The sequence below is a fragment of the Taudactylus pleione genome, unplaced genomic scaffold (assembly GCF_031769625.1).
Source record: "Taudactylus pleione unplaced genomic scaffold, aTauple2 ptg000634l, whole genome shotgun sequence".
Taxonomy (NCBI): Eukaryota; Metazoa; Chordata; class Amphibia; order Anura; family Myobatrachidae; genus Taudactylus; species Taudactylus pleione.
Genome location: NW_028285036.1, coordinates 1371730 through 1515908, shown reverse-complemented (window position 1 = coordinate 1515908; position 144179 = coordinate 1371730). Strand labels below are relative to the sequence as shown.

General features: G+C 46.9%; 4 protein-coding genes across 8 annotated transcripts; 2 read left to right on the top strand and 2 right to left on the bottom strand.

The window, feature by feature from the left end:
* Positions 1–11246: 11246 nt before the first annotated feature.
* Positions 11247–19958, bottom strand: LOC148479169 (zona pellucida sperm-binding protein 4-like). The gene is made up of 12 exons (XM_088454878.1): positions 19754–19958; positions 18163–18284; positions 17548–17641; positions 16833–16988; positions 15360–15550; positions 14085–14182; positions 13887–14014; positions 13134–13323; positions 12893–13043; positions 12231–12309; positions 12045–12152; positions 11247–11412 (listed from the first exon to the last, which is right to left on the bottom strand). The coding sequence occupies exons 1-12, from the start codon at positions 19926–19928 to the stop codon at positions 11270–11272; spliced, it is 1635 nt and encodes a 544-aa protein (XP_088311004.1). The 5' UTR covers positions 19929–19958; the 3' UTR covers positions 11247–11269.
* A 19873-nt stretch (positions 19959–39831) lies between these two features.
* INTS13 (integrator complex subunit 13) lies at positions 39832–69180 on the bottom strand. Of its 2 annotated transcripts, XM_088454799.1 has the most exons (18): positions 68770–69180; positions 67900–68130; positions 65331–65405; positions 59140–59342; positions 57941–58021; positions 57748–57838; positions 57333–57461; positions 57169–57192; positions 50309–50393; positions 48854–48940; positions 47564–47653; positions 47272–47450; positions 44587–44757; positions 44339–44493; positions 43710–43946; positions 42888–43027; positions 42638–42773; positions 39832–40157 (listed from the first exon to the last, which is right to left on the bottom strand). In XM_088454799.1, exons 2-18 carry the CDS (start codon positions 68122–68124, stop codon positions 40118–40120), a joined length of 2148 nt encoding a protein of 715 aa, XP_088310925.1. In that variant the 5' UTR covers positions 68125–68130; positions 68770–69180; the 3' UTR covers positions 39832–40117. The 2 variants fall into 2 exon arrangements, with proteins under 2 accessions (XP_088310925.1, XP_088310926.1); XM_088454800.1 differs by lacking the exon at positions 57169–57192.
* On the top strand, positions 69024–93956 carry FGFR1OP2 (FGFR1 oncogene partner 2). 4 transcript variants are annotated; one of them, XM_088454801.1, is made up of 6 exons: positions 69024–69128; positions 71626–71764; positions 86305–86422; positions 87357–87499; positions 87947–88060; positions 92986–93956. In XM_088454801.1, exons 1-6 carry the CDS (start codon positions 69073–69075, stop codon positions 93121–93123), a joined length of 708 nt encoding a protein of 235 aa, XP_088310927.1. In that variant the 5' UTR covers positions 69024–69072; the 3' UTR covers positions 93124–93956. The 4 variants fall into 4 exon arrangements, with proteins under 4 accessions (XP_088310927.1, XP_088310928.1, XP_088310929.1 ...); XM_088454802.1 differs by having other exon boundaries at positions 69075–69252; XM_088454803.1 differs by having other exon boundaries at positions 69076–69276.
* Positions 93957–109661: 15705 nt separating this feature from the next.
* Positions 109662–140055, top strand: LOC148479166 (uncharacterized). The gene is made up of 3 exons (XM_088454874.1): positions 109662–110508; positions 133048–133884; positions 139745–140055. The coding sequence occupies exons 1-3, from the start codon at positions 109662–109664 to the stop codon at positions 140053–140055; spliced, it is 1995 nt and encodes a 664-aa protein (XP_088311000.1).
* Positions 140056–144179: the final 4124 nt, after the last annotated feature.

Sequence of the window (144179 nt, the reverse complement as noted above, 5' to 3'; positions counted from 1 at the left end):
TGCTGTCTGTGGCTATAAACACTTCTGGACATTTTTGGCAAACAGCAAACGCATGTCAAAGATTGCAGCAGCAGTGGCAGTTCAACTTCCAACATGGCACATCAGGAAACAAATGTTTTTATTATTCAAGAGGCCTGAGGGAGTTGGAGTAGGTATGTAGTTGAAGGCAGGGAAAGGAAGATTTGATTAGTAGTAAATTTTATTTCATTTTTGATTCCGAAGCAAATTTATGAGGGAGGAGGGGAGGCATTTCCAAAAAAATATTTTACTCATTCACATCAGTCTCTGCCCCAGAACAATCCTTGAGCGCTATGCCTGGAGTGGATTTTCATCCCAGAAGTGGACCAGGAAGACTACTAGTAGTATTTTAAAAAACAATTGACTGTTAAACAATCCTTTGCAAGGGGACTCACCCAGTTGCAGAGCAGATCACTGACGCCATAACATTTATGCTGGTATTAGATGTGAGTCCAATATCCGCCAATAATTCAGTGAGGTTTAGACAGTTAATTGGAGGTCCTGTGTGCCCGCTACCAAATCCCATCAAGATTCCACTTCACTAGAAAAGCAATTCCCAACCTGTACAGAGACATTAAAAAAACAAAAACTTAGTTAGTGGCCTCCAAAATGCCCTTGTACCCACTATTCACTCAACCACAGATATGTGAACAAGCTGAACAGAGCAAATGCAAGATTTAAGATATAAGGTTTTAGTCATATGTTGTGTCCTTCTTCCCAGCGGACACAGATCTGAAAAGATGCAAAGAGCTGTTGGTAAGCAAATTGTCAGCTCAAGTGGCACGTGATGCAGCGATGGCTTCTCCTTCATTTGCTCCTGCAAGTGCATCTGCCAAGAAAAAACTAAACTTTCCCAAAAGACCCACTGGTGATGCAGATGAGTCAACATAAAACACAAAAACTTTTTGGATGGATGCACTGCAGATGATGTAACAGGGAGGAGATTCCTAGATGGTTAAGGTTCCTACCTCTACTTACTCTGTCTTTACAAAGGGTACGGATGACGACAATTGTTGTCCGTATTTGGGTAGAAATAATTCCGCACATAAGAAGTGGATTTTTGTTTGTCTTGTGCCCAGGCATGACAATGGCCTTTTCCTTATCATCGGCAATACCTGTTTCTTCCACTGGTTCCTGATTTACACAAACATCCTCATAAACAAGCATCCTTATTAGCATCAGCTACACAAATAACCTGCTCATCCTGGTGCACTTCCACAGAAGCATCCTCAATTTCTATGTCAGCATGTTCACTTGGGCTTACATCATCATATGAGGCTGAACCACCAGTCATAAATAAAGGCCAAGACCTTGCCACTTCATGTGGGGAAAGGCATATTGCCAATTTTATGTCTTTCTTCAGCTAACTTTCTCGTTGATGTTTTCTTTATTTACCACTGTAAAAGATTGGTTCTCGATTTTAGATGCCCTGACTTAAGCCCTGTATGCCCTTGGGCATCGGATTTAAGAGATGATGTAGATGGACTAGTATCTTCATGACTGGTGGCACTGGCAGTAGCTCGAGCACTAGTATGTGGTTCCTGCTCTCCTCTCAACTGATCGTTCTGAATATCAACAAACACGAATTAAGTGGGGTACAGCACATACGTCAATTTGTTATAATTTGAAATATTACACTGCGGTATCAATGACCTACAGTGTCACAATATTTTTTATGAATAAGAAAAGAATAACACACTGCGCTGCCACTTAGTGTCACAAGATTATTTACGAATAAGAATAACACACTGCGCTGCCACTTAGTGTCACAAGATTATTTACGAATAAGAATAACACACTGCGGTACCACTTAGTGTCACAAGATTTTTTATGAATAAGAAAAGAATAACACACTGCGCTGCCACTTACAGTGATGTCATTATGTTTTATATATAACGCATGTTGTTTAGCACTTTGTTGTGGTCTTGTAGTCGGCGTGTAGACTAATAATTTATTCACGATTGAGGCAAGAAGTGAAAAGTTGAATATTAGACTGCGCTACCACTTACAGTGTCACAAGATCTTTTATGAGTAAAACATTGCGCTACCACTTACAGTGTCACAATATTTTTTAGGAATAAGAATAACAAACTGCGCTAGGACTTATAGTGTCACAATACCTGGACAATAAACTGCGGTCTGGCTGGCAATGTTACCAAACAATAATAGCGCAGCTAAGTTGCTAACGCACACACACACAAAACAAAGCACTTTGATTTTTTTTACACTGGGGAAGAGCACCCCTGAATGAGGCAGCAGCCCCTTGATGAACAACACAGAGAGCACCCCTATTTTATGGATAATAAAGCACCTCTGCCGAGTGCGGACAGACCATCTGCAGAGTCACAAATACATGGACGATAAACTGCGGCAATGTCACCAAACAATAATAGCGCAGATAAGTTGCTAACGCACACACAAAAAAAATATATATCTTTTTTTTTTGTGGATTGATATTAAGTTAATTTTTTTTTTTTTTTTACACTGGGGAAGAGCACCCCTTGCTGAACAACACAGACAGCACCCATTTTTTATGGACAACACAGCAGCAGCCTTCAGCCCAAGACCCTGACTGGACACACACACACTGAGTGACTGACTACGTCTGCTAGCATCTCTCTCCACAGCCGGAGTGAAAATGGCGCTGATCACAAGTACCTTTATATAATCAAAAACCTGCGAGAATCCAACAGCGGATGATGTTTTGCCTCGTTTTGAGATCCGAGTCACGCAGGAAACCTTGAGCCGCGTTCGGATCTCGGTCCGGTTCTCGGAGAGGTGCAGAGTGTGTCAGGAGCTGAGTGCTATACGTAATGTTACAGTGCATCACCCAGCTCTTGTCACTGAGGGGAGAGTTGGCACTTTGGTGTCACCCCTTGGCGGGTGCGGCCCCAGCTCTCCTTGTGACGCTACTGTGTGGAAGTGTTTATTTGCACCAGCACCATATCTCAGGAGATCACGCCGCAGCTGTGACGCATGCGCCGGAGACTCTCGCAAAGTGTCTGCATATGGGCTCATAGGCAAACGCAGGGTGGGTTTCCGTCTGCCTGGAAATCCCCCTCCCCAGCCCACACTATAAATAGTAATATAATAGATTGTTACCAGTGCTGCATGTTCTTCTCAGTATCATCACAAATGAAATAATTACCACCACCTTTGGATCTTTTAACATCTATCAGCCAGTGATAAATAACCTGTGCACCAACTAGAAGATCTGGAAAACATGCACTGTTAGAGGTGCACTGCTATAGAGCCCAATACGTACATATATGTCCAGGGAAGTGCTAGGTTCTTCTGCTGCTCCTCCAGGCTCCCGGACTTGCTCCAATAGTCTGGAATGGAGCCCACATCTAAAATAAATACGTTCAGCTCAGGCAGGATGGCCCTACTGCCGCATCTAATGGCTACTGTGATCACTGGTCCTGAATACGCTGGAATTATTACACACAATACACTTTGTATGACGCTTATTAAAGCTGGTTCAGTACTAATTCTGCCCTCTTCATTGACAGGCCACACTCGCTCTAAAATCAAGCATTTGGAAACCCCCCTCTGGAAATCCTGCGTTTGCCACTGAGGCTCCCTCCGAAATCAACTATACTTACACTGCTGCTCTCTGTGGGTACCCGCTGTGCTCTGCATTAGCCGCTGCAGCACCCATGTTAATGTCAACAACCAGGGCTATAACTAGCTATGCGAGACCAGTGCTGCCATGCAGAGGTTTTGTGGGTGGCACCATCACCCCTTGCTTCTGGCTTGAAAGGTGCTTGGAACGGCACCCATGCAGTGAGAACCAATGCAGCAGTGCCACTCATAGAGTCACTTGGATACTACAGGCAGGCACCCTGCCCTGTTTGCTGCCCGGAGAGTCTATAAGACACGGAGAGTGCACTGCAGATGGAATTCAGTCTGGGCTCCACCCACTATGCAGCATATATTGCGCAAAGGGACAGGGCCGGCATTGGACAGCCAGAGCGCTAGTTACGGTGCTGTCAACAACAGTTTCAGCTAAAAGGAAGCAAACTAAACCAGTGTCACCTGCATTCTGCACATTAATATTGTTGTGATCTAGTGAAAGGATTTAGGGGGCCTGTTTACTACAATCCGCATTTAGAATGCAGATTGTAGTGTGATATTACCGACTGAATTCACACTGCGAATTCAGGCAATATCACAGGGATTTACTAAAAATCCCTTGCAGGGACAGAGGTTGCTATAAAACTCTGTCCCTGCGAATCCCCTCTGCAGCCTTATCACTGCACTTTTCGCAAAAAATACCATGACAAGTGCCTGCGCATGCGTTGACCGGCCGCCACTGAGCCCTGCCCCCACCCCGTGATCGTGACAACCCCCCGCCTTAATTACACTTATCTCCTGTGAACGGGCTCCGGTGATGTCGTCTGTGGTACCGGTCAGCTGGTCTCCCATCCTGCACTGTGACTAGCTGATGACTAGCTATGGGAGACCAGCTGACCAGAGGGAGGACATCACCGGAGCCTAATCACCGTTCCTGGACTATGGTAAGTTATTTTTTCTTATTTACAATTCTTATTTTTTTTAGCAGTGATCAGAATACACCCTCTTTCACCTGTATTCTGGCATCTGTGATCGCTAGTATGCAGGTACACACAGAGAAGACTTTATTTTATGACCTGAAGTCCTACAGTATTGTGCATGCACAGTCCTCAAGGGGATTGAGAAGGATGCTTCAGATCCCACTCCTGGGGCTTTTTGCATAAAGAAGCTCATAGGTGACATCTATTGATCATTTTAGAGCATCCGCAAGATGGGCAACAAGTTCCTCTTTCCAGAGGTTGCTGCACATCAACACATCGCAACCCCATAGAATTCCACGTGGGACTCAGTGACGGTGGTTCGCAGCAGGTACAGTATCTCTGATGTCCGTTACAGACACTAATACATATGGCAGGCTATACGTATTGATGTAAGCTACAGAAAACAGTGATACATGCTTCAGATCCCACTGCTGGGGCTTTGTGTGTAAAGAAGCTTATAGGCAACAGTTATAGATTTGTAGCAGGAAATGCTGGTCCAGGCTTCTACTGAGACCTGAACCCAAGCCTGACAAAGAGCTAAATGCATCAATAGCTTTTATCAACATTCCCACCACCCATAGGTGCCCATTTATCAATGATCTCTTTTGCAATGCGATCAGGGTATGCCAGTAACGTCCACGATCGCATTGCAAAAAGCGATACTATCGGCCAGATGTATCATCCGGGACATAGGGTCCGAAAGGAGCCCCTTCTCTGCGATGTCTCAGGAGAGCGACTGGCCAGCTAGCGCAGGGGGTGGTGCGCATATGTAGTCCCGTGGACTGCACATGCGCTATAGCTGGGGAGGGTTCCGACAGATCCCTCCGCCGGCTAATAGTGCACGGTGTAGCCAATAGACGACATCGCATTCCGGATACTGGTAAATTTGGCATCATCGCATCCCCCACAGACACTTATGGGGGAGGCGGCTGCCAGTGGTAATGGAGAGATCACAGCAGGTATCAGAAATACTTGCTGCGGTCCCTCCTTTAAACATACAGGGGATACTTAGTATTTGAGGTAAACCCCCCCCCCAAAAAAAACAGGGTATTTTACCTCAAAGACACCGATAAATGGGTTCAATAATGATATCAATACCCAGTCCCTGATGACAAGCTGGCTCATAACCCCGGGTCCACTCTGACTTTAAACAAACACAATGGGAGTGGGGAAAGGGGTTTTTGTCGCACAGACAGATTAAATGTAATATATCAGTAACCACTGTTCCTGTTTAATACATTCTTATTCCTGAAATTGAACATGTAGTGGTGCTCACTAGGGTTAAGAGCAGAAATGCAACTAGACATGGAGAAGACAAACTGATGTGAGCATTCTTGAAATGTTAATTGAATTAAAACATAACTTTTAATGTTTTCTTTAAGATAAGATGAATACCTTGTAACAAAAGACAGATACGCACACATTATAATAAACACTAACTAAATTACTAAAAAGTCTTAATGGAAGTATACTGTATATTCACCTACAACTCAAGAAGTCTATCTGAATATAAGAGAATATCAATACATATGTGGCAAAATATTGAACATAAATTTCATATATTTGACCAGATAGTTACATATGTATAAAACCAAGTTTGTATTCTCAATGAGACAAATTAAATGACCTCATAGACTACCAGAATCAGGGGAACCAAGTTGCTGTTGCAAGTAGCCTATAATTCAGGCACTTTTTTTTCTATTAAAACACCATTGACTGACATACTGTACATCAAGACTTTAGTATAACACTGCAACTATATTCCCCCCGATGTACTTCAAAATCTCAGTAGGTGGAGAGGAAATCTGCATTTTTGCGCAGCGCATTGGATTATTTATTTTAAATAACTATTCTCTGCAATAGAGTTTAGTAACAAAGTTGCTTCTACCATTGAGACACAATTTTGTACTTAGATACATTGGGGTATATTTACTAAGGTGCGGGTTTTTAGAAGTGGTTTTGTTGCCCATAGCAACCAGATTCTAGCTATTACCTTCTAGAAGGTGCTAGATAAATGTTAAGTAGAATCTGATTGGTTGCTTTGGGCAACAAAACCACTTCTAAAAACCCACACCTTAGTAAATATACCCCATTGTATGTGAAAAATGAATGTTTAACTGTCCAGTACATGTTATTGTGCATTCAATAACTTTTTCAAAACCAGCATATTACAATCTTTCCTGTGGTATTTTAAGTGATTTTGAGCACGCAGCCAAGGACTCTTTTTGTCTAATTGTCTTGCAGAAAAAGCACCTTCTTCGGCAGCTGCACTCATTTTCTGGGCTAACCCTGTTAGCACTAGGTGTCATACATTTATATTGTTACATTTTAATTTTTATTAAGTCTATACGGTGCTAAAGGCATGAATAAATGCTCTGTATTGGCAGAAAGACGACATTGTCAGCACTTGTCCTCACTTTTGCAGATTATGGGGACTATTCATCACTTAATTTTCACAAAAGCAGGTGAAAATGTGCATTATCGGGCCATTCTGCTTACCCTTGTTTTGCGGAATGGCCCGCTGTCCCCAAACACTAGTATCACAGATATCTCCTGCTTACCTTTCTCTCCCGGAATGGCCCGCTGTTCCCATACATTAGTATCACAGATATCTCCCGCTTACCTTCCTCTCACAGAATGTCCCGCAGTCCCCATACACTAGTATCACAGATATCTCCTGCTTACCTTTCTCTCCCGGAATGGCCCGTAGGCCCCATACCACTAGTATCAGATATCTCCTGCTTACCCTTCTCTCTCGGAATGGCCCACTGTCCCCATACATTAGTATCACAGATATCTCCTGCTTACCCTTCTCTCCCAGAATGGCCCGCTGTCCTCATACACTAGTATCACAGATATCTCCCGCTTACCCTTCTCTCCCGGAATGGCCCGTTGGCCCCATACCACTAGTATCACAGATATCTCCCGCTTACCCTCCTCTGGCAGAATGACCTGCTGTCCCCATACACTAGTATCACAGATATCTCCTGCTTACCTTCCTCTCCCGGAATGGCCGCTGTATGGGGACAGAATTCATCAAGCTAAATAAAAAAAATATTTTCAGAGCTTGACTGCGGTAGCATTCACCATCTAAAGAACCCAATCCTTTTCTATGGGAAGAAGGTCCGAGTTGTGATGAGGGATCCTTCCGCCGGGCTCTTGTGCAGTCCCGTCTCAGATAGGCGCAGTGTAAAGATTCACTGCTCCGAAAAGGAACAGTGAAGCAGCTCGTGGGGACAGCCGATATCGCATCCACCGTCAGTGGCGGTTCTAGGGGCGGGCAAGCAGGGCAATTGCCCAGAGCGCTGCACACTGGTGGGGGCACAGCAGCAGTCACCCCGTTGGCACCCGTCACCATATTTACAAACTATTCTGCTCAGCACTGCAGCACTAACTCAGCAAGAAAAACACCTTCCTACCTATTTTGACCCATGAAAGACACCGTAGTTGTAGTCCTTCTGATGCCTGCCGGGAGGTGTATTTAATTTTTTGTTTTGCTCAAGACAGCAGCTTGCTCTGAGGGAAGTTGCTTATTTCCCTTACGTTCTCTTTAGTCACTTGGTACACACACACACACAATATACAGATTGTGTGTATGGTTATGAGCAGGTAGCACACTGCACAGTCACAGCCATCGTGCCCAACTGCATTTGAGCAGTAACTGGAGGTGAGACTGGGGACATGGCATAGCTGTGTTTTTGGCGCTGTAGGTCATACAGAAATCGGGACAGCTGGGTGAACAGCTCACATACTGCCTGACTCCCTGCTGATTGCACAATTACTACTCACTGAGTATTAGATTATGAGTACTCTGAAAGCTGTAGAATATGCATACTTACATAGACATTATTTAAGTTATACCATGAGCATCATTCAGTAGTCCCTGCTTCAAGTGGTACCTGTACACTTATGATGGAAAACGTGCAAAATGCATATAGGGGGGGGGGGGGGGTAACATCCACTGTCCTCCAGCATGTACAGTAGATAGCATTGTGTAATACAAACTGCCTATTTCTAGGGCCAACACTGTATGTATCATCATATCACATGTTTCTGAGCACACTCAGAGAATAACATTTATTTATACTTTGCACATATGTTCCTCGGTGCTTTACAGTGAATATTTTAGTCTCTGCCCCCAGTACAGTTTATAATCTATATTCCCTGGCCTATCACATGCTCACACACATTCCCTAGGGTTCAATTTTTGACAGACACCAATAAACCTACTAGTGTGGGAGGAAACAGTGAGAACATACCAACTCCACACAGTGCATTGGGCAGGAATTTAACTCAACCTCAGTAATGTGATGCTAATAACTACGCCATCTGTGCATTTTTTTTTGTGCCCATACCCACGCCCCCATCAGGTCACACTTTCTGAGCACCAAAGGAAACTTTCACCCTGAGCTCCGAAAAGTCTAGAACTGACCCTGTCCACCGTCACCATACCGGAGAAACGATGAATTGCTCCGGTAGCCAGAATGTTGTTAATTATCAGGGTCTGATAATCATGAACAGGCCCCTATGTATCAAAGTTAGCTTGCAGCTCACATCACAGGTCCACATGTTCCTCTGCTCACTACATGAGGCTGGTTTCTAGCATGAAGACATCACAACTGTAGTTTGGGTAATGTACACTGGCAAGTATTGAAGTAAAGTGGAGCCAAGTGTAAAGTTGGGCATCCACTATACAAGTTTCTGTCAGATATATCTGTCCAATCTGGCTGGAATGAAAACTTGGTAATGTATGGGAGCCAATGAAAATTGTCCATTTGCTCAAACACTGGAAAATATAGTCAAAAATGGTTGTTCAGACAAATGTAACCAATTTGAACAATTTTTTGTCCCTTTTCAGTGTTAAAAAACCAAATGATGAACTGTCATTTGCTCCCATACATTACAAGGTTTTCATTCCAACCAGATTGGACAGAAACCTGACAGAAAATTGTATAGTGGATGCCCAGCTTAAGATAGTTACATGTGAATGCAGACTTTACATTTCCAAGATAACTCCAATGCTTCCTACTCTTCCATGCCTACTCTCCCAAAAGTCACAGGAAGCTTGCCCTGTAGCATAGGCATTTCTCCTGGATTCTGCCCACTTCCTAGTGAAGTGGGCAGAGTTTCCACTGTAATCATGGGTCCCATGTAGGAGTGAGGATTAATGATGCAATTAATGGCACCAATCGCCTCAACCAAGATCCAGATAGCAATAGTAAAGAGGGGCTCTCAGTGGAAAGTAAATCAGGCAAAGTTTTTTTTTTTTAACTATACACCAGGGATTCCAAACCTCGGTCCTCAAGGCACACTAACAATCCTGATTTTAGTGATATCCATGCTTGAGCACAGATGGTCATATAAAGACAACTGAGGTACTATTTAAGTCACCTGTGCTCAAGAATGGCTATCCTTAAAACCTGGACTGTTAATGCACCTTGAGAACCCCTGCTTTACACACATACAGGACAACTTTTAGTCAAGCATCACCATTAAGACAGAAGCATAGAGAGGTGGTCTGGGGAAGGGGTGTGGCCTAATAATCCATAAGGGGGCTAAGGCACCCCCCATGTGTGCTGGGCTGCTGACAGGTAAGAGGGAGGGGTGGAAGCATTAGACCCAGGCCCCTCCAGCAAGCCTGGTCAATTAGTACCTACTATCACCCCTGTTAGCGAGTGTCAAATCCAGATATCCAACATACCTGTACAGGAAAAACAAAAACACATGCCTAAAAGTTTAGGTCTCCCTTATGCAGCCAAAACCACTCTGGCCCATCAAGTCATGGACCACAGAAACCTCTGAAAGTGTCCTGTGGTATCTGGCACCAAGACTTCAGCAGCAGATCCTTTAGGTCCTGCAAGTTTAAGGTAGAACCTCTATTCCACACACTCGATTCAATTGTGACCAGGGGAAATTGAAGGCCAAGAGTACTTTAACCCTGATGTTCCTCAAACCATTCCGGAACAATGGTGCAGAGTGGCAGGGAATGCCATTGCCATGAACTCGGATCGCTATGATGTAAAAAAGGAAGGTGGTACGTGTCATACATCCATATGAATGTCTGGACCCAAGGTTACCCAGCAGGACATTTGGTGTCCATGACCTGGCCCTCCTTCCTTGGAGCACTGTGTGCGAGTTCCTAGTATGCAGGAACCACCAAGACTGGCCATACTGGATTTGCCAAGTGACCACATTTTAGTGTTCATAGCTACACCCTACTGGGCCATTGAATTGCTGCACACGGTGGAAACACCCCCCTCCAGTGCATGCAGTGGTGTTTGCACCACATTTCATGTAGTTTAGCTGTGACATCTTGCAACCACAAGACTACAGAAATACAAAGTTAGTCCACAACCACCACACTAACCGGGATCAAAATACATATGCAGTCTCTACAGACTCACTTAGCCAGGTATAACCTATTACACTGTATGATCACCATAACATGAGTGCATGGTCTGATATGTCAACCAAATCCCAAGTATGTGAGAGCTTTCATACATAGGTCTACCCTAGATGCTTGAACATATACAGCTTCCCCAACATGATTGTGACATCTATGAAGTTTTTCAAGCATGCCATGTGACTTACCCATTAAACACACAATATATTGAGAGCACAGGCGTGTAGACTGGACATTAGCCATCTAAGACAAGATGAGACAGAAACAAGTCAATTTGGAAATGGCACTTTATTCATATTGCAGTGGACATGGTGGAGCTCTGACTCCTGCGCCGCTGCCAGACACCTAGTACCACGACAGTCGCCACCAAGAAGCCTCCTCCGGCAGCCGCTCCCCTCAGCCACATCATAGTAGATGAGTTAAGGTCAGTGGTACCTGAGAACAGGAAAATAAAGTCGTGACCTAACAAAACTAAGCAGTCATGTAGCTTCTCTGCCACCACAGAAGGTTTTATCACACATTACCATGATGGATGACAGACTGGATGGAGCACAAGGCTCCAGGCTTGGTAAGTAGTGAAGGTTTGTCACTAGAAGTGGTTCAGTACTTACCAGGGTATTGGACATGCTTTGCTTGAGGGACAGATTACAACACAGAATACCAAGATTGGATCTTTTTTTTTTTAGTTTTTTAAGTAGATGTTTTACAAATACAAAAACTTGGAGTAGTTGACCATAGCAACTGATCTGCTTCATCTTTAGAATGCTTGATACACCTCCCTGAAGATTAGTAATTAGTTGTTCTAACATCAACTGCCACAAGACTCTTATACTGCTGGATTCAAATCCATGAGTCCAGCCACACAGACACAAATAAGTAATTCTAATGGATATATTATATATTTTCTATAAATACCATATTCATAGTTAACCAAGGACTAGATGAACAAACATTCAGTACATCATACTCCACTCTTGCTGGATTCAATTGCCAGAGTTACAATGTTAACATAAAGTAGCTCAGTATTACCATTAATAGTGGTAGTAAGCCACCAAGAAATAAGTTACCTTGTACAGAAGTGGAAAGCCTCCCATCTGATGGAATCTCACTGTTAATGAAGTGAACTGGGCCTTTGCTTACTGTTACATCCTGCGTCGGGTCCTCAGCCGCTCGTTCTGCAAAATATAGGTTACCAAGTATTAGATGTTGTTCTCCCACTAAGCAGAGCACGCATGTGCACACACAGCCCTTACTTGTCCTCCGGCCACAGGAGCTTGTGCAGGAATCAGCAGCAGATGGGACGCACACAGACGCGCTGCAGTGGAAGTAGACCTGGGAAGCAGATGGTCATTAAAGACAAGTAGAAGTTAGATGAAGGCATGGTTGGTGCAATTATACAGCATTTATCTCAGCGTCACATATGCAGCACATCAACCGGCTTCCTGACTGCTTAATCCTGGTGAGGGTTAAATGACAGGCGTCTAGATCTAGACTCCTATCATTTAACAGACGTCAGGAGACCGGCACCCTGGTTGAAGGGACGCCAGGCATGGATAGCCACGGGATAGTCAAGTTTAGGGTTCCTGGGGAGGGAACTTGGGGTTAGGCACCCCCAAGGGAGGGTTAGGGGTAGAATTAGGTCAGATAATACTTACCTTGGACGATCGAGATTTCCTCCTCTGGCGGGATTCCAACCGCTGGGCATGGGTCCGGTGGTAAATCATACAGATTCCGATGACTGTACCCAACAGGCCAAGATACACAAATTCACAGATATCTAGTAGTAAAACTGTCACAGCACAGTGACCACTACAACAACATGAACTGAATTGGACACCATGGTACAATATACTTGTAGACCCATAAGAGACCTTATGCAATGACTAGAACAGGACGCATGTAGAAGTCAGTTTACCAGTCCATCGAGAGCAAGCTGGGAACTCTGATCCACAAAGGTGAAGGTGCTGACAATGAAGCGCTGGTAGTGGGTGGGGAATGCCATGCTCTGTGTGGGTGAGCCAACTGGGACCAGCTGAGTGAGGTAGTTGTCCCCAGCATAAGGGCATCTGGAACAAGGAGGATTAGTCATGTACATAGAAAAATTATACCCAGCTGTCTCATACAGAGACTGGGGTAAGAGGAGATGCCAGCCTTACCGATCCACCAGGATGGGCCATTGGACTTGTTGGGTGGGGTCTGGAGTGGGAGTGGCCCAGCAGTCATTTAAGATCAGGACCAGGTTTGGGTCTGTTCTTTGCAGTATGCGGACCTCCAAGAAGACTGGGTCTCTGAGCACTTTGACCACAGGGTAATCGCTATCCAAGTAGTATGAACCATACTGCATATCTGCCAGAGGAGAAGCCTGGTTATCATTTCAGTTTTCATGCCTGAGACAATCACCTATGCTGCAGGTATTCATCCCATTTCATGAAGGCATGCCGCAGTCAGTGAATAGACATCTGTTTCTGTAGGGATACTCTGGTTCACATTACTACACTTCCCAACATACCACTAAAGCCTGCCTTAGCCAATCACCCACCTGCATATCAGTCATTATAGGGAACTGCCAGACCACCATTCTTTAGAAAGCAGACAGCCACTAAACCGTTCTAGAACACTGCTCTGCATGAGGGCTAAAAGCTATGGGTTCTTACTTCCGTCCCATTACATTTGTTCTGTAGGCCTCTGCGTCGGCTCACACTTAACCTCTGCATTGCCAACAGCATTAGCCATACAGATCTGCAGTGTAGATTAGAGGTACCCATTCTTATTAGGGATAGCATCAAGTTTATTAAACCAGCATGTTGTACACAAGCCCACCTCCTTTAACTGAATTATACATTGTAAATGGCTAAACCCCATTGCCCCCAGTGTACTGCTGCATAGGAGCTAAACACACCAGTCATTACCTTGTGCTATCCTCATCTGCAGGAGCAGAGGCCCCGAGGTGGACACAGGAAGGGGTGGGGGCAGGGTGAGCACCTCAACATGTAGCGGGAGAACACCAGTCCGAGAGTAGATGCAGCGGACAGTCAGCCTAGGGCAATAACACAGCATTAGTTTTGCCTTGTGTACAGCTCCCCCAGACACACCAGTGTATGGCTTACCTAAATGTGCTGTCTCTGGTGATTGATGACCCTTGCCATGTCCTTATGTCTTTGGTGGCATAAACTGTATTCTCATACACTATAGTGTTATCAGATGCCTGGAAGATGGTAGAATACATAACTTGCTAGTTAAAGGGACCTCCTGGTAGTTGGTCGCTTAGCAACCAGTGGATTAAATCATTAATTTCTACATCGGCATATAAGTCGTAAGACAACCTTTGCTAGGCCCCATTAAGTTTGAAGAGAGATTGTATTCATGCAGTCTATGCATAGACTGGTCAGATCACCTTTGGGGTCAGACAAGACAGAAGCCCAACTTGTACTGGTCATTAGAAGAGATGTATAATGAGCCCTTCATACCTTATATGGAGTTATCAGCAGACAGTTAGCCACATTTCAGTGGGGTGACCATAAGATGTGTAGAGATGCCAAGTATTATGGGTTACTGATAGTGATGTCCAGATCCTACACAAAGGGGCTGTGAGCGTAACTCCAGACATTTTAGGATATGTCATAACTATTTCTTTGTCAGAGTAAATCTTAGTGCTTACAGAGCATGTGCAAAAGATAAGAATGGTTCACGCCATGTTGTACCAATCAGTACTTGATACCCAGGTTGCAACTAATATGGGGTTAACATCTGGAAAGCCAACACCCATGCTATGGTATAGCAATCAAGACCTAGACAAAAGCTCTTTGGCTCGTGTATGGACCAGAGACTGCAGTAGGGTGCCGGCAGTGTATATTGAATGACATGGGCATTGTTGAACAAGGGCTCCCCAGATGATGAACTACATCTTATGGTGAAGACCACCAGTGTCATCTGAATACAGACAAATGTTGAGTATACTTTGTATGTTAATTGTTTGTAAAGTTTTAATTTGTACCCTCAATGGTTATGGGTGTAACCATTTCATTTCGATCAGAAGGAAACTCAGTTATGCAGATACACAATGACAAGCCACCCTCTGTCAAAAGCCATGTTTGGCATAGGAGCCAGGATTACATTTTTGCAGCAAGTTCAGATCATTTGAATTTGTTGGTAATTTGGTACTACAGGAAGTTAGGGGGAGGACACTATTTATTTATTTTTTTAAACATGGTTCAGCGTTTAATCTTTATCAGAGATTCAATTCAAGCTCCATTGCTGTATATTGTGGATTATCCAGTGCAAATGCATTGTTACCATCATATCCTGTATAACCAAGGGCTATTAACGTAAAGGCTTAGATAAGAGTCAGTCTATTTAGAAACTGACTGTTACAGCAGGCTTACCTGGCCGACTCCACCACAGGAGAGAGGGAACCTGAGCAGTATGAAAGCTGAAGTCTTCAAAACACTCAGCATAGGGCACGAGGTAGCATCCACATTGAGGACACCAGCTGAATCCAAGAGCAGGGATGGTGTAGTTACATCCTTAGAGATAGCGATCAGGACCTGGCTTTCACCTGTACATTGCGCAGTCACTGGAGGGGGAACCCCAGAACAGAAGCAATTTGTTAAATTAAATACTGTCTCATGCTCAGTAAACTACTGTACAAGTATCCCTGGGATTTTTGTTCAGAACAGTTAGTACATACAGTATGGGACGGCTTTTAGGGAGAGTCTTTAGATGCTGGACTTTATTTTTTTGGAACCCTTTTAAAAACTAAAAACAAAGGTTTTACACAACCGCGACACCAGACACCCAGCCCAGATGGTTCTGTTCTGGTCAGTATCATTGGGAGGAGAGTTATTTATGGCTTAGTAGCAGATTCATATAGGTAATGCAGGTTCAGGGCTGTTCCCATCCTCTCCCTCTTGGGCACAACCATGACCTGCCCAGTTTGGAATAAACCCCCCCCCCAAAGCCCTCATTTAACTGGAGCTGAAGTCTTCGATTAACTGGGACGCTCATGTATGTTGGAATGAGTGTACACACACCAGCAGATACCCTGAGACAACAAACAGCCCAAATGTGGTTCATTGATGGTAGATTCAGTACAGCCATACACTGGTTATGTAGAGCATCATACAGCTTAATCAGTGAGTGTTTACAGGTAGCAGTGCAGGCTCTCTATAAAGCTAGAGTGGAAGACTTGCATCTCCCCCTGAGGCACACCAACAGGGGACAAAATAGTAGCATGCATGTGCAGTACTAGGTTCAGCTGCCATCTTGGTAAAGGAGTGAAGCTTCCCTGGAGGCTCCAACATGCAGTCTGTGCAGTAGCACTCTCATCTTCACCATCAATCACAATGAGGAATGGGCAAGTAAGGACAAGGGGAGGGAAGATTCCTGGGAGACATGGGAAAGGCAGATCAGTCAACCCAGGGGGGCAGATGTATGAAGCTCTGGTAAGTGAGAGTGGAGAGTGATAACCAGCCAATCAGCTCCCAACTGTCATGTTACAGGCTGTGTTTGAAAAATGACAGGTAGGAGTCAATAGGTTGGTCAGTTATCACTCTCCACAGCTTCATACATCTGCCCCATTAATGTCTGGTTCAGAGGTGCATGTGCTACAAGATACCAGGACTGCTCATCACAAATGGGGAACTAAGGTGGAGATGAAGCCTTCAAGATGGAGTTGCCGATAGTAACCAATTGGCTTCTATCCATCATTCATCTTGTACATTCTACAAAATAGGCAGAAGCTGATTGGTTGCTATGGGCATCCTCTCCACTTGCCCACTTTTGAGAGCATCTCTCGTTTTGTTCCATTACGTCACTAGTCCAGATTAGGCATCTCCTAAACCCCCAGAACGTCTTACCTTTGTTTCCATAGTAACAGGGACGGGAGGGCTCACTGGGGGAGAAGCAACAGTCTAGTCCTTCACAGACATCCCTGGTCACAGAGGCATTGGCACAAGGCAAGCGGTCACCGCTCTGCACAGCAGCACAGTCACTGGGGCTCGGAGCATCCATAGCTGAGGGAGAGAAACAGTCCTTAGTGTAGTCCTAACACCCGCCGTGTCCCAACTAGAGAGACAGTGATCTAGCGCAGCGAGTAGTCTGATGGCTCAGAATTCTAACATATGTACTGGTCAAGTTTTATTCTTGAGCTCATTAATAAGGAACATCCGACACAGCATTACCGACTAATGGGCTGCCCAGGGGAGATATTTAGGGACTCACACAGAATTAGACCAACTTAGTTCTAAAGCTGTAAGTAAAAAGTATTTTGAGCCAAGTTGTTGGGATCTCCAGATACATCCAGCAGTAGAAGAGAGAGATACCGCACAGGGGTTTGGCAATATTTGCCAGAAATAAAGATGCATTAACTATTAATTGGAAGCCCCCCCTCTAACAGGTATAACATGCCTTCTCTAAAGCAAATGTATTTGGTCTTTTTTCTTTAGTTTCGCCAATTACTGAGGACACAAGTAGGCAACAGATTAGCAATTTTGTGGATTAGTCACTTCTTGTGCTTCAGTTTCCAATGAGCTCCCCCAGTTACATCCTCACATGTAGAGAACAGAGCGTTACCTGGCAGGAACGGGCACCGGATGTCTCTTTTACGATATTCCACTTGACCGGTGGCAGCTTGTTCCATAATCAGAGTCATCACGTGGTCTCCATTCTGTGACATAATATTAGGCATACTCAATACAATTCTAATTTACAGAACCCTCTATGCGCATAGTCTAGTAAAGGCATTTGTATTTAGCCTGACAGGGGATAATGAGGGATGTACATAGATATGTTGCATGTACCAAACTGGTAAGACGTAAATAGTATATTATTGGGTTGGGATGAATCAGGTCTCTGTGGGCCTGGAACTTATTGGAGCCTCAATATTCAGCCCCTCCCAGACCACTGATATGCAGTATGCTGCCATAGCCTATTGCAGTCATTCAAGGTTATGGTTTATAGCAGAGGTAGCCTGGTCCTCGAGAGTTACCAACAGTGCATGTTTTCCAGGTCTCCTCACAGACTCACAAGTGAAATAATTCGCTCCACCTATGGATCTTTTCAATTAAGTTAGTGAGTAATGAATACACCTGTGCACCTGCTAGGTGGTCTGGAAAACATGAACTGTTAGTAGCCCTTGAGGACCAAGGTTGGCTACCCCCGATTTATAGGGTTAGTAGTTTTCCTTACCTCCTTCCTTACATAGCAACCATCATAGGCAGCACCAATGATCATTGAGCCATCTGGTTTCTGTTCTATCCAGAGCCTGCAAGCAGAGTCATTTTGGAGCCCGTGAGGCTTCCCGGCATTATCTGGAAGGGATAGAATGGAAATTACATGTGTATCCCTAATGGCCAACATAGCTTGTCCTGCAGCAGCTAGACAGACATTACTATAGGGCCAGAGTTAAAAAGCAATTAATAAAACCACACAAAATGAGCCATGTTTAAACTTCATTAAATGCAGGGACTCATGGTAAGTGTTAAGCACATCCCCTTCATGGCAACATACATACATACCCATGACTTCCCAGGGAGTAGGCCAGTACACAGCCAAAGCATTGAATGATTACTGCTGGAAGTTCTCTACATATCAGAGTTATTATAGACTGGTGAAACAATGAAGTTACACCTACAGCTTATTAGCACCCCAGAGATGTTGTACCACACTGCATTTCCCACAGCTACAGATTGTCTCAGGCAGGGGCATATCTACAGTGGGTGCAGGTCCAGGGAGCCCCACACCAAACACCCATGATTTTAATACTCACCTCTCCAGGGTCCCACATCGGTGCTATCAGCGCTGTCAAAATCACCTGGAAAATGGCCACTGCAGCCATTTTCCTGGCATTTGTGCAGGTGCAGTAGGGAAGTCACCAGGAAAATGGCTGCTGCTCCATTTCCCCAGTGAACTGCATAGTAGACAGACTAGTGCTTGGAGTCTACTGCTGCAGCACTGCCGGCCACCAGAGAGAGAGGAGGGGGCCCCAGATGGTGACTGCACACAAGACCCCATCCTCATAAAACACCCCTGGTCTCAAGATTTTTTAATTCAAAGAAATATGAACTGTTGCCTTATGGTTAAAAAGCCATTTAGTGAAGGGATTGCAAGAACCCAGAGAACTTTCCTACCAAACACTTTATGGACAGAAGGTCAGCTCACAAGGAGTTTAGAAAAAGCTTTTACATTGCGTTTCCTCCAGAAAGGTGACATAGCGGGAAGCAATCGGGAAGCCAACAGTCTATATACCGGCAGCCGGCTTCCCGACTGTCTTATCCCGGCAAGGGTGAAATGCCGGGCATCTAGATGTAGAGGCCCGCATTTCCCCAACGCCGGGAGAGCGGCGCCCAGCATCACGATCGTAGTGATGCCAGGCGCCGCAAGCAGACAGGGTTAGGTTAAGGGCTCCCAGGGGGGGGGGGGGGGGCAGACTTAGGGTTAGGCACCCCCTCTTGGAAGGTTATGGTTAGGCTAGGGGGACGGGGGGGTAGGCAACTTAGGGTTAGGCACCCCTAAGGAGGGTTAGGTTAGTGGATGATACTTACCTATCCACGATCGGGATTTCCAGCGCTGTCTGGCTTCCACTGCATCGCACTCTGCTCCTGTCGGGCTGCCGCTTACAGAAATCAAACCGCCGGCCATGCGCCCGGCGGCATTTCATACCCATTCCGACAAAGCAACTTTCAGACCTCAGCAATTGATAGAGGTTAATGCTAAATGCAGAGCTCCCACTATAGAGACCATGTGCCCCCCAGCTAGGAATTAGAGGTCAGGTACTCACCCAATACTGTGACAGCTGAAGCAAAACCTAGGTGCACAGAGGGAAGAGAAAGACGCATCTTACTGGGGCCACAATGCAGATCAGAGACATCTCCTAACAACCCCTCAGTACCAGACACTGAGCTATAGCTCCACAGCAATACTACACATCCCAACCAGCCCCTGGCGATCCCCATCCTGCCTGCAGCTCCCAATACTGCAGGTGATCACAGGCCGGTCATTTATACCATGATGAGGGGGCGGCAGCTGCTGTGTGATCAGACAGGTGCTAATGTGACCCCAGGTGTGTGTCATAAGGCACCCTGGCTAATAAGCACATTACCCCACTATAGTATTCACCATAACTTACCATCCATTATCTTTCCAACTATTAAATGGACTATAAACCCATATTACAGAGCTTCCCAAACTCTGCCATAATAGTCCAGATTGTAAGGCTATCCATCCTTTAGCACAGGTGACTTAATTAGTGCCTCAGTCAGTTTGATTTAACCATCTGGACTCAAGCATGGATATCCTTAAAACCTGGATTGCACAGACAGAGTTTGGGGAATATATTTTTAAAGTGTTTATAGGTACCCCCCCCCAAAAAAAATAGTATTTTATGTTTTGCACACATGGGAGCCCCAAAGCAGAATTATTATATTTATACATTTTTATATAGTGCACTCGGGTAATACACAGCAGTGCTGTACACAGGGCCGCAACTAGGGTGGTGTGATATGTGCCACGGCACAGGGCACCGCAGGGCAGGGGGCACTGTTCGGGCCTGTCAATTTTCTGTTTATAAATATTCTCACTTGTAGCTTCCTCTTCTATCCCCAGCATCTCCTCCCTGGCTGATCCCCCCTCCATCTGGCCACCTCCTCAAGCACCTTCAGTCACATCCACTTTTATTTAACTCAAATTCTAAATACTGTCATACCCAAGACTCAAACCTATCACCTCTGACATGGCAGTCAGGCTCCTTACAAATGGAACTACCTGCCCCTCAATTCCTGATGGCAGCCCTAAACACAGCCAGGGGTATATCTAGGGGTCCAAGCGCCCCTGGCAAAGTAAGAGACTGGCACCCCCCTTCCTCCCTGATATTTTTGGAAAAATAAAAAAATTAGACAGTTGCCCCCTTTCCCACCACACATGATAGATAGATAGATAGATAGATAGATAGATAGATAGATAGATAGATAGATAGGCCAGCACTCACTTTCTAGTTGCATAACAGCATGCCAGCCCCAGGCCCGCTGAGAGCCGCTGCGGGCCCGGGTAAAGGGGGCGTGGCCTAATCGTGTGAGGCGTGGCCACGCCCCCTTCCCCCCCAAACAAAAAAAGATTTGCGGTGCTGCGCGCTGGGGAGGGGGCGCTCTGCGCTCCCTCAGTCCTGCTCAAAGCCAGGGGGGGCGCGATCAGTGTGATCACTCCCCCCCACAGGCATAGGAGACTGCTGTGGCTGCTGCTCAGCACACGCTGTGTGCTGGGCTGCTGGGAAGGAGGGGGAGCGGCGCCGGACCCGGGCCCCCGCCGGGCCCCTCAGGAAGCCCGCCCCCCCCCTCTCGGCGCCCCTGGCCAGCCCAGGTGCTTTGTCGGGTCAGTTCTTTAGAGGGGGTCAATGGAGCATTTCCTGAGCTCCACTAAGGGCTCAGCACACTTCCAAATGCTCTGCACTGAGGCTGAACAGGTGGCAAACTCAATCGTGCTCAGCGGCCGCACTGTTGATCCAGGGTCTCTATCTCTCTACAGCAGCAGCAGCACATCACTTTGGATCCCATCAGTAATAAGGTTCCGATCTGCATCAGGGACCAGGGGGCCCTCTCCGAATGGGGCCCAGGGGTACTCGGCAGGCAGCAACTCTCCAGGAGACTTCAGTTTAGTGAGGACTCTGCCCAGGGGTGGTCACACAGTGGCCCTATGGTTAGATACCCCAACAGCTGGCAATGTCAGTATCCGAGTGCTATAGTTCAAAGTAGTTCTTACTCCAAGATTTGCTAATGTGTTCTAACAAGTGAATGAAATAACCCTATGTACAGTATGTATAGAAAGCAGACACTTTACATCATGATCCAGTATAGGGCACTTTGTCGCTGGCTCAGCAAGTACTGCCCCGGCGGCAGCAGCAGCCCTCAATGTCATCTGCCAGGTACTCTACCCACATGGTGCCAGCTCCTGTGCCCCCAGGCCCCTAGGCTATATGGATATACAGTGCCAGCACAAAACAGGGTAACACAGGTCCTTAACTGTATAGAAGCGGATGAGACAGCCGATCTCCGGTTCCATGCCCTCCTCCTGCACCCAGCACAGGTCCATGAATCCCAGCTGGTAGAGGTAGGCATTCTGCACGAGCAGCGGCCTCTCATGCGGCTCCAGTCTGTGACTGCTCTCCCCGTGTAGCTGCACATACAGGGGGCCCGGGACATGGTGCAGGGGGCGTGCCAAAACTGTCACTGCCACGCAGGGCTGCAGCTCTGCGCTCAGCTCCTCCACAGAGGAAGAGGAAGACATGGCCCCGCAATGGAAGAGCTCCAGCCCCTGGCACACAACGGGGCTCAGGAGTCCCGGGGCAGAGCCATGCCGCTGCCCTCCTCCCAACACTCCCTCCCCGGGCATCCGATCTTTGGCTCCTGCAGCATACCCATCCAGGCTCCCACGTCAGAACACCTTTGTCTCTGCTCTGTCCCCCTTGGAGGCAGCCGCAGCATCGTGGGCCTGGCCTAGCAATCTCAGCTCCCCAGATGAGCCTCCCACTGACCGGAGCAGGCGGGCGGCTACAGAGCGTATCTACCCCATGACACCACCGGGCGGTGCCCCCCCTTTGGCCGCTGCCCCTGGCGAGTGCCATCCTGGCCAATGGGTAGATACGCCCCTGCTACACACTAATGCTCAGGGGTTAGAGCATGGAGATTGGTGTGTGCTCTGTACAGGTGTCTCTCCCCCCTGCACTGTGTCAGTAGCCAGGACAGGTCACTGCCTGTCTGGTGGCTGCATAAACCTGGTGCCTCCCTTGCTACTATTGCTGCTGGCTCTGTGCTTTACATATAATCCTAATGCATACTTATCTGTGTAATGTCAGTTTACCTCTATGATAATGTACTTTTACCTTAGCTCTGTTTCTGTCTTATATCATCTAGCTCCTACCACTGTCTATTTTATTATTTAACTTCTGCTCCCACCAAATCTCCACTTTTTTATACTCAATAATAAACTTTTGCAGTACAGACTCTTTTCCCACACTGCACTATTACTTGCGTTTCTGGAAATCTGCTTTCTCCTACATTCTGTCTTCATTCCTACTTTTAACTTTTCTTCCCCTATTTACATCATCCTTACTATTACCATGTTTTCTTCAACTCCCACCTTCACTCAGTGTCTACCTAATCTTTTGTTCTGCCCCTTGCTTCCACCTTTATCGTTTCCCCCTTGTCTCTTCCATTTCCTCTTCCCATTATCTCCTCTCCTCTGTTTACCTTCCTCCTCATCTTCTCCCATTACTCCACTTTCATTCTCTTATACTCCACAGGGGTCCTACAACCTCACTGCTAATCCCTCCTCCCACCCCCCTCTCCAGGTCACTTTACCCCACATCATTAATTTCCCTTCCTGCCCACCTTCTACTGGCTCCCCTTCTAGCACTGGAGTCCGCACCATCGCTACACTCTATTCAGCTCGGTCCCCCAAATTAATCTCACCCCCACGCTACAGCAACCCAGATAATCTCATTCAAATCTCTCCAACAAACTCTGTCCCTCTATCCTGTGCCCTCTGGAATGCCAGGTCAGTCTGTAATAAACTGGTCCCAACCCATGACCTTTTCATCTCCAACTCCCTGAATCTCCTAGCTATTACTGAAACCTGGATTCTACCCTCTGACACCACTTCTCTTGCAGCTCTCTCCTCTGGGGGCTTCACCTTTTCCCACACCCCACATCCTGGGGGTCACCATGGTGGTGGTATTGGGGTCCTTCTATCCCCTGGTTACTCATACCAACCCATTCCCTCTGAACCATCCCTCACATTCTCTTCATTTCAAGTCCATGCTATACGCCTCTTCCACCCAGTACACCTCCATGTAGCTGTCATTTACCGTCCCCTGGCCCTCCCTCCAAGTTCCTTGACAACTTTGCTTCCTGGCTCCCTCACTTTCTCTCCTCAGACCTTCCCTCCATTATCCTAGGTGACTTCAATATTCCAATTGATATCCCCACAGAATCCTCTGCCTCCAAACTCCTCTCCCTCACATCGTCACTTGGTCTCTCCCAATGGACCTCCTCACCCTCCCATGTGAGTGGCCATGTGCTTGATCTGGTCTTCACACACCGTTGTGATATTTCTGACCAACTCAATTCCCCATTCCCTCTTTCTGACCATCACCTTCTCTCTTTTAACCTGTCCCTCTCTCCTTCCCCTCCTCTACCTCCAAAAGCCTCTATTACTAAGCGTAACATTGACGCTATCGACACAGGTTCCTTTTCTTCCCTGTTTGACTCACTTCTCTCCCCTATCCTCTCTCTCTCCTGCCCTGAACAAGCGACTTCCCTATACAAAGCCTCCCTTACTGCTGCTCTGGACTCTGTCGCTCGGCGATCACTACTCACACTCGCAGATCTACTCCTCAACCCAGGCATTCCAAATGCACCAGATACTTGCAAAAGTGTTCTCGAACTGCCAAGCGACAGTGGAGAAGATCACGCTCTAAGGCAGATTTTCTCCATTTCAAATTCATGCTCTCATCCTATAGTGCTGCGCTCTCCCTCTCTAAACAGTCATACTTTAAGAACCTCATCTCCTCTCAGTCCTCTAATCCCCAGCGTCTCTTCACCACTTTCAACTCCCTCCTTCGCCCACCCCCTCCTTGTCTCCCCTCCTTGCTCACTGCCCTTGACTTTGCTACCTACTTTACATCTAAAATTGATTCCATACGTCAGGACATCATATCCAACCAGTCCCCCAGCTCTCCACCTCCTCCTTTCCCAAATCACCCCTCCCCATCAACTTCCCCAACTCTAACATCCTTCTCCCCTGTATCTGGAGAGGAAGTCATGGCCCTCATCTGGTCCTCCCCCCCTTCCACCTCCCCCCTTGATCCCATCTCCTCCCGCCTCCTCCGCTTCCTCTCTCTCTCTGCCTGCTCCCATCTTGCCCACCTCATTAACCTCTCCCTCTCATCAGGCACTGTTCCTTCTGCATTCAAACATGCCCTTGTCTCCCCCATTCTTAAAAAATGTACCCTTGATCCTAACCTTCTTTCTAACTACCGACCCATCTCTCTCCTCCCCTTTGCCTCCAAACTCCTTGAGCGGATTGTCTACAACCGCCTTACCACTTTTCTCTCCTCCCACTCCCTCCTTGACCCTTTTCAGTCTGGCTTCCGTTCTCTCCACTCCACTGAAACTGCCCTCACAAAAGTCAGCAATGACCTCCTTGCTGCCAAATCCCAAGGCCACTACTATCTTCTCATTCTCCTTGATCTCTGCTGCTTTTGACACTGTGGACCACCCTCTCCTGCTGAATATCCTTCACTCCCTTGGTCTACGTGAAACTGCCCTCTCCTGGCTGTCGTCCTACCTCTCTGACCGATCTTTCTCAGTTTCCTCTCACAACTCCTCTTCCCCCCCACAGCCTCTTACAGTAGGTGTTCCCCAAGGTTCTGTTCTTGGACCTCTCCTATTCTCCCTCTATACTTCCTCTCTAGGTGAACTCATCAGCTCTTTTGACCTCCATTATCATCTCTATGCTGATGATACTCAAATCTACCTTTCCTTCCCTGATCTCTCCCCCTCTCTTCTGACTCGTATCTCCAACTGTCTCTCTGCTATCTCTTCCTGGATGTCCCAGCGATTTCTTAAACTTAATATGTCTAAGACAGAGCTGATCATCTTCCCACCCTCCCCAATAACCTCACCTCCCACTATTTCTTTATCAATTGATGGAATAACTATCTCAACTAGTCCCAAGGTGCGCTGTCTTGGAGTTATCCTGGACTCATCCCTCTCCTTCAAACCACATATCCAGAACCTTTCACAGTCCTGTCGTTTCCATCAAAAAATATTTCTAAGATCAGACCCTATCTCACCCAGGATGCTACTAAAACATACACTCACTTGTCATCTCCAGATTGGAATATTGTAACCTCCTCCTATCTGGCCTCCCCAAATCCCATCTCTCTCCTCTCCAGTCTATACTAAATGCTGCTGCATGGCTTATCTTCCTCTCCAAACGCTCTACATCTGCCTTCCCTCTCCTACAAGCCCTCCACTGGCTCCCCTTCCCTTTTAGAACCCAATTTAAGGTTCTCACACTCACTTATAAAGCCCTCACCCAATCTTCCCCCATATACATCTCTGAGCTCCTCTCCGCCCTCTTCGTTCAACTAATGCACAACGCCTTTCATGCCAGCAGATTACTTCCTCCCACTCCCGCCTCCAAGTTTTTTCCCTCACTGCTCCCCACCTCTGGAACTCTCTCCCACTCCCCATCAGACTCTCCACCTGTTTGCAATCCTTCAAACGGGCTCTCAATACCCACTACTTCATCAAAGCCTTCCAGCTATCATTCTAACTCCTTACTACATGCTCCTTCGTCCCCATCTACCCCATCTGTGTCAACCCAGTTTGTCTTCCCCCACCTCTTTAGATTGTAAGCTCTCACGAGCAGGGCCATCTACCCTCTTGTGCTTCTCCTTACTATAGTGTAATTTACTTCTTACTCACCACTAGGGCACCTAACACTTGGTTGCTTATGCTCTGTTGCTTATCTAGGTGATATGGTCGCTAATGTAGCAATATATATTATCCATGTCCTGTATTGTATTGTTCTGTAAGTCACTTGTATACAATTTGTTTTTGTACTTTGTAAGGTGCTGCGGAACACTTGTGGCGCCATATAAATAAATTATAATAATGAGACTGGTGTGTGCTCTGCACAGGTCTCTCATACGATCCATGGTCTCTTTCTGTCTCCTTTGCTATTATCAGTGTCCTCCACTGGTTCTTAATGTGTATCAGGCTTGTTATATGTCCCTTTATATCAGAAACATTTAAAATTAGAGTAACTAATTTTTTTTTTTCTAATATATCTCTTCTCCCACAATACCCACCACATACCAATCACCACTCACTAATTCCCATATGTCAACCTTGCAGGAAAAGACTGCAAGCACCACATCAACCACAATGCTCTATTGGCAAGATAATTTGCATATATGCAAATTATCTTACCCACAATGCACCTTGCTTGTTATTGATGCCGTCTTTTCCTGTGTTGTTGACATATAGAAATTAATAAACAGTGCTTGCATGTAGTAAGTGTTATAACTGAAAAATATAAAAATATGTATATATTAAAAAAAAAAAGTATATATATATATATATATATATATATATATATATATATATATATATATATATATATTGTCTCCCTATTTCTACAGAGGTGTAAGTTGAACTACCCCCAGTGTTAGCACTAATAAATATGTGTTTTCCTCAGTATGGGGAATTGACCATGATCTTTATAGATTTTCAATCAAAAAAAAAAATAGGTTGTGGATATTCAGGTGTCTGGATTAAGACATGATCCTTATGGACTGTTTTTATTATTGTGTGTGAGATTGCAATGGACCAATGTGGCCTGTTTCACCAGTGAATTATATGGCACAGTTAAAAAAGCATAATGCAGTGTAGACAGTCCAATTTGAATATATGTAAATAATTTTACCCATAATGCATGTTTGTTTTTGATGCTATGTTTTCAAGCCTTTTCTGTGTTTTTTGGCATTATTAGTAAATAGTGGTTGGCAATACAGTAAGTTCTGTAAAAGATATATATATTAAAGAGAAATAAAAATAAATATTCTCCCTATTTCTACAGGTGTCCGAATTAAACTACCCCCAGTGTGTGTTATTTTATTTTTTCAAGTAGAAGCAGTCATTGGAGGGGGGTGCCAGTCCCTTAGTTTGCCAGGGGCACTCGGACCCCAAGATACACCTCTGCCAGGACAGGTCACACAGCAGCTGGGATATCACACCACTTACTACACAATAATACTCAGGGGTTAGAGTAGGAGACTGGTGTGTGCTCTGTACAGGTCTCTCTCCTCCCTGCACTGTGTCAGTAGCCAGGACAGGTCACACAGCAGCCGGGATCTCACACCACTTACTACACACTAATGCTCAGGGGTTAGAGCAGGAGACTGGTGTGTGCTCTGTACAGGTCTCTCTCCTCCCTGCACTGTCAGTAGCCAGTGACGCTGCTGTATTAATTATGCACACCCATAAAACGCCCGTTTTGATCTTTAAGCACGCCTGCGTTCTGATCTCCACTCCCCGTTTTCAAGCACCTTCCCCTGTTACCACCCACTTACGCCTCCTCCTGTCACTCATATTAGCAGGCATTCGCTATTTAGCGAACAAACGATTTTCGGCCGCACTGACTGGTTCGCGCATGCGTATTACGATCCGTACGCATGCGCAGTTGGGCAAACATTGCTCGGAACGAACGAGCGGCCGCTTACGAGCGGCTTTGAATCAGGCCCTGTGTCAGTAGCGAGGACAGGTCACACAGCAGCCGGGATATCACACCACTTACTACACACTAATACTCAGGGGTTAGAGCAGGAGACTGGTGTGTGCTCTGTACAGGTCTCTCTAACTTGTGTTGTAATTGTTAGGCAAGGCTATTATGTGAAAGTTAGATTACAGCACACTCTCACTGTTAATTAGATAGTGTAGTGAGGCCATCACAACCCCGGCCTATGGAGCAGCCCACAGCCACAGGCAGAATATCCGTACAACACCTCACTGCCACGGTTCAATTGTAGTTCATTTTTTTTATTGACAATGTAGCTTTGCTGTAGTGATCGCCAGGGGCCTAAACCCCTAACACAGTTCCAATATAAATGGTACAGGAAATGCTAGGCATATTTGTTAAGGGCTAATGAATGTTTAGCCGCCCCCCACCCTCAGGCACTCGGCTGTGACATCATAGCTCAGCTCATTACTCAAAGCATATAGCCGACATGTAAGAGCTACGACCGGTAAAACGGTTCTTGCATTGCCCCAATGTCAGTGGCTGGCGCCATGTGGAAAATAAAACCACTACCGAACTAACAGTAATCTGTTGGCATGAGAGCTGGACCTGCTTCACAGTCAGTGAACAGGTGCTCATAGAAATGGATGGCATCAGTATGATTTACCGCCGGACCGCTGCCCGGCCGTTGGAATCCCGACAGCGGCATCCCAGCAGAGGAGGAAATCCCGATAGTCGAAGGTAAGTATTCACTAACCTATTTCTAACCCCCCCTCCTCTGTACCTAACCCTAAGTCCCCCCCCCCCGGAGCCCTAAACCTAACACTTCCTCCCCCCAGCGGCTGTCTGCGCTCGGCCTTACTTCGATGGGGATGACGAGCACCTGCCTCCCAGCGTCGGTAAAATGACAGGAGTCTAGATTTAGACGCCTGTCATTTAACCCTCGCTGGGATAAAGAAGTCGGGAAGCCGGCTGTCGGGATTTGGTCCGCCGGCTTCCCGACTGCATACCTTAATGGAGAGGTGTCCCCAGGGTAGCAGAGGGTGTTGGGGGTGGACTAGAGCATCAGAAGTGATATTCACCCTCCCCAAGGGTGGCCAAATTCAAAAACTTTAGTGCTGGTTGTAAGATTACTAATGATTGGATTTAGCTGTGGGTTAAATCCACCGCAGATCGACGGCAGTTTTGACCTCCAAACCGTCTGATGTACTAACCAGCAGTTTGGAGAGTGCTTTGAAGCCTGCCAGCGGTAACCATGTGATAGATGGACAGTCCAATAAGGAGTGTTCTCTCATCCGTCGAACATGACAAACCACTCCTGATTGGCTGCCCATCTGTCACATAGATCCACCTGTCCATTAACTCATTCTGCAAGAGTGAGATGAGAGGCTCGTTCTTATAGTAAAATCAATTCCTCCGAGTCCATCTGGGGGACACTGGCGACTGTGGGCTTAAAGGGGAGGTTGAGGAATAGGCACTAAATTAAACTGTTGTAGCAGAAACTTGTCCACTCTCTCCAGCGTCCTCCAGTTATTTATCTAACAAAGCCGAAAGGAAAACAGTGTGCAACAAGCACAAACTCCACAACCACCAACTAAGGAGGGAACGCACAGTTCCCCAAATAGACTCACAGAAATCATACGGTCAGTACAAAAAAAATCTTCTTTCCTCCTTAGTCCTATCTGGTAGGATACTGCGGGACTTCTCAAAGCCTGTCTGAATGAGGGGGGAGAGAGAGGAGAAGGTTCACTCACTGGCCGGGCCGTGCGCAAAACCTTACACCCAAAACCCGTTTCTTTGTCCACGAATGCATGGAGGCAATATGATTTGGTGAAGGCGTGCAGAGAGGACAAAGTTGCTACCCTGCAGAGTTGTTCAACTGAGGCACCATGCCACAGCACCCAAAAAGCACTCACGGCCCGAGTGGAATGCTCGCCCAAAGCGACATCAGTTTGCTTAACAACAGAAGTGATCGAGCGGGCCACAGACTGCTCCGAGGCATGCCAGCTCCACCGCTGAGTCTCATAGAGGACAAAGAGACTGGCCGACTTTTTAAGTGTAGCGATCTGATCCACATAAACCCTCAATGCCCAGACAATATTCAAGAAGCATAGAGGGCTATCAGAATCAGAAGAACGAAAAACCTGTAACTCGATCTCCTGATGGCTTTCCAATCCAAGTGGTTTCCTGTTTTCACCTGAATCAGGAGATAGAGGGGCCTATTCATCATAACTTAAAAAACAAGAGATATGGTAAGAACTTACCTTTGTTATCTCTGTTTCTACGAAGTCCATAGGGTCCACAGGGTTGACCTTGGGGTATAGCTGGATCTGGATCCACGGGCACCACGCAGTTAAAGCTTTAGCTGCTCCCAGGATACACTTTGGTCCGTAGTCTATACTCCGCTCTCGAGTCACAGGCACCCCAGTTGGTAAGCAGCCAAGGCCGGAGGAGGAGACTAAACAGAGAAAAAGAAGACTAGAACGCACAAGAAACCATACTCACAGAAATGGGAGACTGAAGAACCGGTGACCAGCCACACAGCCCATTTGAAGCCAGGCGCGTCAGGGCGGGTGCCCTGTGGACCCTATGGACTTCGTAGAAACAGAGATAACAAAGGTAAGTTCTTACCATATCTCTTGTTTTCTACTTCAGGGTCCACAGGGGGTCCACAGGGTTGACCTTGGGGATGTCCCAAAGCAGTTCAACTAAGGGCGGGGACGCTCCTGTGCAGAAAGGAGAATCCTGCGCCCAAAGGATGCATCCTGAGAGGCGAAGGTGTCAAACGCATAAAACCTCAAAAACGTCTGAATTGAAGACCAAGTGGCTGCCTTGCACAGCTGAACAGCGGAGGCACCACGTCTAGCAGCCCAAGAAGGACCCACAGACCAAGTGGAAGGAGCCTTAACAGAGGCTGGGACCTTCCTGTACATAAGCCTCACAAATAACAGAACAAAGCCAACGGGCAACAGTTTGTTTGTTGGCAGGCCAACCCCTCCTGTGAAAACCAAAGAGGACAAACAAAGAATCGGACTTCCTACCAGAAGCAGTCCGGTCCACATAAATTCGGAGAGCACCGACAACGTCCAACGAAAGCCTCACCAGCTGCAAGATCAGGTGACTGAAAAGCTGGCACCACCAGTTCCTGATTGATGTGGAACTTAGAGAATACTTTAGGCAAAAACTCAGGATGAGTGCGAAGCACCGCTCTGTCCTGGTGAAAAATTAAGAAGGGGGGGACTACAGGAAAGCGCCCCCAACTCAGATACCCTCCTGGCTGAAGCAATTGCCAGGAGAAAAACAGTCTTAAGTGTTAACCACTTGAGGTCAACCGACTCGAGGCTCAAAAGGAGGTCCCTGCAGGACCCGAAGAACCACCGCCAAGTCCCATGGAGCCACTGGAGGCTGGATTCTAAGAACACCCTGGAAAAAGGTGTAAACATCCGGCAGTGTAGCAATCCTACGTTGGAACCACACAGACAGAGCCGACACATGAACCTTCAGGGAGGCCAGACGTAAGCCTAGGTCAAGACCTGACTGAAGAAAGGTCAAAATCCTAGAAACCCTGAACACTTGAGGATCAAAGTTTCTGGACTCACACCACTGAAAGTAAGTGTGCCACACCCTGTGGTAAATCCGAGCTGAGGCAGGTTTACGCGCCCTCAGCATGGTACTGATGACAGAGCTTGAAAACCCCCGGGACCTTAAGACGGCTGTCTCAAGACCCACGCCGTCAAAGACAGTCGACCCAGATCCGGGTAAAGGCAGGGCCCCTGGGACAGCAGGTCCCGATGCTGAGGTGGAAGGTACGGACCGTCGATGGACAAGCTCTTGAGATCAGAGTACCAAGGACGTCTGAGCCATGCTGGAGCCACCAGCAGAAACGTGTCTCCGTCCGGTTTGATTTTTCTTACACCCGAGGCAGCAGGGAGATTGGAGGAAACCGGTACGCTAGGTGAAATGTCCATTTCACCGACAGCGTGTCCACCAGACTTGCGCCTGCGTCCCTTGTCCTTGAGCCGTAAACGGGCAACTTGTAGTTGTGACGGGAAGCCATCAGGTCCAACTCCGGCAGTCCCCATTTGTCCACGAGAAGTTGAAACACCTCCGGGTGAAGCGACCATTCCCCTGGGTGCACGTTGTGACGGCTGAGGAAGTCCGCCTCCCAGTTGAGGAATCCCGGGATGAAGACTGCCGAGATTGCAGGAAGGTGGCTCTCCGCCCAAGCCAGGATGTGAGACACCTCCAACATTGCCACTCGACTGCGAATTCCTCCCTGGTGATTGATGTACGCCACCGTGGTGGCGTTGTCGGATTGCACCTATACCGCCCTTCCGTGAAGAGCGGTGCCTGACGACAGCAGAACCCTGTACACGGCCCTGAAGAGACGAGCCGGTCACTGCCCCCCAACCCAGAGACTGGCATCTGTCATGAGCAGAACCCAGTCCGGGATCCAAAAGGGGCGACCCTCGATGAGATGAGCTGGCTGAAACCACCAAGCTAGAGACCGGCGCACTTCCGGGGACAAGACCAGCGTCTGGGATCGGATCCGGTGAGGTAACCCGTTCCATTCAGACAGAATCTGCCCCTGCAGGGGCCTGGAATGGAACTGGGCAGATTCCACCATGTCGAATGCCGACACCATGGACCCCAGGACTCTCATTGCTGAGTGGACCGACACCCTGCAACTGCTCAGACAACTGTGTATCCTCAGTTGTAGGGAGGACACCTTTTCTGGAGTCAGGAAAATCCTTTGTTGACGAGAATCCAGAAGGGCTCCCAAATGGACCATCTGTTGTAATGGGATCAGAGATGACTTGTTCCAATTTATCAACCACCCGCGTGCCTGAAGACAAGCAATGGTCAGGTGGAGATGTCGAAGAAGTACCTACGGGGAGCTCGCCAGCAGAAGAAGATCGTCCAGATACAGCAGCAGCCGTATACCCTGGCACCGAAGGTGGACGGCCATAATTGCCATCACCTTGGTGAACAGCCTTGGAACAGTGGAAAGGCCAAAAGGCAACGCCCGAAACTGGTAGTGATGTTGCAGGATAGCAAACCTCAGATACCGCTGGTGTGCAGGTGCTATGGGCATGTGGAGATAGGTGTCCTGGATATCCAGGGAGACCATGTAATCCCCAGGTTCCATCGCCAGAATGATGGAACGTAACGTTTCCATCCTGAACTTGGGAACTCTGAGGTATTTGTTCAGAGATTTCAAATTTAGGATAGGGCGCTGAGAACATTGGGCTTCTGTACCAGAAACAGAGTAGAATAGTACCCCGTCCCGCGTTGAGACCGCGGAACGGGAACAATGACCCCTGCTTGTAGCAAGGATTGTATAGCCACCTGAATCTGGGAAGCTTTGGTCTTGTCCAGAGAAGGACTCATGCAAAAAAACTGGTGGGGCGGCCTGAACCGAAAAGACAGGGTGTACCACTGAGAGACTATTACTCGAACCCAGGCATCCGTGGTGGTATTGTGCCAACACTGGGCGAATTGGAGAAGTCGGCCTCCCACTCTGAGGTCCACCAGAGGGAGGCCTGTCCCATCAGGCAGCAGGTTTTTCCTCCTGCTTGGAAGAAGGGCGCCGAGCACTCCAGGCTTGCTTCTTGGGTTTAGAGGCGGTCTTAGCCGCCGACTGCCTCGGGAAGGACTGACCTTTTGCCTTACCCTGAACCCAAAAGGAACGAAAGGCCGAGCTCCGGACCTTGGCAGGCGTTGCTGCTGAAGGAAGGAAAGCTGACTTGGATTTAGTCAGGGTATCCACTATTTTGTCCAAGTCTGGACCAAATAGCAATTCTCCATTGAAAGGTAAGGCCTCCAGACCTTTCTTTGAATCAGTGTCCGCTCTCCAGGACCTCAGCCATAAGGATCGGTGGGCAGACACTGCTGCAGCCGATACTCGAGAGGTCAGCAGACTAGCATCCAAAGAGGCTTCTCCAATGTAGGAAGCAGCGTCTCTCATCTGTCCTAACAACGCCCTCTGGACATCCAGAGCATCGTCCAGAAAGGTATCCTCTAATGCGTTGGCCCAACCCTCAATGGCCTTGGCCACCCAGGAGATGGCCATGGACGGTCGAGCCACTGCCCCTGAGAGGGAGTAAATGGACTTTAAGCAAGTCTCAACTTTTCTGTCCGTGAGATCCTTCAGCGAGGATATAGACGGTAATGGCAGAGTAGCGCTCCTTATTAAACGGGTGACATGGGAATCCACCGCCGGTGGAGTTTCCCATTTTTTACAATGTGCCTCAGGAAAAGGATAATTAGAAGCCAACCGCTTCTGTGGCAGGAATCTCTTACTGGGCGCCTGCCAAGCTACCGCCATATGATCCATCAACTGATCAGACAGGGGAAACACAGCAGAAGCCACCTTAGTTTTTTTGAAACTAGGATACTTCGACTTAGGAGCTGGTGCCTCATCCTCTATTAGGAGAATGGCTCGCACCGCCCTAACCAGTGCTCGCACATTAATGGACGACTTGATGTGTCTGAGTCAGTGTCTTCATGAACCTCCCCATCATGAGGACCCCTCGGAGTCCGATAAATGCGCCGCCTGCGCCATTAGTGTGGGTTTTGACGCCCTTGAAGGCATGTCACTCTGCAACTTTGACTGAAAAGCCGAAGACGCGGCCGCCAAATTTTGGACTGAGTTGGAGAGCACATCCACCCAGGGTGGAGGAGCCACCACAGGGGCCTGGAAGGGCACCACAGACTGCTGCGTCACAGGGGAAGCCTGTATATACATAGGTAACCCCGCATAAGGACCAACAGACTGAGACCCGGGGGGGGGGCTCCGCAATAATTGCAGGACACCCGGGGAATGGGGGATTGGCGTCTGGGGCAACGCCCTAGTAGGGACAGCAGTTGGGACCAACAGACGGTCCGCAATAGACACCAGCACCTGAGAAAACATCGCCCATGGTGGTTCCTGCGTCATAGGAGGTTTTGATGGGCCAGGAACCACCTGGCACCGTCTACACAGGCCATCCTGTGACAAATCCTCCCTATCCACTCCTGCAGAACATCGTCCACAGGAGACCAACACCGGAGCCACGGAGTGCTCAATCTCCTCTTCCGACATGACAAAATATATTATATAAATAAATATATCTGGCAACAGAGCAGAATCAAGCGCACTCACCAGTGTGCTGAACAACAGCCCACAATATGGTACTGTGTAGCACACAACTGTATGTGACGGACCTCACAAATACGTGATTTATATAGGTGAGGTCTGTAGAAACGCCCCTCCCCCTGTAGGGCTTGTAGGAGTAAAGGGATAGGTATAGGCTGACAGTAAGTAGAAATAAGCACGACAGGCAGCACTAGCAAAAGTCACATACCATGCAGAGAAGATATACTCACTACACCTTTCCACTACAATCAACCTCCCAGATTCAGTGTCTGGAAGGGCTATAGTGCTGTGTACACTGTCCTTGATCGGGGGAGAGGTACACAGGGGGACCGGTACGCGTGCTCCCTGAGAGATCTGTGCTGCCACAGAGAAAATGGCCCCCAGAGACCTCAGAGGAGGAGTGGCCGAGTAACTGCAGCTCAGCGTCACCAGACTACGAGCTGAAAGGCGCGCTGAGCTGAGGGGAGGAGCCGCTAAACAGGGAAGGCTTCCTCCCCTGGCTAGCTATTAACCCCCGGGTTGCCGGCATCCCACTTGCCGCTAAATAACCCTGGTGGTCTAGTGGACTGATGGGGTATTCCTCCGATGGAGGGGGAGCCCGCCGCCACCGCTAGCTCCCCCAGTCTGTCCCAAAGACCGGGGGCAGAGGACTGCATTTTACAAGCACCCGCGAGCCGCCGCTAATCAGCGACTCGCGGCTTACCTGTCACTCCCCGGTGTCTCCGGCAGCAATCCAGGGAAGTCCCCAGAGTCCGGCTAGTACGGACTCAGGCCTCCCGCCGCGATCCCCAGTGCAATACTGGCGTCGTGGCGCCAGCGGGGAGTAAGAACGGCAGCGTGGGCATCTGCACAGACAGCCCTTCGCTGCCACTCTGAAGAGCGCAGTAAAAATAAAAAAAATTAAAAAAGGCTCTATAACAAGTAAAAAGCTTTGGGGGGGGGCTGCTCCTGCAGCCCCTCTGCGCAGGGTGACTCGACTTGGGCCGGGCACCAAATCAAACTGAGGTGCCTGTGGCTCGGGGGCGGGGTATAGAGGATGGACCCAAGTGCATCCTGGGAGCAGCTAAAGCTTTAACTGCGTGGTGCCCGTGGATCCAGCTATACCCCAAGGTCAACCCTGTGGACCCCCTATGGACCATGAAGTAGAAAAATAAATAAATACATAAATCGATGGAGGTAATTAGGTTTAGAACTGGCATGGAGCTCTACATAATTACCGGAGGGATCCATCATTCCTCCTCCCCATAACTATCTATTCCGAAACGCTGTCATTTTTCCGATGACAGCTTTTCGGGAAATAGATACCGGCAGATTCTGCAGATGAAGCCACCTTGGCCCACACAGCCAGGCGGCTACCTGCAGCAACAGATTCTTTTGGCGTTACTTGTAGGAATGATCCCTATTGCACAGATGAGCTTTTCTGAGAACTAGAAGAATTCTTATCTAAATGGACCAAGATGATAGTATGTGGCCAGGAATGCCTGCTCTAACATAATCCTCCTCTCCTGTACTTCCATTATATATCTCTATATACATTAGATAATTTATCTAGACAAGAAAAGGCATAAACAGCATTAATCTCATTACCAAACATTTATATTGTGCAATATAGAGAAAAGTGTTTGCTCCTAGGAGACCTATACATGTTATCTGTGCATGTAAACACGCATTATACTGTACAAACATCAAAGTCAAATAACTATAACAATCTTCATTGTATAACAATCTGCAAGTCAAACGAGGAAACCGCTGTGCAATATTATACTCTTTAAAATTTGCATACTGGAAACACCGACAGCAGCCGTAGAATGGAATTCAGTCATTGCAACATATTTGTTTAGCTGTAATAAATAATACTAAATAAACAATTACATTTCTTTTGATCATTTAGGCTCATGGGATAATTGTTATATAACATTTTACACCCACAGATAACAACATAAAGTTATTGGTTTAAATGCAAGGTAGAATAATTTTGCTAGATATATGCAATATAAAGTGTTGTGGTAAATGAGTTAATGATTTAAGCTCGGTCAATTATTTTCTTGTCTTTATAGAACTGAAGTACAGATAACCGGTTTGATAAATCTTATATATAAAATTAATTGGCCTGTTTGTCTGGTTATGCATTCGGACATCCCTGCACCGATTGGGATGAAACCAACGCGGTGGTCCAGTTCGATCCTGGCCAGATTTTAGGGAGGTTAGGGTCAAGGTCAGTATATAATCGGGAAACCAGCTGACTTAATACCGACAACTGGCTTCCCGTCTGTCATATCCTGGCGAGGGTGGAATGCCGGGTGTCTATATCTAGACCCCTGTCATTTCCCCGATTCCGGGACACAGGCGCCCGGGAATCCCGATCGAAGGGATGCCGGGCGCCGCGAGCAGACAGCCGCGGGGGGGAGGGTTAGGTTTTAGGGCACCCATGGGCGACTTAGGGTTAGGAACCCCCCCGGGAGGGTTAGGCTAGGGGGAGGGAGGGTTAGGCACCCCCAGGGGGGGGGGGGGGGAACTTAGGTTTAGGCAGCGAGGAAGGGGGGGGGGTTAGAGTTAAGCACTTAGAGGGGGGAAGGGGATTAGGCACTTGGGGGGGAAGTTAGGGTTAGGCACCCCTTAGGAGGGTTAGGGTGTTAGGTTAGCTTATACTTACCATTCTGTCAAGGTCGGACCTCCCGTTGGTGTACACTGGCCAGACCTTTGACCCATGGAGCCTGTTCTGAGCCTTGTACTGGGTGGATTTGGACAACATCAGATAATAAAACTTAATAACTTAAAGATTTAAACCTGGGCAACGCCGGGTACTTCAGCTAGTAAGCAATAAAGAGAAGTCTCATAAACCGTCCTCCTAAAATGATTCAAAACTTCCACCAAATAGGTAGAGATGGACTTTATAGGGGATACCCCCCCCCACATAAAACTCACAGCCGTAAACTTGTCATCAGATGTGTAGCAGTATCTTTAGCTTAATGTTGCAGACCACCACCTTATAAAGGATTCGGGGTTGTCCCCTATACACTCTCACCGATTCCCACTGGATATTAGGCACATCATGGTATCCTGAATAACAGCACCAGACCACCTTCTTATTTCCAGGACAGATTTTATTCATCCAAAAACAGAAGGGTTCTATAATATCAACCTTTTATTATAATCTCCATTGACTCCAAAGTAAAATAAAAATTCCTACCCAGCGGAATAAGTATTTTTTGCACAGGAGCGGTAGATGTTAGGAATACAATAAAGTGTCTCTATAAAAACGTCCTTCCTCCCAGTAAGTAAGTACGGCAAAGTATTGACCCTCCAATGTGTCTTTTTCACATTGAAAAAGACCCCCTTGGAGGGTCGAAACACGTTGGTGGGGATACCTGGCTACACTTACCTACATTTTATGAGACTTATCTTGATTGTTTATTTATCAAACAGGTATTATACGATTGTTTGTGGCTTTTTTCTTTTTCTCTTTACATGTTATACTTGAAACACTCCGTGGAAGAAAGTGGTCCTCATACAGGAGGGGTACATTTACCATTCAAAGCGCCACGATATCTGTTTTATGATCTTTATAATAGGTCTGTCCAGCAGCTGCTTGGGCTGATTTAGGGGGTAATTCAGACCCAGTCGTTAGCGCCGATGCGCTCGGACTGGGTTGATGGCCCCCCACAGAGCATGCGCACGACGGCGCCGGCGTGCGCATGTGTGAGACCCGCTACGACCGACAGCGCCGGTCGTAGCGGGTCTCGATCAAAAGGGGGCGAGCTGTCGATGTTGACTGACAGCTCGCCCCGTTTGGAAGGCGGGCCAGGGGGGTGGCAGCCCAAACGGAGGCATTCCCATGGGAACGCCTACCGTTTGGGGGCGGCCCCACTGACATCACTAGTGATGTCAGTGGAGAGCTTCCGGCTCAGACAGAGCCAGAAGCTCTCCGGGGCTTACGACAAGGGAGACCCTAACCTAGGGTCTCGTCGTAAGCCCCGATGGTTGCGATGGTCTCTGACCATCGCGACCATCACGGAGCGGTCGTTAGAACTGTGGGTGTTAACCCACAGCCTAACGACCGCAACAGAGGCGGGCGGTCAGGATGCAAGTGGCCGCCCAGTTTCTGAGCGACCGCTTGCATCCTCCGACCGCCTCTGAATGAGGCCCTTAATGCTTTGGCTAGACTTTAAACACAATAAAGCACCCGGCGAGATGAACGCTCTATGTAAACCTTTCGGTCAGGCTATCAGACATGGGACAGCCAGATTTGAAGGCTTCTACCAGTTTGGACCTGTTACCTCAAAAAAAGCAACCACAGGTAGACAAAACCAAAAAGTGCCTATTTAGCGCCCCCCTCCCAGCGTATAACAGCTGACACCCCATGCGGCAGGCGATACATGTTGCACTCTGCAAATAACAGGAAAAATATATTCTTTCAAAAAAAGGAAGAAACAAAAACAAAAGTCTTTATTAGAATATTTTTAAAGGGACAGTCAGCCAAAGTTATTATAAAGAAAGCAATGTGAATTCTTTCCCCCCCTCAGCATATTAAAAATACAGAATATTCCAGTAGCCTCTTTATATTTACAGTTAATAGAAAATACTATAAAGAGGTCAATAAAAAAAATAAAATAAAAAAAGAAGAGTAAAAACAGTTCATAAAGTCTATACAGATTCCGGAAGTGACACCGCGAGTGCATGGTGATCCGGCGCGGGAGGAGGAGACGTCATTCACTGCCTGCCAGCCTTGCCGTTCTCCACGACGTCGGATCTACGAGAGAGACAGAGAAATAGGGCACAAATGGTGACGCCATAGGAATGAAATATATATATATATTATATACACACACACACACATACAAAGAATGTGTGGAGCACCCCAGCCGCTGGGCTATGTACTATCACAGTATTTATTACTATAAGACCTAGGAGGGGAACTTATGTGTTGGGCTCCTCCAATGAATAAAGGATTTTTGGCGGAGCTCACCTGGGCAAGATAACACGGTCTGAGGGGGTCTATTTACTAAAGTGAGAGTTTTTAGAAGTGGAGATGTTACCCATAGCAACCAGATTCTACTTAACATTTATCTTGCACCTTCTAGAAGATAATAGCTAGAATCTGATTGGTTGCTATGGGCAACATCTCCACTTCTAAAAACTGTCACTTTAGTAAATATACCAATTGTCTACGTTTTTGGCGCTAACCTCCATCTGACAGGTTCCCATGATGGCTCCAAATGTTTAGCACAGAGATTCTCTCTTACTAGGGTGGGACCTTATAGAAACCAACAATAGAATTATTGATGCCCTTCTCCTAAGAAGGTGGGAGGATCAGAGAGAGGTTTAATATGCCCCGCCTATATGAAAATGGGAGGGGCATAGACAACCCAAGACTGTTTAAATCAGAGGTTCCCAAACGCGGTGGTCAAGGCTCCCCAACAGTTCAGGTTTTCGAGATATCCATGGTTGAGCACAGGTGACATAATTAGTACCTCAGTCAATTTGATTTAACCACCTGTGCTCAACCACAGATATCTCTAAAACCTGAACGGTTGAGGAGCCTTGAGGACCACGTTTGGGAACCTCTGGTTTAAATCAGAAAGAAATACTAGCAGGGAAGATGATTTCTTGGCTTGACCATTGCAGTCTTCAGGGAGAGCCCCATCTGATGTTTGAAAAAGCCAAACTTAAGGATAGAACTTTTTATTTTATGGAGCGCTCTGCTCAAAATTAAATATAACTGGGCTTCCCTATTGGTTTTCATAAATATATGATTTTATTTCATGAATCGTTTGCATGACAGACCTACACACAGCTCGGACAACATTGTAAACCGGGCCAATATAAAGGTTCTCAAACTCCACCATTACAGTGCATGAGCACAGGTGACTTAGGGCCTGATTCAGACCCACTCGCGAGCGGCTGTCCGCTCGCAAGTGGGTCGATGGAGCGCATGCGCGAGACGCGACGAGCGAAGGACTTTCCTTCGCTCGTTGTGTCTGATCAAAGGGGGCGTGCTGTTCGATGTTGATTGACAGCACGCCTCCTTTGGTGGGCGTGCCGGGGGTGTGCCTGCCAGACGGAGGCGTTCCCAAGGGAACGCCTACCGTCAGAAGCCGGCCCCACTGACATCACTAGTGATGTCAGTGGGAGTGATTTTGGCTCTGATAGAGCCAAAATCACTCCTGGCCTTGCGGTTGAGAACCTCAACCGCAGGCTTCTGCTCGCTCTGGCGATGGTCAAGACCATCGCGACCATCATCCTGCACGCTCGTATAGGCTGTGGGTGGTGACCCACAGCTATACGAGCGTCCAGGAGGACGCTCCATATTTATGGAGGTGGGCCCTGATTCAGAGCGAGTGCTCTGGTCAGAGCGTCCGGCTCTGAATCAGGGCCTTAATTAGTACCTTTAGGCTCATACACACTAGACCAGTGGTTCTCAAACTCGGTCCTCAGGACCCCACACAGTTCACTTTTTGCAGATCACCCAGGAGGTGCACAGGTGCATTCATTAGTCACTGACATTTTTTAAAAGATCCACAGGTGCAGCTAACAGTTTCACTAGTAATTACGTGAAGAGACCTGCAAAACATGCACTGTTTGGGGTCCTGAGGACCGAGTTTGAGAACCTGTGCACTAGACCATAAAGTGGACGATATAGATGATATCATTCATAGCGTTCAATATTGTCCAGTGTTTATGCACGATATTGTTAACGATGCACGCGGCCGCAAATTGTTAATGAGGTCTTCCATCGCCTGAACTTGCAGGACAAGCAGAGAATATCCTCAGATTCTGCAAATTCAAGGATGTGGCAGGGTGACGTCACTGAACAATATCGTTCCGTGTGTTCCCGACATTGAGCCCGGCAGTTCAAGGGTTAACACTTAACGATATCACTCATGGAGCATATCGGTAAGTGTGTAGGAGCCTTTAATCAATTTGACGTAACCATCTGGACTCAAGCATGGATAGCCTTAAAACCTGGACTGCAATGACAAGAGTTTAGGAACATCCGCCCTACGGAACAAGGACATCGCCGGTAAAATAATGAATGTGTTACACTATGACCTGTTTCTATTGGCGCCCAAAGCTTTCATCTAATTTCCTTTCAGCCCAACAAGTAGGAGAGCCCCCCCATGCACTTTACTGAACGCTAATTTCCAGCAAAAGCAGATTATTTATACAGGACGGCTGATCTCTGCAGGGGCGCTGTACAGGAGCTGGGTCCATTTCGCCAGTAACACGCACCCGTTCTCCTCCTTCAGGTGCTGGTACAATTCCGCCTTGTTATTGACGGAGTTCAGACGCCCATTGAACTCTTGGTGTTTCCTGGAATTAGCCGCGTTTATTCTGGTGCTCCACAGCGACAGCAGAGACATGGGACCTGTGTGATTACAGAGGAAATGGGCTTGGTCAGGAGAGTAGGACACGGAGCTCCAGGCCCCCTGCTGAACCAGCGCTACAAAGTCACTGTTCTCACCGCTCGGCCGGCACTAACCTTTAGCCTTCTCCACCGGCGTCACGTCCACCATTGCAATGTGAGGCTTCTTGTTGGGGGGCTCAGGAGAATCCGGCGAGTCCTTTATAACCTCGGCCTCGGCCAGATCCTCTTTTTCCCGATCTACAGATGATTTCATCCTAAAAATAAATAAGCGGCTTATTTTACCATGCTGGGGGGGGCCAGAAGCCCACCCTACTGAGCAAAGCGAGGGCACTCCCATCCTCTGGGTGACGCATCATTCCAATGGTTGGTGATTGGACAAGGAGCTTCCTTACGCTGTATACAGTCTTAGTTGTATAAGGCAACAATCAAGATTTCAAAGATTGTCCATCTCAGAGACTTTAACCTAAGCCTATCAACCACATTGTCCAACAAAAACAAGGGGTGAAAAATATAAATAAAAATAAATTAAAAGCCCCCAAAAAGACGCTGGCTGATTTACTATGCTACTATAGGGCATGGTTTGTATTCAGTATAATTGCCCTTTAAATACAGCATTTGAAACAGCTGAAGACGCCAGGGGGGGGAGGGGGGGCTTTTATAATCACTGTGCAGTAAATTTAGCTGTAACAGTACTTTCACTTATGGAACCAACCTCTGCAAATTGGCTAAAAACTGTAATAAAAATGTACGTAATGCTGGTCACATGCTGATGGTGGCTACAATGGGGACGGGGCTGGTGGTCGTGGTTCCAAGAAAGGTTTCCAAGGAAAGTCCTTAGAGCAGCAGGAGAGCGCATTACGCCGGTCATTATATGGGACACCAAGTTCAGGATCCTATATTAGGGCCATTGAGTAATGGAGCCAGACGACAACTTACCGCTCAGACTCCGCCCACTTCCGGTCATGCTCGTGCTCCTTGGCTGCTTTTTCCGCCTTGTCCTCTTTGTCCTTGTCCTCTCTCTTCCGGCCTCGTTTCTTGCGCTCTTCCTCCTCGGGGGGCTTGCTGCGACACGCCATCAGGCACTCCAACACCCGCTGGTGCTTGTCCGAGCTGCTGATGTGGGCTCGGACCAGAGTCTCCAGCTCGTTCCACATTATCCGGTACTGCTCGTCCCTGTCAGGGTCAGAGAGGTGGCAGCCATGAGGTCACTGGCTTCCAATATGGCGGAACATGTGCACACTTCTACCCAACACGCGTGAGTATCGTCAACCTCACGAAGAAACTCGTGTACATTTTAAGACTTCCATTTAGTATGTGTCTAGAAATAGAGTATATAATTGTAGATCCAATGTGATCTAAGCTTCAGTGACCAGAGCCACGTTTGAGGAACTATGTAAGGCTGCACCAAGAGGCCCGCGGGATCAGTGGCCTCTGTTATACATGTGACCACTGCGATCCCTACTACTATGCCATAGGTTCCCTTGAGGAGGAACACTTGCTGCGCTATGGGCGAGTGAGGAATGCACTCTGGGATGTCAGTGAACCACCACAGACAAGATGCCCACCTCTTTGGCCCTTTGCCCCTGGTGCCAGCCGTGGAAATGGGCAGCGGGTCATTTTTCCTCTCCATATCCACTAAATTGTAGATGGTTTTCTGACAGTTCAACACGTCGTCCTCCGTAAGAGTCTCCTTCACGATGACACTGGCGAGAGGGACCACCTGCCGGGGGGAGGAGAAGGTCACCATTGGTCTAGGTCATCCTGCTGCTCGGCCAACGGCGGGGCGGTCCGTGATCGCGGGACCTATACTTACGGCCTGCATGTTGAATATGGTGGTCTGCGAGATGATCATGGGCCAGTAGCGGGTGTGTTTCTCCAGCTGGGTCTTTGCTCTCTCCAGGGGAACGTCCACGGTACCGTCCATCTTATAGCGAGTCTCCAGGAACGGCATCAGCCGGTTCTCCCTCATAAACTCACCGAAGTCCTAGAAGACAAAATGGCGACATCAATTGTATACGGTGACACGGCACGGAGAAGATCATTAATACCTCACTGGCCGGGGGCACTCACAATGCGGCTTGGCTGCTGGAAAAAGAGGGGGGGGCGCGAGTTTTACCTTCTAAATTTGGGGCTTATCCTCAGCCCTGTATCACCACATAGTTGAGGGACAAAAGACAAATGTACATTTTATTAATGGAAACACCATATAATCCAGCCTGCTATAAGCCCATTTAACACTTTAAGGGAGGAGATCTTTATCCTGTCTTTTTAATATTTTTACTTTCAATTTTATTCATTAATTACAAGATTTGGAAACATAATAATAATTTCCTTTTAATTCTCTCTGTGCCATCACCATAGAACCTAATACAGTCCTGTCAGTACATTAGGGGCCTTACAGGACCACACAGGGACAATTAGGTCTTTTTAAATGTATTTTTACATCGTGTCCAACATCCTGGAGGCATCGCCTGCACCCCACCATCCCTGTGCCAAACAATGAACTACATGAGGAAGAGATTCTAGGCCTCCTGCTGTCAAATTATCTGAAGGTGAAAAGAATACATGATGGGATAGGACAGAGACCGATCTGGAATTAGTTTATTTTACTAGCTCTGGCATAGAATAATTTAGATAAATACCCCTCAGAGTCTTGTCATCTGTTCTGAAAGAAAACCATCAGGCAGTGTGGTGTAATATAAACTTCATTTATTCAACAGGATAAAAGTAAATAACTTTAGTCACTAGATGGCAGCAGAGCCAATACCTAAGAGCATACAGGTGTAGTCACTAGATGGCAGCGGAGCCAATACCTAAGCATACAAGTGTAGCCACTAGATGGCAGCAGAGCCAATACCTAAGCATACAAGTGTAGCCACTAGATGGCAGCAGAGCCAATACCAAAGCATACAGGTGTAGTCACTAGATGGCAGCGGAGCCAATACCTAAGCATACAAGTGTAGTCACTAGATGGCAGCAGAGCCATACCCAAGCATACAGGTGTAGTCACTAGATGGCAGCAGAGCCAATACCTAAGCATACAGGTGTAGTCACTAGATGGCAGCAGAGCCATACCCAAGCATACAAGTGTAGTCACTAGATGGCAGCAGAGCCAATACCTAAGCATACAGGTGTAGTCACTAGATGGCAGCAGAGCCAATACCCAAGCATACAAGTGTAGTCACTAGATGGCAGCAGAGCCAATACCTAAGCATACAAGTGTAGTCACTAGATGGCAGCAGAGCCAATACCTAAGCATACAGGTGTAGTCACTAGATGGCAGCAGAGCCAATACCTAAGCATACAAGTGTAGTCACTAGATGGCAGCAGAGCCAATACCTAAGCATACAAGTGTAGTCACTAGATGGCAGCAGAGCCAATACCTAAGCATACAAGTGTAGTCACTAGATGGCAGCAGAGCCAATACGTAAGTATACAAGTGTAGTCACTAGATGGCAGCAGAGCCAATACCTAAGCATACAAGTGTAGTCACTAGATGGCAGCAGAGCCAATACGTAAGTATACAAGTGTAGTCACTAGATGGCAGCAGAGCCAATACCTAAGCATACAGGTGTAGTCACTAGATGGCAGCAGAGCCAATACCTAAGCATACAAGTGTAGTCACTAGATGGCAGCAGAGCCAATACCTAAGCATACAAGTGTAGTCACTAGATGGCAGCAGAGCCAGGTTTCTTTAAAAATAAAGAATGATTTTGACATATGTATTCTATAAAGATAAATGTAAGTGGCACGTTCATCCCCCTGCGCATTAAGTTACTGATAGTGTTACTATCAGACTGCGAGACAATATATTTGGTCACAAATATCCTTATTTCATTCTTACGAGAAAGAGGAGTTTTAAATAGGAGAAAAAAATGTGGATTAAATAGTAATAATCTAAAAATGTACTATTTCCAACAACGCCTGTAATCACTACCTATACAAGATTACAGACCGGAGAGAAGGGAAGAATATACAAACAGAGCTCAGAGGTGACATCAGATATCCTTATAATCTACAGTAGCAGGATATACTATGCTGCATAAGATCACTGATCGCCATTTATATAGCCATTATATGCAGTGGTCTATACACATATGAAGGCCATGGTTATTACAGAACACACTGTGACAATATATAATACCACAGAACCCAAAGTGACTTCTCAGGAGCTAATGGACAGTAGGCGGGTGAGTTACTCTTTATAATAAACACTGGACACTGAAGTGATAACATCATTTATACAGGTATTCGTTTCAGCGGTTTATAAATCTAGCACCATTGTGCACTACAGACCAATAATCAGTATTAATCGCCGATCATTCCCGATATGAGCATCAGAACAAGGTTTAATCCGGTTGATGGAAAAAAAACAAAAACAGAAGTGGGAATAAGTTCCCTGTAATACGTCCCGGTGACCGGTGAAGACCTCGGGCTTTCTCCCAGCCCTTAGCACATTCTGCGGGATCACCCGTAACGGACAGAGGAAATCACCTACCGTAATCCTGTAATCGGTGACCCTCCCCCCGCAGCCCTCGCTGATCGACGGGGGGTCCTCCAATATGGAACGGGAGCTGCTGAGCACGTGCAGGAAGATCTCCCCGCCGTGGCTGCTCAGCATGTGGCTGATGACTTTAGATCCCGACTTCCGCGGCTGCTCCAGCAACACCGAGCGACCTGCGAGAGGATGGAAAGCGCAATCCTACGTGAACGGTTCATCTCACACAGACCGGCTGACATCAGTACTACAGGCGCCAGGCCACTGGCTCATACCCACGCAGGATTCTCACCGTTTAATAGGAAGTTGGTGAGACAGGACGACGGGCGGCTGTTGACGTCTACTGGGGATATCCGGAATGCCCCTATACAATAGTGCAGTTCTGGGGGGTAAAACAAAAAAAAGAATAAATTAAAAAAGTTAAAGCTTTAACCACTGTATTGTGACGGTATTTTCCCAGCAGGTTAAATACTACAAACCCCTAAGAACAACCGGGCGCCATTTATGGGGCACGGGTAGCACCAAAAAAGTTGCTAGCCAATAGCAACCAGAGAATTGGTCTAGAAAAAAAAAAAAAAAAAAGGACGTACGCCACTTTCACGCAGTTACCTGTACAGACCACTTTTAATAGATGTCCCCATTGTTTTTTTATTTTAAGGTTTACTTTTTACGAGCTCAGCAATGAAAGTTTTGAATGCCGCTTTCTTGGGAAAACACTTAGGGGCCGATTGAATCACCCGCCATCTGCAGCTGGAACGGCGTCTGGCGGCTTCGCTGGATGTGGCCCTCGTACATTTTCCTCTGTCGGCCAATGGCAGTGCAAGCAGAAATGAGCTGCCGTAGTTGGCGCTGCGAGCGGGACCCTAGCTTGTGTGCAACTGAAACGGAGCGTTTCCCTTACGACAGCTGCACAATTTGCGAGGTGAAAAGTTCATGGGTGGCTTCTGCAACTTTTTGTTATTTTATTCCGGGCGACTGATTCGTATAGAAAACATTTATATTTATAGGCTTTTATATGAATACATGCTGGTAAGACGTTGACTTGATGTATAAATGCCAGTATCACGATTTTCTGGTGCCTTTTCTAAGAAGTGGAGAAGTTCCCCATAGCAACCAATCCGCTTCTACCTAGCATTTACCATGCACAGTCTATAGAATGATCGGCAGCAGCTGATTGGTCACTATGGTCAATGGCTCCACTTTTCCATTCTTTAGACGGGTTTGATCTCTCTCCCTCCCTCCAAATGGTAATTCCACCCCAAGCTGGAAATTCAAATTTGGTGGACCTTCCTGAAGTCCAGTGTTCCGCTCCCTCCCAGTTGGTCGTGGACCTCACCATGGGTCGTGGTTCTGGGACGCAAGGCGCTACCAATGGACTAAGCGCAGCCTCGTCGGGAGCTAGGATGGCGAAGGACTCTCCTCACCCCTGCCCGGGCAGTCTTGTTCTCATGCAGGACTAATAAATAGGATTCACTCCCTGGTTTCTCAATACGTGTATTAACACTAGTAATAATTGCACACAAGGGCCCATGGTCTGCTGATCGCGCAGCTGAATAAATGCGCCTGCACCCTCGATACTCACCCACGCTGTTTGTCCTTGGCGTGCACCACTTCAGTGTAACTGTGTCTTTCAGTGATGGTTCCCTGCTGTTACTGACGTGTCCATCTCCTAATAGGCAAGAGACACACAATGGGAATTAATTACTTTGAAGCTGTCGCCTAGTGCGCCAGTATGCGCCGCGAATCTTGTGTGAACACGCATGTGCGCCTAGGCAGATTAATGTTTGCATGCAGCGCACACAGGGCTACCAAAACTGCCGCAACGACCCGTAGCGAGCACGTTGTCACCATTTTGAAGACATTAAGGGGGCGATTCAATTGTTCTGGGCGCCCCTTGCTGGGCGTCTAATACGATTGGGCGCCCGACGGAGCAATTAAATTGTTGCTTGGTTCGGAAGCCTAAACCTAAAGTCCAATGTTTGGATGCCCTAACCACTTCTTTAGACGGTGCCTTTAGGCGCGTTAAATACATCTGGGAGCCCGAACGGAGAAACCTCTGAATTGCTCTGTCGGGCTCCTATTCGTATAGACGCCCAGCAGGGGGCGCACAAAACAATTGAATCACCTCCTCTGAATAATAAAGTGTTTTGTTATGTATCTGGTTACATTTGGAATACATGGGGAGGGGAAACAGATCTTAAGTACCTAAAAAAACGGCTCTATGAGACAAGAGTAATTACACAATACTCTAATGGTTATGTGGGGACAGAGGGCCTGATTCAGAGCCGGACGCTATTTGCGCTTGCTCGTTCAGAAAAAGGGGCTGGCTATTTAAATTGAGCGCTCGCTCTTTGCGGTCTGTTGACGCCTCTATGTCTGAGCGAGCGTTCGAAACATGCGCTCGCTATTTTGGCTCGCTCGCATCATACATCGTCTCCGTTATTTATGTGATTAATCGAGTACATCGAAAGGCGTATGAACTGCTCGCTATTCTTGTGGTAGCATTTTCCTACCGCAATCACTGCGAGCAGTTCAGGCTAAAAGACAACCAAGTGACGTGGTCGATGACGCTGCTTTGTTAATTATGCACACCCTTAAAACGCCCGTTTTGACAGTTTGGCACGCCTGCGTTCTGATCACCACTCCCCCGTTTTCAAGCACCTTCCCCCGTTACCACCCACAAACGCCTCATTCTGTCACTCAAATTAGCAGGCACTCGCTAATTTGCGAGCGCTCAATTTCCGACCGCACTGACTGGTTGGCGCATGCGCATTACAACCCATACGCATGCGCAGATGTGCGAACATCGCTCGGAGCGAACGAGCGGCTCTGAATCAGGCCCAGATTGCGATACACCATTTTTAAATCATTTTCTTTTTAGAATTTGGGGGGGAAAAAAAATAAATAAATCACTAGGTCTACACTCATGAACTCCATATGACAGCAACAGCTAACAGCGCCACCATCAGACAGATCATAGTTACTGCAACCCAGTTACGAGTGACCAATATACCGGACAGAAGCCCCAAGAGCTTACCACTTTTTATGAAGTCGAGGTGCGCCTCCTTGTGGTGGAGAAGCTCCACGTCGTAGTTGGCCGATGTGTTAGCGTGCTGTTCTTCCTTGATACGTGGGAACACAGAAAACAGAGACGCTGAAACCAAAGACTGATAGTCAGGCAGAAAGTTGGGGAAGTTCTGTTTAAGGTACAAGGAAATTCAGGCTAAAATAATAAAATGACAAGGTAATAGAGCATATTGTAACAGATACAGGTGTATTTCCTTATGTAACATGCACTTCATCTAATATTTTAAAATAGATTATGTGTATTAAAAAAAAAATAAAAAAAATTAAAGAGTTTGTACAGGTCAAGGGATTACATGTTTTCTGGATTTCTTTCATCATGCACAGGTGAAATAATCAATCTCCTTCCTCCATTGGGGGACACGCGCAACACTGGGGACCACTGAGTTACCCCCAAAAGCTCAAGCTCCTCCCCCTCTGTACTCCTATTGGCTGCTGCAAACTTCAGTTCCTTTATGTTGGATGTCAGAACCTGGTGCCAGGCTTATGGCTGCCAAGATTGTCAGGACGCGGGTGTACAGACATCGTGCCTCTCCTTGCCAACAATATGGGGGCTCACCGACGCTAGGATTTTAGTCAAAGCATGCCGTGCCTTCTGGTTTAGGATTGAGATTACGAAGAGGGCTCTGAAATCTCTACTATGCTCTGGGATGGTTGTATTTGGTCCTGAACTGGGCAATATTCGTTCCTTTCTCCCTATGACTGCCCTCAGAATGAAAAGATTCTAGGAAAAGCAAGGAGTCAGAATGCCAGGGCAAAATTGTCCACTCCGCAAGTGGGGCTACAAAAGCTATCAACAGGTTTGGGCAGCTGGGAGTCCAGCTCGAAAGCCCTTTGACCAACAGCCTGCCTGGTACACCGTCCACCCAGGAATTCCTGTGCTGGGAGCCAGTCTGCTTCTCTAACGGAACCAGTGGTTTAATTCCACCACAAACGCCTGGGATAAGAACAATCGTAAATCGAGGCTACATCTTAGATCTCCTGAGCTGATGATTTTTCACTGCTGGTCTTCCTAAGAAAACGTTTCACACCAAGTCTAAATCCTGGATTGAGTTTTTATTCAAATATCCTCCCGGTCCAGGAACAAGATGGTTCCTTTTGACCTACACTGACCCTGAAGGTCTGCATTCATGTTGACAGATTCAAGATGGAGTCCTTGAGGTCAGCATGAAAATGGCGTCCATGGACATCAAATGACACGTACTTGCGTTACAGTCTGGTAATGACACGATTGACTCCTCAGAAATCCAACTTGACACCTTCCAAGCGGACGATGCTCCTGGGGCTTATGTTTAGCAGAGGGCTTTTTTTTTTCAACCAGAGGACAAGAACCTCTCTGTACAGTGGACTTGTGACGTCCCGTCAGCTCTAGGACAGCTGTCTGTTCATCTCTGCATATGAACTCTCCAGAACAGACGGTTTCCACCTTCGAGGTGGCGCAATTTGCACAATTCCATTCCAGGATGAGCAGATTTAGAAATTGGACAAATAGCACTATCACTTGACCAGCCCAACGGTCTCCAAAAGTGCGTCTATAGCTCCGCTGGAGGCTGAGAAGCGATAGCCTCAAGAGGGGTTGCCCATTCTCCTTCTGGGACCAGAGAACTAAAACCAGGGACACCAGCCTAGAGGCTGGCAGAACATAACTCTTCTTGTCCAGTTAACAGGTCCTTGAACTCCGTAAGGAGGCAAAGCGCCTGATAAATGTGCTGGAACGTTCTTGTCAAAGGAGTTTTTTTTGTTATTGCAAATAGCCATCAATACCCAATTAGACAATACCACAGTCATGGCATACCACCCATTTCCCTGTACCCGGGAGGCTTTCATTAGATCGTGGACAGGTAGCGGTCACAACCAGATATCGAGTGATCCACAAAGTGAAGTGCTTCTGCTCCTGGACAAGGGATGCACAAAGGCGTTTCTAACAGATGCCATCTCTGTTCCATGGAACCTTCATCTGGTCTACCTATTCATGGAACGTAGACCTGCTAAGCAAGGCAGGGGGCTCAGTGTGGGACCTGTATCCTTCACAGAATTCTACATATTTGGAGTGTAAAGATGCCATATCTGCTGCTGCGCGAACCCTTCCCTCAGGGACAGCTTTGGGACAACCCCCATGTACGTGAAGGGAGGGCGTCCGCTCTTTTTTTTTTTAATCTTGGTTCTCATTGGAGAGTGTTTTACTCCCATCTCCCTCTCGTTCTGTACTCCTGGGTTATGTTACAACAATACTGAAGGTCCAATAAGCCAATAGCGCTAATAAGGGGGAGGAGCTTGAGCTTTCAGAGGTACAAATTCCTGACACCCGCTCTCTCTTGTATTCCAATGTCCCATTACTTGGCTTGGTTTGTAACTATCCCTCGTGTTCTGGTAACGGCAGAAGCCTCAGCCCCTGTGGCTTGGATGTTTTGTATATATTTGTATAGGTAAATGCAGAGGGGGATTGGGGTGGGGGGCAGACCAGGTTCAGTAATTACAAAGATGAAGAAACACTCTTGCACTGTAAATAATCCACCATGACACACACACTGTATATATACACAGACACACACACCGTATATATATACACACACACACACACACACACACACACACACACACGTCTCCTGCTGGCCGGGCGTTTCCCCAGCAGGATGTATATATGGGATTTGCCGTTTATAGTGTATGTGGTGTTTGTTCATCTACACACAGAGCTGGTGATGCTGTGGAGGATCCCCTCACTCTAGGCGGCCATAGGTCCACTTGGTACAATGGTGGAGGCCAGGGGCAGAGGTGGGGATGACAGGACCCGATTACAGCTTTCATGCAGGAACTCCAGTAACAGGGATGTAAGGTCTCTCCCGTGTGATTGCTCCCCCAATGTCTCTCATTAGGAGAAACACTTACTAATTACCTTCCATCCCATCTATTCCTCCTCCGATACCCCTACCACCCCTCTATTCCTCCTCTGATACCCCTACCACCCTTCTATTCCTCCTCTGATACCTCTGCCACCCCCACCCCTCTATTCCTCCTCTGATACCCCTACCACCCCTCTATTCCTCCTCTTGTACCCCTACCACCCCTCTATTCCTCCTCTTGTACCCCTACCACCCCTCTATTCCTCCTCTTATACCTCTGCCACCCCTCTATTCCTCCTCTTATACCCCTCCACCCCTCTATTCCTCCTCTGATACCCCTACCACCCCTCTATTCCTCCTCTGATACCTCTGCCACCCCCACCCCTCTATTCCTCCTCTTGTACCTCTGCCACCCCCACCCCTCTATTCCTCCTCTGATACCCCTACCACCCCTCTATTCCTCCTCTGATACCCCTACCACCCCTCTATTCCTCCTCTTGTACCCCTACCACCCCTCTATTCCTCCTCTTATACCTCTGCCACCCCTCTATTCCTCCTCGTATACCCCTCCACCCCTCCTCTGATACCCCTACCACCCCTCTATTCCTCCTCTGCCACCCCCACCCCTCTATTCCTCCTCTTGTACCTCTGCCACCCCCACCCCTCTATTCCTCCTCTTGTACCTCTGCCACCCCCACCCCTCTATTCCTCCTCTGATACCCCTACCACCCCTCTATTCCTCCTCTGATACCCCTACCACCCCTCTATTCCTCCTCTTGTACCCCTACCACCCCTCTATTCCTCCTCTTATACCTCTGCCACCCCTCTATTCCTCCTCGTATACCCCTCCACCCCTCCTCTGATACCCCTACCACCCCTCTATTCCTCCTCTGCCACCCCCACCCCTCTATTCCTCCTCTTGTACCTCTGCCACCCCCACCCCTCTATTCCTCCTCTGATACCCCTACCACCCCTCTATTCCTCCTCTTGTACCCCTACCACCCCTCTATTCCTCCTCTTGCACCCCTATCACCCCTCTATTCCTCCTCTTATAACCCCTACCACCCCTCTATTCCTCCTCTTATACCCCTACCACCCCTCTATTCCTCCTCTTATACCCCTACCACCCCTCTATTCCTCCTTATACCCCTACCATCCCTCTATTCCTCCTCTTATACCCCTACCACCCCTCTATTCCTCCTTATACCCCTACCACCCCTCTATTCCTCCTGTAATACCTCTACCACCCCTCTATTCCTCCTCTTATACCCCTAACACCCCTCTATTCCTCCTCTGATAACCCTACCTCCCCTCTATTCCTCCTCTGATAACCCTACCTCCCCTCTATTCCTCCTCTTATACCCCTACCACCCCTCTATTCCTCCTCTGATACCCCTACCACCCCTCTATCCTCCTCTTATACCCCTACCACCCCTCTATTCCTCCTCTGATACCCCTACCACCCCTCTATTCCTCCTCTGATACCCCTACCTCCCCTCTATTCCTCCTCTGATACCCCTACCTCCCCTCTATTCCTCCTCTTATACCCCTACCACCCCTCTATTCCCCCTCTTATACCCCTCCACCACCCCGCCCCTCTATTCCTCCTTATACCCCTATCACCCCTCTATTCTTCCAACGATACCCCTATCACCCCTCTATTCCTCCTCTTATACCCCTACCACCCTTCTATTCCGCCTCATATACCTCTACCACCCCTCTATTCCTCCTCTTATACCCCTCCACCACCCCCGCCCCTCTATTCTCCTCTGATACCCCTACCACCCTTCTATTCCTCCTCTTATACCCCTCCACCCCTCTATTCCTCCTCTGATACCCCTACCACCCCTCTATTCCTCCTCTGATACCCCTACCACCCCTCTATTCCTCCTCTGATACCCCTACCACCCTTCTATTCCTCCTCTTATACCCCTCTATTCCTCCTCTGATACCCCTACCACCCCTCTATTCCTCCTCTGATAACCCTACCACCCCTCTATTCCTCCTCTGATACCCCTACCACCACTCTATTCCTCCTCTGATAACCCTACCACCCTTCTATTCCTCCTCTGATACCCCCTACCACCCCTCTTCCTCCTCTGATACCCCTACCACCCCTCTTCCTCCTCTGATACCCCTACCTCCCCTCTATTCCTCCTCTGATACCCCTAACACCCCTCTATTCCTCCTCTGATACCCCTAACACCCCTCTATTCCTCCTCTGATACCCCTAACACCCCTCTATTCCTCCTCTGATACCCCTAACACCCCTCTATTCCTCCTGTAATACCCTTACCACCCCTCTATTCCTCCTCTTATACCCCTACCACCCCTCTATTCCTCCTCTTATACCCCTACCACCCCTCTATTCCTCCTCTTATACCCCTACCACCCCTCTATTCCTCCTCTTATACCCCTACAACCCACCCCTCTATTCCTCCTCCGATACCCCTACCACCCCTCTATTCCTCCAATTCCCCTACCCAATCCTCTATTCCTTCTCACCCCATCCATTGCTTCTCATGCCCTCCTCCCCTATACCCCCCTATTCCTCCTCCTCGCAGCCCCCCGCAGTTCTTTTTCTTACCTCGATGCCACTAGAGATTGAGACTCCTTTCTAAAGCAGCGTCACGGCGTCTCTACATCATGGGACGACCGCGACGCTGAAAAAATAAAAATATGCAGCTCTGCACAGTTCAATAATACCACCGTAATAATAATAATAATAAATAATAATACAAAAACTGATCACCTCATCATTTTTATTTTATTACAGTGGTATTAAAACACTAACGGTAAGGAAAAGGGTAAATAACTATGTATCCGTTTTCAAAAAGCTAGCACATATTAGTTTAAGTACAGGACGAACATTTTTACCACCAACTGCCTGCTAACGGTGGAGGCAGCCATTTTGGTGAATGAACCAATATTTCATGAATATATAATTTAGAATTGGTTTCTAGCATAGTGGATCATTCTGTATTCTTATAAGGGTTCAGCCCACAAAAAGGCTTCCTTACTGACGTCACTAGTTTTTTGAGGGAAAGATACCTCATGAATATTCATTCTATAAAACAGCTTTCTTAGTGATGTCCGTAACAGGATTGATACCTCGTGAATATTCAGTCTACTAAATGGCTTCCTTAGTGATGTCATTAGTTCTTGAGGGACCGATACCTCAAATATTAAATCTACAAAATGGCTTCCTTAGTGATGTCCCTAGCAGGATCGATACCTCATGACTATTCAGCCCACAATATGCCTTCCTTAGCGATGGCACTAGTTTCTTGAGAGACTGATACCTCATGAATATTCAATCTGCAAAATGGATGCCTCCACCAACTGACCCACTAAATATATACATACATCTGTCAACATTGCAATAAGCTCTTTGATAGGAAAAAAAAAAAAAAGAAAAAAAAAGTGCATTTTAGCTAGAATTTCCAAGGAACTTCTCGTAATCTGCGAGATAAGAGAAAAGTTGTAAGTTTTCAGAAACAAACTGTTAAATATTTAAAAGAAAAATGGTTTAAGCCATGACGGCTACAAATAGCAGGGTACGGCACACACAGACAGAGAAGGAAGATCGTGGTGGGAAAGGACATCTGCCGAACACCAGAGAACCGTTCCGGTCAGGCAGAACATTACATTTATAGTTAGTTTTACAAAAGTCAGCAAAGCCGCGCGGCTCCGAGTACGGGTTAGATTTCACTGGAGGTTATGGTAAAATTCCAGTAAACAGAACAATTTGTGGGCGAAAAAGTGGACGAACAAGACACAAATGTAACATCACGGAACACAGGAGGGCAGAAAGATCTACACAGCTACAGGGGGGACGGGGGTGGGGACGGACGCAGCACAGAAGGGGCAATAACTTTCTTAATGTAAGCGGGAAGCCGATTGTGTCCTGCAACACAGTCCTGTCCTTATGAATGCTGGTTTTGGAGGTAGGCGGTTTCCAAAATGTACTAACCTGATCACAGACATTGAGTGTGGGCTAGTGAAAAACAGAAAAATATGATATGGAGAGTAAAAAAAAAAAAAAGAAAAAAAAAAAAGAAAATAAATAAAAACATAGAAACGTAAAAAAAAGTTATAAGACGGGTGTAGCTGGGGGGGCAGGTCAGAAGGCCTTACCTTCATGGGGATGTTGGTTATAGTGGTTGATGCCAGGTCAAAATGAAGCTGTACCAAATGGTTGAGTTTCGTAGCGAGATGCCTGCCGGAGCGGACGCTGTGGACCTCGCTCGTCAATACGGATGACAGCTGCGGAGAAGATTCGTCAATGAATCGATTAAAATGAAGATTTGTTCTCTCAAGTCTGCAGAGTCATTAATAACTCTCAACTCGCAGGGAGACGCTTTCAAAAGCGGAAAAATATGCGTAATTAAGGAGATCTTGTGACGGCCTGCCTGGTTCTATCATAGTGAATAGGTAAGAGAGCCCTTAATACGCAGTTGTTATCTCCAGCTCACATGTAGATAGGTTATAACAACTTTAATGTTCCAATAGATTGTAGTAGTAGGAAGATTAGAGTAGTAATATAACTTGCCTCTTTCTTGGAGCGATCGGACACCAGGCTGTCTTCACCCACCGGGTACGTATGAATTAAGACCAACTCGCACTTCTGAATCTGCATGAGGCTTAAGCAGAAAACAGATGGTTACTTAAAAGTGCACAGCGCTCTGTGTACAGCTGCTATGTACAAGCAAAGGGTTCGCTGTGCGGAATAACAGCGTCCTTACTGGTCTGAGCCGGCCGCCAGCTTGTTGTGTTCATGTATCGTTTCATTGACGCAATCTTCCAGCATCTGGACGTGGCTGTCACTGCAAAGACATGAGACACCCATATACCCATTATATAAGACCCTTTGCCCTGGTTTGGAGATTTTGAAGATGCATTTAAAGAACATAGTAATATAGTGTTCCCGTTAGACTGTTTTAGCGTGGCACTGCACCCTGCCCGATTTTAAAGGGGCAAAATACTCCCTATCCTTTTAGCTGCGTCTTGGTAAAACAGCCTGCCCTGTGCCTTCAACTGCAGGCCGCAGTATCCCGCGGGTGGGAAAAGTTACGGTGAATGAATCGCCGCTGGGTGAATATGCGCCGTGCGCACTGCATCTATACACCGTGAGGGTAGAGCTTGGGTGAAGCCCAGCACCTCCCCAAGTGTGACGAATTGGGGGCGTGTCACACCCCTCCCTGGTCGGCCACGCCTCCTTTCGGGAGCGCAGATACTCCTTGCCCATACCCTGTCCACAGTCTAGCAGGGACAATAGTAACCCATTTTAAACAATGAGCTTTAAATTCGGTCTAGTTGAAGTTAAACCAAATTCAGCTAAACCTGTGCTTCCCCAGTAGTCGTGAACTACAGGTCCCAGCATGTCCGGCCACCCTTTACCAGAACTTTCAGAACACCTGTAGAACCTCCGGCTGTCTTATTATTGGTATGTTTTACCAGGATGGAAACTGTGTAACACCACCTTCACCTACGGATCAGATGGGCGAAATTGCAAAAGTGAATAATGTATTTGGCCATGTTACTCTCCTAGTGTGTGCAAATAGACAGATTTCAGTTTAAGAGCACAAATCGGCGAGCAGCCCTATGGGGGGTGCAGTTACAGGAGAAGTCACCATAATTTTCTCCCTGCAAATAACATTACATATTGGTGCAAAACATTGCACTTTCCAGCTGTACTCCTACAGGTGCACGTTGACCAATGTACTTAAAACCTTCAAAACACACACAAAAAAAAAACACTTGTAATATACAAAGTCCAGCTGTCCCCTCTCTCACCAGACTTAGAGGAGACTAAACCTATTCGGATGACGGACTTTTATTCTTCTGTAGCTGATCGGTAATGCATCCCCCTCCCCAGATGTCAGGACAGCTAGCCGATAACCACCCCACGAGCCATCAGATATCCCTGGTTACGTCTTTGTACCTTTTGGCGTTGGTGAGGCAGATTATGCGGCCTCTGTTGGCTACACATTCTGCGTTCTCCATTAGCTCAGTCCTCATCTCGTGCTGATAATCTGTAATTTTACACAGAGCTTCTACCGCGGCAACCAATCCATGCAAGATGCTGCAACATTCCGGGTCTGCGCGGGGGTTTGGAGGTCCGATGGTGGCCAAGGCGGCCATTAGCTGCAAAACAAGAGAACAATTCAATCTCAACAGCTTCTGGGAAAAGGCCAGCTCCTAAACACTCTCAGGGCCGTATTCAATTAGGTGCAAAAAGCCGTTTTCGGCGAAAAAGTTTCGTCGATGACATCATTTCGCCAGCGGAAACTTATCCCCGTATTCAATTGTGGAGACTTGTCGCCGATGCGGAAAGTCAATGCAACGAACTTGGCGAAAACGTTTTGCCTATGGATAGCAGTCGCAAAAAAGTGCAGAATTGGGGTTTTGGGGTGCAGACGTCCGGAAACCACTCAGCACCCTTGGGACTGCCCCCTCCAAAGGTAAACTGTGTCAAAAAAAAAAAAAAAAAAAAAGTATAAAAAATACTTAACACCCCAAAAAAGCACTTTCATTTTGGGGGCGAAAAAGACCAAAGTTGGGGTGCAAACTTAAAAACTAGCGAAATAGACTCCAGGGGGGCCCCCCCAAGTATGCACCAGGTGTTTCTGGGATTGCAGGTGTATCTTTTAAAACTTCACATTAGCAACTTTTAAATATGCTAGCCCCCATTCTCATGTACCCCAAATTTGCTGGGACTAGTTAGTTTTATGAAAAAATATTGCTTAATGCCATTCTTCCCCACTTATGCAAAGACGCTAATAGCAAGCAATGGAGAAAAGTTAAGTACCCAGATTAGCTTTATTAGGGGTACTAGTATATCACTATAGTGATCCCCTAGGTTAGTGCAGCTTTTCGGAGGGTACAGACTCTTTTCCCCATTTTTGACAGTACTTTACGCTAGCTCCGAATTCGCTGGGTGCTGCTTTCGCCGATTTCTAATTGAATACGGGGATAAGCGGGGACGTGTGCGATACTTTTCCGCATGGAAAACCAGCGACGACGGCAAAAAGTCCGGCATGTGAAAAGTACTCGACTTTTTGCACCTAATTGAATGTGGCCCTCAGGGTGATATTTACTAAGCGGCAGGGTCGCAAAGCCGCCAATTTTCTGTGGTTTTGTCCACGGCATTTAAGACAGCAGATAACATTTTAGCAGTCTAATCTGATGTTGGTCACCCTCTTTACTGAGCACCCTCTGAGAATTGGTTCTTTCCTACATATCAAAGTGCTACTTCAGTGTCTTTACCCCTCACACCATATACTCGGTGCCGCTAGGGGTGCAGAGAGGAAAAGCGGCCTCAATATCCAGGGCCATCCATGCCTGCTAGCTGGCTGTCATCCTTGGCTCTGTCCTCTCGCTGTAATACGCAAATCCAGTCTCACTCCCAGCTCGGTCATCACCACCTGGAAATATTACTAAAATACACCCTTTTCTTACCCAAGATGCAGTCAAAACTCCTATCTATTCCATCATCTCCCATCTGTGCTACTGCAACCTCCTATCTATTCCCTCATCATCCCCCGTCTGTGCTACTGCAACCTCCTATCTATTCCCTCATCATCTCCCATCTGTACTACTGCAACCTCCTATCTATTCCCTCATCATCTCCCGTCTGTGCTACTGCAACCTCCTATCTATTCCCTCATCATCTCCCATCTGTACTACTGCAACCTCCTATCTATTCCCTCATCATCTCCCATCTGTACTACTGCAACCTCCTATCTATTCGCTCATCATCTCCCGTCTGTGCTACTGCAACCTCCTATCTATTCCCTCATCATCTCCCATCTGTACTACTGCAACCTCCTATCTATTCGCTCATCATCTCCCATCTGTACTACTGCAACCTCCTATCTATTCCCTCATCATCTCCCATCTGTACTACTGCAACCTCCTATCTATTCCCTCATCATCTCCCGTCTGTGCTACTGCAACCTCCTATCTATTCCCTCATCATCTCCCATCTGTACTACTGCAACCTCCTATCTATTCCCTCATCATCTCCCGTCTGTGCTACTGCAACCTCCTATCTATTCCCTCATCATCTCCCATCTGTACTACTGCAACCTCCTATCTATTCCCTCATCATCTCCCGTCTGTGCTACTGCAACCTCCTATCTATTCCCTCATCATCTCCCATCTGTACTACTGCAACCTCCTATCTATTCCCTCATCATCTCCCATCTGTACTACTGCAACCTCCTATCTATTCCCTCATCATCTCCCGTCTGTGCTACTGCAACCTCCTATCTATTCCCTCATCATCTCCCGTCTGTGCTACTGCAACCTCCTATCTATTCCCTCATCATCTCCCATCTGTACTACTGCAACCTCCTATCTATTCCCTCATCATCTCCCGTCTGTGCTACTGCAACCTCCTATCTATTCGCTCATCATCCCCCGTCTGTGCTACTGCAACCTCCTATCTATTCCCTCATCATCTCCCATCTGTACTACTGCAACCTCCTATCTATTCCCTCATCATCTCCCGTCTGTGCTACTGCAACCTCCTATCTATTCCCTCATCATCTCCCATCTGTACTACTGCAACCTCCTATCTATTCCCTCATCATCTCCCATCTGTACTACTGCAACCTCCTATCTATTCCCTCATCATCTCCCGTCTGTGCTACTGCAACCTCCTATCTATTCCCTCATCATCTCCCATCTGTACTACTGCAACCTCCTATCTATTCCCTCATCATCTCCCATCTGTACTACTGCAACCTCCTATCTATTCCCTCATCATCTCCCATCTGTACTACTGCAACCTCCTATCTATTCCCTCATCATCTCCCATCTGTACTACTGCAACCTCCTATCTATTCCCTCATCATCTCCCATCTGTACTACTGCAACCTCCTATCTATTCCCTCATCATCTCCCATCTGTACTACTGCAACCTCCTATCTATTCCCTCATCATCTCCCATCTGTACTACTGCAACCTCCTATCTATTCCCTCATCATCTCCCATCTGTGCTACTGCAACCTCCTATCTATTCCCTCATCATCTCCCGTCTGTGCTACTGCAACCTCCTATCTATTCCCTCATCATCTCCCATCTGTGCTACTGCAACCTCCTATCTATTCCCTCATCATCTCCCGTCTGTGCTACTGCAACCTCCTATCTATTCCCTCATCATCCCCCGTCTGTGCTACTGCAACCTCCTATCTATTCCCTCATCATCCCCCGTCTGTGCTACTGCAACCTCCTATCTATTCCCTCATCATCTCCCATCTGTGCTACTGCAACCTCCTATCTATTCCCTCATCATCCCCCATCTGTACTACTGCAACCTCCTATCTATTCCCTCATCATCTCCCATCTGTACTACTGCAACCTCCTATCTATTCCCTCATCATCTCCCGTCTGTGCTACTGCAACCTCCTATCTATTCCCTCATCATCTCCCATCTGTACTACTGCAACCTCCTATCTATTCCCTCATCATCTCCCATCTGTACTACTGCAACCTCCTATCTATTCCCTCATCATCTCCCATCTGTACTACTGCAACCTCCTATCTATTCCCTCATCATCTCCCGTCTGTGCTACTGCAACCTCCTATCTATTCCCTCATCATCTCCCGTCTGTGCTACTGCAACCTCCTATCTATTCCCTCATCATCTCCCGTCTGTGCTACTGCAACCTCCTATCTATTCCCTCATCATCTCCCGTCTGTGCTACTGCAACCTCCTATCTATTCCCTCATCATCTCCCGTCTGTGCTACTGCAACCTCCTATCTATTCCCTCATCATCTCCCATCTGTACTACTGCAACCTCCTATCTATTCCCTCATCATCTCCCATCTGTACTACTGCAACCTCCTATCTATTCCCTCATCATCTCCCATCTGTACTACTGCAACCTCCTATCTATTCCCTCATCATCTCCCGTCTGTGCTACTGCAACCTCCTATCTATTCCCTCATCATCTCCCGTCTGTGCTACTGCAACCTCCTATCTATTCCCTCATCATCTCCCATCTGTACTACTGCAACCTCCTATCTATTCCCTCATCATCTCCCATCTGTACTACTGCAACCTCCTATCTATTCCCTCATCATCTCCCGTCTGTGCTACTGCAACCTCCTATCTATTCCCTCATCATCTCCCGTCTGTACTACTGCAACCTCCTATCTATTCCCTCATCATCTCCCATCTGTACTACTGCAACCTCCTATCTATTCCCTCATCATCTCCCATCTGTACTACTGCAACCTCCTATCTATTCCCTCATCATCTCCCATCTGTACTACTGCAACCTCCTATCTATTCCCTCATCATCTCCCATCTGTACTACTGCAACCTCCTATCTATTCCCTCATCATCTCCCATCTGTACTACTGCAACCTCCTATCTATTCCCTCATCATCTCCCGTCTGTGCTACTGCAACCTCCTATCTATTCCCTCATCATCTCCCATCTGTACTACTGCAACCTCCTATCTATTCCCTCATCATCTCCCATCTGTGCTACTGCAACCTCCTATCTATTCCCTCATCATCTCCCGTCTGTGCTACTGCAACCTCCTATCTATTCCCTCATCATCTCCCATCTGTACTACTGCAACCTCCTATCTATTCCCTCATCATCTCCCATCTGTACTACTGCAACCTCCTATCTATTCCCTCATCATCTCCCATCTGTACTACTGCAACCTCCTATCTATTCCCTCATCATCTCCCATCTGTACTACTGCAACCTCCTATCTATTCCCTCATCATCTCCCATCTGTACTACTGCAACCTCCTATCTATTCCCTCATCATCTCCCATCTGTACTACTGCAACCTCCTATCTATTCCCTCATCATCTCCCGTCTGTGCTACTGCAACCTCCTATCTATTCCCTCATCATCTCCCATCTGTACTACTGCAACCTCCTATCTATTCCCTCATCATCTCCCATCTGTACTACTGCAACCTCCTATCTATTCCCTCATCATCTCCCGTCTGTGCTACTGCAACCTCCTATCTATTCCCTCATCATCTCCCATCTGTACTACTGCAACCTCCTATCTATTCCCTCATCATCTCCCATCTGTACTACTGCAACCTCCTATCTATTCCCTCATCATCTCCCATCTGTACTACTGCAACCTCCTATCTATTCCCTCATCATCTCCCATCTGTACTACTGCAACCTCCTATCTATTCCCTCATCATCTCCCATCTGTACTACTGCAACCTCCTATCTATTCCCTCATCATCTCCCATCTGTACTACTGCAACCTCCTATCTATTCCCTCATCATCTCCCGTCTGTGCTACTGCAACCTCCTATCTATTCCCTCATCATCTCCCGTCTGTACTACTGCAACCTCCTATCTATTCCCTCATCATCTCCCATCTGTACTACTGCAACCTCCTATCTATTCCCTCATCATCTCCCATCTGTACTACTGCAACCTCCTATCTATTCCCTCATCATCTCCCATCTGTACTACTGCAACCTCCTATCTATTCCCTCATCATCTCCCATCTGTACTACTGCAACCTCCTATCTATTCCCTCATCATCTCCCATCTGTACTACTGCAACCTCCTATCTATTCCCTCATCATCTCCCATCTGTGCTACTGCAACCTCCTATCTATTCCCTCATCATCTCCCGTCTGTGCTACTGCAACCTCCTATCTATTCCCTCATCATCTCCCGTCTGTACTACTGCAACCTCCTATCTATTCCCTCATCATCTCCCATCTGTACTACTGCAACCTCCTATCTATTCCCTCATCATCTCCCGTCTGTGCTACTGCAACCTCCTATCTATTCCCTCATCATCTCCCGTCTGTGCTACTGCAACCTCCTATCTATTCCCTCATCATCTCCCATCTGTGCTACTGCAACCTCCTATCTATTCCCTCATCATCTCCCGTCTGTACTACTGCAACCTCCTATCTATTCCCTCATCATCTCCCGTCTGTGCTACTGCAACCTCCTATCTATTCCCTCATCATCTCCCATCTGTACTACTGCAACCTCCTATCTGGTATTACTCTCATCCAGCTCTACTTGCTTCAATCCATCCCAAATGCCACAACAAGGCTGAACTTCCGCTTATACTGTATCTTAGCCGTTAGTGGATGACCTGTAATCAGCGCCTTTACCATTGCCAAATTCTGCTCTTCGTGAGTCCATGAATTCAGTATTCGGGAACAGGAATCACTGACTATGAAATTCACCTACAAAATGACAAAATAAAGGATTTTACTTTCCTAAGGAAGCAACGTTCTATTTCATAAATCCACAGATAGGTTGCAGTGTAACATAAATAATGGAACAATTTTGTACGTTTTCCATAGGCTTTGTTAACACACTGTCAATGTGACCGCAAGCAGAGTTATGTTTCATGCGGCGGAGCGCAAACAGGGAGCAGTTGTAGCACTGCAAGACCCAGCATACAATCCGGCCGCTGTGCGCTACATTACAAATGCCATAGATAGTTAGACCGGGACACCGGTTCAGTATATCCCAGCACAGGGGCTGCTGGCGCCTAGAATACCGGCGCCGGAAACTCAACACCTGCCAGAATCCCGGCTCCGGCATCCCGAAGGTAAGTAGGGAAGTCAGGTTTAGGCACCAGAGGGGGAGGAAGGCTTAGGTATAGGTTTAGGCACCAGAGGGGGGAAGAGAGGCTCAGGTTTAGGCACCAGAGGGGGGAAGAGAGGCTCAGGTTTAGGCACCAGAGGGGGGAAGAGAGGCTCGGGTTTAGGCACCAGAGGGGGGAAGAGAGGCTCGGGTTTAGGCACCAGAGGGGGGAAGAGAGGCTCGGGTTTAGGCACCAGAGGGGGGAAGAGAGGCTCGGGTTTAGGCACCAGAGGGGGGAAGAGAGGCTCAGGTTTAGGCACCAGAGGGGGGAAGAGAGGCTCGGGTTTGGTTTAGGCACCAGAGGGGGGAAGAGAGGCTCGGGTTTGGGTTAGGCACCAGAGGGGGGAAGAGAGGCTCGGGTTTGGGTTAGGCACCAGAGGGGGGAAGAGAGGCTCGGGTTTGGGTTAGGCACCAGAGGGGGGAAGAGAGGCTCGGGTTTGGGTTAGGCACCAGAGGGGGGAAGAGAGGCTCGGGTTTGGGTTAGGCACCAGAGGGGGGAAGAGAGGCTCGGGTTTGGGTTAGGCACCAGAGGGGGGAAGAGAGGCTCGGGTTTGGGTTAGGCACCAGAGGGGGGAAGAGAGGCTCGGGTTTGGGTTAGGCACCAGAGGGGGGAAGAGAGGCTCGGGTTTGGGTTAGGCACCAGAGGGGGGAAGAGAGGCTCGGGTTTGGGTTAGGCACCAGAGGGGGGAAGAGAGGCTCGGGTTTGGGTTAGGCACCAGAGGGGGGAAGAGAGGCTCGGGTTTGGGTTAGGCACCAGAGGGGGGAAGAGAGGCTCGGGTTTGGGTTAGGCACCAGAGGGGGGAAGAGAGGCTCGGGTTTGGGTTAGGCACCAGAGGGGGGAAGAGAGGCTCGGGTTTGGGTTAGGCACCAGAGGGGGGAAGAGAGGCTCGGGTTTGGGTTAGGCACCAGAGGGGGGAAGAGAGGCTCGGGTTTGGGTTAGGCACCAGAGGGGGGAAGAGAGGCTCGGGTTTGGGTTAGGCACCAGAGGGGGGAAGAGAGGCTCGGGTTTGGGTTAGGCACCAGAGGGGGGAAGAGAGGCTCGGGTTTGGGTTAGGCACCAGAGGGGGGAAGAGAGGCTCGGGTTTGGGTTAGGCACCAGAGGGGGGAAGAGAGGCTCGGGTTTGGGTTAGGCACCAGAGGGGGGAAGAGAGGCTCGGGTTTGGGTTAGGCACCAGAGGGGGGAAGAGAGGCTCGGGTTTGGGTTAGGCACCAGAGGGGGGAAGAGAGGCTCGGGTTTGGGTTAGGCACCAGAGGGGGGAAGAGAGGCTCGGGTTTGGGTTAGGCACCAGAGGGGGGAAGAGAGGCTCGGGTTTGGGTTAGGCACCAGAGGGGGGAGAGAGGCTCGGGTTAGGCACCAGAGGGGGGAGAGAGGCTCGGGTTTGGGTTAGGCACCAGAGGGGGGAGAGAGGCTCGGGTTTGGGTTAGGCACCAGAGGGGGGAGAGAGGCTCGGGTTTGGGTTAGGCACCAGAGGGGGGAGAGAGGCTCGGGTTTGGGTTAGGCACCAGAGGGGGGAGAGAGGCTCGGGTTTGGGTTAGGCACCAGAGGGGGGAGAGAGGCTCGGGTTTGGGTTAGGCACCAGAGGGGGGAGAGAGGCTCGGGTTTGGGTTAGGCACCAGAGGGGGGAGAGAGGCTCGGGTTTAGGCACCAGAGGGGGGAGAGAGGCTCGGGTTTAGGCACCAGAGGGGGGAGAGAGGCTCGGGTTTAGGCACCAGAGGGGGGAGAGAGGCTCGGGTTTAGGCACAAGAGAGGGGAGAGAGGGTTAGGTTTAGAGTGTGAGGAGGGGGAGGTTAGGTTTAGGCACAAGTGGGGGAGGGAGGGTTAGGTTTAGGCACCAGAGGGAGGCTTAGGTTTAGGGTGCGGGGAGGGGAAGGTTAGGTTTAGGCACCGGGATAGGGAGAGGGTTAGGATACCTACCGACAGGGTGTCGGTATCCCAACCCTGTCGGAATGCCGGCATTGGAATTTTGACCGCCAGCATCCCATATCCAACCCGTTAGACTGAATGCTGGGATGGACTAAGCAATGGCAGGAAAGTTTAGTAAAGCATAGTAAAAATAAATGAAAGAAACCAGCAATGAGGACCCTTACCAGTTTCCTGAAAGGAAATATGTCGTACATTATTCTACAATACTCCATGGAGGCCTCCACGGCACACGTCCATAAGGATTTGGAGATTGGGGCCAGGGGAATGATTCCTTGAGTCCGGTTTTTGGTTAACATGTCAAAATCCACAGTTTGCCTGCAGGACTCGGCCATGTAGGGGCAGTGATCCACCACGAAGACCGTCTTGTGAGACTCGGAGAACGTCCTCATCTTGCACTGAAAAGTCAATGACAAAAAAAAACAGTTCTCACAACCGAAACATTCATCCTCCCCCCCATATAGCATCAGGCTCCCCATATAGCATCAGGCTCCCCATATAGCATCAGGCTCCCCATATAGCATCAGGCTCCCCATATAGCATCAGGCTCCCCATATAGCATCATCCTCCCCATATAGCATCAGGCTCCCCATATAGCATCATCCTCCCCATATAGCATCACGCTCCCCATATAACATCACGCTCCCCATATAACATCACGCTCCCCATATAACATCACGCTCCCCATATAACATCACGCTCCCCATATAACATCACGCTCCCCATATAGCATCAGGCCCGCGGGAGCAGAAGCGTCATCTACGCAAAACTATGGCTTCAGCAAATAGATTGTGGGAAAGTGACGCTGGATTACAGTCAGGCTCCTTAGTAACCTAACAAATAAATACACCATGACCACAACTATAAGCCTCACAGGCTAGGAAGCGTACAGCTTAAATAATATATATATATATATATATATATATATATAGTATTATATACACACATATAGATATACACACACACACACACACACACACACACACACACACACAGTGTGTAGGGGGCTATTAGCCCGTATGAGTCCCTGCTCCCACCTGCTGGGTGCCCCCGGGGGCTGTGGGGATATCACAGTGCAGGGGAGGGCTCTATCTCCGCCATGACCGGTCACACAGTATCCCCCCCGGCAGCCGCAGACTCCTCACAGGCCGCCGCCTGGGCGCCCCTCCATTGGCGGCTGCTGCCGGTCGGTTCGCACTTCCGCTCCTCTTGGTCCCCGCCGGCCGCCGTACATCCCCAGACGTCAGTTGTGAGAGCGGCCGGCGCAGTATCACCACCCAGAGCGCCGCTCTGCGCTGTGACACGGCCGTATATAGGAGCGTGTGGGGGGCGAGGTCTCGATGTCCCACGCCCGGGAGGTGACGGTGACCGGAGGGGCGATGCTGATTAACTGCTGGTACATGGATCACCATGCGCATGCGCAGCCCGGGGGTCGCACACTGATCGCGTTGTCTGACAGCGGCGCATGTTCATGACGTCAGTGGCTGGGAGGTGACGGTTCCACCGCTGAGAGCCCGGATGTAAGCGGGAGACACCGAGCACCGGTAATCGGGGGATCACTGACCGCGAGAGACCCAGTTCCCGACACCACTCCCTTCCAACCCCTGCCCCAACCCCACTCCTCCTGACACCCCTCCAACTGCCCCAACCCCACTCCTCCTGACACCCCACCCTTCCACTTCCTGCCCCAACCCCACACCCTCCAACTGCCCCAACCCTACTCCCCCTGACACCCCTCCCGCCCCACCAACCCCACTCCCCCAGACACCCCACTAACTGCCCCAACCCCACACCCTCCAACTGCCCCAACCCTACTCCCCCTGACACCCCACCCTTCCACCAACTGCCCCAACCCCACTCCCCGACACCCCTCCCCTTCCACCAACTGCCCCAACCCTACTCCCCCTTCCACCAACTGCGCCAACCCCACTCCCCCGTCCACCAACTGCGCCAACCCCACTCCCCGATACCCCTCCCTTCCACCAACTGTGCCAACCCCACTCCCCGATACCCCTCCCTTCCACCAACTACCCCACTCCCTGATACCCCTCCCTTCCACCAACTGCCCCAACCCCACTCCCCCTTCCACCAACTGCCCTAAACCCACTTTCCCTGACACCCCTCCCCTCCACCAACTGCCCCACTCCCCCTCACACCCCACCAACTGCCCTAACCCTACTCCCCCTGACACCCCACCCTTCCACCAACTGCCCCAAACCCACTCTCCCTGACACCCCTCCCCTTCCACCAACTGCCCCAAACCCACTCTCCCTGACACCCCTCCCCTTCCACCAACTGCCCCAAACCCACTCCCCCTGACACCCCTCCCCTCCACCAACTGCCCCACTCCCCCTCACACCCCACCAACTACCCCAACCCTATTCCCCTGACACCCCACCCTTCCACCAACTGCTCGACCCCACTCCCCCTGACACCACTCCCCTCCATGAACTGCCCCACTCCCCCTCACACCCCACCAACTACCCCAACCCTATTCCCCTGACACCCCACCCTTCCACCAACTGCTCGACCCCACTCCCCCTGACACCACTCCCCTCCATGAACTGCCCCACTCCCCCTGACACCCCACCAACTGCCCCAACCCTACTCCCCCTGACACCCCACCCTTCCACCAACTGCCCCCACTCCCCCTCCCCCTGACACCCCTCCCCTCCATGAACTGCCCCACTCCCCCTCATACCCCACCAACTGCCCCAACCCTACTCCCCCTGACACCCCACCCTTCCACCAACTGCCCCAACCTCACTTCCCCTGACACCCCTCCCCTTCCTTAGTGTGTATAAAACACCCCTCATCATGCCCCAACCACATTCCTCGATACCCCTCCCTTCCACCAACTACCCCAAACCCACTTTCCCTGACACCCCTCCCTTCCACCAACTATCCGACTCTCCCTCACACCCCACCAACTGCCCCAACCCTACTCCCCCTGACACCCCACCCTTCCACCAACTGCCCCAACCCCACACCCCCTGACACCCCACTTTCCCACCAACTGCCCCAACCCCACTCTCCGACACCCCTCCCTTCCACCACCTGCCTCAAACCCACTCCCTCTGACACCCCTCCCCTCTACCAATTGCCCCCACTCCCCCTGACACCCCACCAACTGCCCCAAGCCCACTCCCTCTGACATCCCCACCCTTCCACCAACTTCCCCAAACCCACTCCCCCTGATATTGTAATTAAATGTGGCCTATTTACACTAAGGACTCGACAGAGTTTAGGGACAGAGCACTGTTAGAAAATACTGTCTTCTAAACAGGTTTGTTTCCATTACCTGTAGCTAGGACAACATATCTATGCTGGGTGTAGGTACATCTATATCCAGTGCACATCTTATTGTTTTCAATAACAAAGAAAATAAATCTACCTAGAGGATAGTTGTCTAAACTGCTGGAATATTCATATCCCCTGGCCGTGGCCGCCTTATCTGTTTCTGCCAGACGACTCGCTGAAAACTTCCTGGGCTGTCAGCGCCTGGCTCTGCTGTGCTCAGGAACATGGTAGATGACAGATTAATAGTTGGGCAACATCAGAGGAAAGTCCCAGCCTTTTGGAGGACATGGAATATATTTGCCTATATCAGGAGTTCTCAAACTTGGTCCTCAGGATCCCACACAGGTCACATTTTGCAGGTGCACAGGTGTAGTCATTACTCACTGACACATTTTAAAATATCCACAGGTAGTGCTAATTATTTCACTTGTGATTCTGTGAGGAGATCTGGAAAACATGCACTGTTTGGGGTCCTGAGGACCGAGTTTGAGAACCTGTGGCCTATATCAATGTCTCTCAGTCACTTAACACCATAGAGAATAGTGACTCTTACTGGGAAAACCGTGACGTGTGTAATATTTCTGTTTATCCAGGAATATGAGTTGTACGATTGAGAAGGTTTTGGCAGATGCAAAATCTTTGGTGGAGAGGTTACGAGAACATGACGGCGCGGCGGAGGCCCTTATTGAGCAGACGACCGTGCTCAACAAACGCGTGGAAGCTATGAAGCAGGTATGTAATAATACACATTGGGAAGGGACCACAGAGACGTTTGGGGGTAACCATGAACTCATTACGTTATTACCAACGTTGTGTTCATTCTAGCACCCTGCACCTGTCACAGCCCGTTCAGTTCCTCGTTCCTGCCTGGGGTGTCACTTTCTGCTCTGGTGCTTCTAGCATTTCCTTTAGAAACCGTACTCTCCCCTTCATATCAGAGGTTGCACAACTGCCGGCGCTCCAAATGCCAAGCGTGGCGCTGGCAGCAGACCTGCTATCTGCCATAGCGTTCCCGCTAGGCTGTTTTAGCGGGGCGCGGCGCCCTGCCCTCCTTCTGGAGGGCAAAAAGCACCCTGCCCCCCAGAAGGAGGGCAAAAAGCGCCCTGCCCTCACAGCCTGCAGGTGCCGTCTTCACCCGCGGGTCGCAATGTCCCGCGGGTGGAGAAATGTGCGGTGGCCTGGTCACCGCCGGAGAATAGACGCCGGGCGCATGCGCCCGGCATCTATTCTCACTGTCTGCAGTGCTTGGGGGCTGCCCGGCGTGTCCGTAAGTGCCGGGCACGCCCCCAAGTATGACGAAAAGGGGACACGTCTTTTAGACGCACCCCCTTTTCATGGCCACGCCCCCTTTTCGGGGGCGCGCGCCTTCGCTGTGCGCACAAAGTTGCCCTCTCTAACTCCGGCGCCCTGCCTGCCCCCAGAGCTAGAGTGAACACTATGCCATTGTGCTCACTGGCTGCAGGTGGTTTGTGTCTGTGTTACAGGCTATATACAGAACTTTAGCACCATATAAATGAACACTAATAATCATATAAAAGTGTTTCTCACAATGTTTAATGGAGATGTCGAAATTTAATTTTGAAATTGACCTCTGGCATTAAAAATAGACGACACTTGTTTCAATTAGTCCCTTTTGGATGGAACACCGAGCGTGGCACCCAATTTTATATATTTTTTTACCTCATTTTAGTATATATTTTATTTATATTATGTATTAAATACTTTCTATATTTGTTTATAACCCTATCAGCAGTATTTCTATTTTGGAAGTTACGTTTCTCACAATAGCAGTAATATTTCTATTTTGAAAGCTATGTAATGGAGCGTACACACGGTCAGATTTGTCAGATGAACGATTGAACGATTTGAACGATTTTACCAAAGATTTGAACGATTGAACGATTTTTGACTGCATTAAAATGAATGGAATCGTCCAAGTCTGACTGCAAACCCATCAGATGTCAGATATCGTTATCTGACAAACGGGAACGCGCATCGTTGATCGTCCATCGTTCAGGCATGTCAGATATGTCAGATTTTCCTTCAGATATGAACGACTGAACGATTTTTAAATCGTTATCGTTCATATCTGAAGGAAAAATCTGACCGTGTGTATGCACCATTAGAATTTGTTTTGATTTATTTAATATTTCTTGAATTGGCAATATATGTTTGAGATGATACATATTTTACAGCTGTTTAATTAATTAATTACACTTTTGTATCAGAGGTATTTTGTTAGAATGCCAAGATTTTATGTGTATGTATGTAATATATAGGTTTATATGTGTCTGTATGTATGTATGTAATAATTAGGGCCCGGTTGGCATCTTTGGCAAAGTCCTGAGGGAATGTAGTGACCAGTTAGCCGGGATTTTTATGGTTATTTTTAATCCTTCCCTGTCCACTTGCTTTGTCCCTAAGTGTCTGAAACAAACTTCAATTGTCCCGATTCCTAAAAATGGTCCCCCGAAATGTTTAAATGATCACCGCCCGATAGCCTTAACATCACTTGTGATGAAAAGCTTTGAAAGGCTAGTGCTGAATCATGTAAAGTCTCATTTCGTAGCAGGTTTCGACCCGTGGCAGTTTGCTTTTAGGGCGAATCGATCAACGGAGGGTGCAATCCGAACTGTTTTACATCAGGTGCAAGTTGTTTGACTTGGGCCTAAATGGGTTTACCTGTAGATGGTTGCTAAGTTTCTTATCTGACAGACCCCAGGTGGTCAAGTTGGGGAAAACTAGCTCCAAGGAGTTGGTGCTGAATGTGGGAGTCCCGCAGGGGTGTGTTTTGAGCCCTGCTCTGTATTCTTTGTTCACCCACGATTGTGTGTCCCAGTCTCGGTCTGTTAAGATCGTGAAATTTGTGGACGATATCCCTATCGTTGGTCTAATACCCAACGGGGATGAACTTGCTTATAGAGCTGAGGTGGATAGTATGTTTGAGTGGAGCAGGGGAAACTGTCTCCTTCTAAACACGATGAAAACAAAAGAAATGATTATCGACTTTAGGAAGTGTGGTGCTTCTATAAGGGCCCTGGTGTGTGTAGGCGGTTTGACCATTGAGGTAGTACCCTCCCTTAAGTTGTTGGGGTTTTATGTCTCAAACACTTTGTCATGGTCCTTAAACTCAGCCTTATTGGTTAAGAAGGCGCACCAACGTTTGTTTTTTTTCTGCGCCATTTGAGATCTGCGTGGGTGAGTTGGGGAACCCTTTTAAATTTTTACCGTAGCATTGTGGAAAGCGTTTTAACTTATGGTATTGTTGCTTGGTACGGGAACTGTACTGCGGCTGAGCGGACTGCGTTTGAATAGGGTGGTTGGTAAAGCTAGTAAAATCATTGGAGTGGTGCTACCGCGCACACAGGAGATATATGACAAAAGGCTCTGGAAGAAAACTAGTTCTATTGTAGCAGATTCCCGCCATCCTAATCACGTTCTTTTTGATAAAATGCCATCAAATAGGCGTTTTAGACCGTTGCGCACTCGCACAAAGCGTTTGAACAATAGTTTTTTTCCTGCTGCCGTGCGTATGTTAAACGGTTAGCTTAAATAGTTATATGGTGTTGTATTACAGTGTAATTTTGCTGCCTGTTTTATTATATGGTATGTGTTGTATTGTTTTTTCGTTGGCATCACTCGTGCTGTCAATGACAAATCAAGAAGACTTTAGTACTACAGTCAGGTGCATAAATATTGGGACATTGACAGAATTTTCATATTTTGGCCTCTATTCACCACCACAATGGCTTTGAAATGAAACAAACAAGATGTGCTTTACCTGCAGACTTTCAGATTTAATTTGAGGGTAATTACATCCAAATCAGGTGAACGGTGTAGGAATTACAACTGTTTCTATATGTGCCTTCCACTTTTTAAAGGGCCAAAAGTAATGGGACTATCAACTCAAAAGCTATTTCATGGACAGGTGTGGGCTATCCCCTCGTTATTTCATTATCAATTAAGCAGGTAAAAGGTCTGGAGTTGATTCTAGGTGTGACATTTGTATTTGGAATCAGTTGCTGTCGACTCTCAATATGAGATCCAAAGAGCTGTCACTATCAGTGAAGCAAGCCATCATTAGGCTGAAAAATCAAAACAAACCCATCAGAGAGATAGGAAAATATTAGGTGTGGCCAAATCAACTGTTTGGAACATTCTTAAAAAGAGAGAACGCATCGGAGAGCTCAACAACACCAAAAGACCCGGAAGACCACGGAAAACAACTGTGGTGGATGACAGAAGAATTATTTCCCTGGTGAAGAAAAACCCCTTCACAACAGTTGGCCAAATCAAGAACACTCTCCAGGAGGTAGGTGTATATGTGTCAAAGTCAACAATCAAGAGGAGACTTCACAAGACTGAATATAGAGGGTTCACCACAAGATGTAAACCATTGGTGAGCCTCAAAAACAGGAAGACCGGATTAGAGTTTGCCAAACAACATCTAAAAAAGCCATTACAGTTCTGGAACAACATCCTATGGACAGATGAGACAAAGATCAACTTGTACCAGAGTGATGGGAAGAGAAGAGTATGGAGAAGGAAAGGAACTGCTCATGATCCAAAACCTACCACCTCATCAGTGAAGCATGGTGGTTTTAGTGTCATGGCGTGGGCATGTATGGCTGCCAATGGAACTGGCTCCCTTGTATTTATTGATGATGTGACTGCTGACAAAAGCAGCAGAATGAATTCTGAAGTGTTTCGGGCAATATTATATGCTCATATTCAGTCAAATGCTTCAGAACTCATTGGACGGCGCTTCACAGTGCAGATGGACAATGACCCGAAGCATACTGCAAAAGCAACCAAAGAGTTTTTTAAGGCTAATAAGTGGAATGTTATGCAATGGCCAAGTCAATCCCCTGACCTGAATCCGATTGAGCATGCATTTCACTTGATGAAGACAAAACTGAAGGGAAAATGCCCCAAGAACAAGCAGGAACTGAAGACATTTGCAGTAGAGGCCTGGCAGAGCATCACCAGGGATGAAACCCAGCGTCTGGTGATGTCTATGTGTTCCAGACTTCAGGCTGTAATTGCCTGCAAAGGATTTGCAACAAAGTATTAAAAAGTGAAAGTTAGATTTAGGATTGTTTATTTTGTCCCATTACTTTTGGCCCCTTAAAAAGTGGGAGTCACATATAGAAACCGTTGTAATTCCTACACCGTTCTCCTGATTTGGATGTAATTACCCTCAAATTAAATCTGAAAGTCTGCAGGTAAAGCACATCTTGTTTGTTTCATTTCAAATTCATTGTGGTGGTGAATAGAGGCCAAAATATGAAAATTCTGTCAATGTCCCAATATTTATGCACCTGACTGTTATAGTATATGTATGTAATACAGGTTGAGTCTCCCATACCCAAATATTCCGAAATACGGAATATTCCGAAATACGGAATATTTTCAGCATGACTGAGATAATGAAACCTTTGATTTTTGATGGTTTAATGTACATAAACTTTGTCTAAGGCACAAATTATTAAAAACATTGTATAAAATAACCTTCAGGCTGTGTGTATAAGGTGTATATGAAACATAAATGAATTTCATGTATGTACACAAACTTTTTTTGATGCACAAAATTATAAAAAATATTGTCTAAAATGACCTGCAGGCTGTGTGTATAAGGTGTATATAACACATAAATGCATTCTGTGTGTATATTTGGGTCCCATTTCCAAGACATTTCATTATAATATGAAATTATTCCAAAATACGGAATATTCCGATATCCAAAATACCCCTGGTCCCAAGCATTTAGGATATGGGAGACTCAACCTGTACATAGGTTTATATGTGTATGTAATATATAGGGTTATATGTGTATGTGTGTAATATCGTTATATGTGTGTGTATGTATGTAATATATAGGGTTATATGTGTATGTAATATATAGGGTTATATGTGTATGTGTGTAATATCGTTATGTGTGTGTATGTAATATATAGGGTTATATGTGTATGTGTGTAATAGGGTTATATGTGTGTGTGTATGTATGTAATATATAGGGTCATATGTGTATGTATGTAATATATAGGGTTATATGTGTGTGTATGTAATATATAGGGTTATATGTGTGTGTATGTAATATATAGGGTTATATGTGTATGTATGTAATATATAGGGATATATATATATATATATATATATATATATATATATATATATATATATATACACAATGTGTGTGTGTGTGATAAATAGGGTTATATACAGTGCATCCGGAAGGTATTCACAACGCTTCACTTTTTCCACATTTTGTTATGAAACAGCCTTATTCCACAATGGAATAAATTCATTTTTGTCCTCAAAATTCTACACACAATACCCCATAATGCCAACCTGTAAAAAGTTTTTTTGAGAATTTTGCAAGTTTTTTTTTTTTTTTTCAACACATGTTTATTGGTTTTTCAAATATAAATAACATCTATCAAATAAAGCAGACATCCATGTTAGGCGAAGAAAGAGAAATAATCTCTTGCATTTGTTTCTTGGTTAGTGCAAAGTACAATAATCAATTGACTGTGTTATATATACGCTTACCTTCCAACATGTATATCATAATCAAATATCTTGTAAGTAGATAGTATGGGGGAGACACCGACAAGGGAAAGAAGGGGAGGTTAAGGAAAAACAAACAAAATCAAAAACAAGGAAGGAAGACATTAAACATAGTCAAAGATTGTCTAGTCAGATTTCTTGAGTTTCTTCATTTGGAGCAGTCGAGGCATTCCTGTCTAATTGTCGAAGCAAGAACCATTCAGTACTCTCAAAAACCCTAAACACATCGGTTTGTGTGTCTGGGTCTAGCGTATCTATAAAGACTCCCCATTTACGGTAGAAACGCAAAATCCCAGTCTCCACTTCTGGGATAGAGGAGTATCGATCAAAATACATCAGCTGAAGTAGGATTTGTTTAACCTCGGAGAGAGAAGGTTTGGATCTAAAAATCCAATGTCTTAAAATCACTTTTTTTGCTACCGTTATTGCGGTAGTGAGAAATGGTATTAGATGTGTAATAGATGGCCCAGAGGTCCAGGAGGTAAAGTTAACAGACAAAAGTGCTATTGGGTCGTGGGTAAGCTTCAAGTCAAATAATCCATTAAAATATGAGATGAGCTTGTTCCAAAATTTCTTTATCACCCCGCATTCCCAGAAACAATGTATAAATGTTGCCCTGGAGTGAGCACACTTCTTACAGACTCCAGATTCGGAGGGAACCATAAATGAACGTTGATGAGGAGCAATGTATGCTCTGTTAATAACTTTAATATGTATTTCTTGTAATGAGGAGGAGTTTAAAATTCTCAATGTGGTATCAATCCTATGAAGCAAAACATTCTCAGAATCAACAACAGCCAAATCCGAGTTCCAAACTTCTATTGATTTACTCCAAATTTTAGGAGATAAAGCGGTAATCAGCTCTTTATATAAACTGCTAATTTTATAAGTCATTTTGGTCGCAAGCCTAATCAGTAACATCAAGGCGTCTGGACTCCCCGGGGTCTCAAAGGGGGGGGGGGGGAGTATTGATTGTACGAAGTGTCTGATCTGAAGAAAATTGCAGAAACAAGATTGGGGAAGATCAGCCCTATCTCTTAATTCTGAGAAAGTAAATAAACTGCCCCCAGGATCAAACACATCTGCTGTCGAACATATCCCCTTAGTTTTCAGACGAAGGAAGGACGCATTTTCCATGGCTGGTCTAAATTGTGGGTTTCCACAAAAAGGGATATAATCCGAATGTCTAGGATTACGTTTAAGAATTCTATTAATTGCCCACCATGCTAAATAAGTGTCATGAAACATTATGTTTTGTAAAATATTCGGGGGTATACTTTTCTTGGGAGAATGTAATAACGCTCCCGGAGAGTAAGGAGATAAGAGGGCACAGTCTATGGGGGTGCATGTATAGATGTTGCGATTGAGTAACCAGTCTAGAATATACCTAAAATGAATAGCGTTAGTAAACTGAGTCAGATCCGGGAAATTTAGCCCGCCCTGTGTTTTCAAAGCTCGTAATTTATAAGATGCTATCCTAGGTTTTTTTTTTTTTTTGACCATATAAATTTATTAAACAATTTAGAGAGGAACAAGGTATCTGTTCTAGTTAACCTAATAGGGAGCATTTGAAGAACATATGACATTTTCGGGAAAATTACAGTTTTCATTAAAGCTACCCTTCCCAACAACGAAAGAGGTAATAACATCCATCTATCTAACATGTTACTTATTGTTTGAATTAAAGGAGAATAGTTTAGAGAATATAACTTAGAAAGATTTGCCGGGATCTGAATTCCCAAATACTTAATATGGGTCGACAAGATTTTAAATTGTGTTAGCGAGGGATTTTGCGATATAGAGGGTATATCACCTGAAATAATCAACAGCTCTGACTTGGAAACGTTTATTTTATATCCTGAGAATATGCCAAAATCCAAAATTATGGACATAATTATAGGAAGAGTTATGGATGGGGACGACAAAAAAAGCAACATGTCGTCCGCAAAGAGGGCAACTCTTAGATCAATGTTACCCACCATTAATCCCCTAAACATGGGAGAGTTACGCAGCGCAATTGCAAGTGGTTCAAGAGCAATTGCGAACAATAATGGCGATAGTGGACAGCCTTGTCGGGTACCTCTTTTAATGTGAAAAGGGTTTGATATATACCCATTCAGAGCAATCTGAGAGCTAGGATTGGTGTAGAGTGTTTTAAGTGTTCCTATGAATTTGGCCCCAAAACCAAATCTTCTCAAAGTTTCAAATAGATGGGGCCACAAGACCATATCGAAGGCCTTCTCGGCGTCTAATGATAATATTGCCTTATCCAATAAATCCTTCGACGTATTTGCAGCTATAATAGTTGACAGGACTCTGCGGATGTTAACACCGAGTGTCTGCCAACTATGAAGCCAGTTTGATCTTCATGGATCACTAAGGGCAGGGCCTGTTTCAGACGTTCTGCGATTATTTTAGTTAAGATTTTGTAATCTAAGTTTAAAAGCGATATGGGTCTATAAGAGCCTGGATCACTTAGGTCTCGATCCGGCTTTGGTAACACCTTGAGAATGGCTGAATTAAAATGGGGAGGCATAAGATCAAAATGCAATATATGGTTTAACGCTCTTGTGAGCGACGGATACATTTTTTAATTTAAAATATGGTAATAGTCCGCCGATAAGCCATCCGGGCCTGGGGCTTTACCTTTTTTCATAGCTCGAATAGTTTTCTCCACTTCCAATTCAGCTATAGGGGCTGTCAAAAGATCAACAAAAGTCGGGGCAATTTGTGGGATAGGCAGCTCGTCCCAAAACGTATTAGACTCTTCCGAGGAACTAAGAGGAAGGTTGTCAGAATACAGCTTCTCATAAAATGCTCTCATCGGCTCCACCACCTCGGCCCCACCCGAAGTAAGACACCCGCTGGGGAGACGGAGAGGATGGACCAGCGAGGGAGGTCTACTACCATTAAGTAGATTGGTCAATAGCTTTCCCGACTTATTCCCAAATCTATTGAATCTGTAATTTTTTTTAAACGAATGTTTACTTTCCATTTTAGCAAGAGTACCCTCAAAATGGGTCTTAGCCTTCAAATAATCGTTTTTAAGCTGGGGAGATGGGGCAGAAGAATAAGCTTGATAAGCGTTAGTAAGGGATTTTTGGGCCTCTAAAAAATCTTTAGCTATTTGTTTCTTATACGAAATAGAGTAAGAGATGATGAAACCTTTAAGTACTGATTTAGAAGCCTGCCAGAATAATATCGGGTCTGTTTCCATATGCTCCAAATTATTTATTCTATATTCTTCCCATGCTGCCCCCAGCTTTTCTCTAAATTTCGGGGATTGAGCAAGATATGATGGGAACTTCCAAACATAATTCCTACCTTGATCCCGATCAGATTTCATATCAAACCATATCAAAGCGTGATCCGAAATGGCAATCGATTCCATTTCTGTTTGCAATATTTTGGGAAGTAAAGTGGATGAGGCTAGAAGATAGTCTATCCTCGAGAGAGATCCGTGCGCTGCTGAAAGGCATGAGTAAGATTTCTCTAGAGGATGGAACACTCTCCACACATCTATCAAATTGAGGCTGGAAGCAAGCGAGGGCACCCCAAATTTTGGCGGTTTGCGCATCCTCCCAGAAGTACCCATAGAGTCCAGACCCCCTGAAGATATCAGATTAAAGTCTCCACATACTAACATAGGATCTACCTGAAAAGGGGTAAGCAGGGCCGTAAGTTGTTGCATGAAAGACCTCGAGTAAGCATTTGGTTCATTTACATTACAAAGGACATATTTTTTTCCGGCTAATAAGATCTCACAGAGAAGATATCTGCCCTCTGGATCGCTTTTCGTGGATATTAATTGAATCTGCAAATGTTGCTTGACAAGGATAAGGACCCCCCTAGCTTTGGAGTTATAGGGTGCTGAGGCCAGAACCTTCCACTTTAATGTGTTTCATTTTTCTAACTCCGAGGGAACCAAATGAGATTCCTGTATAAAGACCAGGTCAACTTTTAATTTATTTAAGTATAAAAGTATTTTTTTTCGTTTCTGAGGTGACCTAAAGCCTCCGACGTTCCAAGAACCTATCCTACATTCCGAACCCATAAATCATTAGAAAATGCTATATTACATATTGTCTCCTTTGCTTCAAAATAAACATAAAAATTTAGGGATGGACAGGAGGATAGGAAAAGACACCAACAGGGGAAACAGGATGTAAAATTGCAAAAAATTAAAATAACAGCAAGACTATGCATATAAAGCAATGTCACATTTTGGGATATCGAAACTGGTGCAAGAAAGCACCAGCTGCAATATAGACTTCCTAAAATTGAAACAAGATTATAATTGAACATAATATAGACGTTCAAGCTCCTAACCGGACCCGACCATGACATAATAAAGACATTATATGAAGCACCCCCAATCCCACTCCAACAGAAAAATAACAATAACAGATGCCAATTCCAAACAGAATGACGGTCAAACAGTATGAGGCTATACATCATGTGCATTCCCTCCCACTCCACTGCATATGGCGTAACATCATAAAATAACAATATAGATCAAATCACGTGTAGAAGACAGATCTATGATCCATACAACCTGACCCCAGGGACCCAAAATCAGATTCCACCGCCAGGCGTTCCCAGAGTCACTTTAGTAAAGAGACCATATTAAGACTGTGGCTAAAGTCACTCTCCGTCATCCTGGGAAGAAGATCTTCTCTCTTTATTTTTTTCTTGCAAGAAGACTTCTGCCTCGGACACAGACGTAAAATCTTTAAACGACATCCCATCAAACAGGCGTAGACGTGCAGGATAAAGTAGAGCGAATTTCTTGCCATCTTTTGCCAATCTGGAACATAGTGCAGAGAAGTTCTTCCGGGCTTGATAATTCAGGAGAATAGTCCTGGAAAATAAATAGCTTATTGGACTCCCAGGTTAAGATTTTCTGCTTTCTATATGCCGACCATATGGATTCTTTATGAAGATAATTAAGACATCTGAATATGACCACACGTGGGAGCATCACTTCATCTGCGCGCTGGGGGCCTATTCTGTGAGCGCGTTCTATGATTAATCCTTGGCACGCGTCTTGAATATTTAGTAATGAGAGAAGGGTGTTAGAAACAAAGTAGTATAGCCCAGGTCCCTTAATTGTTTCGGGAGTCCTACTATACGGAGATTATTCCTCCGTGACCTATTTTCAAGGTCATCCATTTTGCTCCAAATGTGATGACGTGACTTCTCCATCTCTCCCATTGACTTTTTAAGATTAACTACATCGTGAAAAATCTCTCCCAACCTCTGTTCAGTGTGAAGCACTCTGTGGGTTAACTGGGATATCTGTTCTTTAATGTCAGCAGTCTGGGCTTGTAGTAATGGTCCCATCGCTTCTCTTACAGCCTGGACCAGGGCACTGTAGGGTACAGAAGCTTCACTAACAGCATGGTGATCAGCGCCATTAGCATTTTGTGAAAGGGAAGCGTGCTCTGGGGAGTGGTCGCGGTTCTCCGTTATTTGCGTGGAGGTATCGCTTGCAGTCTCCGCTTCCCTAGTATCCCCGCTCATGGGAGCACCAGAGTCCGGGAGTGTAGAGGCGTTGCCTGTAGCAGCTGGCGCCATGTAAGCGTCCAGCGTGCGGGGGTCTGTGCTCTGTTTCTGTGTTTTTCCCGGCACAGGTGGCATAATAAACCTCCCTCGGTGTGTCCGGATATACACCCGATGTTGGAGGGGGTGAGGCGCGGCTGCAATGAAGCTAAAAATAGCCGTGAAAAAGAGAAATGTCGGGGGGGATACGGAGCCGCTCTAATCAGCGTCCGCTCATGCCCAAGGCGGAACCGGAAGTCGAGAATTTTGTAAGACATCACATGTACATAAGTATTCACAGCCTTTGCTCAATACTTTGTTGATGCACCTTTGGCAGCAATTACAGCCTCAAGTCTTTTTGAATATGATCCCAAAAGCTTGGCACACCTATCTTTGGGCAGTTTCGCCCATTCCTCTTTGCATCACCTCTCAAGCTCCATCAGGTTGGATGGGAAGCGTCGGTGCACAGCCATTTTCAGATCTCTCCAGAGATGTTCAATGGGATTCAAGTCTGGGCTCTGGCTGGGTCACTCAAGGACAGTCACAGAGTTGTCCTGAAGCCACTACTTTGATATCTTGGCTGTGTGCTTAGGGTCGTTGTCCTGCTGAAAGATGAACCATCGCCCCAGTCTGAGGTCAAGAGCGCTCTGGAGCAGGTTTTCATCCAGGCTGTTTCTGTACATTGCTGCATTCATCTTTCCCTCTATCCTGACTAGTCTCCCAGTTCCTGCTGCTGAAAAACATCCCCACAGCATGATGCTGCCACCACCATGCTTTACTGTAGGGATGGTATTGGCCTGGTGATGATCGATGCCTGGTTTCCTCCAAACATAACGCCTGGCATTGACACAATCTTTGTCTCATCAGACCAGAGAATATGTTTCTCATGGTCTGAGAGTCCTTCAGGTGCACTTTGGCAAACTCCAGGCGGGCTGCCATGTGCTTTTTACTAAGGTGTGGCTTCTGTCTGGCCACTCTACCATACAGGCCTGATTGGTGGATTGCTGCAGAGATGGTTGTCCTTCTGGAAGGTTCTCCTCTCTCCACAGACGAATGCTGTAGCTCTGACAGAGTGACCATCTGGTTGTTGGTCACCTCCCTGACTAGGGCCCTTCTCCCCCGATCGCTCAGTTTAGATTGCCGGCCAACTCTAGGAAAAGTCCTGGTGGTTCTGAACTTCTTCCATTTATGGATGATGGAGGCCACTGTGATCATTGGGACCTTCAAAGCAGCAGATATTTTTCTGTACCCTTTCCCAGATTTGTGCCTCGAGACAATCCTGTCTCGGAGGTCTACAGACAATTCCTTGGACTTCATGCTTGGTTTGTGTCAAGTGTGGGACCTTATATAGACAGGTGTATGCCTTTCAAAATCATGTCCAATCAACTGAATTTACCACAGGTGGACTCCAATTAAGCTGTAGGAACATCTCAAGGATGATCAGTGGAAACAGGATGCACCTGAGTTCAATTTTGAGCTTCATGGCAAAGGCTGTGAATACTTATGTACATGTGATTTCTTAGGTTTTTTTTTTTTTATTTTTTTATTAAACTTGCAAAATTCTCAAAAAAACTTTTTACACGTTGTCATTATGGGGTATTGTGTGTAGAATTTTGAGGACAAAAATTTATTTATTCCATTTTGGAATAAGGCTGTAACATAATACCCCTTTTCCACCAAAATTCCGGGTCTGACCTGGAGCTGGAACAGGGTTCCTATCCGGATCAGACCCGAAATTTAGCCGGCGCCGATTCGGGATATTCCTGAGTCGGCGCCGCTCAAAACCACAGTCGGGTCTGCATAGACCTGGTTATTCTGGCGTGAAGGTGGACGCTTGGAGATGACGTCATCTCCAAGTGCCACTGAAGCCGGACCAATCGGCCGGCTTGCGGCGCGCTGCAGGTCATCAAGACCTGGAGTGCGCTGTACACACAGCAGGGTTTCACGGGTTACTCCCGTTTTAAACCCTACAATTTAACTGGGTTGGATTGCCGGGTCACTCGACCCGGAGATCCAACCCTCACCCCTTTTACACCAAGGAGCTGCCCGGGTTACCCCTGCAATAACCCAGGTTTTAGCTCCGGTGTAAAAGGGGTATAACAAAATGTGTAAAAAGTGAAGCGTTGTGAATACTTTCCGGATGTCCTGTTTGTAATAGGGTTATGTGTATGTATGTAATATATAGGGTTATATGTGTATATGTAATATATAGGGTTATATGTGTATATGTAATAGGGTTATATGTGTATGTATTATATAAATTATATATATATAGGGTTTTATGTGTATGTAAATATATAGGGTTTTATGTGTATATGTAATAGGGTTATATGTGTATATGTAATAGGGTTATATGTGTATGTATTATATAAATTATATATATATATATATATATATAGGGTTTTATGTGTATGTAAATATATAGGGTTATATGTGAATATGTAATAGGGTTTTATGTGTATATGTAATAGGGTTATATGTGTATGTATTATATAAATTATATATATATATAGGGTTTTATGTGTATGTAAATATATAGGGTTATATGTGTATATGTAATAGGGTTATATGTGTATATGTAATAGGGTTATATGTGTATATGTAATAGGGTTATATGTGTATGTATGTAATATATAGGGTTTTATGTGTATGTAAATATATAGGGTTGGGTACGGTATGCTGGCGGTCAGGATCCTGTTGCTGGCATCCCCATTGGATTAGGATATCGACACCTGTCGGTAAGTATCCTAACCCTACCCCCAATACTTACTGTCAGCATGCCGGTGGTAGAGATCCTGGCGTTGGTTTGGGATCCCGGCACCAGCATTCTGACCGCCGGGATCTCATTTCTATCCCTGATATATATGTAATTTATGTTTATTTTACTGCTGTTAATTAAAAAATCACTCTATTAAAGAACAAATAGACGGCTATTCTAGCAATACAGCCCTGGATGATAAGCACAGGAGGGAGCTGTGAGAGTGGACACTCCTGTAATACTTATATAGAGAATCATAAGCTGCCGCTGAGCCTATAAACCGCACCTGCCAAAGTAACCGATGTTACTGGGCCATTCATTCCTATTATACGTGTTATATAGTGTACAAAGCGCAGAAATCAGCGTAATCCTGACATTTATATAGTGATTGTCTTGGTTCCAGTACCAGGAGGAGATCCTGGAACTGAACGAGGTGGCGAGGCACCGACCGCGGTCTACGCTGGTGTTGGGTATCCAGCAGGAGAACCGGCAGATCAGAGAACTGCAGCAGGAGAATAAAGGTCAGTACTGGGGGTTTCCTCCCTGGCACCTGCGGGATAGAGACTTTGTTATATAGTTCCGTCGCTGCAAAGTGCGTTCAGTCATGTCGCAGTGCGGCAAGGAGGCTCCTCCTAATATGGAACATTGGGGTAGATGTATTATAGCGGCACTTAACGCTTCCCGTTTCGCCTCTTTACCGAGGCGAAGCAGGAAGCACTACCGATGAGATGTATAAACATCTCATCGGCCGGAGAGGGGGGAGCGTTAACTCCCCCCTCCGGCGCTACCCGCTAGAGACAGCAGCGCATCAGCCTAGTGCTGATGCGCTGTGTCTCTTCCCGGCCGGCTCCACTGAGCATGCGCGGGATCTCGCAAGTGTCGCGAGATCCCCGCGTGGAGCCCTGGAGCCGGCAGCCGCCGCAGCAGGGACAGCGCTGCCCCTGCTGCGGGGATAGGCTAGCGCCAGGTTGTAGCTGTCGATAACGACAGCTACAGCCGGCCGAACGGTCATGCGTTATGACCTGTTCGTACATAGCCCTGCCGTCGGCGCTGCTATCTTGTAGATAGCAGCTTCGATAATGACAGGGGCGCATAGTCATTTACCGCCCAGACCCCCGATAATACATCGGGGAGAAGCGGTATCAGCGCACATAACGTGCGCTGATACCGCTTCTGGACTTCGTACATCTCCCCCATTATCCCCCTATGGGTATAATCCGTCATACACATCAGCGTGTATCGGGAATCCTGGTTCCTGATATCAGACTCCTAGACACAATAACTATGCTGTATATCTTTGTCTATCAGACGCTGATACAGATAAAGGCACCCGTGTGTATGTACCCCGGTACTTCTGTTACATAGCTCTGTCTGGGATGTGTGATGAGTACCCTACACGCAGCACTTATCTGTCACTCTCTATGGAACGTGTAACATTAGAGCTTTCTGTCCTAGAGCTCCACACTTCGCTGGAAGAACACCAGTCGGCGCTGGAGCTGATTATGAGCAAATACAGGGAGCAGATGTTCCGCCTACTGATGGCGAGCAAGAAGGACGACCCGGGGGTCATTGTGAGACTGAAAGAGCAGCATTCCAAGGTACCCCGTTACCTGTCCAGGTGTTGTCACGGGAGTGGGTTATTCAGAGGCCGCGTATCTGCGGGGACTGGATCTCTGATTGGATGTAGTTAGTGACGTGGGATGGGGTGTGTGTGTGGGGTGGGCTCGGTGTGCAAGGGTCTGGCCTGGCAGTTCAGGCTCGCTTGTCTTCACGGTGCTAAGAATTAAATATACTCCTATAGAATTTATTTATTTTATCATTAATTAGTCTGAAACGAGAGAATAGACCACCTACAGCAGGGCTATTCAACATGCGGCCCACCAGCTGGTGTGGTACTACACATACCAGCATGCCCTGTCACAATTGTAACATGCCCTAAAAGCAGGGCATGCTGGTATGTGTAGTTCCACAGAAGCTGGAGGGCCGCTTGTTGAATCCCCCTGATCTACAGCATCTAATTTTAGGATGTGTTTTATTTTTGTAAGGAATTACAAAGCCACATTGATAAAATCACGGAGATGACGGCAGTAATGAAGCAGGCGATTGAAATCGATGAGCAGCGTGGTAACCAGGAACACGACCGAATCCTAAACCTCGAGGTACGTATTACGTCTGGTTTTTACACCCATTTTACCTGGCAAATGGATGGTGCATTATCAGACGTTGGACGGGCCTGGCTCCCACCGCCCATGCCTGTTTGAGATGAAACAGAACATAGCAGATTATTATATAGATATATACAGTATATAATATAAATTGCTGGAAGCTCATGCTGGGGAATATTAGGATAGAAGCAGCGACGGGTTGGTGACAATTAGAGAAGAGGAACGAGAGATAAAGGACAGAGAGGAAGATGAACTAAAAAACAAGTTTCTAACCAAGCGTTTTTAGTGCATATCACATGGGGATACGTTATTCAATACGTTCTATATTCCGTTATCAACTAAGGCCATATTCAATTATGAGCGAAAAGTCTTTGGAATTGGATATGGGGATAAGTGAAAATGACGTCATCAGCGATAAATTATCGCAGAAAACGGACTTTTCGCCGCTAATTGAATACGGCCCTAAAACTGAATGAGTTTAAGGCCCGTATTCAATTAGGCTGCGAAAGGTCAGAATCGACGATAAATAATCGGTGATGACGTCATTTTCACATGTTTCAATTATCCCCGTATTCAATTTCTTAGACTTAGAGCCGTATTCAATCTGAGCCGAGCCGCGATACTTTTCGCCTACTTCGCCTGTTTTGTAGGCGGAAAAGTATCGCGCGCGTGCCCGCTTTACCCCGTATTCAATTTGAAAGTACACGAAATCGGGACCTGGCGAAACTTGAACAGGCGGAAAGTACTGTCAGATTTGGGGAAATCAGCCTGACACCCCCTAGAGATGCTCTGACATGGGGGTTCCCTATGGTACCCCCCGATTTGGCTTGCTGAAGGTATTTGGTGTTTTTAAACGGGCTCAATAGCTGCTAAATAGCGTTTTTGTATACGTGGTGCAGAATAGTATTCAGGAGTATATTTTACAGAAAATAACTTATCCCAGCAAATTTGGGGTACTTGAAAATGGGGGTCAGCATATTTAAAAGTTGCTAAAGTGAAGTTGAAAAAATCATGAAAAATCCACCTGCCGCAAGCACCTGCAATAAAAAAAAACACCTGGGGCATACTTGGGGACCCCCCCCAGAGTGAATTTCGCTAGTTTTTAACTTTGTACCCCCCAATTTATTTATTTTTTTTGCCCCCTTTTTCAAAGTCCCCCCCCGCCTCTGCAAACGCATTTCCCATCGCAATTGCTAGTTCGCGCAATGCGAATTATTCGACCGATTGCGTGCGTTTTTGCTACTGCGATCCTTGCTGAGTCCCGTTGTCGGCAGCAATGAATGGCTCCCCTGTGACAAGCTGCGGTTCTGTCCCTATCACTATTAGAAGAAACAATCGGAGCAGCTGATGCTCTGTACGCTCAGTGCCGGGTACAAGTTGTTACTGTAAAGATGTCTTACAGGCTAGAGCAGGAGCAGGCATGTCACACTCATAATACCAACCAGGCCGAATATTCAAGGTCTAAAGGTGCGCACACACGGACAGATATATAGTTTACGTTATGTACGATAACTATATCATTTAACGATATATCTTTCGTTTTTATTCAGTAAACGACCAACGATACGCGTTCCCGCATGAAGGATAACGATATCTCTGATCGTCCGTACATGCGGGCCAATCTGGGCGATATCGTCAGCTTTGCCTGTTCAGCGATGTGGCAGGATGACTTCACTGATAGAGATCTTCCATGTCATTGGTGGTACAGATCGTCCCGTGTGTATGCACTAAGAGTGTGTGGGCCGCAACAAAAAATAATAAGTCTTATATACAATTTTGAAAGGTTTATTATTAATAAAAACTAATGTAGTGACCCGTATGCAATTCCCCCTGTATTAGAGCCCCTTTTGCAATTCTCCCTGAATTTGTGCCCATTAAGCAATGCCCCTTATGCATTGCCCTAGTAGTACCCATTATGCAGTGCCCCAGTAATGCCCCTTATGTTGTGCCCTCAGTAATGCCCCTAGTAGTGCCTCTTATGCAGAGCCCCCAGTAATGCCCTTAGTAGTGCCCCTTCTGTTGTGCCCCCAGTAATGCCCCTTCTGTTGTGCCCCCAGTAATGCCCCTTATGCAGAGCCCCCAGTAATGCCCCTTATGCAGAGCCCCCAGTAATGCCCCTTATGCAGAGGCCCCAGTAATGCCCCTTATGCAGAGGCCCCAGTAATGCCCCTTATGCAGAGGCCCCAGTAATGCCCCTTATGCAGAGCACCTAGTAATGCCCCTTATGCATAGCCCCTTATGTTGTGCCCCCAGTAATGCCCCTAGTAGTGCCCCTTATGCAGAGCCCCCTAGTAGTGCCCCTTATGCAGAGCCCCCTAGTAGTGCTCCTTATGTTGTGCCCCCTACCAGTATAGAACAGGCCCCATTCACCTGTCTGTGCAGTACTTGCCTTTCTTCACGATGGCTGCTGGGCACTACTCCAGTCCACACCGTCCTGCGTAGACGCTGCCGCTGACTGGATCTAATTAGATCCAGAGCTGCAGGCGCCGCTCATTGCAGATGACGTCACCCGTGCGCTGCATCACTGGGAACGCTGGAGACCAGCGTTGCCAGCTTGTAAAGTAAACACTGCCCGATCGGAGCTGAGCTTCGATCATGGCAGGGGTGTGGGCCGCATATTATATATATACAGTCAGGTGCATAAATATTGGGACATTGACAGAATTTTCATATTTTGGCCTCTATTCACCACCACAATGAATTTGAAATGAAACAAACAAGATGTGCTTTAACTGCAGACTTTCAGATTTAATTTGAGGGTAATTACATCCAAATCAGGAGAACGGTGTAGGAATTACAATGGTTTCTATATGTGCCTCCCACTTTTTAAGGGGCCAAAAGTAATGGGACAAACTAAACAATCCTAAATCTAACTTTCACTTTTTAATACTTTGTTTCAAATCCTTTGCAGGCAATTACAGCCTGAAGTCTGGAACACATAGACATCACCAGACGCTGGGTTTCATCCCTGGTGATGCTCTGCCAGGCCTCTACTGCAAATGTCTTCAGTTCCTGCTTGTTCTTGGGGCATTTCCCTTCAGTTTTGTCTTCATCAAGTGAAATGCATGCTCAATCGGATTCAGATCAGGGGATTGACTTGGCCATTGCATAACATTCCACTTATTAGCCTTTAAAAAATCTTTGGTTGCTTTTGCAGTATGCTTCGGGTCATTGTCCATCTGCACTGTGATGCGCCGCCCAATGAGTTCTGAAGCATTTGACTGAATATGAGCATATAATATTGCCCGAAACACTTCAGAATTCATTCTGCTGCTTTTGTCAGCAGTCACATCATCAATAAATACAAGGGAACCAGTTCCATTGGCAGCCATACATCACCACCATGCTTCACTGATGAGGTGGAATATTTTGGATCATAAGCAGTTCCTTTCCTTCTCCATACTCTTCTCTTCCCATCACTCTGGTACAAGTTGATCTTTGTCTCATCTGTCCATAGGATGTTGTTCCAGAACTTTAATGGCTTTTTTAGATGTTGTTTGGCAAACTCTAATCTGGTCTTCCTGTTTTTGTGGCTCACCAATGGTTTGCATCTTGTGGTGAACCCTCTATATTCACTCTTGTGAAGTCTTCTCTTGATTGTTGACTTTGACACATATACACCTACCTCCTGGAGAGTGTTCTTGATTTGGCCAACTGTTGTGAAGGGGTTTTTCTTCACCAGGGAAATAATTCTTCTGTCATCCACCACAGTTGTTTTCCGTGGTCTTCCGGGTCTTTTGGTGTTGCTGAGCTCTCCGGTGCGTTCTTTCTTTTTAAGAATGTTCAAAACAGTTGATTTGGCCACACCTAATGTTTTTGCTATCTCTCTGATGGGTTTGTTTTGATTTTTCAGCCTAATGATGGCTTGCTTCACTGATAGTGACAGCTCTTTGGATCTCATATTGAGAGTTGACAGCAACTGATTCCAAATGCAAATGTCACACCTAGAATCAACTCCAGACCTTTTACCTGCTTAATTGATAATGAAATAATGAGGGAATAGCCCACACCTGTCCATGAAATAGCTTTTGAGTTGATAGTCCCATTACTTTTGGCCCCTTAAAAAGTGGGAGGTACATATAGAAACCGTTGTAATTCCTACATCGTTCACCTGATTTGGATGTAATTACCCTCAAATTAAATCTGAAAGTCTGCAGTTAAAGCACATCTTGTTTGTTTCATTTCAAAGCCATTGTGGTGGTGAATAGAGGCCAAAATCTGTAAATTCTGTCAATGTCCCAATATTTATGCACCTGACTGTGTGTATATAGATATATATATATATATATATATAATGTGGGTGCACACTCTCGGGCTGCATAAAATGTTTATTTGGGCCGCATGTTTGACATGCCTGGTCTAGAGATTCTCTACGGATAACATAGTAAGTGGAAATCGATAACGTCCGGTTGAGCATGTTAGCAGATGATTGATGAGCCTGCACTGAACGACTGCTCGCTCAGTATAGGCACAGCACAGACTGTAATCGTGCAGTCATTTGTCAATGTCATAATCGTGCAGTTTTTTGCCTGTCTTCTAGTGGGTGGGCAGCATAATTATTTTATATATTTATATATTGTGAAACAACAGATATTTTTGAGAATTTTAGGTCTTATTTTTAAATGAAAGACCACAATGGTCTCTAGGGAGCTCATAGATGTCAGGTGGAGTGCAGAGAGCTCGCGTCAGGCCTGGACAACCTCTGGCTCTCCCAAAGCAGGTAGGGCATTATTGGACTTGTTGTCCCCCCTCCCACCACGTGAAGAGCCACAGGTTGCCTATCTCAATCTCTCTCTTCCATTAAGACATTTATATGTTGTTATGTAACTGATTTTTTTCCTTCCATGAATGTAATAATTTTGTCATTGACCATATTGTCTATCGCATGTAATTATAACGTGTTATTTCCCTCCTGGCAGAAAGAGAACAAGGGATTGCGGGAAGTCCTGCAGATCACGCGAGAATCGTTCCTCAGTCTCAGGAAGGAGGACGCATTGGACAACCAGTCTCTGTCTGTCTTAGTACACAGCAATGACCTCAGCCTCCGGAAAAGCTGAGACTGTCTGCGACCCAGCATCGGAGGTTACAGAACAGAGATCAGCTAAATAATAGGAACATGCGTTTCATACTGACTCTACTGCCCTCTACTGGTACACTGGAAAACTGACGTTTCACCTACTCAAAGATCTCCAAAACTCTCCTTATTTTAGATGCCACGGTCTGTATGATGTCGCATGAAACCGGAGACTTTATTTTACTACTAGCGCAAGATGGCGGCATTTATTTAAAAGGCATTGTACAGTAAACGCCTATTTTAGCTTGAAAACTTGAAAATCCTAAAGTGCTTATTTTTAAAGGAAAAGTATCTGTAAGATCTATGGAAAGATTGTGAATTTTTTTTTTTTTTATCGTGTGGAAGGAAGTGTCATGGAAGACAATAGATGATCATTACATTCCTTCAAGTATTCATACAATTCTGTATTTAATGGGAGGAATCACTTATTCACGTCTCACCTAGGCGGAGTGGAGGCAGACATTTTGGTGGCTGACGCAACGTATTAAGGACAATTTAGTTCAACGATTCACTAGAAAGTAGTGATGGCAATGAGGCAGGAACAAATGGCATCCGGACTGCCTCACCCATGTCTTTAGTGAATTCATTGGCTGCTTTCTCCTGAATATTTATTGGTTCAGACCCTCAAAATGGCTGCCCCTACGGTTGTAAGTGATGGGTACAATTACCGATGTTTTATTTATGGTTTATTTAGACTGTCCGTACACAATCTCTGTTGTTGCTGTTGTATGTGACTGTGTCAGCGGTTCCTGTCCAGACTTACCACTATTTTATGGAATCATTGTGTAGGTAACACATTAAAAATATATTTGGTTACGTAGATTTTTTTTTTATTTGCCGTGAATTCTTGATGATTAATCTTAAAACAACGTCCTGCCAATAATGCCACCGGGGGGCGCTATCTTCTGGCTCTGTAGTCTCCTTTTTGCAAAATATAAAGCTAACAGAGAACAATAGATTGTACTCACACAACAAATGTAATGGGGATATAGTAATCTAAATCCCGACGGGGGAGCCCGACAAGGGACTTAAGATAGGCATTGAGCGATGCGCGCTCCCGCTGGTCGTTTTCGAAATCTATCATCGCCTGAACATTGCAGGTCCACCTGCCGATAACGACAGATTGTGCATGTTCAGGGATGAGGGAGGGTGCCTGCACTGACCAGCATATCGTTCAGTGTCGGCACGTTATCCACTGCGCAGGATGATGAACGATTGTACGATTGCAGTTTTGTAATAGTACAGTCGTTCCACTCTCGTGTAGTGGGTACGCACCTTAAGTAACATCTCCGTCACCTGGTCTCCCTGTTATGACACCCACGGGTATTAGGGGACTGTTATTACTAGAACTACTACACCTATTGCTGTTTTATGTTTCCTCCTGCGTAACCCTGTTATGGAGATGCTGACCTGGACTGTATGAATGACATTTTACTAGAAGTGATCACATTATGAGCCTGATCTGAGTTGGTTACTGCAGAATCCGTGTCCGCATCTATTGGCCGTGTAGCGCCTGCAACTTTATACTAATGCCGCTACCAGCCCTTCCCTGGTGTACAGCCGTGCGCCTGAATGTACGAGGGCCGAGACGCCCATTCTGAGTGTCTTTAGATGGTGAAATTCCGCTTGGTGCATCTTTAGCTGCAACCAGCGGGGTGCACCATCGAAAATCAGTGTATGGCTGCCAGTGTGAGCGATTAATGTTTGAGTTGGCAGCCAATCCAGCGACACGCCCATAAAACGGACCATCTTTGTGCGTCTAAATACCCCTCGGCCGGGAACGCTCAGCACGTCTCCAATACATTCCTGAGCCCGTGCGTCTCAATGGCAATTGTGCTGTTGTGCGCACATTCTCTGCGAGATTATAAGACGCGCAGTATCAAAGAGTTGCTGAACTGTGCACATTGGCCGTACCTGCGACTGAATCAGGCCTGATATATCTGCTCTTATTACTATTGGGAAGGTCTGTGTGACCAAAGCTGGTAGTTCAAGGGTTTATGTGCATGTTCTGAACATCCTTTTTTCTTCTTCAGGGTCCATAGGCTCCACAGGGAGTCCTTGGGGTGTAGGTGATGGCTTGGACATCCGGGCACCACACAGTTAATTTTCAAATCCCAGGATGTACCGGGCCACTCGCCCTATACCCCGCCCCTGAGCCAGAGGCACCTCAGTTTCGTTTGGTGCAAAACAGTCGGCATCCTGACTGTCTAATCCCGGCAAGGGTCTAATGACAGGCATCGAAATCCCGATCGAGCCGGGCACGGGCAGCCGCTGGGGGTTGAGGGTTAGGTTAGGGGCTCCTGGGGGGGGGGGGGGGCTTGGGGTTAGGTACCCCCTGGGAGGGTTAGGGTTAGGCTAGGGGAATGGGGGGTTAGGGTTAGGCACCCTCGGTCCAAACATGCTCTGTTCGAAGAAATAAAGGTTACTTCTGCGGAGTTTCCTTTATCAGATCAGCTAGTGAACCATATGTTGGCGGTGTGGAAATCGCCTGGGAAGTGATACCAGCCTCAGAGACGCCTGGCTTACTGTTACCCTTTTCTAGAGGAACACTGTACTAAATGGGAAACGCCTCCTGTGATGGATTCTCATGTTACGTGCTTAATTAAGAGTGCTACATTACCCATGCCCTCCATGTCTTCCCTAAAAGATCCTACGGATAGGATGGTGGAAGTTTGTCTGAAATCGATTTATGCTCTTTCAGGGGCAGCCGCCTGTCCATTCATGGCTTATCTCATGGGTGGCCAAGGCTATGGAATTTTGGGCAGACTCCCTTGAGGACTCTTTTCCTACAGATGGTTCCAGAGATCAGGTGATGCTGGTGGGTAACCTCTGTGATGCAGCCGCATATATTGGTGACGCTGCTTTGGATGTCAGTCTCCTGACTTCCAGAGTCTCGGCTGCTGCTGTGTCAGCTCGCCGTTCCTCGTGGCTACACTCATGGAGAGCGCACGCTGATTCTAAGAAGGAATTAGTATGCTTACCTTACAATGGTGAAATCTTGTTCGGGCCCGACTTGGACAAGATTGTGGACACATTAGTAGCCGCTAAGTCTGCATTTCTGCATTCAGCATCTATGGCTACAAGGCCTCATCCTTTCGGCCCCAAGGATAGCCTTCAGCCTGACGGGACGGACGGGATCCCAGGCTGGGAGGCAGAGGCACAGATATGTGGAAGGGGCAAATGTACAGATAGGGAGTGGTCAGAATAAGGCCGAGATGTACTAAAGGAAAAATGCGGTAAAAACCCCGTTTCCGGGGGTTTTACCGCATTTCCATATGTATTAAGACCCACCCGCACTTTTATCGGTGTCGACTAGAGGGTAACGCCAGAAAAACCTGGCGTTGCCCTGTAGAAGCCTATGGGCTTCTTACCGCTCCCGACGATTCGCCGTCGCCCAGCACTGGCCCCCACTCACCTGCTGTCCATGGTCGCCGGCCCGTGCTCCTGCAGGGTCCTCTGTCTCCTCCTAATCTTCCGGGTGCAGGGAGGAGGAGAAGGAGCCCGGGGCTTCCTGCACATGTGACCAGCAGGAGGCTCCCGGGGCTCGGAGGGGGCGGGGTCCCACGGATACCCCGTCACCCGGCGTCGGCTGCTTCGCAAAGGGCAGCTGTTATAGCAAGAGTTATCCTTTGCGATACTAATCACATATGTTAGTACATATGTGATTAGTAAGGTTGCAGTGACTGGCGAAATGGTCACCGCAACCTTAGTACATCCCGGCCTAAGAGAGTTGGGTAGTCTGAGCAGGGCACAAATATTGGGAGGGGGCAGAGGCAAGATGCTAAAGAGCACAGCAACATAAAAGGAGGTGGCAGAGATATAGTGAGGGGGCAGAGGCACAGATATGGGGAGGGGGCAAAGGCAGGAATGGTAAGGAGGATAGTGGGAAAGAGACTGTATAGGAGGAAGGGCTGGGCCACCTCTGTGTATGGCAGACATCCTCTGTGCAGTGCATGCACACTATGCCCAGCCACTAGGTGCAGGAGCTGGCAGTTGTAGACGCAGAAAGAAGAACATGGAAACTTATCCGAGGGGCCAGAGAGGAGGTACAAGCATGTGAGAGGGGGATCCCTAGGCTCCTAACTTCCCATAAACTGGCTCCATCTGTGGGGGAAGTGGGAAATCGTGGGAGGGGGCGGGACCTGTGGTTTGGGGGCGGGGTCTCTGAAGCCCCTGGCAGGCTACGGCTGTAATAGGAGTCTGCAGCAGTTGGAACATCCAGGAGGCGGAGCCGTGGGCGTGGCTCTCCTTCCTAGTCCTACCCCTCAGAGATGAGGTCACTCACAGCCATTTATACCGAAGGGCCAGCCCTGCATGTGTATGCAGTGTACGGCTGTAGTCAGCTAGCGGCCCCCCAGGGCTTAAATAGTGCCGGCCCGGGGGGCAGATGGCACCCGGCCCAGTCCGTCCCTGCCACATAGGGCACTGATGGGAATCAAGCCCATAGTGCTGTGAGGCAGTAATGCTACCCATTACACCACAAGCACTAATTATTTATATATATATACATACAGTGCTATCTTTCAGCAGACTTCAGTAACCTCTCATTAACTAAGTAAGATAACCCAAAAATCAAAATGTACCTGGCGCAAATCTTTTTTGAAACACTATCTGAGTTAGGAGAACAGTAAAATAATAAACGCTGAATCTGCCGCTCTCTATATGGGAGATCTACTCACAGCCTCCTAACTAACGTGAAAAAAGAGAGCGCTGAAAACAGCAAGATTAAGTCTATATTTATTAATAAATTAATAACTTCTAAGTGCATAAAATATATTCTTTCAATGAACATGTACCAAATGCCGGCCAGCAATATTTATAATCCAATCATTAATCTCAATCAGATTGTATATACCACATATAAAATTAGGTATAGCACTCTATAAAGTCAACATAATGAAATCACCTTGTTAAACCTAAAAACATTCACTTAAGGCCCCCATACATCAGAGATGGATTGCAGCAATCGTGCAATTTGCAATCGATTGTGTATAAAAATCTTTCCCTTTTTCAATCGATTGTGGGCAATTCTGCAATCGATTGAAAAAGGGAAAGATTTTTATACACAAATTGCACGATTGCGGCAATCCATCTGTGATGTATGGGGGCCTTATATCAGACAGCTCTTCTTTTAAATCATTGTCAATTGTTTCACATGGAAAATATTACCTATTCTAGGTTTACCCTAAATTGATACATATAACAGATAAACAGACACATTTTACTTAGTATTCAGTTGTAAGGATACTCTTGTAGCAAGTAATATTTTGTGTATTTGGATATAAACTGATACACAGTACTTGACTTCTGCTGTATAATCTGATATAGAGGTTTTAAGCTGCGCACTATTTACTGGTGTTCCCGTCCTCCGTGTGAGTTTGTTCAGCTGCTGCACCTGTGTGACAGCTTTAAACGTGAATGAGATATCCAGTTATTTATAGCAGCCTGGCAGCACAGTATAATTCTTTTTTCTACTTCAGGGTCCATAGGGGCTCCACAGGGTTGACCTTGGGGTATAGCTTGGATCTGGATCCACGGGCACCATACAGTTAAAGCTTTAGCTCCCAGGATGCACTTGGGTCTGTCCTCCTCTATACCCCGCCCCCGAGCCACAGGCACCTCAGTTTAGTTTGGTGCCCGGCCGAAGTCCGTCACCTGTTGCAGGGGGGCTGCAGGAGCAGCCCCTAAAGCTTTCTTTTAAAGAAGAAGAATTTATTTTTTTCTTTGTTTTTACACTTTGTTAACTAAGCGGCAGCATCAGACTGTCTGTCAGACGTCCGCGCTGCCGCATGTTCTTCCCGCTGGCGCCGCGACGCCAGTACAGATCTGGGGATCGCGGCGGGACCCCAGAGTCTGTACTAGCTGGGCTCTGGGGACTCCCTTGACTGCTGCCGGACATACGGGATTCAGGTAAGGCGCGAGTCGACGTTTTTTTTGGCGGCCCGCGGATACTTTAAAAATGCAGTCAGATGCCTCCTGGTCTCTGGGGACAGACCGGAGGCGCTAGCGGTGGCGGCGGGCTCCCCCTCCATTGAGGCATACCCTGTGTGAACACTAGACCACCAGGGTAGTACGCTGGAAGCGGGACCAGCAACCCTGGGGTTAATAGCTAGCTGGGGGAGACAGCTTTCCCTGTATTATGGCTCCTCCCCTCAGCTCAGCGCGCCTTTCTGCTCGGTGTCTGGCGTCGCTGAGCTGCTCCTATCTTCGGCCACTCCTCCTCTGAGGTCTCCGGTGGCCATTTTCTCAGGTGGCACAACGCAGATCTCTCAGGCTGTACATGTGGACCGGTCCCCCTGTGTACCTCTCCCCTGTTGTAGGACAGTGTACACAGCGCTATAGCCCTCCCAGACACTGAATCTGGGTGGTTGAGTTTAGCGGAAGGTGCAGTGAGTATATCTTTCTGCATTGTATGTGACTTTTGCTAGTGCTGCCTGTCTGATTTCTTTCTACTTACTGTCAGCTTAAGTCCTTTCCTATCCCTTTCCTTCTCCTACGACCCTAAGGTGTGTGGGGGAGGGTCTTTCTACGGACCTCACTTATTACCAGTTATTTATATAGCGCACACATATTCCGCAGCGCTTTACAGAGAATAGTTGGCCATTCACATCAGTCCCTGCCCCAGTGGAGCTTACAATCTATATTGTATAAAACAAGTATTTATTTTATTTATTTATTAACAGTTTCTTATATAGCGCAGCATATTCCGTTGCGCTTTACAATTGGAAACATTGATAGAACAAAACAGGGTAATAACAGACAGACATAGAGGTAAGAGGGCCCTGCTTGCAAGCTTACAATCTATAGGATTTTGGTGAGGTCAGTCACATACAGTTGTGTGCCACACAGTGCCATATTGTGAACTGTTGTATTGCACACTTGAGAGTGCGCAGGTGTTAATACCATACTGCTTCCTGTGATAAGTAATTCCTGTGTATTTACTGTATCATGTCTGATGAGGAGGTAGAGCACTCTGGGACCCCTGTGTTGGTTTCCTGCAGACGCTGTTCTGCAGGATTTAAAAGGGAGGATCTATCTGAGGATGGTCTGTGCGGCCGGTGCCGGCTGGTACCTGGCCCTACTAAAACCCCTTTGTCACAGGACCCTCCATGGGCGATGTTTTCACAGGTGCTGGTGTCAATTGCTGACCGTTTATCGGTCCCGACAGTCCCTCCTAGGGCGTTGCCCCAGCACACCATCCCCCATTCCCCGGGTATTCCGCAAATACTGCAGTCTCCCCCTGGGTCCCAGACTGTAGGTCCCTATACGGGGATGCCTGTGTACGTACAGCCCCCCCAGGTGACGCAACAGTCTGATGTGCCTTTTCAGAGTTTCCCTCAGGTGACTAATCCTCCCTGGGTAGAGGTACTCTCCAGCTCGGTACAAAGCCTGGCGGCCACATCTTCGGCTTTTCAGTCGATGTTGCAAAGTGATATGTCGCAGAAGGCGTCCAAGCGTCATGTCGTTAGTACATTGACGGCGCAATTATCGGACTCTGAGGTGTCCTCAGACGATGGAGAGATTCTTGAGGACTCTGATTCTGATGCTACAGGTCAGGAGGTGGAAACTAGGTCCTCCATTAATGTGCCGGCATTAGTTAAGGCGGTGCGAGCCATCCTTCATATAGAGGAGGATGCCCCGGCGCCTAAGTATCCTAACTTTTTAAAAAGGTTAAGGTTACTTCAAGTGTTTTTCCTCTGTCTGATCAATTGGCGGATCATATGGCGGTAGCTTGGCAGCTGCCTACTAAGAAATTCCAACCACAGAAAAGGTTGGTTTCTAACTACCCTTTTCCTGATGATTATTGCAGGAAATGGGACACCCCACCTGCGGTGGATTCCCATGTCACCCGCTTAATTAAAAGTGCTACGCTGCCTTTACCGTCTATTTCTTCTTTGAAAGATCCCACAGACAGGAAAGTGGAGACTGCATTGAAATCCATTTACTCTCTCTCAGGGGCGGTGGCTCGCCCATCCATGGCCATCTCATGGGTGGCTAAGGCCATCGAGAGCTGGGCCAACGCTTTGGAAGATACTTTTCCTGAAGATGCTCTGGAAATGCAGAGAGCGCTGGTAGGACAGATGAGAGATGCTGCTTCCTATATTGGGGAGGCATCGTTGGATACCAGTCTGCTGACCTCTAGGGTTTCGGCTACAGCGGTGTCTGCTCACCGGTCCTTGTGGCTGCGGTCCTGGAGGGCTGATGCTGACTCTAAAAAGGGCCTGGAGGCTTTGCCTTTTAATGGAGAATTGCTATTTGGTCCTGACTTGGACAAGATAGTAGATACTCTGGCTAAATTCAAGTCAGCCTTCCTCCCTTTGGCTTCTACGCCGACTAAAGTGAGGAGCTCTGCCTTTCGGTCCTTTCGGGTTCAAGGTAAGGCAAAGGGTCAGTCCTTTCTGAGACGGTCAGCGACTAAGACCGCCTCTAAACCCAAGAAGCAAGCCTGGAGTGCTCGGCGCCCTTCTTCCAAGCAGGAAGATAAACCTGCGGCCTGATGGGACAGGCCTCTCTCTGGGGGACCTCAGAGCGGGAGGCCAACTTCTCCAATTCACCCAGTGTTGGCACAATACCACCACGGATGCCTGGGTTCGAGAAGTAGTCTCTCAGGGGTACGCCCTGTCTTTTCGGGTCAGGCTGCCCCACCATTTTTTTTGCACGAGTCCTTCTCTGGACAAGACCAAAGCTTCCCAGATTCAGGTGGCTGTACAATCCTTGCTACAAGCAGGGGTCATTGTTCCCGTTCTTCAGTCTCAACGCGGGACGGGGTACTATTCTACTCTGTTTCTGGTACAGAAGCCCAATGGTTCTCATCGCCCTATCCTGAATTTGAAGTCGCTGAACAAATACCTCAGGGTTCCCAGGTTCAGGATGGAAACGTTACGTTCCATTATTTTGGCAATGGAACCCGGGGACTGGTTGATAAATTGGAAGAAGTCATCTCTGATCCCATCACAACGGATGGTTCATTTGGGAGCTCTTCTGGATTCTCATCAGCAAAGTGTTTTCCTGACTCCGGAAAAGGTGTCTTCCCTACAACTGCGGATACACAGTTGCCTGAGCAGGGCCAGGGTGTCGGTACACTCGGCCATGAGAGCCCTAGGGTCCATGGTGTCGGCATTCGACATGGTGGAATTTGCCCAGTTCCATTCCAGGCCCCTGCAGGGGCAGATTCTATCGGAATGGAACGGGTTACCTCACCGGATCCGATCCCAAACACTGGTCTTGTCCTCGGAAGTGCGCCAGTCTCTAGCTTGGTTTGGTGGCTTCTGCCAGCTCATCTCATCGAGGGTCGCCCCTTTTGGATCCCGGACTGGGTTCTGCTCACAACAGATGCCAGTCTCCGGGGTTGGGGGGCAGGGACCGGCTCGTTGTCTCTTCAGGGCCGTTAGTCTGCGGAGGAAGCAGTTCTGCCCATAAACGAGCTGGAACTGCGGACCGTGTACAGGGCTCTGCTGTCGTCAGGCACCGCTCTTCACGGAAGGGCAGTGCAGGTACAATCCGACAACGCCACCATGGTGGCGTACATCAATCACCAGGGAGGAACTCGCAGCCGAGCTGCGATTGCAGAGGTGTCTCAGATCCTGGATTGGGCGGAGCGCCACCTTCCAGCGATCTCGGCGGTCTTCATCCCGGGAGTCCTCAATTGGGAGGCAGACTCCTTCAGCCGTCACGACGTGCACCCCGGGGAATGGTCGCTTCACCCAGAGGTGTTTCAACTTCTCTTGAACAGATGGGGACTGCCGGAGTTGGACCTGATGGCCTCTCGTCACAATTACAAGTTACCCGTGTACGGCTCACGAACAAGGGACGCAGGCGCAAGCCTGGTGGACGCGCTGTTGGTGAAATGGACATTTCACCTAGCGTACCTGTTCCCTCTGATCTTCCTGCTACCTCGGGTACTCAGAAAAATCAAACAGGACGGGGGCACGTTTCTGCGGGTGCTCCAGCGTGGCCCAGACGTCCTTGATACTCCGATCTCAGGAGCTTGTCTGTCGACGCTCTGTTCCTTCTACCTCAGCGTCGGGACCTACGGTCTCAGGGGCCTTGCCTTTACCCAGATCTGGGTCGGCTGTCTTTGACGGCGTGGCTCTTGAGACAGCCGTCTTAAGGTCCCGGGGTTTTTCAAGCCCTGTCATCGGTACCATGCTGAGGGCGCGTAAACCGGCCTCTGCACGGATTTACCACAGAGTGTGGCACACTTATTTTCAGTGGTGTGAGTCCAGAAACTTTGATCTTCAAGTGTTCAGGGTTTCTAGGATTTTGGCATTTCTGCAGTCAGGTCTTGACCTGGTCTTATGTCTTGCTTCTCTGAAGGTTCATGTATCTGCTCTGTCGGTGTGGTTCCAGCGTAGAATCGCTACACTGCCTGACGTTCATACCTTTTTCCAGGGTGTTCTTAGAATCCAGCCTCCCTTTGTGCCTCCAGTGGCTCCATGGGACTTGGCGGTGGTTCTTCGGTTCCTGCATGGACCTCCTTTTGAACCTCTTAAGACTGTGTTTCTCCTGGTAATTGCTTCGGCCAGGAGAGTATCCGAGTTGGGGGCACTTTCCTGTAGTCCCCCCTTCTTAATTTTTCACCAGGACAGAGCAGTACTTCGCACTCGTCCTGAGTTTTTGCCTAAAGTTGTCTCTAAGTTCCACATCAATCAGGAACTTGTGGTGCCAGCTTTTCAGTCTCCTGATCTTACAGCTGGTGAGGCTTCGTTGGACGTTGTCCGTGCTCTAAGAATTTATTTTGATATGGCTGCTTCAGTTAGAAGGTCCGATTCGTTGTTTGTCCTCTTTGGTTTTCATAAGAGGGGTTGGCCTGCCAACAAACAAACCTTAGCCCGTTGGCTTTGCTCTGTTATTAGGGAGGCTTATGTACAGGAAGGTTTACCTGTTCCAGCCTCTGTTAAGGCTCATTCCACTCGGTCTGTGGGTCCTTATTGGGCTGCTAGACGTGGTGCCTCCGCTGTTCAGCTGTGCAAGGCAGCCACTTGGTCTTCCACTCAGACGTTTTTGAGGTTTTATGCGTTTGACACCTTTGCCTCTCAGGATGCATCCTTTGGGCGCAGGATTCTCCTTTCTGCACAGGAGCGTACCCGCCCTTAGTTGAACTGCTTTGGGACATCCCCAAGGTCAACCCTGTGGACCCCCTATGGACCCTGAAGTAGAAAACAAGAGCTATGGTAAGAACTTACCTTTGTTATCTCTGTTTCTATGAAGTCCATAGGGTCCACAGGGCGCCCGCCCTGACGCACCTGGCTTCAAATGGGTTGTGTGGCTGGTCACCGGTTTTCCGTCTCCCATTTCTGTAAGTATGGTTTCTTGTGTGTTCCAGTCTTCCTTCTCTCTGTTTAGTCTCCTCCTTCGGCCTAGGCTGCTTACCAACTGAGGTGCCTGTGGCTCGAGGGCAGGGTATAGAGGAGGACGGACCAAAGTGCATCCTGGGAGCTAAAGCTTTAACTGTATGGTGCCCGTGGATCCAGATCCAAGCTATACCCCAAGGACAACCCTGTGGACCCTATGGACTTCGTAGAAACAGAGATAAAGGTAAGTTCTTACCATATCGCTTGTTTTTCGCTTAGAAAAGCGTATTTAGCATATAGTGCAGTCCAGAAATCTTTCCCATATACTCCATTTAATGTGCTTTATTGCACTTCTGAGGAAAAGGAGACGTCCTCACTCTGGATTAGCACCCTTCCTTATTGGTTTAAAAGCATGGAGTATGGTAATGTATATGCACACTAGTAATAAGCACAATTCTAGGTAAGTCCTACAAGTTATATACTGTAGTGCAACTTTGGTTCATTTTTGGGGCGTGGGTCCCCCTGGATTGCGTTGGTTGATCTGTCTCAGGGCACCACATTATAACACATTTTCCTTTATAACACATTTTAACCCTTCACTGTGTGTTTAATATATATGTACTTCACTTTTTTATTTTCATTCTTTATATGCAGCTGCAGCTGCTCCTAACTATCTCTTTACACTGCACTTCTCTTACTATGGTGGTGCCCTGGGGCAGCTTGGCTGGGCCGAAAGAGATTACCTGGATATGGTGGGTATGCCCATAACCTTGGCCATGATTATGCTAAAAACCTCTATTGATTGCAAAATTTTATTGCATTTATATATATTATGTGCACCTGAGATTTGTCTGTTTCTGTGCCATATCTATAATGGGTGTCAGCACACCATGCACCCATTATAGATATGCCAATAAACACTACACAAGCCCCAGTGCCATTCTTGGACTCACCTATAGTATAGTAACTGAGGGTAACTGAATGGGACTGAAATGCCAGCGGCTATTCATTCAAATCCCGACAGCGGATGCTCGACGGAGGAGATCCCAACTGTGGTAGGTAAGTATGCTAACCCTCCCCTGTCCCCCACCTAACCCTTCCTTAGTGGTGCCTAACCCTAACCTCACCCCCCTAATCCCCCTTCCCCGCACTCTAAACCTAACCCTCCTGGGGGGGGGTTCTCTAACCCTAACCTCCCCCCAGGGTTTCCTAAACCTAACCCTCCTTCCCCGCACCCTAAACCTAACCCTCCCGGGGGGATGCCTAACCCTGTCCTCCCCCCAGTGGTGCCTAACCCTAATTCCCCCCCCCAAACCTAATGCTAACCACCCTAAACCTAACCCTCCCCCAGGGGTGTATCTAGGGATCCGAGCGCCCCTGGCAAGGTAATGGACTGGTGCCCCCCTCCCCCATAATTTCAGGAAGTGCCCCCAGTAGTAGTCCCCCCTATGCACTGCCCCCAGTAGTAGTCCCCCCTATGCACTGCCCCCAGTAGTAGTCCCCCCTATGCACTGCCCCCAGTAGTAGTCCCCTCTATGCAGTGCCCCCAGTAGTAGTCCCCCTATACAGTGCCCCCAGTAGTAGTCCCCTCTATGCATTGCCCCCCAGTAGTAGTCCCCCTTATGCATTGCCCCCAGTAGTAGTCCCCCCTATACAGTGCCCCCAGTAGTAGTCTCACCTACACAGTGCCCCCAGTAGTGGCCATCCTCCCCACCATAACGTGCCCCCAGTAGCGGCCATCCCTCCCCCTAATGTGCCCCCAGTAGCGGCCATCCCCCCCAACGTGCCCCCAGTAGCAGCCCCCACAATACAGTGCCCCCAGTAGCGGCCATCCCCCCCATAACATGCCCCCAGTAGCGCCCACTCCCTATACAGTGCCCCCTAGTAGCCACACTCATCCCCCCCCCTTGGGTCTGCCAGAAGAAAAAAAAACACACAGAAAAAAAAAAAAGCAACTTACCTGATCCCCGCTCCTGCCGATGACTGCCGCTGTCCACTCCTCCAGGCCCGCTCTCGCTCTGCACTAGGGGATGGGAGAGACGTCATGATGTCTCTCCCATCACCCGCTGTGGAGGGAGCCGGAAGGTGGAGCTCAGGAGTGAGCTCCAGCCGGCTCCCTCTGTGGACGATGCAGCAGCCAATGAGAGTCTGTCTGACTCTCATTGGCGGGCTGCTATAACAAACAGACATCTGCCGCTGGCAACTGTGTGTTTGTAAACTGTGTGGGGCAGAGCGCTGTCACTCCGACTCTGAATAAGCTCCTGAGTCCCATAACTACACCCCATGGGTAACATAAATTACACTGGGGTACATGTTATAGCCTGGAGTTGCAGTCAGGAGATTTCAGTGCCAAAAACCTTGCTGCAGCCTGTCAGGCATATATATATATCCCATCAGGAAAGTGAGGTTATTACAGGGCAATGAATGCATTGGATACGGCCTGGGGAACTCAGCTAAGGAAGAAGACACAATTAATAACATGAAGTGCTTCATACGGGACCATGGGCCTGATTCTAAGATGTGCGCTGTTCCGATGTCTACGCAGTTTAACGCTTCTCAGTCAACTGCACATGCATGATGGTCACACAGCGCACACACCGAGGTACCTCTGCAATGTTGCACACAGTGAGGTTTTCTTCACAAAGTGATTGACAGCCAGGGACCGTTTGGGGGAGGTAACAGGGAATGGCGGCAATAAACGCAGGCGTGCAATGGCCATCAGCGGGCATGTGGCAGCCTGCAGCTGCAATCCCGTATGCTGATAAAGTGGATCCGATGCCACAGTTCAGGCGGCCATTCTGTGTGACCATAGGACGACTCAGGTGGCTGATTATAAAATGATCTACGACGGTGATTGCGTAATTGTTCTCACTCGCCTGGATTTGTGAAGCCGCTGGATGGCGTCTCAATACATTTCCAGCCGGCTACAGCATTAGCATATCTTCATGCGGCAGCTGCGAGTCATCTCTGAGTCAGGTTCCATGTTCCCAGAGAAAATCCTGACAGACATTATTACTGTTACCTGAGCACAAGATGGCTGCCAGCTGCCACTAACTGGGCACTAATCTGTCACATGCAGGATCATCTACTTTCTGCATATTATTAGTACCGGGCCCAATCATTATTAGGGGCCAGATGGGACTACCTAGTATTCAGCAAACTCCGGTTGCTAAATGGGGGTCGTATCCCTCTGGCTAGGGGCGTAGGGAGGGCGGTTCCAGTGGAGCGCAAGCTCCAGGTTCCGCCCTCTGTGTACCCGGCAGCTGTTTAAGTTGACAGCCTGCAGAGCAGAGGCAGGCTGGGCCGGGGGGCAGGGTGCCATGTGCCCCACGGGCCGCGGGCAGTCTGTGTCTCTGTGACATAGCTGCACCGTGTGTGTAGTGCTGACTGGATGGAGTTCGGTCAGCACTACACAGTGACATACACACAGCCTCCGGTGCCGGCAGCAGTGTGTTTGTTTTACTTAGCAGCCAATGAGAGTCTGTCAGACTCTCATTGGCTGCTGTGCCCACTGCCGTAGCCGGGCTGGAGCTCACTCATGAGCTCCATCTTCCAGCTCCCACAGTGGGTAATGGGAGAGACATCATGACGTCTCTTCCATAATGCAGAGCGGGCCGGCCTGGGAGGACGGACGGAGGAGCAGATGGCGGTGGCGGGAGTGGGGATTCTGGTAAGTGTTTTTTTTTTTTTTTTATTACGTGTGTCTACTGGGGGCACTACAAGGGGGGGAACTACTACAGGGGGCACTACAAGAGGGGGGCTACTACTGGGGGCACTACATGGGGGGACTACTACTGGGGGCACTGCTAGGGACACTACAAGGGGGGGACTACTACTAGGGGCACTGCATAGGGGGTGGGACTACCACTGGGGGCACTGCATCGGGGGACTACAACTGGGGCCACTATTTAAAGGGCACTGCATAAGGGTTACCACTATTGGGGGCACTACATGGGGGGACTACTACTGGGGGCACTGCATAGGGAGTACCACTACTGGGGGCACTATATAAGGGGCTTACTACTGGGGGGCACTGCACATGGGGGACCACTACTGGGGGCACTGCATAGGGGGGATCACTACTGGGGGCACTACTAGAGGCCTACATAAGGGGGACCTCTCCTGGGGCACAAGGGGCACTGCATATGGGGACCACTACAGGGGACATTGCATAAGGGCACCACTTCCGGGGGCACTTCATATGGGCACCACAACAGAGGGCATTGCATATGGGCACCACTACAGGGGCCAGGGCCGGTGCTACCATTAGGCAGCTCTAGGCAGCCGCCTAGGGGCGCTGGCCATTGGAGGGCGCCGCTGAGTCTACACAAAAAAAATAAATTTCATAATTCATGGCTGAGTGGCATATAATGAATTTGTGGCACTGCTGTGTGGTGTACTATGAATTTGTGGCAGTGTTATGAGGGACATTATGATTTTGGTTCTCTGCTGTGTGGCATATTTATATAGTATATAGTATATTATGAATTTGGGACACGACTGTGTGGCATATTATAAACTGGGGAGACTGATGCGTGGCATATTATGAATTGGAGGGAGCAGGGGCGGTTAGAGAAATCTTGTCTAGGGTGTCTGGAAACCTTGCACCGGCCCTGACAGGGGGCATTGCATATGGGCACCACTACAGGGGGCTGCCCCTAATCTTTATTTTTACTCTCTCTACTTAAATCCCATATGGACCCACCTCCTCCCTGGAACACTTGAGGGGGAGGGGCGCCGTAGCACGCATGTGCTCTGGGCACCATGGCTACACGCTACTTCTCTGCCTCTGGCCCTGCATCCTGTGCAGCCGTACGCACGCATAAACTCAGGTCACATATGCGCCCGGACACGGTTGGGACGGTCCCAGCAATGTACAACTCCACTGCAACTCATGGCAAGTTGGATACATTGGATAAATAATAATTGGGGGTCCCCGATAGTAACTAGGCCCCTGTGTGATAATAAACAAATATAGTTTTTAATCACAAAATTGTACCAATATAAAATAAAAAAAAATGTCATATTATAAAATTGAATTTACTGCTTTTAACATAAGGACATATCCTGCATGATGTCCCTTTATGTTTTGGCTGTGTCCCTTAGGATAACTGAGCCTGTAGCTATAATCTGAGTGACAGCTCAGCCTCGCCCTGTGTGCACAATGTGACCTCACTAGTATCTGAATGTCAGAGGTCACTTTAATTTCTCTCTCCTGCTGCCAGCGATGGCGTCTGCTGATCTGAGACAGGAGCTGGACTGTTCCATCTGTCTGAGCATTTATACAGATCCTGTAACCCTGAGATGTGGACACAACTTCTGCCGGGTCTGTATTGATCGTATGTTTGATACTCAGAGGGGATGGTCAGAAGCTTATACCTGTCCTGAATGCAGAGCAGAGTTCAAGACACGTCCTGCACTGATACGGAACATAACTCTGTGTAACATAGTGGAGAATTTCCGTTCTACTCGGCCAGATCAGGAGGAGACTGGGATCTTCTGCACTTACTGTGTGGACTCTCCTGTACCTGCTGCTAAATCCTGTCTGCTGTGTGAGGCTTCTCTGTGTGATAATCACCTGAGAGTACACAGCAAGTCAGCAGAACATGTCTTATCTGATCCCACCACTTCCCTGGGGCACAGGAAATGCTCCGTCCATAAGGAGCTCTTCAGATATTACTGCACTGAGGACGCTGCCTGTATCTGTGTGTCCTGCTATCTGATTGGGGAACACAGAGGACATAAAGTTGAGATGTTGGATGAGGCCTCTGAGAAGAAGAAGGAGAAGCTGAGAAATGTTCTGCAAAAATTGACCACAAAGAGAGAGGAGACTGAGAAAAGAGTCCAGAGTCTGCAGGAGTGCAGGAGAGAAGATCAGGGAAAAGCAGCTGGTGTAACAGAGACAGTCACTGCCTTGAATGAGATCTCCAGACAGGAACAGCGCGTTTCACTCTCAGTCTCTGATCTGATCCAGCAGCTGGAAATAAAGGACGAGCTGTCCAGAAATATACGTCCCATTGAGGAGCTGTGTAACATGTGTGACCCAGTGACTGTCTTACAGGAACCAGCCACAGGTGACTTGTGTGATGCTGAGGACCAGAGCCGTAACTAGACATTTTGGTGCCCTGTGCGAGAAAGTTCATTGGTGCCCCCCCCCTCCAACTGCCTATATAGCAAAAATCACTTGCAAAATAACACACATTATATAATATATAATTATTATTATCCTTTATTTATATGGCGCCACATGTGTTCCGTAGCGCCTTACATAGTACATAGAACTAATAGGTGAACAAGAAACAAGTAACTTACAGTACATTACAGTGCAGGACAAGGACACGATGTATATACATTGCTGCAATAGCGATTAAAGCACTCACAATAAGCAGCCGGGAGTTGGCAGTCAGGTGTTAGGTGCCCTTATGGGGGAGTAAGGAGTAGAAGAAAATGTAAAGAGAAGCACATGAGGGAAGAGGTCCCTGCTCATGAGAGCTTACATTCTAAAGGGGAGGGACAACAGGCATGACACAGAAGGGGAAGATAGGGAGAAAAGAGCATGAAGTGGGTTAGGATGAGACCTGGAAGGCCTTAATGAAGTAGTGGGTCTTGAGGGCCCGTTTGAAGATTTGTGGAGAGTCTGATAGGTAGAGGGAGAGAGTTCCAAAGGTAGGGAGCAGCATGGACAAAATCTTGGAGGCAGGAGTGGGAGGAAGTAATCAGTTAGCAGGAGAGGCGGCGATCATTTGTTGAGCATAGTGGGCGGGCGGGAGTGTGAAGGATGAGAAGGTCAGAAATGTATGTGGGAGAGGACATGGTGAGGGCTTTGTAGGCAAGTGTAAGAACCTTGAATTGGCATCTGAAGGGAAAGGGGAGCCAGTGTAGGGCTTGAAGGAGAGGGGAAGCAGATGTAGAACATCTGGAGAGGAAGATGAGCCGAGCAGCAGCATTGAGAACTGATTGTAGTAGAGAGAGGTGAGAGACTGGGAGGCCAGCTAGGAGAAGGTTACAGTAGTCCAATCTGGAGATGACCAGCGAGTGGATGAGGGTTTTAGTGGCATCCTGGGTGAGGAAGGATCTAATCTTGGAGATATTTTTTAAGTGGAATCGGCAAGACTGCGAGAGGTGCTGAATGTGTGGTTTAAAGGAGAGGGAGGAGTCTAGGAAAACACCAAGACAGCGCACTTTGGGGCTAGAGGAGATAGTTGTGCCATCAATAGATAATTAAATTGTGGGAAGTGAGGTAGTGGAAGAGGGTGGGAAGATGATTAGCTCAGTCTTAGACATGTTAAGTTTAAGAAAGCGCTGGGACATCCATGAAGAGACATCAGAGAGACAGTTGGAGATACGGGTATGGAGCAAGGGAGAGAGCTCAGGGGTGGAAAGGTAAATTTGAGTATCCTCATCATGGGGATGATATTGGAGGTCAAAAGAGTTTATGAGTTCACGTAAAGATATATAGGGAGAAAAGGAGAGGTCCAAGAACAGAACCTTGGGGACCTCCAACTATTAGTGGAAGTGGGGGGAAGAGGAGTCATGAGAGGAGACAGAGAAGGAATGATCAGAGAGGTAGGAGGACAGCCAGGAGAGGGCAGTGCCACGTAAACCAAGAGAGTGAAGGATTTGCAGGAGGAGAGGGTGGTCTACAGTGTCAAATGCAGCAGAGAGGTCAAGGAGAATGAGCAGAGAGTAGTGGCCCTTGGATTTGGCAGCAAGGAGGTCATTGCATACTTCCGTGAGGGCAGTTTCAGTGGAATAGAGAGAATGGAAGCCAGATTGAAATGAGTCAAGGAGGGAGTGGGAGGAAAGAAAGGTGGTAAGGCGGTTGTAGACAATACGCTCAAGGAGTTTGGAAGCAAAAGGGAGGAGAGAGATGGGTTGGTAGTTGGAGAGAATGTTAGGATCAAGGGTAGGTTTTTTAAGAATGGGGGAGACAAGGGCATGTTTGAATGCATAAGGGACAGTGCCAGATGATAGGGAGAGATTGAGGAGGTGAGCAAGATGGGAAAAGGCCGAAGGAGACAGGTAACAGAGGAGATGGAAAGGTATAGAATCAAGAGGGGAAGTGGAAGGAGGGGAGGACCAGATGAGGGCCATGACTTCCTCTCCAGAAACAGGGGAGAAGGATGTCAGAGTTGGTGAGACAGAAGGGGAGGAGTGCTGAAGGTCTAATGGGAAATGATGTCCTCACGTACAGTATGTAGTCAATTTTAGATGTAACGTAGGTCGCAAAGTCAAGAGCAGAGAGCGAGGAGGGGAGGCGAGGAGGGGAAGGGCACAGGAGGGAGTTGAAAGTGGCAAAGAGACGCCGGGGGTTTGAGGACTGGGAGATGAGGTGCTTGAAATAGGTTTGTTTGGAGAGGGACAGGGCAGCACTGTAGGATGAGAGAATAAATTTGAAATGGAGGAAGTCAGCCTTAGAGCATGATTTCTTCCACTGATGCTCAGCAATTCTTGAACACTTTTGCAGGTACCTTGTGCATTTGGAATGCCAGGGTTGTGGTGTGGACCTGCGAGGGTGAGTAGTTATTGCCGAAGCAACAGAATCAAGAGCAGAAGTAAGGGAGGAATTGTCCAGGGAAGTAGCTTGTTCAGGACAGGAGAGAGAAATTATAGGGAATAAAAGCAAGTCCAACAGGGTGGAAAAAGCAACAGTGTCAATAGCCTCAATGTTACGCTTAGTAATGGTAGCCTTAGGAGGTAAAGGAGAGGAAGGAGAGAGGGATAGGTTAAAAGAGAGAAGGTGATTGTCAGAAAGGGGGAATGGGGAATTGTAGTAATCAGAAATATCACAATGGTGAGTAAAGACCAGGTCAAGTGAGTGCCCACTGACATAAGAGGGTGATGAGGTCCATTGGGCGAGACCAAATTAAGAGGTGAGGGTAAGGAGTTTAGCGGCAGAGGATTCTATGGGAATGTCAATAGTAATATTTATATCACCTAGGATAATGGATGGAAGATCTGAGGAGAGAAAGTGAGGGAGCCAGGAAGCGAAGTTGTCAAGAAATTTGGAGGGAGAGCCAGGGGGATGGTAAATGACAGCTACACTAAGGTTTACTGGTTGGAAGAGGTGTATAACATGATCCTCAAATGTGGGGAATGTAAGGGATGGTTCAGAGGGTATTAGCTGGTAGGAATAACTGGTGGATAGAAGGACCCCAACACCACCACCATGGCGACCGTCAGGCCAGGGGGTGTGGGAGAATGTGAGGCCCCCAGAGGATACAGCAGCAGGAGAAGTGGTGTCAGAGGCTGAGATCCAGGTTTCAGTAATGGCCAGGAGATTGAGGGAGTTGGAGATGAATAGGTCATAGGTGGGGACCAGTTTATTACAGACTGACCTGGCATTCCAGAGGGCACAGGATAGAGACACAGTGTTTTTGGGGGAGAAGTGGCATCACCTGCGCAGTGCATCACTAGGAACGCTGACCTCTGAAGTGATCGGAGGCTTCTTTAGCTTCCGATCACTTCAGAGGCCAGTGTTCACAGTGCAGGGAGACGCAGAGGTCGAAGACGGAGCGCTGTCTCCATCTCTGAAAAAAAAAAATTGGATCGTCAGGGGGGGGGTGTTTCTGGGTACTCAGAAACCCCCCCTGCGTGCACGGGTGGAAAGGATAAAGGTGGAAGCAGGGTGCAGAACAGAGGATTAGGTAGAGACTGATTGAAGAAGGGATTTGAAGAAAACTTTGTCTTGGAGTTGATAAGTAAATAAGAGGAATGAAAATTGAAAATGTAAATGAAATATGAATGCAGGAGATTTGTAGAAATGCAAGTGAAAGAACAGAGACAGTAAATATGTAGACTGTAAGCAGATAGAGGAAGGGAGGCTAGGCAAGAGAGCTAGGATAAAAGACAGTGTTTTCCAGTGGAAAGAGGTAAACTGACATAAGCACAAGTACGGTATGCATTGAGATATATGTGAGAATCAGAAGGTCAGCATTATTATTAGCAATAGAAGTGTTCTTGCCGTGACCGCACAGGGAGTCCAGACCTGAATCTTTAGACCATAGAGGTGTGTTGTTTGATGGATCTTAGGGCTCGATCCAATTAGGTGCGATGTACTTGCGTGTGCGAGTCATCGCGACAGTTGCCATGCTTGATGGCCGCCCGGATTTGCCTGAAAGTGCAAATTCAGGCAAATTCAGTGGCAAGTCGGGCTGCGAAGGGTGCGATGTGCCGGGCCATTGCCGGCGTTTTAACGCCGTTGCCACGGCACATCGCACCCATTGCACCCAATTAGATCAAGCCCTTAGAGTTTTCTCCTTCTGTTTATCTGCCGTTTAACGCAGGTCTAACGCTACCGTTTTGCACTTAAAAAAGACTGTACTTTAAAAACTTTCCAGCCTATATATATATAGATGTGTGTATATATACATATATATATATGTATCATACTTGCCTACCCTCCCGATTTGGTCGGGAGCCTTCCGAAAATCGGGTGAAGCTCCCGACCCCCCGGAAAGGCAGGCAAGCCTCCCGGCCCCCGGCGATGTGTCCGCACCCCCCTGCGATTGTAAGTAAAAACCCCGGCAGCGGAGGGCCGGTGACGCGATTCGCGCTGAATCGCGACGTCGTGGCTCCGCCCCCAGCTGCATGATGCCATTAATCACGGCATTGTGAAGAGGGGGTGGAGCCACGATGATGCGATAGCGCTGTCATGCCCCCATGCTCCGCACCCAATGACGCGTCAGCTGCAGGGCCCCGCCCCCTTCAGCCGCATCACGCCCCCAGCTGTGTAGGCCCGACAGCTCCCTTGAAGGAGGGAGCTAAATGTCGGCAAGCCTGATATATATGCACATACATACATATACATATATTATGTATATATACACACACATATATATATATATATATATATATATATATATATATATTTTCTGAATACATAATCTTTAATCAACACAACCCAGCCTAGGAGTGGCAATGGCCGGGGCAGGCTGCTGGCCACTGCTCTTGAATACTGCCGCCCCACCACCCACCCCTGTCTTTAAAACACTGGACTGGACCTCACCTGACAGGTCCTGTCATCCAGTGTCCACAGACTCCACACACACAGCTCAGCACCACGCCACTCCCTGCCGACCTGACTCCCCCAACAACACACAGCAGAATCTCCTCAGTGAACTGTGGGAGCCTTGGCCGGGGAGACGTCATGACGTCTCTCCCATCCCAATAGGTTGTCGGGACTGACACAGCATAATAAGGAGGAGGGGAGGCTGCGGCTGTCCGACTCCTCTGTGTGGGGCGCTGCGGCCGCCCAGCGCCAGCAGTCTGCTGATATAATGAATGAGATGGTGGGCGGCCGGTGTTCTGCCCTCAGTGCTGCTGCGCTCTGGGCCTAATTCAGACCCGCTCGCGAACGCAGGACGCTCGCAAGCGAGTCGATGCTGCCCTAATGCGCATGCGCACGACGGAGGGAGCTCCGTCGTGTGCATGCACGAGACCCACATAGCGACAGCCAAGCTGTCGCTATGGGTCTCGCACCAAAGGGGGCGTGCTGTCGATGGTGATTGACAGCACGCCCCCTTTGGTTGGCGTGCCGGGGGTGTTGCTGCCCAGACGGAGGTGTTCCCATGGGAACGCCTTCCATCTGGAGCCGGCCCCACTGACATTACTAGTGATGTCAGTGGGAGTGCTTTTGGCTCTGATAGAGCCAAAAGCACTCCTGGGCTTGCGGAAGCGAGACCCTACTGCAGGGTCTCGTCGCAAGCCCGATGGTCGCGATGGTCTTGACCATCGCGACCATCATCATGGACGCTCGCATAAGCTGTGGGTGGTAACCCACAGCTATGCGAGCGTCCAAGAGGCCGCTCCATTTTTAGGTAGGAGGGCCCTGATTCAGAGCGAGCAATGACACCGACCGCACCACCCTAGCTACGGCCCTGCTGAGGACACAGAGAGACATGATAACCAGGTCCATGGTGCAAGAGATCTGGATGTGAGTCTCATCTCAGGGACATTACACACATTATCTGATATAATAACAGGTATAAATACAGGGATCTATGTGCAGGAACCTACAGACCTATTATAACCACAGCTGGTAATAATTTACAGATATCAGGTGACAGGAAAACTGCATCATTGTCAGATATAAACCAGAATCGCCCAAAAGCACCAGAGAGATTTCAGTATTATCAGGTAATAAGCACCAGGGGATTCTCCTCAGGGCGACATTACTGGGAAGTGGATGTCAGTAAATCAGTGTACTGGAGGGTGGGGATGTGTTATCCCAGTATAGACAGGAGAGGAGATCAGTCATACATAGGCGATAATAACAAGTCCTGGTGTGTGTGTAGGTATAATAATCAGTACTCAGTGATACATGACAGGACAGAGATCCGGTTACCTGACAAGGGCCCTCATTCAGAGCCGTACGCTCTGAGCAGAGCGCACGCTCTGAATGAGGGCCGGGCTCCATGAAAATGGAGCGTCCTCCTGGACGCTCGTATAGCTGTGGGTCACCACCCACAGGCTATACGAGCGTGCATTGTGATGGCCGCGATGATCGTGACCATCGCGACCATCGAAATTGCGAGCCGGAGCCTGCGGTTGAGGTTTTCAACCGCAAGCTCCGGAGTGATTTTGGCTCTATCAGAGCCAAAATCACTCCCACTGACATCACTAGTGATGTCAGTGGGCCGGCTTTTGACGGGAGGCATGCCCCCGGCACGCCCACCAAAGGGGGCGTACTGTCAATCAACATTGACAGCACGCCCCCTTTGATCGGACACAACGAGCGAAGGACTTTCCTCGCGAGTGGGTCTGAATCAGGCCCAATGGCCCTGATTCAGAGCCGGACGCTCTGACCAGAGCGATCGCTCTGAATCAGGGCCCACCTCCATAAATATGGAGCGTCCTCGTGGACGCTCGTATAGCTGTGGGTCACCACCCACAGCATATACGAGCGAGCAGTATGATGGTCACGATGGTCTTGACCATCGCGACCATCGCCACTGCGAGCAGAAGCCTGCGGTTGAGTTTTTCAACCGCAGGGCCAGAAGTGATTTTGGCTCTATCAGAGCCAAAATCACTCCCACTGACATCACTAGTGATGTCAGTGGGGCCGGCTTCTGACGGTAGGCGTTCCCTTGGGAACGCCTCCGTCTGGCAGGCACGCCCCCGGCACGCCCACCAAAGGGGGCGTGCTGTCAATAAACATCGACAGCACGCCCCCTTTGATCAGACACAACGAGCGAAGGAAAGTCCTTCGCTCGTCACGTCTCATGCATGCGCACGACGGAGCTCCCTCCGTCGTGCGCATGCGCAGTGCACACCATCGACCCACTTGCGAGTGGACAGCCGCTCGCGAGTGGGTCTGAATCAGGCCCAATATCCCCTGTGACAGAGTGAGGATATACCTGGATTATGAGGCAGGTCAGCTGTCCTTTTATTCTCTGTGTGACCCCATCATACACTTAAACTGGCCACACACTAGACCAACTTTCATCCAACCCTCCAACTTGTTGATTGGTTGGAATGAACATCTGGTAAGGTATGGGAGTAACTGATGATCAGCAATTTGCTCCTAAATGCCAGAAAACAGATGAAAATGGTCGTTCAGACAAATTTGTTAAATGTTTGATCTAAACAATTTGTTCAAACAAAAGTTTTTGTCCATTTTCCGGCGTTTGGGAGCAAATTGCTGATTGTCATTTGCTTTCATCCCTTACCAGATTTTCATTCCAACCAATCAACTAGTTGGGTGGTTGGATGTAAGTTGGTCTAGTGTGTGGCCAGCTTTACACACATACACTGCCGCCCTCACTGAGCCCCTTCATGCTGCATTAGGTGTATGGGGAGGCTGTATAAGTATGTCTGGGGGCAGTGTTGCCAACTCTGAAATGTAAAATAAGCAACCAATAAGTAAAGAACAAGCCCAAACCAATCATAAAAAGCCCAATAAAAAAGCCCAATTTATGGGGGTGTCTCTTTGTCCTCACTCTCTACCTTACTAACTTCCCTTATTCCCCCTTCTCTAACCTAAATATGTTAGTGTATGCACAGCCTTATTATCTGCCTATATTGCTTTCCTCCCTCTACACCAGCCTCCATATTGTTACCTCCTCCTCTCTTCTCATACCTCATTCCCTTGCCAGTATTCAGCTGGGTACACACTTGCCGATGTGTGTACCCAGCGATGCAACGCCCGACCACGCAATCTATATCGGGCGGTTAATACATACTGCATGATGTGGTGACCAAACGTCCGATATGTCGGGCACCGGCTCCATCCACTATGCCAGCGTCGGCATCTGGGTTGTTCCATCGGCCCTACATGCAGGCCGATGGAACGTCCCCAATGGACACCCCTGTGGGAGTGCGCAGGGTCACGCATAGTGGGTACACACTGGCCGATGTGGACGATATGTCAGCCCAATCAGCGGGATCAGGCGACCTATCGTCTAGTGTGGACCCACCTTTCCTTTACCTGACTCCCCATTCCTCTCACCCCTCTTCCTTACCTCCTTCATTCCTGTCACCTATCTAATTCTATTATCCCCTCACTATAACAGCCTCAGTCATTTTAACTCGCCCCCATGTGCCTGCCTCATTTCTGTCATCTAGATTACCTCTCCTTCATGCCTGCCCCCTCCAACTTCACCCTGTCCACTGGCTACTACCCTCTATTCCCCAGACACAGCCTCCCCCCTCCCTCAGTCACTACTGATGTAAAAACACACACATATATTTACTTACATCCTCTAGCGGTGCCTTGGTAATGCACACACAAAAAGAAGCCCAAAAACAAGCAACCTTTAAAAAAGAAGCCCAAAAACAAGCAACCTTTAAAAAAGAAGCCCAAAAACAAGCAACAAGCAACCTTGAAAAAAAACAAGCAACTCTGGAAAAAAAGAAGCCCAATTTCACTTGTTATAAGCGGCTTAGCAACTATGTCTGGGAGATAGTGATGGGTAGTTCACGAATGATCAGTTCAAAATGAAATAGTTCACTCAGTTCACAGCTCTGGCAAAGATCAGTTCATCAGGATCTAAAACAAGTGGGAGGAGTTAGACACAGTGACAGAGAGAGCACAGCAGCACCATTAGGCACGAGTCAGTACTGCTAAATGACCACAGGTGGCACTGCTATGCTCAGACTATGAGGGGTATTCAATATGAAACGTAAACTTCGCTGTCAAAGTTTACGTTTCATATCGGAGATTTTCCTGGGATAAAGTATCGGGCGCGCGCCTGCTTTATCCCCGTATTCAATATAAAATCTACGAAAACGGGACATGGCGAAGTGGGATTTGCGATAAAATACAAAATTTTCCTGAAAACAATTGTAGGACCCCCCCTAAAGCTCTAAAAACATTTGAGATCACTATGGGTACCCCCGTTTTAGCCTGCAAATGAAAGTCGTGGGGATTTAAATAGCTGCAGCAGGGGCTTTTTTCCCGACATTGAAGAAGTGATGCAGAAGAGCACTTAGGTTATTTTTTTCATTTTTTTAAGTGGTCCCATCAAATTTGGGGTACATGAAAATAGGTACTAGTATATTTTTATGTCCCTAAAGTCATTTTTTTTTAAATTCTGCAACTGTGCACCTGCCGCTATTAATCTATTCTAGAATACACCTGCCGCTAATAATCTATTCTAGAATACACCTGCCGCATATTTGCAGAATAGCCCTGAACCTATTTCCCTATTGTTAAACAATTTTTTCCCATTTTTCTTTTTCATCCCAATTTTTAAATTAATTTTTTGGGGTGTCCCTATATTTTTTTTCATTTTTTTTGACACAGTTATTTTTAAAATGACATTCCCAGGGGTGCAGGCTATTTTTTTTAAGCCTGCACCCCTAAACCCCAATTCTGCACTTTTTTTCGCCACCTATTCAGTGGTGAAAAGTTATCCCTGTTTTTTTTCACAGACTTTTCGAACCTGCGAAAAATCTTTGAAATTGAATACAGTGTAAAAGCAAAACCTGCGATAATTACGTCATAGGTGCGAAAACATCGCAAAAACTGAGTTTTCGCTCCCTTATTGAATACCCCTATATGTGTGTGACTGTGCAGCTCATTGAACTAGATTCAGGCATTCTAGTTCACTAGTTTGAATAGGTCAGTGACTCAGTGACTCATGTGGAGCTGATCGAAATATATTGTCATGATGACTCATTGAGTAGTTCAAAAGTCACATGATACATTCCCCATATGCATTGTATGGATCTGATGTATATTGTCAGGATTCATTCTCCTAGTATATTAATTCACAAGACACACTCCTAATCAGCTTAAGACACAGTGCGGAGTGCTGCATGCTATATACTGTACTTCTGTTTACTCCACAAGACATAAGGGGAGATGTATCAAACCTTCAAGAGAGATAAAATGGAACCTATAAGCTTCTGTCATTTTATAGATTATGCTTTGTATAACTTCTTTACTTTATCTCTCTCTCTAAGGTTTGATACATCTTCCTCCTATCTTTACTGTACTGATCTCAATTTTATAGGGGTGATGTATAAAACATTCTAAAGAGGACAAGTAGAGAACTTGCCCATATTGAGACCAACCCCCTATTTTTATGTGGAGGCTGTAATCTCACCCGCCTTATTGTTAATCTACAGTATCTCTGGTGTGCATTAAGTGACATTAAAAAATGAGGCAAAGTTTTTTCCTTGTAATTACTTTATTTTAAAATAAAATAAAGGTGACACGTTACAATACTCTGAATTTGGGTCTCTCTCACTTGTATATTATGGAAATAAAAATTATAACAACAATTAAATTAACATTGCAGAGCTAAACATGTCACTACTACTAGTAGTTTGTTATATATTGCTTTTTTTAAATATTAAAAGATCAGACATATTAAACATAGCTGATCATTTGAACAAGACTATAACTCAGCTAATGAGCTAGTAGTTGAAATCCCTACTGTATGTGTAATAGACTAGTTCTAGGTTTCCAATCACTTCTCTCAGCAGTGAATCAGAGCCAGTGATGTAATGACCTAAATTAACTACATGAACTGATCATTTGAACTATTCTTTTCAGTGAACTAGATCATAATGAACTGATCACCAAAATGAACTACATTTCCCATCACTACTGGGGGAGTCAGGAGCTGGGAGAAATTACCATAAGAAATCTGCCCAGTGCCAGTGACTGGTGACATCACAGGGAGGGGAATCTGATTGGGCAAACATGGAGCCAATAGAATGTATCAGTGGGTGGAGCTACAGCTGGCTGTGTAACCAGGTGACCACTGTAGTGATTGGAAATCTTGTTCATTTTGGTGATTAGGTCATTATGATCTAGTTCACAGGTTCTCAAGCTCGGTCCCCAGGACCCCAAACGGTGCATGTTTTCCAGGTCTCCTCATAGAATCACAAGTGAAATAATTAGCTCCACCTGTGGATTTTTTAAAATGTGTCAGTGAGTAATGAATACACCTGTGCACCTGCCAGGTGAACTGTGTGGGGTCCTGAGCAGAGCCGTAACTAGACTTTTTGGTGCCCTGTACCAGAGAGAGAATTGGCATCTCCCCATTTTTTAAATAGGGACATGAGATAGTGCACCTGAAAAAGGGCCATGGAAGAGATAGGGGCAGCCAGGAGATGCTGAGGATAAAAGAAGAGGAGGCTACAAGTGAGAATTATAATAAACAGGAAAATTGACAGTCCTGAACAGCGCCCCCTGCCCTGTGGTGCCCTGTGCCTTGGCACTGGTCGCACTACCCTAGTTACGGCACTGGTCCTGAGGACAGAGGGCCTGATTCCGGTTGGTCCACAAGGCTGCATTTGCATGTCCTCGGCCGCTGCAAAAATATGCTAATCAATGCACATAGATACAACCATCCACCAAAAGTCAATGCTGCCCGCCTCCCTCTACGTACAGCCTGAGTAGTCCACAACTTAGCAGAAGCATCGGTTACCTCGCAAACCATCGGACCCATACGCATGATATTGGCAGAACTAATCTATACTCATCTCAGCATTTGATATTATGCTACTGCTGGTTGCTTGTTGTGCGTATGCAGTGACTGTGAATTGCACATTTCCGGGTGTTACTCATTTTTAAATAAAAAAATGTTAAAAATTTAATAAGTGATAGCGAAACGCGCGTCGGCGTTCACGCTATGTGCCTGTTACCTCAAATATTATAATGTTATTATATCTGTTTGAACCCAATACCTCAATTATGACTGCAGCCTAATAATCCAAATTGTATCTATGTAAAGTGACATGAATAAGAGATGAGCAGTGCTCTGTGAAATGTTCAATGTGTCTGTACCACTTAAGAATGGTGCTTTGTATGTAGAACTCTCAAAACTAGAAGTGGATAAATCAATGGAGCCAGATGGGATACATCCAAGGATACTAAAAGAGCTTAAATGGGGTCCTGGTAACACCATTAACAGAATTATTCAACCAGTCGCTAGTATCAGGAGTGATTCCAGAGGACTGGAAACAAGCAAATGTAATACCACTGTACAAAAGTGGAAGCAAAGAAGAAGCAAGTAACTACAGACCAGTAACTACAGACCAGTAACTACAGACCAGTAACTACAGACCAGTAACTACAGACCAGTAAGCCTTACATCAATATATGGGAAAAATAATGTAAACACTATTAAAAGAAAGAGTCGTAGATTATCTCAAATCCAACAATTTACAGGATCCCAAACAGCATGGATTTACTCATGGGAGATCATGCCAAACAAATCTTATTGACTTTTTTGACTGGGTGACAAAAGTAATAGATCAAGGGGGGGCTGTAGATGTAGCTTATCTAAACTTTAGTAAGGGTTTTGACACCGTCCCGCACAGGCCCACTGAGAGCCGTGGTGGGCCCGGGTAATAGGGGGCGTGGCCTAATCACAGGAGGCGTGGCCATGCCCCCTTCCTGGCAAACCCCCCCCGTTTTGCAGCACCGCACAGCAGCGCTGCATGCTGGGGAGGGGGGAGCTCTGAGCCCCCTCTGCCCAGTGCAAAGCCAGGGGGGGTGCAATCAGTGTGATCGCTCCCCCCCACAGGCATAGGAGACTGCTTTGGCTGCTGCTCAGCACCCACGAGCAGTCTCCCACTGCAGCCCAGCACGCTGCTGTGAGGGAGGGGGTCGGCACCAGACCCGGGCCCCTGCCGGGCCCCTCAGGAAGCCCGGGCCACCTCTTGGCGCCCCTGGTCCCGTATTGTAGAATGATAAACAAACTGGAAAGCTTGGGATTGGATTCTATGACTGTTGAATGGATAAGATCTTGGTTGCAGGATAGGAAACAGAGAGTTATAGTAAATGGAGTGGAGGGGTTACCAGTGGAGTACCTCAGGGATCTTTACTTGGGTCAATGCTTTTTAATATCTATGTTGGTGATATTGTAAATAATATTAAAGCGAAACTATGAATTTTTGCAGATGACACAAAGGTATGTAACAGGGTAGACACACCAGGTGGGGTAAAACAAATGACTGAGGATCTGGGTAGACTAGAGGAATGGGCAAGAACATGGCAACTACAGTTTAATGTCAAAAAATGCTAAATCATGCACTTGGGTCCCACAGAGGAGGAAAGGGATTTAGGAGTCACTATTTCAAATGACATAAAGACAGGCAAGCAATGCACCAAAGCAATTAGGAAGGCAGGTCAGATGCTTGGTTGCATAGGGAGAGGAATCAGTAGCAGAAAGAAAGAAGTGAAATATCACTATACAGGTCATTGGTATGTCCTCATCTCCAATACGGTGTTCAGTTCTGGAGGCCATATCTCCACAACAATATTAATACATTAGAGACTGTACAAAGAAGGGCAACTAAAATGGTGCATGGCCTACATGGCCTACAGCACAGAACTTACCCAGAAAGACTAAAAGATCTTAATATGTATAGTTTGGAACAGAGAAGGGAAAGGGGGGACATGATAGAAACTTTCAAATATATGAAGGGTTTTAACTAGGGGTGTTCACCGGTCACTTTTCGTGTTTTGGTTTTGGATCTGGATCTTTCTTCGTGTTTTGGATCTGGATTGGTTTTGCCAAAACTACCCTTCCGTGTTTTGGGTTCTGGGTTTTGTGTTTTGGATCTGTATTTTTTTTTAAAAAAAGCATAAAAACAGCTAAAATCACAGAATTTGTGGGTTTTTCTGCTCCTATGCTATTATTAACCTCAATAACCTTAATTTCCACTCATTTCCAGTCTATTCTGAACACCTCACACCTCACAATAGTGTTTTTATGTCCAAAAGGTTGCACCGAGGTAGCTGGATGACTATGCTAAGCGACACGAGTGGGCGGCACAAACACATGGTCCATCTAGGAGTGACACTGCAGTGGCAGACAGGATGGCAGTTTGAAAAACTAGGCCCCAAACAGTACATACTGCAAAGAAAAAAAAGAGGTGCAAGATGGAATTGTCCTTGGGCCCTCCCACCCACCCTTATGTTGTATAAATAGGACATGCGCACTTTAACAAACCAATCATTTCAGCGCCAGGGTCTGCCACATGACTGTGGCTGAAATGATTGGTTCATTTGGGCCCCCACAAAACAAGCTGGCAATTAATCTGTCCCTGCACAAACTGGCTCTACGGAGGCAAGATGTCGTCCTCATCCTCCTCATCCACCGATTCCTCACCCTCTTCAGTGTTGTGTACATCCTCACAGAGTATTAATTTGTCCCCGCTGGAATCCACAAACACAGGTCCCTCTGTACGTTCAGGAGGCTGGTCTCCCTGGAAGAGTTGATAATTCATTTTATGAACATCATCTTCTCCACATTTTGTGGAAGCAACCTCCTACGCCTTTCGCTGACAAGGTTCCCGGCTGCACTAAACACTCTTTCGGAGTACACACTGGAGGGGGGACAACTCAGGTAAAATAGAGCCAGTTTGTACAGGGACCTCCAAATTGCTTCTTTTTCCTGCCAGTACAGGTACGGACTGTCTGACATGCCTACTTGGATGTTGTCACCGATGTAATCCTTTAACAGACAGACGCACGCTTGTCGCTGCTGCTTTGAGGATGCAAGTGCGGCTACAGCCCACACAATTCACAAAGACAGAAAAAAAAAGAATATTTTTATTGTTTGTGGAGTGCACTTTGAGGGTTACACCACCCTTTAACAGACAGACGCACGCTTGTCGCTGCTGCTTTGAGGATGCATGTGCGGCTACAGCCCACACAATTCACAAAGACAGAAAAAAAAGAAGAATATTTTTATTGTTTGTGGAGCGCACTTTGAGGGTTACACCACCCTTTAACAGACAGATGCACGCTTGTCGCTGCTGCTTTGAGGATGCAGGTGCGGCTACAGCCCACACATTTCACAAAGACAGAAAAAAAAAGAAGAATTTTTTAACTGGTTGTGGAGCGCACTTTGAGGGTTACACCACCCTTTAACAGACAGACGCACGCTTGTCGCTGCTGCTTTGAGGACAGTATCATATGCAGTGTCCGTAGACTTGTCAGAAATTGTTGGCACGTCCTTCAGTCCGGACCAGATGTCCAAACCGGCCCTTGACTTATGACACAGGCGCACGCTTGGCGCTGCTACTGTGTTGATGCACGTGTGGCTACATCGCACACAAGTCACAAACACATAAAAAAATAGTTTTTTATTTTTTGGAGCACTTTGAGGGTAACACCACCCTTTAACAGACAGACACACGCTTGTCGCTGCTGCTTTGAGGATTCAAGTGCGGCTACAGCCCACACAATTCACAAAGACAGAAAAAAAAAAGAAGAATTTTTTTATTGTTTGTGGAGCACACTTTGAGGGTTACACCACCCTTTAACAGACAGACGCACGCTTGTCGCTGCTGCTTTAAGGATGCAGGTGCGGCTACAGCCCACACATTTCAGAAAGACAGAAAAAAAAGAAGAATATTTTTATTGTTTGTGCAGCGCACTTTGAGGGTTACACCACCCTTTAACAGACAGACGCACGCTTGTCGCTGCTGCTTTGAGGATGCAAGTGCGGTTACAGCCCACACATTTCACAAAGAAAAAAAAAGAAGAATTTTTTTATTGTTTGTGGAGTGCACTTTGAGGGTTACACCACCCTTTAACAGACAGACGCACGCTTGTCACTGCTGCTTTAAGGATGCAGGTGCGGCTGCAGCCCACACATTTCACAAAGACAGAAAAAAAAGAAGAATATTTTTATTGTTTGTGGAGCGCACTTTGAGGGTTACACCACCCTTTAACAGACAGACGCACGCTTGTCGCTGCTGCTTTGAGGATGCAAGTGCGGCTACAGCCCACACAATTCACAAACACAGAAAAAAAAAGAAGAATATTTTTATTGTTTGTGGAGCGCACTTTGAGGGTTACACCACCCTTTAACAGACAGACGCACGCTTGTCGCTGCTGCTTTGAGGATGCAAGTGCGGCTACAGCCCACACATTTCACAAAGACAGAAAAAAAAAGAAGAATATTTTTATTGTTTGTGGAGCGCACTTTGAGGGTTACATCACCCTTTAACAGACAGACGAACGCTTGTCGCTGCTGCTTTGAGGACAGTATCATATGCAGTGACAGTAATTTATGTTATATTGATATATACGTGCGGCTAAGGCGCACACAAACACAGAAAATATTTTTTTTATTTTTGCTGGAGAGTAGTGCACTTTGTGGGTTACACCACCCTTTAAGAAATGAGCCAGCCGGCTCTTTACTTATGGGATACAGGCGCACGCTTGGCGCTGCTCCTTTGTTGATGCACGTGCAGCCACAGTGCACACAATTCACAAACACAGAAAATATTTTTTTTATTTGGTTTGGCGTGTACTTTGGGGGTTACAGCACCCTTTAACGGTCAAGCCAGCCGGCCCTTTACTTATGACACAGGCGCACGCTTGGCACTACTTTGTTGATGCACGTGTGGCTACTGCGCACACAATTCACAAACACAGAAAAAATATTTTGTTAGTTGGTTTGTAGTGTACTTTGGGGGTTACAGCACCCTTTAACGGTCAAGCCAGCCGGCCCTTTACTTATGACACAGGCGCACGCTTGGCACTACTTTGTTGATGCACGTGCGGCTACTGCGCACACAATTCACAAACACAGAAAATATATATTTTTTGGTTTGGAGTGTACTTTGGGGGTTACAGCACCCTTTAACGGTCAAGCCAGCCGGCCCTTTACTTATGACACAGGCGCACGCTTGGCACTACTTTGTTGATGCACATGCGGCTACTGCGCACACAATTCACAAACACAGAAAAAATATTTTGTTAGTTGGTTTGTAGTGTACTTTGGGGGTTACAGCACCCTTTAATGGTCAAGCCAGCCGGCCCTTTACTTATGACACAGGCGCACGCTTGGCACTACTTTGTTGATGCACGTGCGGCTACTGCGCACACAATTCACAAACACAGAAAATATTTCGTTATTTGGTTTGGACTGGAGTCTACTTTGGGGGTTACAGCACCCTTTAACGGTCAAGCCAGCCGGCCCTTTACTTATGACACAGGCGGACGCTTGGCACTACTTTGTTGATGCACGTGCGGCTACTGCGCACACAATTCACAAACACAGAAAATATATATTTTTTTGGTTTGGACTGGAGTGTACTTTGGGGATTACAGCACCCTTTAACGGTCAAGCCAGCCGGCCCTTTACTTATGACACAGGCGCACGCTTGGCACTACTTTGTTGATGCACGTGCGGCTACTGCGCACACAATTCACAAACACAGAAAAACATTTTTTTTTTTTGGTTTGGAGTGTACTTTGGGGGTTACAGCACCCTTTAACGGTCAAGCCAGCCGGCCCTTTACTTATGACACAGGCGCACGCTTGGCACTACTTTGTTGATGCACGTGCGGCTACTGCGCACACAATTCACAAACACAGAAAAAATATTATTTTTTTTAGCACTTGGCGGGAGCACCCCTGATGGACAGAGCACCCCCTGGACAACACTACAGCACCCCTTTAGGACTGGGACACTGCACAGGACTTTGGAGTGGACACAGCCCCTATGGAGAACTGACTGCACAACACAGTCCAGCCAGCCCCTATGGACTTTGAAGTAGTGGACACAGCCCCTATTAACAGCAGCACAGCACAACACAGCCAGCCCCTATGGACTTTGAAGTAGTGGACACAGCCCCTATGGACAACAGCAGCACAGCGCAGCACAGCACAGCACAACACTACTCTGCACTACACTACACTACACAGCCCAGCCAGCCCTAACTCCCACCCTCCCTCTTCACTGTCCACAGCCGAGTGAGAAAATGGCGCCGACGCGGGTACCTTATATAGGATCCAAAACCCGCGAGACCCGGAAGGCGGGATGATGACGTTTTGCCTCGATTTCAGATCCGAGTCACGCGGGAAAAGTCGAGCCTGACTCGGATTGGCCTCGGATCGGGGGGGCTCGGGGGGGTTCGGATTTCAGAAATCCGAACCCGCTCACCCCTAGTTTTAACAAGAGACAGGAGAGAAGCATTCTTCAAAGGAAGAGAAGTACAAGAACACGAGGACATGCACTGACACTGGAGGGAGGGAGGCTCAGAGGAAGAGATGTACAAGAACACGAGGGCATGCACTGACACTGGGGGGAGGGAGGCTCAGAGGAAGAGATGTACAAGAATATGAGGACATGCACTGACACTGGAGGGAGGGAGGGAAGCTCAGAGGAAGAGATGTACAAGAACACGTGGACATGCACTGAGACTGGGGGGAGGGAGGCTCAGAGGAAGAGATGTACAAGAACACGAGGACATGCACTGAGACTGGGGGGAGGGAGGCTCAGAGGAAGAGATGTACAAGAACACGAGGACATGCACTGAGACTGGAGGGAGGGAGGCTCAGAGGAAGAGATGTACAAGAACACAAGGGCATGCACTGACACTGGGGGGAGGGAGGCTCAGAGGAAGAGATGTACAAGAACACGAGGACATGCACTGAGACTGGGGGGAGGGAGGCTCAGAGGAAGAGATGTACAAGAACACGAGGACATGCACTGAGACTGGAGGGAGGGAGGGTCAGAGGAAGAGATGTACAAGAACACGAGGACATGCACTGAGACTGGGGGGAGGGAGGCTCAGAGGAAGAGATGTACAAGAACACGAGGACATGCACTGACACTGGGGGAGGGAGGCTCAGAGGAAGAGATGTACAAGAACACGAGGACATGCACTGAGACTGGGGGGAGGGAGGCTCAGAGGAAGAGATGTACAAGAACACGAGGACATGCACTGAGACTGGGGGGAGGGAGGCTCAGAGGAAGAGATGTACAAGAACACGAGGACATGCACTGAGACTGGAGGGAGGTAGGCTCAGAGGAAGAGATGTACAAGAACACGAGGACATGCACTGACACTGGGGGAGGGAGGCTCAGAGGAAGAGATGTACAAGAACACGAGGATGTGCACTGAGACTGGAGGGAGGGAGGCTCAGAGGAAGAGATGTACAAGAACACGAGGACATGCACTGAGACTGGGGGGAGGGAGGCTCAGAGGAAGAGATGTACAAGAACACGAGGACATGCACTGACACTGGGGGAGGGAGGCTCAGAGGAAGAGATGTACAAGAACACGAGGACGTGCACTGAGACTGGAGGGAGGGAGGCTCAGAGGAAGAGATGTACAAGAACACGAGGACATGCACTGACACTGGAGGGAGGGAGGCTCAGAGGAAGAGATGTACAAGAACACGAGGACATGCACTGAGACTGGAGGGAGGGAGGGTCAGAGGAAGAGATGTACAAGAACACGAGGACATGCACTGAGACTGGGGGGAGGGAGGCTCAGAGGAAGAGATGTACAAGAACACGAGGACATGCACTGACACTGGGGGGAGGGAGGCTCAGAGGAAGAGATGTACAAGAACACGAGGACATGCACTGAGACTGGAAGGAGGTAGGCTCAGAGGAAGAGATGTACAAGAACACGAGGACATGCACTGACACTGGGGGAGGGAGGCTCAGAGGAAGAGATGTACAAGAACACAAAGACATGCACTGACACTGGAGGGAGGGAGGCTCAGAAGAAGAGATGTACAAGAACACGAGGACATGCACTGAGACTGGGGGGAGGCTCAGAGGAAGAGATGTACAAGAACACGAGGACATGCACTGACACTGGAGGGAGGGAGGCTCAGAAGAAGAGATGTACAAGAACACGAGGACATGCACTGACACTGGGGGAGGGAGGCTCAGAGGAAGAGATGTACAAGAACACGAGGACATGCACTGAGACTGGGGGGAGGGAGGCTCAGAGGAAATGTGAGGAAAAATTACATCACAGAAAGGTTGAAGCTAAAATGGTGTAACAATTTAAACACGCTTGGGATAGGCATAAGAATATCCTTAAGGAGCAAATAGGGTTGAAGTTGCCTAAAGGATACATGAAAAGGGGCAGACTAGATGGGCCAAGTGGTTCTTATCTGCCATCAAATTCTATGTTTCTATGCAGGGAAAATGCGTAACACCCCGTAAACAGAAGGCTGACAGAGATCAGCACAGAGTTAATCCCGTTTGGGAGTGCTATTATCTCACTGACTTTTTGTCATGTTTAAATCAAATGCCTCTGTTGTTGAACTATGACTGCAGACAAGTAATGTATATTGTATTGGCGTGCAGTGACACAAATAAGTGAAGAGCAGCGCTCGGTCACATTTTTTATGTGTCTTAACAAAGGCTGTATATATACAAGGGGAAATAATTAACACCCCGTAAGCAGAAGTCTGATGGAGAACAGCACTGAGTCAATCTGATTTGGGAGTGTCATTATCTCACTGACCTCCGTTATATTAGGTTTTGAGCGTTCCCTCATTTAATTACGCTATGTGCAGGGATATACTGTTATTGAAAACTGATCATTTCTCATCAGTGTGCTGTAGTAATAATAGGGTTAATCTCAACCATTGGGGATGTATATACAGAGGTTTTAGATGTATACCTAAGATATGTAATATTAATCCTGTATATCACACATTATAGAAACCTGCAATTCTGGAGATTGTAGTAAATTAACATTTGTGATTGGGGACACTAGATACAATTCACAAGTATATTACTATTATTATATGTTTTGAAGAAAATGATATATATGAATATTAGAACAAATGAAACACACTGTCCTATGAAAATAGAGCTAGATATCTGACTGTGAATAAGCTGAAACATATTGCTACATATATTATTATAAAGTAGCAACATTTATAACAAATACTGACTGATACTCCTGTAACAATATAAAGGTGCCTACACACTTGGCGATTTTTTACACAATTTGCCCGATTCCGACGCTTCGTGATGACAAATTGTGTAAAATATGCCCAAATCGTGAGTTTCTACTCACGATCATGATGCCGATGCGCGTCCCCGCAGGTCGTACATCGTATCTTCAGATATGCCGTGCTGTAGGTCGATCTGACAATATCCGTCAGGATGTACTGGAATAGTTAGGAAGCACGATAGAGCGTTTGTCACATTGGCAGCTTTTAACACCAAATCATGCCCACGACTGCCGGGGAGCTCCCGGGAAGAGTTCAAGGGGAAATCGTACACATCGTGGGATCGTGAGCACATTGCCAGGTGTATATGCACCTTAAGACTAGTATTTAGGACTACTGAAGGAGTGTATACAGTTGAAAGAAACTGGTGATCAGCACAATCCCTATATATAGTAATAGTCACACAATACATGCTCATGGATTATGGACAGATTATGAATTGTGAGGATTATTTACAGGCATATTACACATTTCATTACTGTAATCACTATTTTCTTACTGTCTTTTCTTTTATATATTTCGCTAGTTTTATATAGATACAATTCTTTATATGCAGATCAATAAAGGTTATATTTTATTTATGTGAAGTGCGCCGTATGCAGACCTCTCTCCTCTTCATAGACCATATACCTTACTTATCTGTGGCAGCACCCCCAATATCTGGAAGGAAATGTATGAAATAAATTCTGAGAATATTGAATTTTGGGGTTCCTTTTATAATAGGTTATATTCCCAGTGCAATAGAAACTTTTTCTTGTTTGGCAGGTTACTTCCATCCATGTAATCACTCTCCCATGCTTTATTTATACACCCCTATGTTTTCCCTTTATTCACTTACTAATTCTAATATGCTACCATATAATAATCACACAGCACAGGTTTTTATTATTATTATTATTATTATTATTATTATTATTATTATTATTTTTATTATTATCCAAAATTTGTAATAGAAAAACTTAAACTAAAAACAAAATTATAAGGCCCTCCGTATGCTCAGAGGATCCAGCTCCCTCCTGAGCAGACTTTCAAAACGATCCTGTGGCACATCTGAAATTTAAAAAAAAAAAAAATAAAGAGAGAAAAAAAATAAAAAACATTTTTAAAACGCAATAGTTACTGTTGAAACCATCAACCACCCATTATCACTATGATAAACCCAGCACTGCAAGCTATGTGACAGTTCTGCCTTTGCAAATGCTGCAGGGTTTTCAGACACCTTCAGCAGAATTAGCCTGATAGCAAGAATCACATTTACTAAGTGGCCTGTAGCCTGCTCTGGCTTTTTTCAAATGTTAACTGAAACAGGCTTGTGGTGTAACATGTCTCCCTTCCCCATACATATGTAAGTGTTGCAAATACAATTATGATTTGGATATGTGTGTCAATGTTTTTTTGGTCTTTCATGTACCTTCGGCCACAGGTCCTCCCTGGGACAAATCAGACACAGGACACGAATCAGCCACAGGTCCTCCCTGGGACGAATCAGCCACAGGACCTCCCTGGGACAAATCAGCCACAGGTCCTCCCTGGGACAAATCAGCCACAGGTCCTCCCTGGGACAAATCAGCCACAGGTCCTCCCTGGGACAAATCAGCCACAGGTCCTCCCTGGGACAAATCAGCCACAGGTCCTCTCAGGGACGAATCAGCCACAGGTCCTCCCTGGGACAAATTAGCCACAGGACCTCCCTGGGACAAATCAGCCACAGGACACGAATCAGCCACAGGTCCTCCCTGGGACAAATCAGCCACAGGTCCTCCCTGGGACAAATCAGCCACAGGTCCTCCCTGGGATGAATCAGCCACAGGACACCAATCAGCCACAGGTCCTCCCTGGGACAAATCAGCCACAGGTCCTCCCTGGGACAAATCAGCCACAGAACCACCCTGGGACAAATCAGCCACAGGACACAAATCAGCCACAGGTCCTCCCTGGGACAAATCAGCCACAGGTCCTCCCTGGGACAAATCAGCCACAGGTCCTCCCTGGGACGAATCAGCCACAGGACCTCCCTGGGATGAATCAGCCACAGTACACGAATCAGCCACAGGTCCTCCCTGGGACAAATCAGCCACAGGTCCTCCCTGGGATGAATCAGCCACAGGACACGAATCAGCCACAGGTCCTCTCAGGGACGAATCAGCCACAGGTCCTCCCTGGGACGAATCAGCCACAGGTCCTCCCTGGGAAGAAGCAGCCCAGTTGGAGTCTCCTGAAAATTCAGAAGAAGGAACTGGGCCAGGGGAGGAGTGGTGGGGTTGGACTGGGGGTTCAGGGATGGGAGGGAGAGGTAGAATGATTGGAAGAAGGTGCAGGGGAGGGAGGGGTAGAATGATTGGAAGAAGGTGCAGGGGAGGGAGGGGTAGAATGATTGGAAGAAGGTGCAGAAGTGGGAGGGGTAGAATGACTTGAAGAGGGTGCAGGGGATATGGGTATTTTAGGTGAGGGTGGCAGATTGTCTCGCCCTCTTCTCCTTTGCCGCTGTAGTCTTATGAGATAATGTTTATATGATAGATTATTTTTCAATTTTTGTTTTTTTAAAGTTACATTATAAAAATATGTTCGCATAAAAGTGTGTGTATATCTATCTATCTGATATGGCAGCGGAAAACAACATGGGTGCTGAATGAACCATTGCTAATTGTTTTTATAATTATGCCTTTCATAAAATGATTTGCTTATATGTACTAAAAGTTTATCTTAATGCTACTGTGCAAGATTTAAGGAAGTATATCCAGGCTATATCTGGTGCAATGTCTGGCTCAGAAACCAAGATGTGGTAAGCCGTTTACCAGAAACCTGAGGAACAATGAAATCTGTACAAAGGTTAAATGGTCTTTTTAATGTCTAGCTCAGTGGTTCCCAAACTTTTTTGAATCACAGCACCCTAGGGTATCAGCATTGTTTTCATGGCACCCTAAGCCAAAAGTTTGTTATTGTGAAAGTCAGAAAAAAAAAGATGTAATTTACCCGTTATCCTTAGGTTCATTTATGTGTTAGCAGACAGGTTTATGATTTTGTTTGACCACATAATTACATTACATTGACTATAATACAATTTGATTTGGTGTTAGACCACCAGCCTGAGGCACCCCTGCAAGTGTCCCGAGGCACCCAAGGGTGCCACGGCACACAGTTTGGGAACCACTTGTCTAGCTCATAAACCGGTGATTTATTGCTACAGTACATGACTATAATTATAAGATTGGATTTCTTGTAATAAGGGAGTAATATAATTATTTAATTGGTCTTATGCCTTAAGGGAGTGTGATAATGACTATTGGTTGATTATTTGATTGGTTTATGTGTATAATCATTTTTGGCATATAATTTCTGTACAATCAATGTATGGGCAGCTTGCAATGATATTTCTGCCAGCTCTGTATGGACGTACATAATAAAAATCTTCAAGGAGACTTCATCGTTTTAGCTGATCATTTCCATATCATTTGGAGGTCCCACCAAGATCAACCCAATATTGACACACAAAGAAGGAAGGCAGGCACGGGACTAGCAGACTTGGATCAACGTGGCCACACTTGAGAACTTGTTTTCTTACTTCCTGCTCCAGGTTTTCTGTCTCTGGTCAGCTGCCTTTGTGTGTCATTGTTGGCTTGTTTCTTTTTTCTTTAAATATTTTTATTGAAGCAATGAGTGTTACATAAGAATACCATGCAAACAAATGCACACAATAACCATCAACTGTTACACTTCTGAATGATCAAAAACAGAACAAAGCATCTTTGTTTATAACAAATCAAGGTAATACATTAATGAAGTTGATCATCATGAAAGAAATCAGCTTGCTCACCTCAACCCCTCCTGAACCAAAGCAACCCCCTATATTTGCAAAACAATAAACTTCTGCAACAAAAGATTACACCTCAATGGGAGAGTCATTCTCCACAATGCAAATCATATACCATGTGGTATCTGAAAAAGAATTATGAATTTGAGATTTAACTGCTACGGAGAGTCGCTATATAGCTCTCCCATACTGCAAACAATTGTTTGACTTTTATTTCCTTCTCTAACGTAGTTCCCATCCACTCCATCCTAAAAAGATAAAAAAGTTTGGCTTTAAATAGGTCAGTGGAAGGAGGTTCAGGATGTATCCAGGTTTGTAATATAGCTTGTGTTGCCACTGCGCTTATGGCCAATAAAAGTTTTTGACACCCTTTAGTTACTCGCAAATTTTGGGAGATGATTCCAAAAAGAGCCCATTCCGGTGTTAGAGGTAAATAGTTCGTTAGATGTTCTAATGCATATGTGCAAACACGAACCCAAAACTGGCGTATTATGGGTGAGTTCCAAAGACAATGCCTAAGGGGCACCACATTTAAAGCACATAAGTGACACAGAGAGGCCCATGTGAAACCATCTATGAGGTGAGAGGTAAGTTCTATGAAGGATATTTAGAAACATCTCCGTATACATTACAGAGGAAAATTCTGTGCATGATCTAAAGTGGGCTTTCAGTAGATCTTCTATTTGTAAGCTCGGAATTTGGGTGGCCCAAACCTTAATGCCTCCCTGAAATTTGGAGTGCTCTATCTGAGACTGGAATCTCTGGTAAACCAAAAAGAGAGCCCCTCTACCCGTAGGTTGTTGCTGCAGCAGTTTGTCAAATTAATTATTACAATCACCTGGAGAAAAACATTTGATAACTGAACTGGTATAGTATTGAGCTAAAAGAAATGCCACTGGATGTCCCACTAGTACTGGATATTTCCCGTTGCCTCCTGGAACATTAGAGGTCAATGGTGCTCTGCGTCAACAAGAAAACCAATATTGGTCACCCCACCTATATGCCACACATTAAAAGGATATCTGGCCTGTCTATCCTGAAAATCAGGATTTGAAACCAACGGGAGATATAAAGTTTTGTGTGCGTTTAGATTATTTTTGTGGTGCAATGCATGCCACAGTTTCTTGACCGACCAGAGTAGTGGGTTCTCTTGAATTTGAGGTGGAATTTCTTGGTCATGGAAATGTAGAAATGACACCATGTCTCCCCCCAAAAGAAACTCCCTTTCTAAAGGGGATGCAGTTATGAGCTGGCCTCAATCCCGATACTACAACCCCAACAGGATGCCGGACTGATCGTCCAGCGCCGGAGGTAAGTAGCGATGTAGCCGGGGATGGGGGGGTTAGGTTTAGGGACCCTCTGGGGGGACTTAGGGTTAGACACCCCCCCGGGGAGGGTTAGGCTAGGGGAAGAGTGGGTTAGGTTTAGGTACTAGGGGGGAGGTTAGCGACCCCCCGGGAGGGTTAGATTTATGGTGCAGGGAGGGGGGGTTAGGTTTAGGCACTAACGGGGGGAGGTTAGGGTTAGGCACCCCTAAAGGAGGGTTAGGGTTAGGGGGGGAGAAGGAAGAGTTAGATTACTTACCTCCGCTGTCGGGATTTCCTCTGTGTCGGGCTAGCACTGTCGGGATTTGAACCGGCGGCTACACAGAAGTCTGCATTTCAATCCCATTCCTTCTAAAGAAGTATTAGCATAGTTATTCCGACAATGCAACCAATGCTTAAGATACCTCAAATGGACAGCCTGGCAATATAGTCGAACATTGGGAAAATGAATACCTCCGTTGGAAACTGGTTGTTGTAGTTTAATGAGTCCTATTCATGGCCGTTTGCCCTGCCATATGAATGGCCTAAATATGAATTGAAGTTGTTGAATATCTTTGGGAGTTAAAATTAAAGGCAATCCCTGAATCAGGTACATTAAAAGTGGAAATTACAGCATTTTAATGAGATTTGCCCTTCCAACATATGACAAAGGCAGCGATTTCCAACCCTCCAGCTCAACAGACAGTGCACGTATAGCAGACTTAAAATAAAGGTCATAAAGCAGACTGGGCCTTCTTGGTACAGTAATGCCGAAATAGGTAATGGAGTTAGATTTCCAATTTACATTAACATCGCCAATACCATTTCTCAAAAAGTTACCTCAACCTAAGCGAAGTGCCTCTGATTTTGGCCAATTGACCTGAAATCCAGATATTTCTCCATGTTGGCTTGTTTCTTGTTGAAGTCTTCTTGTAGATTGTAAGTATGCAATTTTTAGATGTGATGTTATAAGATAAGTGCTGTAAGAAAAGGCTGCGGTTAAACTCTCACATGCTGGATAGTTAGGGACATTCCCTATTGTGAAAAAACACCTTATACACTATAAATCCCACTTTACTAGTGTACGCAACATGTGTGTCTGTTCAGAGCCATTTAATCTGATGAGATTACAAGGATTCCTATAAATGGAGTAATTTTCCGTAAATAGGGGAGTGACCCTGTTACCATTGTATTGGATACTGAGGCTGGACTTTAAACACAAGATAAGTCTTTACAATGGAGCAAGGAAAATCCTTGGTGGATACGTCTCTGATGTTAGGGATCCCGCACGGCAGTCCAGCTAGTGTGATGTATGGGAGTGTGACTGTGTAATTTCTCAGGAAATGGCATGCAAAATATACTGATTTATCATTGGTTGGTACCTTTGATATAGATAAGTGGAAGGGTTTAAGAGTATTGGGGAAGAACAGGGAGGAGTGGAAATCCTATACAATGTGGCTTGAATCATCTAGCTGTATATCTCCCCCAGCTTATGTGCCTCAAGAGTCATATCAGACTGAGGAGAAAGGGAATTTAATGTTGCAGAACAAGTCCAGAGACAATTCCCCTCCGTTAATACAAACTATGCCTATAATAGTGTTCACTCTAGGTCCGGCAGCAGGCAGGGCGCCGGACCTATAGATAGGGCACTCCTGCTCGCACCGAAAAGGAGGCGCGGCCAAAGAAAGGGGCGTGTCTTTATGGTGCGCCCTGCCCCCTTTTCGTCACTCCTGGGGGCGTGCCCAGCACTTACGGACATGCCGGGTAGCCCCCAAGCGCTGCGGTCACTGTAAATGGATGCCGGGCACATGCCATTTTGAACCACCTGCGGGACACTGCGACCCGTGGGTGGAGACAGAACCCGCAGGCTGTCTCAGCGGGGCACCACGCTGGAGGGCAGGGTGCTTTCTGCCCTTCAGAAATAGGGCAGGGCGCGGCGCATTGCTGAAACAGCCTAGCGGGAACGCTATGTAAGAACAATTGAACCAGTCAGATCCATTATAACATGTTCTGCCAGCAGTAATCGCACTGGCTAAACAAAAGAGCAATGCTACTGCAACTGCTCCTGAAATGGAGGAGGATAAACTAGACATAGGAAAACCAGACAGCAAAAAGATAGGACCTCACTATACAAATGTACACTCGGATAATATTATCACTGCTGGGACATGTAGTCAAGATCCCCAAAAGAAAACAATCCTACAAGCTCCCCTGAGATTAGTGACCACTGATGAAGACAAATCATGGTCTATACATGTTCCTTGGACAAGGGCAGAGTTGAATCAGATTTGTATGGAGTGTGCAGAGTATAGGATGAAGCCAGCTGAAGTAAAGATTAAACTTGAGAGGTTGTACAAAACATATGCACCTACGCACAAGGACATGGCACAGTTATTTACTACATTATTTACTGATCAGGTATATACTGCACTGACTAAGGGGTCAGGTTGGGATGTCATGGCTTTTAAACCAACTTTAGAGCCCCATTTATCAAGGATCGCTTTTGCAATGCGATCAGGGCATGCCAGTAACGCCCCTGATCGCATTGCAAAATGTGATCCTATCTGCCGGATGTATTGTCTGGGACATGCAGGGAGACGGGCTCCGAAAGGAGACCATCCCTGCGATGTCTCCGGAGGGCAGTGGGAGCTGCTGCGCATGCGTAGTCCCGCGGACTGCACATGAGCGGCTCTCATTGCCGGTGGAGGGATCCGTGAGATCCCTCCGCTGGCTAATTATGCGGTAAGTTGCCATAGACTACAGCGGATAACGCTATCTTCAGATGGCGTTAGCTGCTGGGGCCAATATCATTGGTAAATTTGGCAGCATCGCATCCAACATGGAAACCTATGGGGGAGGCGGCTGCGGGCAGTAATGGAGGGATCGCCGCAGGTATCGGAGATACGTCCCTCCTTCATACATCCGGGGGATACTTAGTATTTGAGGTAAACCCCCGAAAACAGGTGTTTTCGGGGAATTTACCTCAAATTCACTTTGATAAATAGGCCTCTTAGACACAGATAGAAAAGCATTAGATAAGGAATGGAAGAATTTGATGATGGCTTTTGCAGAGCAGTTTCCATGCCAGCCTAACTGGGCGAAAATCATGATGATTAAACAAGGTCCTACAGAATCAGTTCAGGAATATTGGGACAGGTTCAAATCAGAGGTGCAAAATTACGGGGGAGGTGATGACATATTTGAACACATGGCACTTGCTCCGATGTTGGCTGGTGCATTTGTTGAAGGTCTTAAACCACAAATAAAAGCCAGGTTGACTATAAATGATCCACTATGGAGTAAGAAAGCCCCATAGGATCTGGCGACTTTAGCTGTTCATCATGAAGATAATTTGGTATCAAAGAAAATGAACCCAGAAACTAAACTTAGGAACGTACAGGTTGAAGCTGCCCAAGCCACATGTGATATGGCAAACCAACAGGAAAACCGAACCATTGATACCAAACGTCCCAAATTTGATAAATCACAGATCATTTGTTATAATTGTCAGAAGAATGGACATTTTGCGCGACAATGTAGGATCGGCAATAACGGGATATTGTAGTTCCCGTTGACACTATGGGGTCAATCCTATTAGGTGTGAATTGCGAGATGCGAGTTGTGATTTTCACTTCGAATTCGCATAGCAAATTAATTTTGCAATCCAATTAGCAACTCGCACTGATCAGTCAGACTGAATGCGTAACTTTCCACTCGCACCTCCCTGAGGGTGAGAGATGGAGAGGAAAATCTTTATTTTAAGGTTAAAATGTGGGGACACTGTGCTGAACCCCTTGGACACCCCCCTAATGACCAATTAGGCAATTGGAAGTTTCTAATTAGCTTATTCAGTCCAATAATTAATTACATGTCATTTTTTGAAGTAAAAAAAAAAAAAGTCCTCAAATTACCCCAAAATCAACTTTTTCGTTAGTTTAGGCAACACAAATTTAATTACAATATTTTTTTTAGCTGAAAAATAATTGTTTTTATCATTTTTTTTTCCATTTTTCAAGGTGCCCTCAAAGTTTGTTTTTTTATCATTTTCTTGCATTTAAAAAAAAAAAAAGCACAAAACAGCCATTTGACACCATTTCAAAACCTACAGTAACTTCGTAATGGCCATCTATACAGTCCTGCTAACAAAATTATACATTTTGGGGGGTCCAGGATGGTGTAGAGGAATCGTTTCTATATTTTATATATTTATACCATGGGTGCCAATCATTGAAGATGAGACTCCAATAATATTATTTCTTTACTATATTTATAAAGATATCATAAATATAGATAAAGTTCAATTAACATACGTTATATATATATATTTGCAAATACATACATACGTATGAATTCATTAATTATGATTCCAGTGAGTTCAGACGTGAAGTTCAAGCTCTGATTTCTGATATTTATTTATAGGCAATTCAAATTATACAGAATGAGATATACACAGTAGTGACATATATACTAGTATATTTATGCTTCCTAAGACATAAAACTTAACAAACTATTAACAAACTTTAGACAATTAATAATACCAGAAATTCTATACTTGCAAGTATTATTAGTTACCGTACTTCCTCCTGCACAAACTTTATGTTCTTCTGGACTCTGTGTTACATTGTGCTGTCCTCTCTCCAACTTCAACGTCTCTTTCCCTGTTCTCTCCTCCAACTAACTAAGCTGTACTTCCAGTGCTGTCTTTTATCCCAAATCTGCAAGTTGAATTTTGCCATGTCCCATTCTGTCTAATGTGGCAGATAATTATGGGTTTCCCTAAAACCAGATTCTGAAGTGTTGTAGAAGTGTCAGCTGGCTTTTACCCCTCAGGTGGGCAGTAGGGAACATATTTTGGGATCATAAAATTTGGTATTTGTTTATTCATCAAACGATTTACCTTTTGATTATTTGATATGCAAACAGATCTGCTTTGCCTAAGGTGCTAGCATCAATAGATGTGACCTCTCGATGGTATAGTAGATAAATGGCCCCTGGCCTGGACATAGATGAGCTGGTTTATAATTACCCAAGGAATGCTATATTTTGATTCTGATCTTTATTGTATGTATGTATACCAGTGTCTGTAAGCAGTAAAAACCTGTTTCTTATACAATTACTAAACCTTACAATTAAAGCATATATCTAAATACCTGTTACTAAACATTTTACTTATACAGTATATTCAAACCTATTTAATCTTTTTCTCACTTTAAAATATATATACTATTCACTATGGTGTAAACCACATTCAATCATTAATGGTATTTTAATTCAGGCAATATCTCTAGTCCTCATATTATTTTAATCCTAATGTTCAAGTATATTTTATTTTACTTATATAATTAATTTCCTACGTCACATAAGGTAACAATGGTCTCCCCACATTTTCACGCATTTCTCACAGATCTCATTTGGCAGTCAATTCGCACCCCTCCGCTGCGAGTAGTGCGAATAGGCATTTTTTATTGGAATTGTCGGGAGCACGCTTTGCAGTGAAGTGTGTGAGTTTAAAGAATCAAACTCGCTACTTGCAATTCGCACCTAATTGGATCGAGCCCTATGGCTTTGATATGTTGTGAGTCAAAAGAACCAACTATTGATCTGACAATTGGCAAATTTAAACATACCTTTCTCATCGATACGGGAGCTGCAAGGTCGCTGCTGGCTGACAAAAATACCTTACCTACTGCTAACAATATTGTCCATGCTGTGGGGGTTGCAAATAAAATTATTCCCCTACAAGAGACCCAAAAAAGTAAAAGTAAGGATTGGGCCGTTAACAATTGATCATTCATTTTTGCTTGCAGCTGATGCACCATCTAAGTTGCTAGGCAGAGATTTGCTCTGCAAACTTGTATATACAGTATTCTGTACCACCAATGGTGTATTTACAAGTACCAGATTCTAATCAAGATGTGGTTAATGATAATTTATTAATTGAGCCTCCTGTTGGAGATGTTTGGGACTCAATCCTTTGAAGGAGCTCCCTCCAGAGGTTTCAGAGATGATAACTACAATACCTGAAACACTGTAGACTACAGGGTCCAATGATGTAGGAGAGATAATGCATGCTTCTCTTGTAACCGTAAAATTTAAACCAGGAGCAGTAATACCCAGAAGACCACGTTACCCCTCAAACCTGAGGCAGAAAAGGGCATTTTTACAGTAATTCAAGAGTTACTACAGCAATGTATCTTGGTCAGAACACAGCGCACAGTGAACATGCCCATCTATCCAATACGCAAGCGTGATGGGATGAGTTTTAGGCTTATACAGGACCTTAGAGCTATAATCGCTGTTGTTGAACCTTTGCACCCTGTAGTTCCAAATCCTGCAACCATTCTGATGCAGATTCTCCCAGGCAGCACACACTTCTCTGTGATTGATTTCTGTTCTGCATTCTTTTCTGTACCAATACATCCAGACAGTCAATACCTCTTTGCCTTTACCTATCGAGGTACGCAGTACACCTGGACTCTGACCTCCCAAGTTTTCCTTAATAGTTTGGCAGTATTTATTCAAATCTTGGCGGAAAACTTACAATCCTTTACATTTCCAGGTGGATCTACGCTGATTCAGTATGTACTGTAGATGATTTGTTACTTTGCTCCCTTAATTTTTCCACATCTGTTGCAGACACAGCAGAACTTCTAATGTTCTTAGCACAAAACGGACACAAGGTGTCAAAAGATAAAACACAACTATGCTAGACTAAAGTTTCATACATTGGAAATTGTCTATCTGAAGGTTACAGACGTTTGTCCCCAGATTTTATTGCAACAATTCAAGAGATTAGGTTGTCCTTTAATAAGAGGAAGTTAAGGGTTTTCCTGGGAATGGTCGGTTACTGCAGAAATTGGACACCTAACTATTCACAAATGACTGCACCTTTGTATGACCTGATCAAAACCTCAGTATCTGAACCTCTGGTAAACACTGAGCAAACCAAATTGTCATTCCAGCAATTAAAGGATGACCTCACAGCTGCACCCAGGGGTGCCGAGACTGGGGGAGTGGGTACTAAATACCTGGGCCCGGGCTTGCTGGAGGGGCCTGGAACTGCTCCCCCTCCCTCTTGCATCACAGCAGCCCAGCACACACTGCTGTGTGCTGGGCTGCACTGGGAGACTGCTCGCGGCTGCTAAAGCAGCAGATTGAGCAGTCTACTATGCCTATGTAGGGAGCGCTCACAGCACCCCTCCTCTCCAGCGCGCAGCGCCACTTTGCGGCATTGCAAAAATGATAATTTTTTTCATTATTTGTTTCCAAGGGGGCGTGGCCACACCTCCCATGATTAGGTCACGCCCGCTATCACCTGGGTTCGGCGCGGCTGTCGGCGGCCCTGGCTGCACCAGCTTTAGGTCTGCCTGACTACAAACAAGATTTGTCATTATTCTGTCATGAATACATGGGTCATGCAACAGGAGTACTAACGGAGCC

Coding starts and splice junctions, on each gene's coding strand:
- LOC148479169 (XM_088454878.1), bottom strand. CDS start 19,928: ATGGGGATCGCCAGGGGCTGGTTGGGATGTGTAGTATTGCTGTGGAGC. Junction 16,989..17,547: donor CCGGTGCCCGTTCCTGCCAG/GTAACGCTCTGT, acceptor TCTCTCCCTCAG/CTATGGATGCTCCGAGCCCC. Junction 12,310..12,892: donor AGCTTGCTCTCGATGGACTG/GTAAACTGACTT, acceptor TCTGCTTCCCAG/GTCTACTTCCACTGCAGCGC.
- LOC148479166 (XM_088454874.1), top strand. CDS start 109,662: ATGGCGTCTGCTGATCTGAGACAGGAGCTGGACTGTTCCATCTGTCTG. Junction 110,509..133,047: donor CTTACAGGAACCAGCCACAG/GTGACTTGTGTG, acceptor CTTCGGCCACAG/GTCCTCCCTGGGACAAATCA. Junction 133,885..139,744: donor GCCAGGGGAGGAGTGGTGGG/GTTGGACTGGGG, acceptor TTTGATAAATAG/GCCTCTTAGACACAGATAGA.
- FGFR1OP2 (XM_088454801.1), top strand. CDS start 69,073: ATGTCCCACGCCCGGGAGGTGACGGTGACCGGAGGGGCGATGCTGATT. Junction 69,129..71,625: donor GCGATGCTGATTAACTGCTG/GTACATGGATCA, acceptor CTGTTTATCCAG/GAATATGAGTTGTACGATTG. Junction 88,061..92,985: donor ACCGAATCCTAAACCTCGAG/GTACGTATTACG, acceptor CCCTCCTGGCAG/AAAGAGAACAAGGGATTGCG.
- INTS13 (XM_088454799.1), bottom strand. CDS start 68,124: ATGAGGACGTTCTCCGAGTCTCACAAGACGGTCTTCGTGGTGGATCAC. Junction 59,343..65,330: donor AAGAGCAGAATTTGGCAATG/GTAAAGGCGCTG, acceptor CTTGTTTTGCAG/CTAATGGCCGCCTTGGCCAC. Junction 57,839..57,940: donor CTGGCGGCCGGCTCAGACCA/GTAAGGACGCTG, acceptor TTTCTGCTTAAG/CCTCATGCAGATTCAGAAGT.